The sequence below is a fragment of the Lissotriton helveticus genome, chromosome 11 (assembly GCF_964261635.1).
Source record: "Lissotriton helveticus chromosome 11, aLisHel1.1, whole genome shotgun sequence".
NCBI classification, from domain to species: domain Eukaryota; kingdom Metazoa; phylum Chordata; class Amphibia; order Caudata; family Salamandridae; genus Lissotriton; species Lissotriton helveticus.
In genome coordinates this window covers 878916670-879060848 of record NC_136072.1, presented here as the reverse complement: position 1 = coordinate 879060848, position 144179 = coordinate 878916670, and positions in this window count along the sequence as shown.

The following is a 144179-nucleotide window of genomic DNA, read 5'->3' as shown; positions in this document are numbered from 1 at the left end:
TTTCTTTGCATGACTGACTGGGTGTGTGAGTAACTCCATGGATGAGTGGCAGTGTGTGAGTGTCTGTATACACTGAGTGTATCTAAGGTTATATTAGAGTCTGAAGAGGTTTATCGTATTAGCACAAGAATGATGTCAAATGAGATGTCATCAGTGATGTCATCAGTGATGTCATTTGAGATGTCATCAGTGATGTCATCAGTGATGTCACTGACCATGTCATGAATGATGTAATATGTGACATGATCAGCAGTGGATTGCGGGTGCGCGATATATAGTTAGTGCAACTAACTATATATGGAATTTCAATGGTTTTGTGTGAGTAAAATAAGGTTTTTTAAATGCTAATTCCTAACTATATATGGTCTATAACCTATGTTTTTTTCAGTGAATTTCAATGGTTTTTTAATAGCAAATATCATAAGCTGTCGAATGTCAAGTACGTGGTAAGTAAAAACATTTTCGTGTTTATGCACACTGATCTGCTTTGAATGCTGCCCCCCACCCCTCATTTCTATTAGGAGTACTCTCTCTTTGCAGATAGTGAAGGGTAGTTAACGCAGGCCTTTGCCCCCGTTGCCCCCGTTGTAATCCGTCATGCCTGCTTCTCTCTCCATTTGATTGATTGTTCTCTTTGGTTCATTCTCTATTTACAAACAAGCACAGAGTCGCAATACTCTGTTTAGTCTTTGCAGATAGCGAAAAATCGTGTGATAAAAAAAAAGGAATCGAGCAAAATCAGTAGGCCACTAATGGGATCTCTTTTTGACCTCCCTAAAATAGAAACATTAGGAACAACCTGTTGATAATACCAATGTGTATGTACATAAGCGGCGTTCATTTGTGTTCACAGTACCCCTTGTTGATTGTTTGAATCGAGCATTGAATTGTTCGAAGTTGATTCTCTTAAGAATCTTCTCTGCCTGCAAACGAGGAAGAATAGGAATATTCTCTCTCCCTTTGCAGATAGTGAAGGGTAGGTAACGCAAACCTTTAACACGTCGTGCCTATTTCGTTCCTCATTGATTGATTGTTTCCCCAAACATTGACTGTTTGGGAATTGGTTCTTTTTGGAGGTATTCCCTGTTTGCAAATATACGTAGGAAAATCTTTGCAAATAGTGAAAGGGTACGTAATGCGGACCTTTCTCCCCCGTTGTAATCTGTCATGCCTATCTACTCCCCACTGATTGATGCACCTGTTTCACCCGGACCATTTACTAGAGATACGTCATCTGGCCCGACCAGAGAGCACCCCTAGTGAAAAGGACATATGCAATAATAACGAAGTGATCACTGTATCCTGTTAACAGAAACTTTAGCATGAAACAACCTGGAAAGAAAAGAATAGGAAAACGAAAATCAGTAGGCCACTGATGAACATGAACTTTTATTAAACAACGAACAAAGAAACGATAACATAACGTAATGATAAAACCTATTAATGTCCTAGAAACAAGAAAACGTTAAAATATGCCAGTGGTGAGAGACCAGAAAAACAGTAAGAGAAACCAAATCACCCCTCGCTGTCCCACCGCCTGCCACGCCAAAAAAATCGATAGACTAGGGAAAATGCAAGTCAGTAGAACATCCGCCCCCACTCTGGAAACTTCCAAGGTGGGGCAGGGTTGCGGCTACGCCCAGCCGGGAGCAGCCCATATAAGGCGGGTCCTGCTGCCACGCCTCGGCCAGGAGATCCTAACGTAGGGTGTAGCCGGAGGAGAGGCCGAGGCCAGCGGGACCCGGCCAGGGGATTGCCTTTACAACGCTGAACAGTTGCAGGGGGGGGGAATGTCTCCTTGACCCTCCCCTCTCTCTCCCAGTCCGGCCGCGGTGGCCCTTGAGAGTTGCAGGTAGTCCCGCCACATGCTCTTCCGGTCCGGCCACCAACGGTCGGGGGGCCGAGGCCGACGGGATCCGGCTGCAGCCGATAAACCAAGAAACCCGTTCATGGGGCCAGAGCCAGGGGCGTCCGGCCGACATCTACCGGAAGCCCGGCCCGAAGACGGACGGGACACTTCTTCTTTCTTGAATAATGGCTGCGACAACACTGGGGGGGGATGTCTTGCACATGCCTCCGACCCCCCCCCCCCTCGTCCTCATCGCCTGGTCTGGCCATAACAAATCTCAAGCGAGACGCCGTGGGGTGCACTGGGAGGGAGAGACGGTGCGAACAGGCCTCTCCCGCCTCCCCAGGTGGAGGCTTCCCAGCTGCACCCTCAGCGCTCCAGGCGCCCGGAAAAGGGTTCTTCCACTGTGGCCATGCTGCAACGTCTCGCCCGGCAGGGTGGAGCCCGTCCGCTCATTTGACCCCGCGATCTCCAGTAGCTACCGAACTCTCAAAATGGCGGTCGACCTGGCAAGAGCGGGCCCAGCTTAAAGAAATGGCCCGGTCACTGGTTGACTCCACCACCGTAGTCCTCCACGACCTTGAAGATTCTAGAGGAGCCGCGGGAGTCTCCGACCCCCGATGGGGAATGACTGCCATGATCGCCCGTGGAGTGACGAAACTGTATCCGCGGGACGTCGGCGCTCCCATGCTGGCGCCAGCCTCACTTTGAATTACTAGAATCCTGCAGACCTCAGTTCCGGTGAAAGCACAGTGTGACCCGGTAGGAAAAATTGTTGCACCCCCTCCCCTTTTTGACTGATAGTTCAAACCACCGATCCTTTCCTTTGCCCTTTTAACTGAACTTTGGACTGCCTCCGCCTCTTTTACATTTTCTAGAGAAAACAAAACATTAACCACTACATTAGCATAGCAGTTGACACCAGAAAAGTTTTCAAATTGAAAACCAACAACATCTTCAACAGAATCCTTTTTGTTTCTGCTGTGACCCTGCTACAGCACAGGCATTGTCCCCAGCAGTAATTCTGCAATGCCGGTAAGAATAGCTGTGGTGCCTACTGGACTCACTCACCCCCGCGGCGCCCCACGCCGTTATTTGCTGGGCGGCAACTTACTAGACATCACTTTCGTGCCATCTAGATTTCAGCGCGTTCTGCTGCCTTGGAACTATTCGCACAACAGACTGCTACTGACGACCCACCCCCAGGCAACATCTTCTGAATTTTCATAATTTGAAAGAACTAGTAACATGTCCTCATCAGGAATTCAAAAGAAATTGCCACGGTCTCTTCGTTGTTTAAATGTTTTTACTGTTTTTGTTTTGTTGTATATATTTATATGTTATTAAAGTTTTATATTCCTACTACTTTGTTGGAGTGCTATATATTTTTAATGTGACACATAATTGTAAAAACTTTGATGTACAAAGAGTCATTCCTGGAATCTTCCGCTTCAGGCTCGGTCCCCTCCCCAATCACAATACAGGATGGTTTTCAGATAGTAGGAACACGTGTGGTGTGACGGATCTCATCGGGTGTGGGCCTTGATCTACTATAACTCCTTTGAAGAGGGGTGATTCTTTACAGCTGGGGCCATAAACTACATCTGCAGGGCTAGGTGATAGCCTGGACAATCGGACACAGAGGAAGAGGAGTGTCAGAGGGTGCGGTAGTGAATAGGGCGAAAGGGAGGTGTCGGGCGGGCACAGAGTGTGATTTTCAGGGAAGAGCAGCGCAGATGGGGGGAGGTTTATTGCCGATGCATAAGACAGAGAGCGGGGGTGACCAGTGCCTGGGGAAGATGCTTGCGAGGGTGGGGAGCCATGCTACAAATCGACAGCGTGCAGAGAGTGGGTCTGGTCAAGGCATCTAAAATGGCTGCCGTGCACGACAAAAGTGTGGCATTTCAAAAAAGGCAAGATGGCGCAGACAATGTTTTTCAACACTTCCTCATTTCCTTCGAATCGAACGTTAACAGACGTTGGTGCATATTACCAAAGTTAAGCGATATTTATCGCTAACGATGCTTACCAACGAATTTTTTACCGCTAAGCATCGTCAGAAATTATCGAAGATAAACCTTGCTATTATCAAGGTTTATCGCAAATGCGATAATAAACGGCCGCAATGCATGAATATCGCTAAAAAGTCAGCGATATTCATGCATTACCGAGCTAATGCTCTTAGCCATGTTATCCACCTCCCATTGGATAACATGGCTAAGAACTGCTCAGGGCAGGTGTTACTTTTTGGAGATATTCGCGCTTAGCGCGAATATCTCCAAAAGTTGGTAATAGGAGATAGATATCTTGCATGTTGTAATGCAAATTATTGTGGTATATGGAACTCATACCATAATCTCTCAGGAAATCAGAAACTGATCCTTTTGGGACCGCCTAAAAAGGCCTAGGGGGTGAGGGGTACTCTACTTTGCCCCCTTTTCACGTTCCGAACTATTTTATTTTACTCTCTTCTGTAATTACACAAAATAGCAGCGATAAGATGCATCGGAGACACACAGTGAGAGAAAGGAGGCCGGAGATGAAGAAGAGATGTCAAATACACATTGGAGATAATATAGTGGCAGAAGGGAAGTAAATATGAGTAAACTTACCATGTAACATAAAAATGTTGCACTCTATACTATAAGTCTCATTTTATACTACAATCACTTCGCTACAACCTCATAAATTAAAAATAAAAATGAATAATGTCTCAAACAATTTTTGATTTCTAAATATAAATTTATTCTTCAGAATTTTCTAAATTTGAAAGAACTAGTAACATGTCCTCATCAGCAATTTCCTCATGAAAAGTCTGCAATGATGATTCTTGTAACTCTATGGTCTCCAAACATTCGATAAATTCGCCATCAACAGATTGATCAAAAAAATCATTCAAGTCATCTCCTCCTTGTGACAATATTTCATTATTGGTGCTGTCAATTTCAATCAATGTAGTGGAATCATTCAAGTCATCTCCTCGTGACAATATTTCATTATTGGTGCTCTCAATTTCAATCAATGTAGTGGAATCATTCAAGTCATCTCCTCCTTGTGACAATATTTCATTATTGGTGCTGTCCATTTCAATCAATCTAATGGAATCATACAAGTCATCTCCTCCTTGTGACAATATTTCATTATTGGTGCTCTCAATTTCAATCAATGTAGTGGAATCATTCAAGTCATCTCCTTGTGACAATATTTCATTATTGGTGCTGTCCATTTCAATCAATCTAATGGAATCATACAAGTCATCTCCTCCTTGTGACAATATTTCATTATTGGTGCTCTCAATTTCAATCAATGTAGTGGACTATTCAAAAGAAATTGCCACGGTCTCTTCATTGTGAGCCATTTTATTTTGAAATTGCTTGCTGTAAATTGCAGAAAAAAATAATCACTTTCATTTATCGTTTTTAGTAATACATAATATAAAACTAACTTTATCAAGTATTTAGTATAACAGAAGGACTGCAAATAAATAACAGAAAACATTTTTCAAATTATCTTCAAGTGTACAACATAGTTCCCCTTACAAATTAACAACTCACCTTTTTAAAAGTAGGAGAAGTGTTAGTACTGTGTAAATCAAACACCAGAAATTCACCACCAAAAATTCCTCACAAATGTACCTCAGACAGTAGTATCACAAAATGGCTGTGGTTTCCTCTCATTTGACATATATACATAACCAATTAACTTTCATCACACACAAATACAAAACCAAAGTAACATTTTAATTGGTTCTAAATTTCAACACTTTCAAATGTGTTTTCCCCATGCAATTTTCCATAGGACATTTACATACGTCTACAGCCTGAATGGCTGAACGGAATTACACCAAACTTGGCAAAATGGTACATCAAACCTAAGAGGTCAGGAAGGATCTACTATGCCCCCTTATGGTCATTTCCCCCTTCGCTTTGGCCTCCTCTTGTCTCTCGATCCTACCGAGAGACAAGATGGCGGCCGCTACGGACTGTTTGGAATGTTTACAGACGCCGGAGAACCAATCAGCTTCGCAAAGCTCCGTAACGCGAAAAGTACGCGAAGCGGAGCGCTGTTACAGATATATATCTTTTTTTGAACGTTAATTTCTCAAAATCCACTGGAGCACATATATTGAGACCTAGCAAAGGCACATCGGGCTACCAGTCCCTAATATTTTGCCAAGTTTCGTGCAAATCCATTCAGCCATTCGATTATTATTATTATATTTTTTTTTTGCCCAGCGGGGCCCTTTTAAAACCTCCACATCAAACCTAGGGGGTCAGCAAGGATCTACTATGCCCCCTTATGGTCATTTGCCCCTTCGCTTTGGCCTCCTCTTGTCTCTCGATCCTACCGAGAGACAAGATGGCGGCCGCTACGGACTGTTTGGAATGTTTACAGACGCCGGAGAACCAATCAGCTTCGCTTCACAAAGCTCCGTTGCGCGAAAAGTACGCGAACTGGAGCGCTGCCCGGTCCGCTGTTACAGATATATATCTTTTTTTGAACGTTAATTTCTCAAAATCCACTGAAGCACATATATTGAGACCTACAAAAGGCACATCGGGCTACCAGTCCCTACAATTTTGCCAAGTTTCGTGCAAATCCATTCAGCCCTTCGAGCTAAAAGTGAGGCCAACCGCCCTATGGAAAACTCAATGTTAAAAACACGTTTTGGGACCCCCCTTTTTTCTCGGCCCCCCCTTGACGAACCCCCCCCCCAAATTTTCAAGGGCTGCTCAGAAACAAAATGTGCCATTTTCCTGAAAATTTCAGCCAATTCCGTCCACAAACGCCAAAGTTATTAGACATAGAATTTTCAAAAATCCCATAGAGAAAAAATCCTAACTATATATACCTACTGGCGACCGCCAGTAGGTAATATATATATATATATATATATATATATATATATATATATATATATTTATAATATATATATAATTAAAAGGAAACACTCGGACACCCAGGCTTCATGCTGTCACTTTATTCAGCAAGTGCATAAATGACGCATTTCGCCATTACGGCTTGATCACGCTTGTAGTTCAATCCAAACCACCATGTTTAAACACACTTATTATTATTATTATTGGTAAACTTATGGAGCGCAATGGTTACTCCAACCGGAGTGTCCCTGCGCTAGGGCAAACTGAACCCCAACAGCCCTCCCCATCTGCCGCCAACGCAGGCATCCAAACTAGGTGGAACCCGACCACTACATTCCTTCCTGGGGAGAACGGAAGAGCAATGTTTTCAATTTCTTGCCAAACACAAACTCCGACTCAGTTGTCCTAAGATCCACTGGAATCTCATTCCAGACCTTAGTTGCCAGGAAGCCAAAAGATCTTCCGCCCAGCCGCGCCTTACGCACTCTGGGCACAATCACTCTTGCACTACCCAATGATCTTAAATAACGAGCAGGCTGGTGAGCTTTAAGGAGAGGCCATAAGAAGCGTGGGCCCCTCTCCCTAAGAATCATGTGAATAAGGCATAGAGCCTTAAAGGTAAGTCTATCCCGAATAGGAAGCCAATGCAGTACCTTTAGGGCTTCTCCCACGGATGCCCTCCTAGGTATATTCAGGATGAGCCGGGCTGCAGCATTTTGGACTTTCTGCAGAATGTTCAAAATTTTAGCCATTACCCCCATATACAGGACATTGCAGTAGTCAAGGCTAGATGTAACCAGCGCCTGTACAATCAACCTTTTAGCATTTAGGGGGAGAAAGTCCAAGATCTTATGTATCATCCTCAAAATGCCAAAACACGTCCCTGCCACAGCTGATATTTGCGAGAAGGAGAGACCATTGTCGAGCCACACTCCCAGATTTTTCACCTTGGCTTTCGGCACTGGAAAAGTTCCCAGGCCACCAGAGCTGTGTCCAGAGAAAGGGCTGTTTTCCAACCACCATCACCTCTGTCTTCCCCGCGCTTAGTTGGAGACAGCTCAGTCTCATCCAGTCCATAAGTTCCCCCAGACAGGTTTTAAAATCAACAGCCTTTTCAGGTTCCTTCTGTTCCAGAGTCACAACAAGCTGAGTGTCATCAGCATATGACACCAGCTGAATTCCATGTTTCAGGACAATGTCTGCAAGTGGGTGCATATAAATATTAAGAAGGGTTGGGCTGAGAGCCAAACCCTGCGAACACTGCGGCACCCCCTGGTTTAAAGGACAGATTCTGGAACTGAAAGGATGCTGCAAAACCTGGAAAGATCTATTTGCCAGAAAATTCTTCACCCAGGTCCACACGATACCTCCGACCCCGGCCTCCTTTAGCCTTTCTAATAGAAGGCAGTGGGAGACCGTGTCGAACGTGGTGCTCAGGTCCAGCAGAATCAAGGCCGCAGTCCTACCTTCATCAGCTGCAGCCCTGAATACTTCAGTCGCCAGCAGGAGAGTGGACTTCGTACCATGCATAGGCCTGAACCCGGACTGGGTATCGTGCAGAACCCGCCTCTCTTCCAAAAACTTTGAGAGATGGCCACTCAGATATTTTTCTGCAATTTTTGCCACATAAGGAAGAAGAGATATTGGCCTTAAATTTTCAGGAAGAGCAGGGTTCAATGAAGGTTTTTTCAACAGAGGGACCACCATTGCATGTTTCCAATTGCTAGGGACCTGACCGGTTTGAAATGAGAGGTTTAATAGTGAGGTGAAGACAGGGGCAATAATTGTCTTTCCCAGTAGCAGAAATTTTGGAGGGATCGGGTCTAAGGGAAACCCAGATTTTACCACCTCCATCAGCCTGGTAACCTCAGTCTCCACCAAAGGATGCAGGACAAACATGTCCTCAGGTTCCGGAGTATCCAAGCCCATTGCAGGAGCATAACTCTTAGTGCTTTCTGGAAAGGTGGCATAGATCTTAGCAATCTTATTAGTAAAAAAGTCAGCGACCTTATTGCAGTAGTCCATAGAGGCAGGAAGCGCAGGTGTCACTCGTTCCAAAGGGGACAGTTGTTTCACTACCTGAAAGATGGCCTTCATTGAATTTTTAGCTAGATCGATTTGCCCAGAATAGTATTCCCTATGCACTCTCCTGATCTGATGATGGTATAGCTTTAAAGCCGAAACCAACAGTTGATGGACAGAATGCAGAACAATGTCATACATTCACCCCAGTACAGAGATCTGGGCCTAAATACATCATTTTTTTGCACTCCACACCACCCAAGTTCAGACATGGCCATATGCAAATCAGCCTTGACCCTGTGCCCCATGTGTGTGTTTTGCTAGTTCACCCTATGTGGGAAGGGTATGCCCAGATGTGGGTCCCTTGTTCACTAAGCCACTGGAGTCAAGTTATCCTGGCTGAAGACGGCTGATAGCCAGAAACCGGTCCTAGGATGCTTGATTCCGGTCCAGGAAAGACATGGCTTGGAAGTTCGGGCTGGACTGTTCCCATGAGGCACAGTGTCAAGACTGATTTGCATATGGCCATGTCTGAACTGGGGTGGCTTGGTGAGCAAAATAACGATGGATTAAACCTAGATCTGTGACTGGGGGTGAATGTTTTGCCATTGTGCAACATTCCGTCCATCATCTTGTGTGTTTTGCTATAGCTTTAAAGCCTCCAGATATTTCTATCTATTCTCATCCCTGTAGCTCTTCCTCCATTGGCGCTCAAGATGCTTACAACTACATTTCATTTGCGCCAAATCTGCCGAAAACCACTTTGCAGAGGCAGAAGTGCTCCCACTTTTACATTGTTTTAACGGAATCAGGGAGTTCACTGCCTCCAACATCCAACTAGATATTACATTATCGGCATTCAGGATGTTGTCCGCCACCTCCGGGAGGCTATCCACCAATGCTCCTTCATGACTTGTCAATAACAGTGTACCACCCTCCAAGTGAAAAAACATATGCAACATTTGCGGCCATTTTAGAATGTCAATATATACAAGTCACATCCCATAGTACACGTTTGTCAAACAGTTTGTAAATCAGCTGAAACAGTGTAAACCATATACTGTTCCTGTAAGATCCTTGAAAGCATTAAGGAGCCAAAAAAATATACATTTAGTTTCTCATAGCAATACGTCCAAATAATCATACATCGGCAAATATATTTGCCCCTGATTGTCCATAATTATTATTATGTGTGTAATAGTTATAAAACGCTAAAAGTCACGTTCGAAAGCACAGCCCATTCATTTGATCCGCGCTCTGTATCCTGCGCCTGTATTAGCTGTGACATATGCCGCTGTTGTTAGGCGTATTCTAAAAGGCTCAGCGCTATCATGCCATAGTAAAGTGTTGACAACGGCACTATCAATAAAGTTATGCTGGACAAAACAGAATCATGAACAATTCAGCCCAAGTGGCCTAAGTAATCCATCCCTTCTGTGGTTAATGTATAAAGCTGCAGCATTAACATTAGTTAACAATTCCGCCCAAGTGGGCTGGCCCAATACACACAGAACAAGTATAATACATCCATGTATCTATCAACATGAAATAAATTGTCCATAAATAGTTCAAAGATGCTAGTGACTTGTCGAAATTTCCATCCTTAAATTAATCCATCAGTTGCAAAAAGAAGTGCACCCATCTGTAAAAAGCAAATATTAAAATACATAAAAATTTAGACTTCTATGCAGAACTGATATTATAAACCATTAGACATACAAATGATTTGCTAATTCTTCGCTCAGATTCAATCCCTTAAGGGCAAGACTTTCCAAATTGATAATATATCGGGACTCCAACTTTCTTAAGGACAACTCTCGATTGCCCCCTCTCACACCCAGATTTACAGAGTCAATCACCCCATGCATACAAGTTTGTCATCTTGCATGTGATTCTCATAAAAATGGCAAGCTATCGGGTATTGTCTATTGTTATTCCGGATTGCACTAAGTGTTCCAATACTCATTTTTTTGCCTCATGTTTAGTAATCCAGCTGTACCATTTATTGCAGGGACAGATCAGGACATATACACTGTATGGCATGTTAAAGGTGAGTTTTTCTTAATAACAAACTCCTTCTTGGAGTTCGGTTCTGCTAGTTTCTTACAATCAGTACTATTCCTACACGCTTTGCAGTTGTGGCAACATCTGAAACCAGGTGTACTTCCCACTGCCCCAATGTCCTGATTCGTACCATGATTGCAACTAAGTTCAACCCTCAAGGATCACCCTTTCTTGAACATAATCTGCGGATTACTGCTCAGATTCTGCTTAAGATGGTCATCGGTCATTAAAACATACCAGTGTTTCTTGAATATTTTCCTGACCTGCTTGCCTGTCCTGAGAATGTGGTGATAAACCTGATACATTCTGTTCACTCTTCTTCCTTCCTCGGATGTAATAATTACATTTCTAGATTTCATTTCAACTCTGGAGATAGCTTCAGTAATGGTCTTTTTACTGTACCCTCTGCTTGTAAACCTTTGACACATAACAGCTTCCTCACTTTTATAAGCGGCCATGGTGCTACAGTTTCTTTTGGCACGCAGTAACTCCCCATATGGGATGCTGTACATCAAATTTCGAGGATGGCTGCTGTTTGCATTAAGAATACTGTTACCTACTGTACTCTTACGAAACAGTTTGGTCATCAGTTGGTTATTTTTGACCTCCAATAACACATCCAAAAATTCCATTCTGTCCTTACTGATATGTTCTGTGAGCTGTAAATTCAGTACATTCTTGTTAAGTGTACCAATAAAGACTCTCACAGATGCCTCATCTCCACACCATATAAAAAAGATGTTGTCTATGTATCGCGGCTACAGGGCCACGTTGTTGAATTCTACCATTTTGGTGACAACCTGCTCCTCCCACTAGCCCATAAATAAATTTGCGTAGCTGGGGGCGAAGCAGGTTACCATAGCTGTGCCCTGTGACTTCTTATATATGGTGTCATCAAAGATGAAAACTTTTTTCTTGAGGCAGATCTCTATCTTAGATACATTCATCTGTGAATGATGAAATAAAGAGATAGACCTGGTTTTGAGGAAGTGTTGGATGGCAGAGAGTCCTTGATCACGTTGGATGCTGGTGTACAGACTACTAACATCAAGGGAAACAAGAATATGATTGCTTTCCCAATGTATCCCATCAATTATTGTCAAAAAGTGGGTAGTATCACTCAGGTAAGAAGGTAAAGCAACTACATAAGGTCTTAAATAGTGGTCGATAATTTTAGATGTATTTTCCAATAGTGATCTTATTGAGGAGACTATTGGTCGCCCTGTGGGATTACACATATCTTTGTGCAATTTGGGGAGTAAATAAAGAACGGGGACTCTCGGGTGGGCAAATAAAATAATTGTATGCCTCCCATTCGATCAGCCCTCTTTCTCTCCACTCAACAAGGGTTTCTCTGTACATAGTGTTGGACTTAAGTATCCCTGCCATATTGGTCTTACAGTAACAATTGATATCATTCAATTGTTTTAGACCCTCTTCCAAATATTTATATTTGTCTAAGACAACCACATTGCCCCCTTTATCTGATTGTCGAATGACAATGCTTTTGTCTGCTTTTAAATTATCGATAGAGGCAATTTGATCCAGTGTAATTTTTGTTCTATTTCACGGGATCCTTCTGTGTCTAATATTGTGTAAATCCTGCAAGACTCCTTTCTCAAAGACCTCAATAGCCTCACACTGGATGTTTGGCAGAAAAACAGACTTGGGTTTAAATTTACTGCCTGGGTTACCCCAAGATCTTCACCCCAAGCCCCAATCAGGTGTAGAAGCAATTTAATTTGTCTCATAATTCAAAACATGTAACATTTCTATATCAATCATATTTAGATTGCTCTGTCTTTCTCTATTACTCACAGTTCCTGGTTTTTGTTTTTTTGTGCAGAACCACTTTTCAGTTTTAGTTTTCTTGAAAACAGGAACAGATCAATTCTAGTTTTTGCAAAATTCAAATTTAGTGACGGGCAAAAGGAAAGGCCAAGAGAAAGGGTCTCAATTTCATCCTACGAAAGAGACCGCTGAGAGAGGTTGACAACAGTCATGTTTTCTGTTTCCTACCCCTTGTTTCCATTCCCAGAGGAGCTTTGTCTGCGTTTATTTCTCCTCTTTTTTGCTTGTTAGTTCCGCGTGTTCTTCCTCTGTTTCCTTGAACCTGTCCTCTCTGAGTTCCCCCATCTTGTTGAAATTCTGTCCTGTTTTGACTGATCAGTTGGAACTGTAATACAAAATTACTTGCTCTCTTGTGTAGATCACTCATGATTTCTTGATTCATTCCAGAGGTGGAGGCATCAGATAAATTCCCATCAGAGACGTCACTCTCACTAACCTCTCTTGTTGCATCTCTAATGATGGGTAATGTAACAGCTGTTCCCGCTTTTTTCTCAAATAGATGGTCATACTTCCTCTGAAAAGTCGAAGTCCGCCCGGATTGGTAGTCTTTATAATCACGTAAAAACTTTCTTTGCTTTTTGGCGGTAATCTCCTCTTCTAGTTTATCCATTTTGATCAGCAAATTCTTTAAATACTCATCTAATGCCTCTTAAGACATGAGTTGACTAATTTCCAATGTCACCTTTCTAATTTTTTGGAGTAGCTTAGCTCGATCTTTTAATGCATATTTCACGAGTATCTGCATTGTAGTCATTGAACACGGTGATGAGTTATTGGACCATTCTTCCAACATGTCTGTATCAGGGTCTTCATATGTGGGAATAGTAAAAATATGAAGGCCCCTGGGGACACGTTTCACATCTATATAAAGCTGTAAGATCTCCGCTTCCCACCATTTTGATAACTCTTTTCTGTAGAGTTTCTCCAGAGTATTTAATGAAGCTTGCAAATTAATTTCCGCATTGATATTGAAACCTGGGTGTCCGAGTGTTTCCTTTTAATTATATAAAACCTAAAAAACAATGACACAATTTACATGATTGTTAAACATTTTAATAATTAATAATGAATTACAAAAATGGTATTTATTTCTTACTTAATTTACCTTCCCACACTGTACCCATAAACCCTAGCAGTCAACGCTTAAAATATAATTAAAACAAATAAGTAAGTATAAAACAATCTATATAATTGATAATCAATTAACTGATTAACAATTAATAATTATTTCATGATGCCCTATTAATTATCATTAATCTTCACTACTCCTGGTCCCTTGGTCTGCGTCCCATTCCTTACAACATGAGATTAATACATCTCGCAGACAGAAAAAAGAACAAAAGGAATGCTGGATTCCCTACCACCACCAGGAGTACATAAGATGTACCTACCCAGCATTCCTTCTGAACTACCAAGCCCCAATATGAAGGCCATCAGTGTGGGAGGGAGCGAGTGGAATAAGGAATGGGACAAGGACCATGGGACAAGGAGTAATAAAGATTACCGATAAGTAATAGGGCATTACCCCCAGTTCCCTTTGTCCTCGTCCCATTCCTTACAACATGAGAATGCCCAAGCCAAGCTGGCATTCATAATAACAGAAAACACCATGGACACAACCACCACAGCAGCACCCAAAGTAATTTATTGCAACAAAAACAAGGGAATCAGGAGCTAACAGGCACCAACACCCCCAATCCAAAATTAGCAGGCTCACACAGCAAATTACGAAGACGGAAATTCCGCACAAAGGTGTTAGAGTAGGATAATGAGTGCTGTCAGCGCTGAATCAGAGAAACTGCTGGAAGAAGGGATGGACCAGGATGTGATAGTACGCATCCTTCAGATCCAGATCGCAGATCAGATTATTCCTTATTACCAATGGGATCACATGCCGGAGAGTCTCCATTTTGAAGGGAAGGTGGCCGAAAAAACTGGTTCAGCGCCTTCAAACCTAACACCAGTGGAAAGCCCCCCATCGATTTGGCCACCAGGAAGGTAATCCAGTAAAAGCCCCTGTCCCACTCCCACACTGGGACTTTCCCAATTGCACCCTTCTGCAGCAGGGAGCAAACCCTCTCCGACAACGCAGTCCTCTACACCTGAGAGGAGGACCATAGAGTCAGATGAACCCTTGATTTTAAAGGAGTCATTGCAAACTCTATCCTGTAGCCATGCCTCATGATGTCTAGCACCCAAGCATCTGACGACAATTTATCCCAGGCTGGAAGAAAGTGTTGAAAAAGCCGGCTGAACAAAAATTCCTCTACCCCCCTCATATAGTCAGGAGTAAGGCTTTGGTAGAGGAAACTTGGCCTTCCTGTCCCAACCCCTGCTAGAAGGAAACCTGCCCTGACCACAGGGATACTGCCTCCAAGGCAACTGATGGAAGAGATTCTTGGGGTTCAACACCCGCTTATCCAAAGTGGCCTGCTTCAGAGTAGAGGAGTGTTTCTTGTCCTTGAAAAGCTTGTGCAGCTTAACTTCAAACAGAACAGGATATTCCTCTGTAAGGGCAATCTCAAGGCTGATGCCTTCTGTGTGGAATCCATCTTCCAGTCCTTCAAAACCAAATTTTGTCAAGCTGCCAGACAGGCCCCACTGGACAAAGCAGAAGGCCTCACCATATCAAACGAGAAGTTCGACAGAAATCCAACCATTTGCTCGATATGTTCCAGCAGACCAGAACAGTCAGAAGAATCATCCAGTGACCCGTAAAAGGCTATGATTTCCGGTATCAGGGATTGGGATTCATAATTACCGTAAATGCCAGCATGAAAAGCCAAATGACAACCTGAGTACACTTTCCTCAGAGCAGCATCCACTTTTTTGTCAACAGTGACCCAGATCACAGCCTCCTTAGTCAGGAAAGTCCATCCCATGAGACTGGCCACAAAAGAATCGATTGGAACAGAATCAGGCAAATCCTTAGGCATGTCTTGAAGAGGGTACAACTTGGACATAAACCTGGGAAGCATAATTTGATCATGGTCCCTCCCCTCCCTCTTTAACACCTCATGGATGGAGGGGTGCACTGGAATATCCACAGTGATAGAACATTGAAACTGGTGCAGCAGTGACCCAGCTGATGGGCCCGGGACTTCCTCCTATGCTCACATTGGACTTGACATGACTCAATAGGGCAGGCAACGTGTCTCTGTCCACATATTTCCTCCTCAACCAGCCCCTCATTATCTGAATCAGAGGAGCAGGAAAGCAAAACAGGGACTGAGTCCTTGAGATTTCCACCACCCATATCCAGCAAGGTCTCCCTGATAAGACGCTTCATTTTGGCATCATCACCTTTCCTCCAATGTTGATAGCTGGATGGGGAAGGAGAAGAAAGAGTGGAATTTAAGTCAGAAAAGGAAGACTCATCAGCATGTCTCCTCTTCCTGACATGATTCCCCATGATCCAGAATAGTGCCGCACAGTAACCACACAGATAGTACTTGCACCAGGGGAACAGCCACAAGTAACCCACTGTAGCACAGGTTAAACACACCACTGCTATGGGCTGCTCCTCGCAGATCATAATAAGAAGGTGTCAGCAATCCACTTCCTCGATCACACACTGTTGCAGACTCACATGGCCCCAGGCAAGTCTCCCACTCCAGACCTGCAGTGTCCAACCAGAAGCCAGGCAAAGTAACGCGGAGGTGTCAACCACCATGCACTCCAGGGCCTCTCCTCACCGTGAAAGCAGCCGCAAAAATAAATTCCAAAGCATGTCTCCCATCCAGCCAGCATAACGGGAGACATGCATCCTCGAGCCCCCAGCTGCTTCCACAATGCATCTCTCTGCCGGCCCTGCCCAGGAAGACCCAGAACAGCCCGCGGCCATGGACTCAGCCGCAAAGGGCCGTCCGGATACCAGCCTGCCTCCCGGCAAGCCCGGCAGACAAGGAGACACAACCAAAACCACTGTGGGAAGCCCAGCAACTCAAGGGGAAACCGAGAAGGAACCAGGCATACGCCAACCAGCCCAGCCCAGTAGGAGAAGCACCTAGCGCTACCTTGTCCCATTCCGTCAGCAGACATAAAAAAGAGCAGAAGGAATGTTGGGTAAGTAAGTCTTATGTACTCCCACTGGGGAGGTGTGGGGAATGCAACATTCTTTTTGTTCTTTTTTATGTCCGTGAGATATATTTATCTCATGTGTTAAGAAATGGGACAAGGACAAAGGGACCTGGTGGTAAGGAATTATTACTTAATTGATGTCTCACTCCATGCTCCCTCAAACCTGACAACCCGCAACTATAAGAAATCCGAATTACAGAATGTGCATAATTTAATTATCAATTAAATAATTATCGCCTCATAAATAAATTATTGTTAATTCATTATTACTTAATTAACTTCCCACCTTAATTCCCTGCAAACCCAGCAGCCCGCACCTAAAATATACCTACATAATAATGCTTTTACACATTATATATAATTGTTAATTAATTAAATAATTATTAATAAATAATAGTTATTTAATACTTAATTAACTTCCTACCCTATACCTCTACAAACCCAGAAGCCCATTGCTAAATTAGACCAAAAACTATATTTATTTCCCAATTTACATGGTGGATAATCAATTACCTTATTAAAAATAAATTAATATTTATTTTGTTTAATAATTAGTACCTAATTAACTTCCAAACCCAATACCCCTAAAAATCTAGCAACCCACTGCAATTCTACAAATTAATATTTGCAATTAAATTAAACATTATATATCTCTTAAAGGAACAAACTATATTTACAAATAGTAAGAATTATGCAAACAATATTAACATAAAATTAATATATGAACTAAAACACATTAAAATAATTAAAATGAGTATTTTTCAAAACTATATTATTGTAAACGATATTAACAACAATGATGTTCTTAACAACGATAATTCATGAAAAAAATGCCATTCTTGATAATGATGTTTCTGCACCACAATATTTTTGCATCACAATATTTGTTTTCTGATATTTCTGTATCCCGATATTTATAATTTGATGTTTGGTCAAACTACCTATTGTTAATGAGATCCTATTGCCTTTCTTAAGCTCTTCTCCACTACATCGTGAATCACAGATTTTCCCAACATATGCTAAAGTCAACCTGTTAGCCATCATCAACAATAATACAGAAGCAGGGGCCGAGACACACTAGGTTCAGAGACTAGAAACACACAACCTTGCACTGTACACCAATAGGACCAGTTCATATTCAGAAATAAACTGAGAATACCCCTTTCACCAAGAGCATCATGTCTAAGGTATAGGAACTAGAATGCGACTTGCGTTGGGTTTGAAACTATGGAGATATATCTGTATCCCGCAGTTGTACCGCTTCAATGACCACTACTTGCCCTATTCAACTCTTTGTGCATGGAGGCAGTTGGACAGTGGCAGTAGGCTTAAAGAAAATCTCTAATGAAGTATTCCAACATAATTCCCCAAGCTTGTCTGAACATGGCAAAGTGTATCCACAGCAATGGCAAGGCTAAATTGATTCCTGTAGATAAAACGTAAGGGTGAAAAAACATACCACACTGCTCACACCCATTCAATGACATGCCTGCATGCCTCGTCTAGTATTCAGCAAAGTTTGTTGGAAATTAAACTTACTATAGAACGATATGTTTCACAAACCCATCTGCAGACCTTTTAAAAATTGCATTTCACCGACTTAGCTTATAAATGATTTTAACGTTCTTAGACACCTAGTACATAAAATAAAATCCTAATCACATCTAGCCTTCCTTAAAAGTGCAGAAAACCCAGAGCGGCGCAGGAAGGAAAAGGGAATATCTTTACAAACGATTTCAAAGTGGTCTCACGGCATGACTAATATTTATAATCGATGGTGACTCAGTCAAACCAGAGCCAGGATATCATTTTTTCATGTTTTAAATGGCAAATAGAAATCACATTTTTCTGTCAAATCGCATTTCTGAGGGGAAACTATATGACCAGACAGACAGTGTTTCAGAATCTGCTTATTGCATTATCTCTTTATTGGTGAACATTCTCTGTCTTTCAAAAATCAATCATTTCTGTTAACTTAACGGACAAATAAGAAATATCTACTCAGGTACATCATAAAAAGAAATATTTATGCATCCTAATTGTTCAATGTGGAGTCACAGTACTGTAAATAAGTAAAAGAGGTAGCAGTCGTATACAGCATTAATCAATAACAATAACCAATCAGAATGTGTATGTTTTATGCTAATGGGTGAATTTAGTATTAGAAATATTATGCAGGGTAGGAAATATCCCAGCCATTTTTTTAAATAAAAGAAATGTATTACCATTTGTTACACATCACTTAGCTTGACTTACAGCATACAACCAGACATTCCAGTTATTTCTAACACTGAACCATTGGGGCCTTGTTATAACAAAATTAAAATACCCGTCTGAATCTGAATAAGCTTCTTTCAGGATATGCCTATTTTAAAAATATACTGCCAAGAAAATAGTGCTGATGTGGTTAATATCTTTTATGGGAGTTCACCCCGATTCACAAATACAGTATTTGTTTTTTTACCTCTAATAGTACTAGACACTGAATTGGTAATAACATAAACCAAGCTTATGTTTCCCTTCTTCTTGAATTGACATCACAGCATGCCAAATGATCATAGTTGTTGTTCCCTCGACTCTAAATAAAGAAATGTAAGCTTTCCACTAAGAGAATTCCCAGAGGCTCATTTACATAAACTCCTTAAAATTTTGATCTGTGTGTGGCCTTTTTATTGATAATGTCACAGTTCGTACTGTCGATTTGAGAGCACAGGAATTAGAGACAGGTCCACCTGGAGAGCAACAAAGGTCCTATAGGGACAACACCGACCTCAGTTTAAGCTGTTGGCGTGTTCTTGGTAAGGTTGTGAGAAACTAGGGGGCATATCATCAAAGCGGCGCAATACAATTATCGCTGCTTTTGCATCCGTTTTTGGGAGAAAAGCGGCGATAATTTTATCACCTTATCAGCAAAGACACGCTATTGCGTGTTTTGCTGACTTAGCACCCGTAACATCAACACCCAGCTTTGCATCGCTAATGAGATGCAAAGTGGGCGTAAAACACAGATATTTCCAGGAAAATGTCGCTAAGCGAATTACTCCTATTATCAAGCTGCTCATCGCAGGTTTCTTTACGCCTGCTTTTCTTTTGACTAAACAATGTTAGCCAATGGGTGGTGGATTATAGGGCTGAGACCACCCAGCCCTATCAACAAGGTATCGCTTGTTTATTTATTGCAATCGAGATAAGCGTTGCTGATAGTACGCTATCTCTGTGATATTTTAAACCAGCGATAGCCAGAAATAATTATCCTCGTGCTAAGTGCGCTTAGCGATAATTATCGCCGGCTGTTGATGATATGCCCCCAGTTTACCTACCGCCAAACTCCCGACTACTCGTTCTCTCATCTTCTGCCTTCAGAGCCAAAGCACTCAAAGCAGTCAGGCTTCATGTTACACCATATTATGTTTTGCTGGTGTGATTATATTGCTCCTGCAACTTTATGAGTGTTTGAAAATAATTATGCTTCAGTGCATACATTAGAAATTGCCATTTTAGTCTCATGCTGGCAAGTATGTTTTTGCCATGGGAGTATTAACAAAGGCCTGCATACACCTGTGGGCTCTTTTTCCTCTTCTCACATGTTTGGTGAAAGCTAATTCATACCTTCATTATCGTATATAGTCCCCTAAGCACAGATGTATGGGTCACTAGCAGTGGCCATGCATGGAGTATAGTCATTCACTACAGTTAAGCATTCTTGCTTCAGAAAGTGCCTTCAGGGAGAGTGAATCTGGCACATGAACAGTCCATAATTTGTTGGTAGAGCTACACTCTCTGAAAAAAACCAGACTTTGCACCTAACCCATGCCAATTTGTTTGGCTCAGATGGGGCAAATTGTTTAGTCTGTAGAAGAATTATCAGCGTAAAATGCATGACCCTTTCCTGTAGGACTTCTATCTATCTCACATGGAGAGACGATTATACTTGAAACTCCATCTTGTTCTTTTTAAACTCTCAGACAATTCAGGTTTAGTTTAAAATGCTTTATTGTTCAGATTAATTAAACTCGTATACAATACATTTGAAAACATCAACGCGCAAAGTAACCAAGCGAAAGGACATTCAGTCTTAATTTACAGAAATAATGCCGGAGAATGGTAATGTCTTTCTATTCTCTGAAACCTAGTAAAATAACAGTCTAAAACTGGACAACTGCCTAAGACATATGCAGATGGTTAATTCAAACAATAGGTCCATTCACTGGTGTCGGTCATGCACCTGATGTTACCTGAGTATCTCAGGGGGACCACAGTTTGAAAAACAAAAATCTGGATGTTGGACATCCTTGGCGTGGTTTTCACCAACTTTTTCCCTTCAATACTCTTGGTTTTGCTTACTTCATTTTTGCTGGCCTTAGGACTCCCCACACTTAACCACTGCTTACTAGTTCCGAGGTGATTGCTCTCTCTCCCTAAAACATGGTATTTATTTATTTATTTATTTAGAGTTTTATATAGCGCGGACAAGACCCGTGGGTATCAGAGCGCTTAACATAAAAAGATTACAAATTACCGATTGACATTATAATAGCCATTATAACAACAAACATATATGAGGTAGTAGGCGATATGTTAACAGTGGTGCTTATATAAGTATCTTCTTAAAGTCTGTAACGTAAGCCTTAAGAGGTGCAAAGATACGGCTAGAGTCATACTCATATCCTCAGGCTCGGTGAGGTAGGTTACATAGTGTTATCAGTGCAATTCCATGGTTAAATAGCAATAAGAGTTGAATAGGTTTGGCTTGTGGTAAGGATTAAATAGATAGCTAAGTAGGGTAGGGAATTATATCATTAAAGGTGTGAAATGTAGTGTAGAGATCACATATAATTGAGGTAGTCTTGGAGTGTATAGCCGCTGTTTGAACGGGACTCGGTCATTGTCTAGTTGATCTTCCAATTATTCAAGATGAGTCCGACCTTCTTTGTCTTGAGTGTTCATACTAATGGTCGGTGGGGATCTCTATGTATATTATTTACTCATCAAGTGGTTCTTCAGTTCCCGTTTGAATTTTACAACATTTTGAATCATCCTGATGTTAGGGGGGAGGGAATTCCAGACTCTGGGGGCGGCTCCGGAGAATGCACGGTCATAGGTCTTTTTCTTGTGGAAGAAGGCCGGTCGTAGTAGCAGCTCCCTCGCGCTTCTAGTTGGTCTGTTACCTCCTGATAGCTTAATTTTCTTGGCTAGATATATTGGCGTGTTGAGGTGAACCGCTTTGTGGGTAATGCATGCCATCTTCATTTTAATTCTCGCTTCGTAAGATAGCCAGTTTAGTGCCTTTAAGTGGGGAGATATGTGATCGAATTTTCTCGTTCCCGTGATGAGTCTTGCCGCAGCGTTGAGACAGGCTTTTAGTGGTGCAGTGGATGTCTTCGGTAGGCCAGCTAATGTGGTGCATCCGTATTCAATTCTCGAGATCACTAGTGATTAGATAGCCAGTTTTAGATCTGCTTCTGAGATAAAGGGTTTCAATTTTCTTAGATAATTCAGGTGGAAACGGGCGCTCTTGGCCATTGTGTTGATGTGGTCTTTCATGTCGAGGTTCTTATCTAACGTAATTCCTAGTGATTTAGCTGAATTGATTAGGGTCGGGGTACAATTTAGAGCAGTCACCAGTTTAGTCCATTCTTTTACCTCTGGTTGACTCTTTGCAGGTGATATTAATAGGAATTCTGTTTTGTCGGCATTAAGTTTTAGATGATTGGCTGTTAGCCATTGTAGTGCTCGCTTTAGTGTTTCATTCATTAGGACCATGTCATCCCGACAGGTGATCTTCATATATATTTGCGTGTCGTCTGCGTACATGTGATAGGAGATCTGTGATTTTCCAAGAATCTCCGTGAGGGGTTCTACATACAAGTTGAATAGATCTGGGGATAACGTCGAGCCTTGTGGGACTCCTAATGTGTTAGGGCACGGGGATGAGCTTACTTGGTTGACCAGGAATAGTTGTGTCCTGTTCTGAAGGAAGGAGTTAAACCATTTCAATACGTTTCCGGATAAACCCATCCTGTCTCGTAGCCTGGTCAGCAATATTTCGTAATTTACAGTGTCAAATGCTGATGACAAGTCTAGTAGGATCAATAGGCACGCATGATTTTGGTCTAGGGCTTGTAAGGCATCGTCAACAATATGCAGGATCGCCGTTTCAGTACTATGTCCAGTTCTGAAGCCAGATTGGCAGTCATCTAGTAGTGAGTATTTAGCGATGTGCTGACTCAGTTGGCCCTGCACGCATTTCTCAATAAGCTTGGCAAGTAGAGGGATGTTGGTCACAGGTCGATAATTCTTCGGGTCTGTTGTATCCGCTGTCGGTTTTTTGATGATGGGAACTACCTGTCCAGTTTTTAGGCAGTCAGGGAGAGTTCCTTGAGCAAGTGAAGCATTTATTATCTCAGTCCAGATAGGAGTTAGGGTGTGGCTGATTTCTCTTACACACTTTGCCGGTAGAGGATCTTGATAGTGGTTGTTCGGTCTGAGTTCAGCTAGCGTTTTGGCGATCTTTCCCTGGTCAAATAGTTCAAATGTGTCCCAATTTGCCTTATTTTTTGTTTGAAGACCTTCAGATGCCGTCTTAGCCTCGTTTAGGGTCATGATGTTAGCTGCTGCACTTGTGAGCTCAACTTCTAGTAGTTTGTTTTTTTCTGTGAAAAATGAGGAGAATTCCTCGCAGCTTATGGGAGTTTTCGAGCTCTCTTGAGTCGTTTTGGTTAGTTTATTCGACTGTTGTTTTAAGATCTCGAAGAGTTTTCTTGGTCTGTTTGTGGCGTTGTCGAGTTCAGCCCTTATAAATTCTTTTTTGGTGTTGATTATCTTTTTGTTATACTGTTTCCTAGTTTTTCTGAGGTCTTTCAGCTCAGGGGAGGAGGGATGTTGCCTCCATTTCCTTTCTGCCATTCTCAGTTTTCGCCTGTCTTCGTTCAATGCCTCGTTAAACCAAGGATTTTTTGGCTTTTCAGAGACGTTTTTCAGTTTTTGAGGCAGGGTGTCATTGACTATATTACCGATCGAGGCTAAGTAGTGATCCGTCAGCTCATTGACATTGACATTCTGCCTGTTGTTACGAGGCTTCAAGTCTTTTTCACATCTTTCTACCAGTAATTCAATATTGGCTTCTTTTGTATCACGAATCAATTTTTTGCACTTGCGGGGTTGCACGGTCCTACCCTTTTTCATTGTGGGTATCGCGAATGTTATGGCGTGATGGTCAGACCAATCACACGGTTCTATAGCAAGTATTGAGATCTCTTTGTTTCTTGCAATAATCCAGTCTAGAGTCGCTCCTTGTGAGTGAGTGGGCTGGGTGCATGCTTGCGTGAGGTTTAGCTCATTTAGGAAGTCTTTAATCGCGTTAACCATTTTGTCATTGCCGTCGTCCCAGTGGAGGTTAAAGTCCCCTAGGAATATGTTGTTGGCATCCGAGTTAGAGTTGGCCGTTATTATCTCTATTAGTTGCTCTGTGAACTTTGTGTTCTCTCCTGGTGGGTGGTAGAACGCGTGTAGGTTATAGCTTTGATTATTTATTGATTTTATGTTAAGACCAAGATATTCACAGGATTCTATGGGGTCAGATTGGAATTGGTTGACCTTAATCTCGGCCCGGTGAATGCAAGCTATACCTCCTCCCACTCTCCTTGGTCGGTCTAACCTGACAATGTTATAATGAGGTGGTACTAGGAGATCAATGGTAGGAGATGATGATTCACTGAGCCATGTTTCCGTGAGGATGGCCAGGTCGATTCCCTTGTTTATTATGAGGGCAGTTATATCTGACGCATGTTTAGTTGCCGAACGACAGTTAAGAAGTAGACATTTCAGGGCTTTCTGTGAGTTATCGGGGTCTCCATTATCAGTGTCGGTTGGGATCACCTGAATATGTTGTAAGTTGTGGAGAATTGCTTTCCTGTCATTCTTTCTGGACGTTCTATTAGAGTCAATGGGTACAGTTTCGATATACCCCTCCTTTCCCTGAGCCGGTTTTTCATAAGATCGGAGTAAGGCCAGGGCTTCTTCATTTGTTAAGGGATTAGTCCTGTTTGGTCTGTTGGGTCGGAGTACAAGATTCTGGATTTGTGCGACCTTTGTGTGCGTATTTAACGTCGTCTCCCAGATTTCCTCCATTGTCTTTGCGATATTCATCGATACTTGTGCCAGGTTGCCTATTAGTTTCTTGAGCTTATTGACTTCTTTCAGTGTTCGGGTTGATTTCTTGTGTGAGATTGGCCTGGCTGTCTGCGTTCTACGTATTCCCTCTCTCCGTGCAAGGACTGTTCTCATTCCCATCGATCTTTCCGTTGTATCCTTAGTTTTGTTATGATTCTCGATTTTATTCGGGGTGTCTCCATTGCTTCTTATGTTATTAGGTGCAGAGGGTGTTTTTGCGGATACAGATCTATGGGACTCCGGACTCGCAGTAGGGGGAGATTGGGGAAGGTCGATACCCTCTACCCTGTTCTTTTTGTAGTTATCTTCGTAGGCGGTCTCATTCGGAGCTGAGCCATCCTCTCCAGGCGTTGTGGCGTCATGTAGTATCGGTAACGGCATTTCTTTTGGTGCCTGGTTCTTCTCATTGTTTCGAGGGTTCGGAGATACAGTTATCCTTTTAATCACCTTCTCCGGTATGGCCATCACAGTTTCAAGTAGATCTCCGGCGTTAGGGATAAGATCGTTCCGGCCGCTCGTTTGGTCGGCTTCTCTGGTGACAGATTTGGTTGTGTCAATTGTGATGTCTGGTGGGGTCATGTTTTGTTGATAATTAGGTCTTTCTCCTTGGCGTGTTGGTTGAGGTGGATCTTGCAGATTTATGTTTGGTATGCCATCAGTATTGGAAGAACTGTTCTGTACTATATTGGCTACTTGTTGTGTTCGAGGTGTCTGGTGTCTTGAGTTTTCTACTTCTACTTTTAAGGATGAGAATACTTTGTCAAATTTTACTAGTTCTCTGTCAGCTGCTTGGATGAGTACAATTCCATTTTTGTATATAGTTATGTTTAGGACAGCACTGCACCATGCTGAAGGTTTGCTCCTAATTTTAGTGCCGTGTGGGATGTTGGTCGTATTTTCGATATTTAGCCTTTTTGTCACGACATTACGCCAGGTCGCCGTCCTTCTGGTGAAGAATATCAGGTCATTTATGATGATGCCCCTATCTGTGTTAAACGAGGGGTCCAAGAACAGATGTTCCGGATTGTTCTTCAATAGGTTGTGTTTGGCCTTTTTTGCAGCGTTCTTAGAGATCTTGGGTGGGTATGTTATGACTTGCGCGTTCATGTCTTCCCGCTCTGTGTACCTGACCGCCATAATGGTTCTTAGTTCGTGTAGGTCTGTAAGTGTTTCACGATTCTGTCCTATCAAATTTCACAAGTTTTCTTTCTTACATTCTAGCTGTCCTTACTTTCCTCTTTCCAGTGTCTTGCCTGACCTCATTCATTTCACTTTGTAAATTGCTACTCTCTTAGTCCTTTTTCTTTTTTTCCCACAGTTTGTCCTCTTTTTCTTTCCTTATTAACATATGAGTCTTGAGTGAGGGTGTTTTGTTGTTAACGCAAGTTGGTCACTGTTCCAAGATGGCCGTTTGTTTCTCTATCTAAGTGAGAGCTAAAGTCCCTTCTCACTTTCACTTGCTTGAGGCCCTTTCTCAATTTCCTTTCTTTGTAGTGGTTGCAGTCAGAGTCCTTCTTCAATTTCCTTTCTATGTAGTGGTTGCAGTCAGAGTCCTTCTTCACTTTCCCCTCTGTGCCTTCTTCTGTTTTCCATTATGTCTGCTATGTTTATTCAGGTGCAGTCATTGTTCCATGACTGAGGATGTCATAAACGGCCGCCATTTTAAGGTCAGGCAAGCCGGATTTATATTTTCCTCCGTTTATCTCATCGAATCCTTTTCAACACGTCCCTTTATGCGCTGCTAGGCTGGGGTTATCAGCTTCTGGTCCCTCGCGCTAAATCCGTGATTGCGGCCAGTGTGAAGTTTAAGGGTTATTAGTCCGTTTTCGCCGCCATTGCTGAATCAGGCGGGACGGATCGGCCCAGACTATTCTCGGCCCCGGGCGGTGGGGCTAGGGGGGGGTAGGCAGATGGATATCGATGCCCCCACCTCTGCCCGCGCGAGCTCGCTCCTCCTGCCACGCTCCGCCCTCCCCGACTGCAGTGTCCAAAACCGTGCCCGTCCTCCTCCCGCAGCTCCCGCCGCTTCCAGCACCTCCTGCAGTGCGGCGGCGCCGCTCACCGTGCCCAGCGCTGCTGTGCCGCTGGTGCTGCCGATGTCCCTCTCATGTCCATCGCCGGTTGCGGTGACCCTGCATCCAGTTCTCGTCCATACCGCTCCGTCCTGCAGTCCGTCCCGGAGACCAGTCCGTCCAGAGACCCAGTAAGTGAAGTATATTCCACTTCTCTATCTTCTCCCGGTCAGCAGTGCATACGCTCGGTTACAGGTCGTAGAGATAGTTTTAGCAGGGCGGTTTACCGGGATTTTCAGGGATTTTTACCAGATTTGGTGATCCCTTATCCCGGAGCTCTTCCCTAGAGCTCCTGTTCCGCGGCCATCTTGGTAACATTGGCTACTACCAAATTGGCACCTTTAAATTATTTTAAAGGTGCCTAGTAAAGTGGTACTCCATTTAACCAGGGCCTGTAAATTAAATGATACTAGTGGTCCTGCAGCAATGATTGTGTCATACACCAAAGTAGCCCTTTAAACATGTCTTTGGCTTGCCATTGCAGCCTGTGTGTGCATTTTAACCTGGCAAAATTAAACATCTTGTCAGGCCTAAACCTTCTTTTAAAATACATATGTCACCTCTATAATAGGCCCTAACCAGCTTATAGGGCAGGGTGAAGTGCATTTAAAAAGTTGAACATGTACTTTTAACTTTTACATATCCTGGTAGTGAAAAACTTCCACATTTGTTGTTCACAACTGCAAGGCCCACTTCTCTTATTAAGTTTCATTGGGTTACCTTATTAAACTTAATAAGTGATATCCTGCAATTGTGAGCAAGTAGGGAATTCGGGTTTAATACTGTAATTTAAAAACCTCTTTAATGGTAAAGTTTGATTTAAGTCACATTTGAAGTCACTATGTGGTGCCTGCAGCCTGTATTCTGGTCACATGACTAGGCACAGCTGGCAGTTAGTCTCTGTCTATTACTCCCAGACATTGAGAGGAAAGAAGAACAGGTGTTGGCAGGTTGAGACATCTCTGTCAGGTTGTGGGGGAGCAGTAGTCACCTACCACACTTGTACCTCACAAAGACTTTGCCTCAGCACAATCATAAAGTTTCATACTAGTCTTCTGTGCCACCAAGCAAGCTGGAGCCAGGGCAGGGAGAAGGAAACTCCAGACATTTCTGTAGGGGAAGGACTCTAGAAGCTTCTCCCACTTCAAAGTGGGCACCACGTATAAATAGTAAACCCTCTTACCCAACTCTTCAATATACATCTGTACCTGAGGAAGACTTAGAAGAGGTACTGCTATGCCATTGCAAGAAGTACGGCCCAGTTGCCCTCCTACCCTGCTATCGGAGTGAGAAGGACTTGACCTGCATCTTGGATCCAGGACTCCAAGGGTTAGTTGACCAGCCTCTGGATCAGGGCCTCAGAGACAGGAAATGCTCTAACCATCTTGACCTCGACACCTAAACACTTATAATCCTCTCTTATAATCCCCCTAGTTGTGTCCTTCCAGTCCTGGGCCCTTGAAAGTGGGGTTAATGGTGCTCTGCCAGCCCAGCTGTGTTCTCAATCAGAACAGACTTAGCATGACCCAAATCTGACACAGCTCTTCCCAGCGCCTTATTGGATCCAATGCAACATGATGTAGCCATAACACAGCCATGACGCAAGGCTGCATAGCAGCCCTCCCAGCCCCTCAGATCTGCCGCTGCGTGATGCATTCTCAACGCAGACCACCCATCTCTACTCAGCACTTCTGCTGTGTGGCGCAGTGCTTCGCAACCAGGATTTAAGGTATGTTTCTCAGCTGGACAAACTTGGACCCTGTATCAAGCCTGTGCTTTATTTGAGTTGGCCTGAACTTGTGAATTTATCCTGGTACGGTGCAACCAAATAACCACAGTTTGTGCTCTGTGCTTCCATGCACTTTTTTTATCCAAACCTTTAAAACTGTATATCTACAGTTCTACTGAGAGGGGGAGGGCACCATACTCACCATGGTGGTCCTTGCAAGGCCAGGGAGCAGTTTTTCTTCCCATGACCTGTCCATTGGGAAGCTGGCTGACAGGAGGGCGGAGAGGGAATTTCAGCTGCAGGGGGCCAGGCTCAAAATAGAAGCAGAGGAGAGGAAAATGGCCCAGGAGCCTAATGGATTCCAGCAGTAATGGTGTTCAATGAAGATAAAAAAAACACATTCCTAAAGATCTGGTGCTTACCTTTGTGGTGGGAGGTGACGTTGACAAGTGGTTCTTAGCTTACAAGGTGGCCCTCAGGACGTACGGGGACTCAGAGGAGTATTGTCAGGTAAGTCTCTGGAAACATATGCCTACAATGTTGAAGGACAACTTAGATGACCAGCTGAAGTACACCTCCATGAAAGCCATTCTGGTCGCCAAGTTTGGACTCACCCCAGAGAAATACCGAATTAGATCTAGGGACAGTCAGAAACTGCCAAGCCAGTCTTTGGTGAATTTCCTATATTATTCTTATAAGGCATTGAGTGCTTGGGTGTGGGGCAGGAAAGGGAATGGTTTAAAATCTTGTTTTGAGACAGAACATGCTCAGTACATGTTGTGTGAAAGTGTGCTAGCACATTGTTGATAGCAGGCTCACTGACCCTTGATAGCATTCAAAGGAGGCAGACCTCTTGGTCAGTAGCAAAGTGTCCAGGAAAGTATTGGGAGGACCACCAAAAAGATGGACAGTGTCCCAACCAGAAGGACGATGGGGGAGATAAAAATGAAAATAATGATTTCTCTAAAGCTCCCCAAAACAGTTCAGAGGGGCATGATTCCCAATCCCCACCTGAGCAAATGTAGTGCTGTAAGATTGGGCGCTTCAAGGGTCTCAAGAGGACAAAGCCCCCCACTGATGTTGTACAGTTCCAACAAATATAGCAAGACTGTGTATTAGACCAACATGAACTTCATAATATAGAGACTTAGGGCCAGATGTAGGTCGGTCGGTAACGGCCAAAAATCGGTATTTTCGGCCGTTACCGACAGTATGTATGAATCGGTATGTAGGGGCATATTTTTATAGAATCGGTAAATTTACCGATTCGGTACATTTACCGATTCTGTAAAATACCGAATCGGTATTTTTACCGAATCGGGAAATCTCAGATGTAGGTGCGACTCTTCAGAGTCCCAAAGGCCCTACAAATTCGGTATTTTACCACACAATCCTATTGTGTGGTAAAATACCGAATTCAGGTGTGCATGCACATGTGTGCATGCACACCTATGCCATGTGACAGACAGACATGCCCTTAGGGCATGTCTGTGTGCCACATGGCGCACATGTCAATTTTTGGGGTGCCAGAGGGTGTCAAAGTGACACCCCCTGCACCCTTGCTAAAATCGATACAGAATCGGTATTTCCCATTGATTCCTATGGGCTTCAAAGCCCATAAGAATCAATGGGAAATACCGATTCTGTAATTACAGAATCGGTAAATACCTAATGTTAACGAATCGGTATTTCCACATCTGGTAATACCTACATCTCCCCACTTCATATTTACCGACTCTTAAATACCGAATCGGTAACATTTGGTATTTAAGAGTCGGTAAATATGATTTACCTACATCTGGCCCTTAGTCCACATAAACCATCAGAGAGTGTTGATGAGTTTTCTGACTAGTTCACAGTACCACATATCAACCCTAAACCAAAGAGGGTAACAGATGTTGTTGCCAACCATGAACATGACACTCTGATTCCTAAGGAATCCATGAAAACAGATCTAACCCTTTCGTTTGTCACTCGTGCACACCCAAGGTAAACACAAGAAAGCTACGACAATGCATTTTCAAACATTTATTGAAAGATCACATTCTTGCTCAAAAAGCATGAGCTGCAATTATTAGAAATAGGAGACATGTTCCTGTAGTAAATGGGACAAGCACACCATGTTAACTGTTGCTAATGTTTTGCCTACTCCTATCTGTACCTACACTATACTAATAGAGCATAGCGATAGCAAGATATTGTCAGTTCAATTAGGATAGTCTAAGCTGCATAGCTTGGTCTAGCTTGGTCTTCAGTGTCAGGAAGACAGTCGCAGTGTACAGGTTATTTTCCTTAGCAGGATGGAGGTTAGAGTCAGCAGGATTGCATCTCAGTCACAGTCAGCAGCGGTTCTGTGATACTTCATAGCATGGAAATGCTCATCTCAAAGAGCTCCAGCTCCGAAGCTGTTTATATGTCAAAACGCTGTTTTTATCAACTGCAGCCTAGGAGCAAAGCAGCTCGTTCAGATTTGTCTAGCTAAAGTAAGGTGTCTTCAAGCAAACACAGAAAGAAAAGAAAGCAATGACATTGTGTTCTACATGTGCCACCTTGGAACTAACTGTACACATTACAGGGCATCAGTGCCTATGGCAAAAACATGTATGGCACATTCACACATTAAAGTAAATAACAAAGGGGGGAGAGAGAGATTAAAAAAATGGATTCATTCTCCCTAGGTAAGTATATATAGACAAGATGAATCCATTTTGTAGAATGGAGAGGCTTCCCTACGATGGTTGGGATCACCCAAGTTGTTAAAATACCCCTCACACACCAACATGCCCCTTGGTTTCATGCTTCATCATTGGGGTCTTCGCACCCCTCTATGGGATGCGGCGTGCTGCGACCTGCATCTACGCGGGAGCACTTATAAACAACTATGTGTGGTGTGTGTGAGGGTTTTAGATTGATATGTGTGTGAGTGGTGAGGTTATCGGCGAGTGATGTTAAAAAGTGCCTGGCTCATGGGGTGAACAAAAAACTTTAATGGGCCCCCGGGCTTGCGCTATTAAAAGGGTGAAAGAGACGGAGGTATGATATGCAGAACAATGTGCATCACCTCCTGTGTGTGTGTCAACAAGTTTCGGTGCCGGAACTCCTTCTTCAGGACTGGGGTACACAAATCCCCACCTTACTCATGTTTTTCTACTTTTGAAAATGTTATTTACACAAAGCGAATTATGGTGCAGGTTATGCAATGTGCCTACAAAAATTGCTTAATAGCTGACCTGTAAAAGAAGGGGACAATATTTTTTTGTGGTGGTCCACTCCTTAGCATCCAGAGTCAAAGTGACCTGTGGGTATAATCAAAATAGTGCGGCTCAGATCTCTAGACAGAATTGTCATGCTATATGTGAAATCGTGCCTGTTGTGAAAAAAGATACAGACAAGACAAACACGCACTAAACATAAAGCACACACTCTAAAAACTAGCAAGGAGTCAGGCTTTTAGCAGCAGGACGCCATCTCTGTGTAGTCAGAGGAACAGGAATCTTAAGTTAATGCAGTGAAAGGCACCAACTACATCTTTGTGTGGTCAGAGGAACAAGAATCTTAGGTTAATGCAGTGAAAGGCACCAAATACATGAAAAGAAACATAGACATACTGTTTTTCATAGAATCCGTTGCCTCATGAGCCTTCGGAAAACGTAGGGGTTGCTCGTGACAGTTTGCTACCTTTAAATAATGCAAAATCAATGGTGTCTCCAGTACTTACATTGTCGTAGACTCGGTAGTTCAAGCTTGTTGATAAATATACTCACGAGGTCTGCGAGAGAAAATGCCCCCTGACTTCCCCATACGCGGCTCCTTTGAGAGTGCCTTGTATGTGGGTTAGGTCACCTTATTTATGCTGGATGTGGTTGCCAATTAAGTGCGTAATTGGCAATTTGGTAATCGGATGTTGCCTAATATAGGTATTCCGGTTACTCGTGTAGCGTCTCTGGTGTGGAGAGCGGAACTCACGCATGCGTCCAGGAAAGGCCTTCGTGCATGGGCGTTGTTATGCTTCTATCGCGCCTGCGTGCTTGAAGACTGCTGATCTTTCGTTTAGGTAGCACTCCGTATCGTGCCTAGGAGTTCGGGAGAATTCACATAAGTACACGCAATCAGTGTCCGCTTGCTCATCATTTCTATTTGAAGCGGTTACATGGGCGCATGCCCGGGTTGTGAGTCTAAAATTCACCCAGTTCTTTATCACAGATATTTATGCGGATGCGGAGTGCTACCTTAACGAAAGATCAGCAGTCTTTAAGCACGCAGGCACGATAGAAGCATAACAACGCCCATGCGCGAAGGCCTTTCCTGGACGCATGCACGAGTTCCACTCCGGGCCCTGTTTGATAACAGAGGAAAAGCATGTTTTACATTTCAGGAATAAACAACACAAATTCTGTCTTCTTACCACCTTCTGGTCTTTTGTTCACTGGAATGTTAGGAATTGGAAACAAAAAAAGAGTATTCACCTGTAGTAAAAAAAATCAATCCCTCCAGGTATTTTTCTTATTCCACTTCCTGATTTACTGAAGCAATAAGCGAAGAATTTTAGAATCGCAAAGTGTAGTAACTATAGAACATAATTTAACAGTGCATCAGATCTCTTAGGTAGTTTAAATTTAGTGTTACGGTTGGATCAAAGGAATTGATTGAGGGAGAGGTGTGGCGCCGCGGCCAGGGTGACTGACTCCGGAATCTGGGGATGACGGTTCGATCCCCGGGGCCGGCGGCAGATTAGCCCAGCACCATGTGACTCTGGGCAATAGCTTGCTTAATCTTCCCGACGGCCCCCAGCGCCTAGAGACCCTAACGGGTGATTGTGCGCTTTACAAATGTGGATTATTATTAAAATGATTGAAATCATCATAAACCCACATTTTTATTGGGGTAGTCAATATTATGTATTATGAATTTTACGACTATGTTGACTCCAATGATTCAGCAATAACACTATACTGGGCTTTGTAAAGCAAAATATATTTAATGTATCATATTCAACTGAAATCATAATCTGTATAAAAAAATAATTGTTTTAATTGTACACATGAAATTAATAATTCTAACTCTTATTTAATTAATTTCTATTAAAATAGATTTTCAACTCAACTTAACAACAACAATTAAGTTGTTTAGATTGAATTACATTTCTTTACTGAATTAAGTTAAGCTTAATGCTAACCTACAATTAATTTAAATTAAATGTCCTTGATTAATGAGCATTAAATTAGTTCAAATAAATAAAAAGTCCTTTTCTTTATTTAATTTACATTATGCAAAATTCAATTTGTCCGTACCATTTAAATTTAAATAAACATACTTTGAAATGTATATAAATGCTATTACACTTACCTAAATTTATAAAAGTCTCTGTAGTAGTAACATCGATGTAGTGCATCGATGTAGGGACGCACTTGAATTTAATCATGCAAATTTAAATACTTGTAGAAGGTCCGTGTGATTAACTGTTCGTGAGTAAAATGTATCACGTTCCTCAGTTCCTAGAGTACTTCTTGTGACATGTATTACGGTGATGCATTTGAACAGTGCAAACAACACAAGAAGTCAGTCGCTAAGGCGGAGGAGTGTCACCCCACTGCCTTGATGCAGCAAAAGAAAGGAAAAAATAAAATGATAAGAACTAATGTTATTATCATTTTATTTTGTCCTCCTACTGCGGCAGCCTGCTTGAGGGGCAGGCGGGGCTAAAGAGCAGGGGAGGAGTGGTAAACCCCTTCTAAGTACGCAATGACTGTTTGGTCGGCCCTCTCGGGTCACCCAAAACAGTTATGCGCACTTTCCCTGTTCTCCATGCAGGCTGCATTGCAGCGTTGCAATTGGCTACGGGGAGAATGGGAGTCATGGCGCTTCCTGTTTCTGCCAAGAAGGAAAAGGATGCAGTAGACGGTGCGGCAGCCAGCCAGTCGGCCTGACGGGAGGTAAGTGATTTGTTTTTTTTTGTTTTTAACATGATCCCTCTCCCCTTCTCCTCCACCCACATGATACAGTTGACCCTGGCAAACACCTTTAGTTCTGCAGTTTGAATAGGGTAGCGCTAAAGATGGGCTTTTCGATTTCGACTTTGGGTCTGATTTAAAAGTCGGCTAAAGGCAAGACTCCATCACAAACGTGACGGATTTCCCATCAGCTGTTATTATGATTGATCACATTCTATCCTATGGTCATCGCAGTACGTCGGATGGGGTATCCGTCACGCATGTGACGGAGTATTCTGTCCAGAGACTTCTAAATCAAGCTCTAGACTGGTGGCGGAGGAACTGCAGATGGAATGGGTACACAGATGTCATGAATGGATGTTTAAATCCCTACAAAAGAAGTCTTGCTGCATAGATAAGAATTTCTCTCCATGAGAAAAAGCGTGCGTTGTAGATAACAATAAGGCCCCGAGGAAGATTCAGCTAGAGAAAAATATCTTCTTGTTTTTTTCAAGACAAGGATAAGCATTACAAGAATAATCCCTCCACAGATGACGAAAGTCACCAGCACATCTATTATCCACTTCTTCAAACAGTGAAAGGGTCTGGCAGAGATCCTAAATTACAATCTGAATTCAAAATCGTTTCATTATAGTAAACAAAAAGGGTTTACGTGAGGTACTAATAAATAATTTAACCAGAAAAAAAAGCAAAAACAAGATACATTCAGCTTCAGTTAGATGTTGCATTGCTTTAAATAAGGATACATTTATCTCATTACATCTGTATATACAGTTCATTAGCTAAACAATTAAACTCATCTCTGCACATATTGTACAGTGAAAATGTAAGAAACATGGAATCGCCTGGTGTAATTAAATCTGTATTAACTTAATCAGCAATCCCTGCATTTTACACTGAATTACAGCTGTGGTAATTACAATGACTAATTTCCCCAGAAAATATATCACCTTTCTTTACAGTCAGACACCGCTGAAAAATTGTCAGATATCCAAAAGTCAAAAATAATGGGAAATGTAGATTAGAGCTGACAGCAGACAAAACGAAGTAAGAGTGCAATTCAAACAAAGAAGCTCCAAGTAGATTTTGTTTTCTCCCCTCGCCAATACTCCTAGATGTGCTCATCTTTCTGACTAGCCAAAACACTTTCACGTCCATGCAGTGCAGATAGGTGTGCTTTGTGCATCCATATCAACTCCTCGATCTAGAAAAAATACAGATTACCACAGTAACATTATGGCACTATCTAATCGGAAAGAAGAGTTATCAGTTGCGGCTGGCCTGTCTCGCGGGTGGGCGCAAGGAGGGTTCCAGGCGGTCACTCGGGGGTCGCGCTGGAGGGAGCAAAATGGAGAAAAGAAAGAATAACTTACCTTTAGGCCGGGTCCCGCATCTCTGCTCCTGCTCTCCTGCTATCCTGCTATCCTGCTCTCCTGTCTAAGACTCCAAGAACAGGAAGTAGGCAGCCAGGCTCCCTACCCTAAGCCAATCACAGCGCTGATTGGTTTGAGCGCTGTGACACAACGGTCAGGTGGGTGCTGGAGGGGTGGGCATGTACTCCATGTAGTTTGTAATGCAGCCTTCCCCACTGCTCCCCTGCCCTGCTCTGTTAGTCAAGCAGCCCCGCCCACACAGGAAACATACAATGGTAATAACTGAAACGTATTACCATTTTATGTTTTTGCTTCTTACACTGGAGGAAGAAGTGGGGCAACGCTCCTCCGCCATAGCGGAGGAGCCACCTCTGAGAGTTGTATATCTGCCATGGACTTAATTTGGGTGCATACATGCAGCCCCCTTTTCCAAGCATGTTTTTACATATTAAGAGAGACTGAAACTTGGAAGAACTATTATCCATTGCCGAATATTTTTCTTCCCTTCTACCTCTTCGTGCCTCAGGGGCTGAGGTATAGAGGCGCTACTCTCAAAGTGCTACTTTTGATGGGCCTCAGGATCACTCTCCCTGTCTCAGTATCATCAACCCCCCCTAACCACCTTTTCACTTGGACATTGTGACTGGCTATGATAACATTGTCCATAGTGGTCGATACCATTATTGGTTTGTCACTCCATGCACTATGTGCATTGTATGGTTTGTTTGGAATCTCCATCATTTCTAAATTCTTGGTTATACCCTAAGCTCTGTTATAGGCACATGTGCCGGTAATTGTGTGACTTCTATTTCACTCTCAAGTTTCACCTTTTTCTCTCTGGAAATTGTTTCATTGAGACTGATGTGTGTCCTAATGAGTAGAAAAGTGTGAAAACCACAAAATAGCTTGATAATGTGAGCCAGAGCCGGTCAACAAATGAATTGGATCTGTTAGAGTTTGATCTATGAAAATCACATTATTGTGGATTAAAATATTAAGATTTATCAGTATAGGATTTCCAAATCTGTAAGGTAGTTTTTGTTAGACTATGCTGCACGTTTTGTTTGCATATTTATACTGTAATAAATCAAATAGTTCCCAGTCCTTCTGCCATAGGATAAAATGAAATCCCCTCAATACACCACATCACATCCCCAAGTGAGAAAACAAGGGTAACAATCCTGGATAATATAAGTATACAATTTAAATACACCTTTGATATCACACTGAGTGGATTGGTCTAGGGAAAAATAGACGCGAGATCTCATTAAAATGTTTTTGCATCCTTGAATAGCATGTGCAACCACAAATGGCTGTATTTATGGCTGCAAAGTGCGCAACAATTATTTTTTATTTCATAACACATTTTATTACAATTTGACAGCATAATCGGGCTATCACAAGCCGCATAAATGTATAAAACAGTAAAGGATAAATACCCTTTATCAGCACGTTCGATTTATCAATACATTTTTGACCCAGTTAATAAAAGGTAGGAGAAGAAAATCGAAAAGATCTTTGGTAGGATTGCTTATATGTTTGGAACACATTTCTATTCTAATAAATCTCACAGATTTTCATAAGTACTTCCCGAACATATGTTTTCAGTAGATTAAGCACGCCTGAGATTTTGTTAGACCAGTTGAAGTCCCATGATTGGAGGAGTGGAGATAAATGTGTCGCTTCTGGGAAGAGACCCATACATACCATGCCATGGTTAATTTTGCAGTCCTAAAACTGCGCTAATCACCGGAAATGAAAAGGAGGAATATTTGTTTCTCAGGAGGCGACTGCTGCTTGTGACACTTCAGGTCCCACCCACGATGCCAAATTCCTGATTGCCATTGCAAATGCTACAATTTCGATTGTACTTGCTCACCCAAAGCGGTAAGAATGGTCTGAGTATCCTAGCATTATTATTTTAGTCATATATTTAATTTTACTTACCACAATGCATATTTTTTTTCTGCCCCACACTGCTCCTGTTTCTTTGGGATTGATGTTTTATGGGTACATGTTCAAGTAACAAATGTAAAGGTTGTCCCACTGTTCTGTAACATGGTAATGAAAACCTTCTGGGGCTTAACCTTTTAAATAGCGTGAACATATAAAGATGCAAGCACCTTACTTGCACATCCTCACTGTCCACTTGAAATGTATTCTCAGCCAAGGGTAATCTCTAATCCAGCTGGTTTTACCCATTCAAGACAATGACAATGGTTCTTCACCTGGGCGGTTAGCCTAGTGCCCATGACAGGAAACGGACCAAAATGCAACGTGGGCACACGACATTTTCACAGTGAAAACGGGCCCTTTTTTCGCAAAGTGCCTAGCTGTAGAGTTTGAACCCCAGCTATGCAGGGCACCTAGAGAAATCTAGCCAACCTATAAATTTTTGAAAGCTAGATACCCAGGGAAATCCAGGATGGGGTGACTTGTCTGGCAAAAAAAGGGTCACTTTTCACTATGAAAATGTGGTGTGTCCACGTTCCATCTTGGGCCAACTCCTGTTGCGGGCACTAGTCTTACCCACACAAGTGAGGTACCATTTTTCTCGGAAGACTTTGGGGAATGTGGGGTGTCTAGTTTTATAAAATGTATAGGTTTGCTGGGTACCCTATGTGCCGGGTGTGCTAGGGCCCAAATTCCACAGGCAGGCACATTGCAAAAAACAAAGTCTGTGCCTAGTGGGCCTTCTGCCATCCTGGGAGGAATCGGTGGGAGGGGGGATCGCCCCAATACGCCCCAAAGGTGGCAGAAAGATTGTGGCTATTTTGTGGGGGGTGGAGGCATTGGTATGCCCATTCTGGACTGCCCCCACCCCACCGCATAAAAAAAGTCAGCGTAATCTTTGGTGCCTAGTGGGCTTTTTGCCCCCTGGGGGTCAGATCAAGGGCCACTGCCCCATCTGCCACCCGGGGGGGTCAGAAATACTGGAATTTCCCTAGGCGGGTGGGGGTATTGTCATACCCATTTTGGGCATCCCCCACCCCTACATGAATACAAAAAAACCCATCTCTGGTTTCTTGTGGGTTTTCTGCACCCGAGGGGCATTTTTGAGGGCTACTGCCCCATGTGCCCCCCAGGCGGGCAGAAAGACTGGAATTTTTGTGAGCGGGGTGGGGGCATTGGCATTTGGGCAGTCCCCACCCCTAATTGTAATTGCCCCAAACAATCCCTGGTTTCTAGTGGGCTTTCTGAATGGAAATTTTGCAAAATAAATCCCTGGTGTCTAGTGGTATTTTTTGCCCCACCAGTGAGCAGATTCGGGGCTATTGCCTCCATCTGCCTCCCAGGGGGGGGCAGAAAGGCTGTAAATTCTGCAGGGGTGGGGGCATTTACATGCCCGCTTTGGGCGGCCCCCACCCCTAATTGTACTTGCCAAAAAATATCCCTGGCCACATCTGCCCCCAGGGGGGGAAGAAAGACTGTAATTGTTGTGGGTGTGAGAGCATTGGCATGGCCGTTTTGGGCAGCCCCACCCTAATTCAAATTGCCCCCCCAAAAAATCCCTGGCTACTAGTGGGCTTTTTGTCCCCGGGGGGCAGGAAGGCTGTAATCTTGGCAGGGGTGGGGGCATTGGCATGCCCATTTTGGGCAGCCCCCCCACTTAAAATTGCCCCCCAAAAAATCCCTGGCATCTAGTGCCCTTTCTGCCCGCCTGGGGGCAAATTGGGGGCTACTGCCCCCATCTGCCCCGAAGGGGGCAAAAAGACTAAATTTGCCCAATTTGTTTGGGAGGAGCCTAGCCCCTTGCCCAAGGGGCCGCTCCCCATCTCTGGTGGCTAGTGGGTGGATCTCCTGTCTTTCTACATGCTCAGGGGGCTGAGATAGACCCCGAGCACGTAGAAAGCGAAAATGAAATGAGCCTTTTTGGCTCAATTCAGTTTTGGATTCACTTAAATAACGTCAGCACGACGTGAGCGCTGATCGTCATTTCAAGGAAACCAGAGAGGGCCTCGGGAAAGGGGAAAACTCTTCCCCAGCTCCAGAGGCTGTTGAGGGGTAAAGGGAATCCCACTGGTAACCACACCAGAGGGATTCCATTTGCCATGGAGTCGGATGCGCAGGAGCCGTCCAATGCACATGAGCACTTATGCTTCGGCTCCCGCGCGACCGATGCATAGAAGGGATTATTCAACATATAGCATAAAGCGATGGGTGCTCAAGAAGGGAGAAGAGACACATTTTTTTTTCTGCTGGATCAGGTCCAAGTACTCTCCCCAGCAGCTCCGCCTCACAGCCGCAGCCTCGAGTCCCCCGCAGTACAGGGTTTTCTCTAGCAGCCTACCCAGCCTCCTGGTAATTCTTATAATTGTGTTTTAACCTCTCTGTAACAGTATTTTATCTCTGCATTTACAGTAGCTGTATTTTATCTTGACATTCTGCTGGACTCTCTGAGTCTTATTTTTAACTTCTGCATTTTTTTAAGCCCGTTTCTACCACCATTGCTGCCCCTGCGGCCCCTCCCATCTTGACACAGTCCCCGCTCCTGCGTCCCTCCTGCTGGTCTCGCTCCCCGCCTCTACTTAACGGCGACCGGTGCGTGTTTGCGCCCTTCCTTGACACGACCGCGACCAGCGTCAGGAACCCTCCACGCACTCAACCTCGGATGACACACCAACTGCGCAAGATCCTCGCTGAACACCACCCATAGACAGTTCTCAGGCTGACCCTGCTGAAGATCCTTCACCATCGACAAAGATCCTGCAACCGCCGACGGCTCACCTGATGCACCCACCACCGAAACCCTGATATGCATTCTCCTCAACGTGCGCTCCCTGCATCGGCACGCCATAGAGATCTGGGACCTGATCAACATCCTCCCACCCCCTACGTTGCCTTCTTCACAGAAACCTGGACCAACACCACCTCCTGTCCCGACATTGCCACTGCCATCCCCAATGGCTACAAAATCCAGAGCAAGGACCGCCCCCACCGCCACGGAGGAGGACTCGTCATCACACACAAGACCCCCCCGACTCTCCACATCCAGCACGAGTGACCCCAGTCCAACACAGATCACCTCCACTTCCAGATCCAGACCAGGCCCAGGACCATGCTACTTGGCACTCTCATCTACAGACTGCCAGGACCTCACACCCAGTCTACAACCACAATCGCTGAGCCCACCGCACCCCACGCCATCACCTCCATGGACTACATTCTACTCAGGGACCTAAACATCCACCTCGACAACGGCAACAACCCCGACTCCACCACTATCCTCGCCAACCTCGCCAACCTTGGACTAAGGCAGATTGTCAACACGCCCACCCACAGAGCTGGACACACCCCTGACCCCATTTTCACAGTCGGGACAAACATCCACTTCAGCCACACAACCCAGCTCCTCTGGACAGACCACCATTGTGTCACATATAGTCATGAAGTCTGGACACGGTGGTGGTTGGGTCCCCTGCAAAGGAAGCCACGATTTGAGTGTCAGCGGCATATGATACCGTCTCAAAACCGAAAGACTATATATGTAAGCAGAGGGGGGTGACATAAAGGTTAAAAAGGGTGAGACTCAGTGTGGAGCCCAGCAGTACCCTGCAGGGAAAAGAGAACAAGGAGGACCTGTTCCCGCCAAGCTCCACCAGTTGCTCCTTATCTCTGAGAAAAGACTTCAGTAGATCCAGTGATCTCCCCTTAGTGCCCAATGAAAAGAGTCAACCAATGAGAAGATTGTGATCAACCATATCGAAGGCCGCCAAGAGGTCCAGCAGGATCAAGGCTGCCTTCTCGCCTTCTCGCCTTTATCCAGCACCTCTCTTACTTCCTGCGGGAGGATGGATGCCTTTTTTCCATTGAATTGGATAATACCCATCTGAAAACATTCTGCTAAAGATATCTTTAAGGTAGCTGGCTGTAACAATAGTCTTGATCGGAGATTCTGAAATGGGATTGAAAATGCCAAGAAAGGAGTTAGAGACTGCTGAGATATCTGTGCAATTTAAGCCCTCAGAAGTAGAGGGAGTAGGAACCTCTATGCATACTCTCGCCACTCAATGGGTGGAGGAGAAGAAGTCTGATACTGCTTTGACTTTTGCCTGGAAGAAATCTGCTAGCAAATTGCAGAATTCTTGATCTACTCGTGTTTTTCTGTGCAGGGAGTTCATTCCAAGCTAGAGAAAGTCTCCCCACCATTGAAGGAAGTGGCCCTTAGGGGCCACCCTGGTTACTTACAGCCACCTGCTATGCCTTCCCAAGAATTAAGAGTCGGTCAGACAGTAGAGAATTCAAACATACTTTTATTAGCAATACTCTGCAGAGGAGTCCAATCTGACCTGCAACCTAAGATGTCTGCCTAGGGACTGACTTCCTAACAGTCTACAAGACGTAATGATTCTTCCCAAGAGCTTCCAACCATGCCCTTAGTGGAAAGTTACCAGCCTGGGCCGAACATGAACAAAGAGGGCACAGAGGGATGAGCTACCACCTGTCAGATGGGTACATACTATCTGCAACTCAAGGTTACCATGCTGAGCCTCAGCGTCTCCTAACATGGGAGCAGAACTACACACTCGGATAGGTATGCGAGGGCAGAATGGCCTTTTCATTAGTAAGTCAAGAAACAGTCTTAAACAGAAGAGAAAATAATAACGAAATACAGTGTTCTGCTGAGGGACGCAATATGAGTAATGAGGCATAGTTCAGGCACAGTCTAAGCAGCCTAATAGGGATTATGAAACACAAAATGGAGTCACACTCGCTAACTGAAGCCTGCACATTACGGGGATAACTCAGTGGGTTGCATACCATGAATACAGTGGCGGCTATTTAGCCACACATTGCTAACCTAATATAGCATGAAACAAGTACATTGCAGGAATGGGAATTTCAAACCTAACACCATCTGGCATTCAACATGCATGCATACAAAAGTGCCCTGCTCCAAGGAGCAGACTTCAAGACCCACATAAGTGAAATAGGTATAAATTGTGGGGAATTCTTATGCTGCTTGCCCTAAACCAACAGGGAAGTCAAGCAGTTCATGATAACTCTAAGTAAGACACTTCAGCAAGGAGTAGAACAGAACAACTATTTACCCTTTTCTCTTGGCAAAACTTACATATTTTAGGGTGCCATTTTGCTTTTTCATGATATATCAGGAGGTGCTAAAATGGGTAAATTTAGTAAAATAACATAGGTGTTATTGGAAACTGTCTTTACTGTTGCCCAAGAACCTATCTAAGCAGCATTTGCTCTTTAACTTTAGTTATCATTTAAATTCTGGATTAAAAACTGATAGATCAGACCTGCGTACCTGACAAGTTGATCCGAGTCCCATGCCACATATGCCCTATAAGAGACATACAGGAAAAAGATTAGCACCTTATTTTTGTATTTTTTTTCTGTGTTAGTTTCGGCAAGAGTATGCCGTCACTATGGGAACCTATTTAATGCACGAACCATTCTCCTGAAACAACATAGCCCTTAATAATAACCACGCACTCTGATTATATATATTCCATAACAAAGTAACTGGAGTAAATGCATGCAAATTTTTCTTGAAAACACATGACTAATCCCAATAACCAACATTTAACCACTGGATTAACTGCTAACCTTGGGTTCCAGAGTAGCGTACTACTCGCCACAAAGCGCATCCACACCTCGTCAGGGGTAGTACACGCTAGATAAATGCAATTACAATTACAATTCTTGGAGCAACTTGACTGGAAAGCAGGCCTGGTCTAAAGCTTTCTGTGGACGATGAAAGTACATAATCTAAATGTAAACAAAGGATAAAACAATAGGTATTGCTAAAACATCTATGAGACACCATCACTGACGTTCCCCAACGATAGCTCTGCTAATTTAGTAAATTAAACAATTCTGAGCACCTCCTAAAATATCATGAAAAAAACAAATTGCCACTTGAACACCAAGCAATGCAAAATTACCAGTGATTCAAATTCCAACTCGCAACTTCCCACACCCCCACCTTCGCTCACACAGGGAATAAAACGATGCCTAAAATGAAGGTGCCTTTCACACCAAGCTCGTATTACTGTCTGTGCTTTACAGCTCTCAAGTAGCCCAAGGCCGCATAACACAATAAGAAAGGCTCCAAAATCTTCACGGCTCAAGTCTACAACAATAGAAATCAAGACCCATTTTCCAGATAAATAGTACAATAGTTTTTCCTTGAAGTTTCTATTCTCAAACTTGCTGCTCGCGCCTGCTCTATTTCCACACCCTGAATGACAAACCCTTGTGATTGAGCTTCGATGATTTGGGCAGGGTATTGCAGTGAAAAAATCCACTATTCAAGCTCAGCACCATTTATGGTTTTCGATAAATTGTAACAACCGGGCACTGGAGGTGAAGTAGCCAATTTGGCACTTTTATCTGTATGTTAATTTGTTGCTTCAAATCATGGTACCTTGTAACTTCTGGACACCAAGGGAAAAATAAATTGCTTTCAGGGCGCTAATACTTCAATTTTACTTTTTTCAGAGCCCAATGGCATTATTCTTTTAGCAGATTTTATATTTAATACTAAAACAGCTTTGCACTGGGATACTAGGTGTGTGTCTGTACAGAGAATGGAAATATTATATCATAAGAAAGTTTAGATTTTTTTCCACGCTGACTAAAGATTTATCAGCTTAATAATTCATATTGGCCTGTGTCTGACAAGACCATAAATACAGTTATTGACCAAGCAATAAAGAGGCAATCTGTTTTGTTTTTATATTGCCCCATTGAATTGATAGGTAAAAAATTAAAACAAATGACAGTTTTGAGTTTGTGAGAAAGAATATAGAAACATCGTAAAGTAAACTAAATGCTAAAATGTTGGAGACATTTAAGTTATCTTAAATTGCATCATAAACATTTTCAGTACAAATGCGAAACTTGCAGCCCTTGCACAGCTCACTTACGATAAATGGCAAAACAATTGTTTTTCAATGCAGAGGAGGCCAGCAATGATAGAACTATACACTTTGCACTTTCTGTTCAATACTTTTGGATCAGCCACTACTAGGGCTCTATTTCATACACTGTTAGAACTTGTACAAGCAACATATGCAGTGTAGTAGGTGTATAGTTTTATGAAAGGTACCATATGAAATAGTGCTTTCAAAACTGAGTGCTTCCTCATGTTCATGGAAATGTGCAAATGAAAGAATACGTTCCCCTATTCAGGCTTGCGTTATAGTACCCTGAGTAAAGGCAAACACATTTTCCAAAGTTGCTAATGATTTACAAGGAGGCCTTAGACACAGTACCCCACTTGTTATATTGTTGGGATCTTATTTTTGTGGAGCAACAAACATGGGATAAAGACATCCTATTCCCCAAATAGTGAATACATTTACATATACAAGTGCAACAGGATGATCAGCACACACTCTATTTTCAGACACACATTATGTTATGTAAATCTTTATTCTCATTGCAGTCAAATGTAAGAAGTTTCATTGAGATATGTAATCAAAGTTCTCGATACTCCTTTATTCTTTTTATGTGCTTCATGGTGTATTCAACACCTTTCATCCCTTCACGGTACTTCTTCAGGTCTCAGTCACCTGACAGTTTCTTATAACGATGTGTTATCCCCGAGGTTAAAGGAAATAGAATTCATGTTCTGCTTGAGTTAATTGATGATAACAGGTCTAGAGCTTTCATTAAGAATATTCTTAGCTTGTTCCAATATTCAGGCCAGTGTTGGCCACCGCATCTATTGTATGCGATAAAGGAGACTGACCGTTCCCCTCGAATGGTCTCTGGATGTAGTAATCATGTAGCACATACAAATAATAAAGGATTATTAAGAAATTTGATTACGTGTCTCCATGAAATTTCTTACATTTGACTGCAATGAGAATAATGATTTACGTTACCTAATTTGTGTCTGAAAATAGAGTGTGTGCTAATAATCATCCTGTTAAATTTGCCAAAGTTGAACTGAATTTCCACCTCTCATGAAAATTGATGGTCTTTAGTGCTCCTGAGGAGCAGAGGGCCCCTTTGCTGAATTCCAAAGTATGAGTGGTTATGCATGCTAACACAGGGCCTGATTCACAAACATTGATGCATGAGTAGCTGTAAGTTACTCTAGTAGCACTCTGAAATTATTGCAAATCGATGAGCAAGACAGTGGAACCCCTGGCCTAGTCCTATAATCGAGGAGTAACCTTGGAATAATACAGGCATAACTTACAAAATATTATTTTGAATCACGTCCACTCTGTTGGTGGAGTCAGGGCCATGCAACTAGAACTTGTGCTTGCTCATGAGTATTCTCTGATGAGGGTGGACACATTTTGCCACTGAACGCAAAACCTATATGGGCTCTTAGACCTCTCTCAATGGTTGGTAACCGCTGCTGCATACTGTCATGTACCTACTCATTAGCTTCCTGACCCATAATAGATGCTACAATCTCTCAAAGGCATGCACGCAGGAAAACGCACAAGCACACACAAAAGCTCTCACATATTTTGACAGAATGCATGCATATGAGACCCTCCTATTTTCTATTCAGGTATCCAACAATGGTATTTGCACAGTGCTGGTGTTTTTGAAGTCAATGCCATGAGTTCAATTTATAGTATATGGCGCAAGATCATCCACCCTGTCTCCACGTCTTATCGGTGATCAGAACGTAAAAAACTAGTCACCGCCTTTACAAAATATGTTAATGTACATTCATATGAGCTACTTCGAAATGTTGTGCCCTCTTTGCAGGGACAGTAAAAAACTAGGGGGCCAATATACAAGTAAGCTATTCATTAATAGTTGTTACAAATTGTTCATCGACATTTTGCTAATGGACTATGATTTTGTGATTTGAAATCCATTTCAATTGGCTCCAAACATAGGCATGGATGCCTGTGAGGGACAGCAGACCACCATCCATGTGTTTTACATTCTCAAATGGGAAACATTTTGTTTTTAAAGTTGGCCGAGGTCCTTAAGGGTACAGCAGGCAGTGGACCACAGCCCACTCTCCCAGAGGCTGTCAAGTGTCAACACAATTTTCAAAGAGGCAGCGTTCCCAGGAGAGCCCTTCCCATTTGAAAATAATTGGTATATGTTTTGTGACAGGAACTGTGCTCGCATACCATTGACACATCCCTCTCAAACTCCAATTTGGAAGATATAGCCCATCAAATGTTTGTGTGTCACCTACCAGGGAAGCTGCAAAAGGTTTCCTGGGGTGGAGGGGCTATGATAACCCATGGTTGTTGGGAACCTAAATAGTTTTCAGTAGTGTATTATAACTAGAACATCTCCTCCTACTCATTCCCAGAACACTCTCTTGGAATTCATGTACATGTAATCACTTGTGCAAGTGGCACATATGCTAGAAAATGCTGTTTTGTGGTAACATGAGAGGAACCCTGAAGAGCAGGACCTTCTCCCTGTTGAACCTAGGACCTAGGACAAAGAAAGGGACTCTAAGGGTCAGTTGTATGACCTCCTGTGTGGCTACAAAGACACGACAAGTAGCAAGAGGTCTTTTCTTTGAAGTGCGCTGATGACCAGTGTCAACTGGACCTGAACTAGATTTTGCTGTTGGCTTCGGCCTGACACCCCAAGAGTCTTCAAGTGCATTCCCTTGAGATCCTGGGGGCCTTGGAAGGGTACTCCTGTGCCAAAGAAAGTTAGGAAACGTTTGAAAACCTTTCTCTAGAGCTTCAGTGGAGCCCAACAGAAAAAGTGTCTGACTGGCAGTTCCACAGTATCTGATTGGATTTCAGCTTTGTCCTGCTCAAAGATCTTAGCAGCTCTTAACAACGACTACAGCCTGTTCTGATCTGGCTCTTAAAAACTTTTCAGCAAGAAATCTCCAAAGCTCCAGAGTGCCAGAGTGGTTAACCTGCTTCAGGTATCCAGCCTTCAGTTCCATGGAGAAGGCTACAGTTCAGCGGCATCCTGTGCAAAGAGAATCTTTCTTCTCAAAAAGTGTCATTCTGCATTCTGATTTTGAATGCTTTCTTCAAGAAAGTGACAGAGTCCCTTTCTGAAGTGCAATTTAGGAACCTTTTTTTAATTTTCTGACTTCCAGACTTTCACAGGGACCCATCTACTTAGTGTAGCAAACCCAGGCTCCATTGCAGTCAGCCTCAAAGCATGCCTCGGTCCTGGACTACTGCTTTCATAGACTAACATTGAGTACTAGTGTTTTTTAGTGCTAGTTCTACCTAAACCATTGCAAATTCATATCTAATGTCCCCCTTATTGAATTTGTGTTGTTTTGATGTCATTTTGTTTATTACACTTTACTCTACTTTTCAAATTTATTTTGGGAAATCTATTGCTTGGGATTTTCACTTTATTGCTGTTTTGGAACTTCGCAAATAATGTACACATTGTCCTAAGTTAAGCCTGGCTTCTCTGTGCCATAGCTACCAAGTGGTTGAGCTTATGTTAATTTGTCCCTTTGGCCCAACCCTGACAAGAAGCTGGCGTCCACCCCAAATAATAAGCCACATTATTGCAAACAGGCTTCATGTATGTCGAAATAGAGGTAGGTTTCACTATATCCTTGAGCGATGGTATTAGGTGTAGGAAAAGAGAAACTGAAGAAGTTGACAGCTCACTTTTTGTACAATCTCATTCAGTTCTTAGCCTCAACTATAAAAGTGCCATTGCTTTCCAGCTATACCATATGTTTTTATTGTCTTCATGGAGGGCAGTAGTATGTTTCTCCATTCAAGAGTGTGCTCAACAACTGCCACTAACCTTATGTAAATGTACATAATTTGACAAAATGGTTAGTTCATGATGGATTGATGGGTAACCTCTTTATGATTTCCATTGACACACTTCTAAGTCTCTGTGAATATGTGGCTGCAGCTGCACTGGAGACCCTCTCCAATAGGATATCGGTTGTTCTCCAAACAGGCTAAACTAGTGATGCTGTCTTTTTTGCATTAATAGCTGAGTGTCACCCACTTGATCTTCCATGTTTTCATCCTGTAGATATACCTCCAGTATGTCATAATCAATAAGCTACATTTTGGGAGTAAACAATAAAGGCATACTTATAAATAAGTACTGTTACTACTGTGATATATATTTGGCATTGAAGCAAATGTTGCTTCTGGGCTTAACTCAGTGCTGACTACAATTAGAGCAGGCATTCTACTCCTTTCCTAAAATGCCTGACTCTGACTTACAGTAGGCTTAAGTATTCATATGTTCTAGGGCTATTAGAGGGGCCTGTTCACAAATGTAAAATTACATATGAGTAAATCAACATGTTATGTAAACTCTTACATTTTTGAGTAACTATAGAACATTTGTCTCTTCATCATTTACAAATTAAAGTTATTCAAAAGTTTAGACTTTAATATCCACACACACTGCAATAGGGGTACAGTAAATAAAATAGTCACAAACAATCACAAAGTTACAACAGGTAGTGCATTTATGACTGTATTTTATGTTTTGAATTCTGGGCAGAGACCTCCACAATTGGGTATCCCTTTGTGAAAGTAAATTAATAAAAAATGGTTACATTTAAAAAATGTGTTTTGTATGTTAATGGAAAATTGCTTTATACATGCTTTTTAAATATTGTATTAAATTTGAAATTCATCTTTTCTTAGTTTTGAAGGTAATAAATTGAATTAAAATTATTTTAAAATATTTTTTAATTAAATGCACGTGGGTTAAAATTGTTATATTTATTTATTATGTATTAAAATAGGTATGTATATAACTAATTTCCTATAAATATTCCTTCAAAGAAATCAAGGTATGTTTATTTTTTAATTGAAAAAAAAATCTAACCATTTAATTTATTTCAACACTATTTCCTATGGTGTTCTATTTTAGGTCTCTATCAGGATTATTTTCTATGGGATGGTGTTGCATTACCAATGGTTGGTCATGTATGGTGCTAGATTTCTCTAAAAATCTCTCAGCTGGAGTAAATTTACAATTGTTTTGATAGTAACTATTGAAATTAAGTTTGTGTGCAGAAATGCGCCTTTAGTGGGTAGCTTCATGAGCCAGCTCCACCCTACCCTAGTCCTCCATTAACGCCGCTAATGTTTTCGTAAAATCCCCACTTTCTCTGGATTGTCCAAGATGTGGTATTTCTTGCATATGGCATTGGAATGTCTAAGTGTCCAAAACTGTTGGCGAAAGGTGATGACAAAGCTGACGGAAGTGACATCACTAGTATTGGAGGAAATGCCCCAGGCGTGCCTACTTGGAATTATTGGAAATCCTAGATGAGAAAAAATATAAGTTCCTGCAATTAGCACTGGTACTGGCCAAGAGGAGAGTCGCCATTGGGTGGATTGGTACTAGGGCCCCCTCCACTTCATTGTGACACAGGGATGTGGAGGAGTGGGCTGTCACTGAGGAAGTACCCATGAAACAAACACAGAGATGATAAATTACAGGAAAGCTTGGAGACCTTGTCCAAACTGCTGGAGGGCATGCACCAAGGTCAGGATGTGATAGATGCCTGGACTACTCAATCACAGGGAGCAGAGTCTCCTGGCGCCCAGGTGTTTGCCTCGGTGAGTACTGGACTATTGGCATATACCACTGGCCCATAGTGAACGGAGAAGCAGTAGTGAGAGATTTTTGGACAGCCCCACGGGGCGAGCGTGTCGGGCTGGACAGTGTTTTAGAGTGAATGAGAGTTCTGGGCAGGAACAAAGTATTACAGAGAATCCCAGTGGGGGCAGTGAAGGTGGGGGGGGGGGTGGCATTGGTCTCCTTGTATTGCATCATTGATGACATTACATTGGCAAACAGACTGTACCAAGTAATGTTTGGGGTTGCTTACCTTATTGTTGTTGTTACTTGCTCAGTAATGGTAACCATTTGTGTGAACATGTCATTGTTCTGATGTCTTGTATTGCCCTGTATTGGGCAAATCGCTGACCATCGACTAATAAAAAGAAGTTTTAAAAAAATCCCCATTTTCCAGATGTAACATTTACTACTAAAACAGACAACCTACTTATGTGGAGATTTCTGCAGCCGTCTGTTCCTAGATTAAGATATATGAAGAATACTTGATAACATGTCAATTTATTAATTAAATTGCACATTTCCTGTTACTTCGATTCAATTATACATTGCTGCCAATCAGGGGGTATGAGAATACATTGTGGATATTGTGTTTGATAGCAAAACATTTCTAGTAATGTGGAAGATCATGATCTGTGCAGTAACTCTTCTATGTCTATCATCTTCTCTAAAATAATGAATAATTCTTAATACTTCATTTGTTGAATATCATTGTAGGACAGTTGCTTTTAATAACTATTACATTTGACTGGTAACATTTCTAGCTTAAAACATTAATTATATACAGGTAAGTATGCATGACACATAGGAAAGAGGCATCACTTTTATGTATATAAAATTGGTTTGTTATTTATTTTGTAAGGTAGTGGGTGTAACTCACCTTGAAAAAGGCCATTTTTGAAACACATCTTACAGTGGTTGTTTTGAAATAAACTGACTATTTAGTCTGACTTCAGTTTAGAGAACTGCTTTGGATTTTACATGAAGACTCTGTAATTGAGCACCTGTACAACTATTGGAAGTGGACTTCTATCAGCAATACAGTATCGCTCTCTCTCTCACACATATGCACACACACACAGACGCACACATGTGCGGCACCTCCACCAGGGTGGCAGAGTATTTTCTTCCTCCACCCTGGCCTGACAATGGACCGTCTGCCAGGTTTTAAATTTGGCTCTCTGTTTTTTTTAAATGATGTAAGGATTTATGGAGTAATATGAATAACAATAACATGGAGAGTGTCATCAGATAGCATCAGTAATGTCATCAAAGATGTCATTTAATATCCCAGGGCTGATGTAATACGTAAGAATACAAGCAATGGATGACAAAGGAGCAAGTTATAGTTAGCTCACTGAACTAGTACCAGCAAATTTCAGTCGTTTTGCAGTTTTTAAACATACGTTCTGATGTTATTTCAACATCTAACTATAACAGTATTTTAACCTCGTTTTTTCAAGTGATTACACCTTTACAAGTATTACTGATATCACAGCTGTTGATTGGGGACAGACCAATTAAATCAGCATTGTAAACAAGAGGTCACATGGCCATAAATCACCTTGTGACCTAGACACCAAAGTTTAAATTGTATCCTCTCAGTCACTGATAACCAGTGCAAAGTTATTATGCCTGTAGGTGAGACAAAATCATCAGAGAAGAAACCGATGTGCAAAATATTGTAAAGCGGAGGTTTTCTGGCCATATATTGCTTTTTGAACCAAATAGATAACTTTAAACTGAATTTACTGAGTCACTGGAAACTAGTGCAACCTTACCATCCTTGGTGAGACAAGATCAGGTAATATAACATTTAAGAGTACTCTCACAGCCATATTTTGAAAAACAAAAACGTATGGAACGTTTATATTGGGAGGCTCCAGTATGATGTACAAAAATATTCAGTTCTGCACATATATCTATGTCTGGAACCTGGTCCGACTTTGTAAAAACATAGAAGACTTGTCTCAACCTGCAAAGAGGATTTCATAAAAATGTTGACCTGGAGCAAACACTTTGTTTTGGGCATTAAGGGATTCACTCAATTCACTAAATCATAAATCTAAATCCCATTGAAATGTTTTGTCAACAGGGAGTAGAGGTTACATCTTATTTTCATTCAATGTTAGCATATTTTTACACATCCAACTAATGACTAATCTAAGAATGTGATAAATATTTGGGATGGTAAGTTTTGAATTAAAGTCATCAGTAGAAGTGAATGGGTGTCATGGGTATACAAGGTAAACACCCATTACAACGCATTTTTTACAACGCACTACCATTACAACGGAACTTTTACAACGCAAATACTATTACAACGCATTTATTTACAACGCATGTTTTTACAACGCAGGTACTTTTACAACGCATACCATTACAACGTAAGTATTGGTAAGTATATAATTATATTTAAAATGTTATATGTTAGGTTTTTTTTAAAGGGGTATTTTTAGGGTTCAGGGTCAGTTTTGGGTTTTTGGGTAAAGGGGTATTTTTAGGGTTCAGGGTCAGTTTTGGGTTTTTGGGTAAAGGGGTATTTTTAGGGTTCAGGGTCAGTTTTGGGTTTTTGGGTAAAAGGGTATTTTTAGGGTTCAGGGTCAGTTTGGGGTTTTTGGGTAAAGGGGTATTTTTAGGGTTCAGGGTCAGTTTTGGGTTTTTGGGTAAAGGGGTATTTTTAGGGTTCAGGGTCAGTTTTCAGTTTTTGGGTAAAGGGGTATTTTTAGGGTTTAGGGTCAGTTTTCAGTTTTTGGGTAAAGGGGTATTTTTAGGGTTCAGGGTCAGTTTTCAGTTTTTGGGTAAAGGGGTATTTTTAGGGTTTAGGGTCAGTTTTCAGTTTTTGGGTAAAGGGGTATTTTTAGGGTTCAGGGTCAGTTTTCAGTTTTTGGGTAAAGGGGTATTTTTAGGGTTCAGGGTCAGTTTTCAGTTTTTGGGTAAAGGGGTATTTTTAGGGTTTAGGGTCAGTTTTCAGTTTTTGGGTAAAGGGGTATTTTTTGGGTTCAGGGTCAGTTTTGGGTTTTTGGGTAAAAGGGTATTTTTAGGGTTCAGGGTCAGTTTTGGGTTTTTGGGTAAAGGGGTATTTTTAGGGTTCAGGGTCAGTTTTGGGAATTTTAGATAAAGGGGTACAAGAAAAAAATAAAATAAAAATAAATATAAATTAAATTAATTAAATAAAATTAAATTAAATTAAATTAAATACAATTACATTAAATAAAAATAATTGTAAATAATATACAATTAAAAAAATTATATATACTTACCAATACTTACGTTGTAATGGTATGCGTTGTAAAGGTACCTGCGTTGTAAAAAAATGCGTTGTAAATACATGCGTTGTAATAGTATTTGCGTTGTAAAAATCCCGTTGTAACGGTATGCGTTGTAAAAGTATGCGTTTTAACGTCATACATCCGTATACAAAGACAAATACGTTCAAAAGTCATTCATCAATAATAGCAAAGGATTGATTTAGAAGTTGAAGAGTATACGGGATAAAATGGATCTGTAAGGAAATGCACATCTAAGTACATGGTCGGGGGGGAGGTACAGAAGACACTCCAAGAGTATGATAGAGTATGATCTGTAAGAAAATACTTTAACAATGCAAAAACTAAGTCTTGAATACTACTGTTCCCAAGTCTGTTCACTAAAATGGAGTGATTGATTGCGTCCACCATAGCTGAGAGGTCTAATAAACCCAAGACAAAAACAGCTTGGCTATGTTACTACCACTATATCAATGTTCTGGTTTGGATGGAAACTCTCTGCATAGAATGGAATAGGCTATATTTGCACATTATCCTGTAGCTGTGTGCAAACTACTTTTTAAAATGTGTCAGTATGTATCACAATCTAAGTCAGTTGGCACCTTGAACTAACATGTCTAGGTTCCTCTGGATTCAGTGTAGCTTCTTTAATAACTGATTCACTGTTACCTGTTTTTATGACACATTTGTAATGATTATTTGTACAGAATGACCATCTTTTGTTCAGTATTTCCCTAGATTTGTGTCTTCTGTAGCTCAACCCATTTTTATTAGCATTTGGATTCTGTGCATTTTGCCCTGCTAACCAGTGGCAAAGTGCTTGTGTTCTCCCTTTTAAACATGGCAACATTTGTAGACCCCTGACTGGTACATTTAATTTACTTTTGAATCTTAAGCCTGTAGATTAAATGCTACAAGTGACTGCAGCACCCATTGGGCCACCCACTGAAGTAGAACTGAAAACAATGTCACAGGTATGACATTGCAGCCTTCAATGAAGTTTAAAACTGCCATTTCAACCTGGCAAATTAAACCTTTTTCCAGGCTTAAACCTTCCTTTCTAATACTTATAAGTAGGCTTTTCTATTTTCAGTGTCTATTTTTGGTAAATTCTGGTGGGGTTTTTTCAGTGTTTTCAAGTGATTTAAATACCTCAAAAAACATTGGTTATCAGTGGTTACACAATTGCGTGCCATTAAAAACAACAGAAACTGTGTATTTACGGTGTTTATGGAACATTTTGCTTTTGTTATTGTTTGCTTTATGCAGTGATAGCGCATGGTATATAGACAATGTACGTACAGTGTATGTGAGGTCCAAATACATTTTTATTATTCAAACTTATTGTAGTACACCATACAATACTACTTCAGTGAGCCTTTGGTCATGTGCGCTCTCTTTTTTCTCCCATGTAAACTTTTTTCTATGAAAAGGGCCTCTCAACATTGGCACTTGAGATGGGCCCTGTCAAAAGAACCAGTGCACTGCTAACTCTGGCCACTGACATAGCTTTCCATGCCTATAGTGGTGGACTTGAAGATTGTTATTCTCTGGGCAGGTTTGGGGACATTTGGGTTGAACTGGATGCATATGCCCTCAGAGTTATTGAAGTGGTCAAAATTGAGGCAACCCTTTTGAAACTATGGAGCAAATTCCCCTTTATTGAAGGGATCTAAACTTGTACAGAGTACCACTGTGAAGTTTCATTGATTCGAAATGCCATGGATGGTGAAAGGACACTTGGTATGCATCATTGCAAGCAATTTCTCATACATTGGAAAATGAAAGTTCCTGAATTGCTTGTCAACATTTCTTTGCTTACCAAGTGGCAAGCACTCTAACTTTGAACATGTTGCAGTGCCAAAGTCACTAATGGTGTCGCCCAGCCTACTCTCAAGGTGATGTTTCACATCTTCACCAATTATGCAGACACTTGGCTAGCAAGGGTGTTTTCAGACTCTAGTTGTTTTATCATGTCCACTACAGTAATTATGTTGTTCTGTAAAAATCTAAGGATGCAGTAGAATGTACTTTTTTCACATCACTATCAATATGCGACCATAGCTTCTTAGATTTCTTGCCTTTTGCACCATCAATTCTGTAAATGGTTGCCACATGGATAATATATCATTCACAGCCCCTTGGACTGAGAACCATCAGCTAAGTGACACGGTTGGGATGATTCTTTCTTCGATGCCACACAAAGCACAAAATGAGAAATATTTTCATTTTGGATCCCGGACATAACAACATAGTGCACCAGAATGGACTAAAAAGTCAACAGCATTCTTTATTAACTCTGATGATTGTAAAGATGCTTTCAGCATACCATTTAACAAGTGACAAGGTTCTTTTACAGGGAAGAGCTTCAGCTCCTGTATCGATTTTGACACAACCTTTTCATATACATAGCTGAATCACTGCAAATACAACCAATATCACTCCAATCTTGCATTCCATGTTTTCCAAACGTCTGGTGTCATGTTTTTACCACTATCCCAGATGCCTGGTGATAGCACTCTTTTCACATATTCCTTCACTACACCTTGCATTGAATGTTTAAAGCTTGAGGTGTTGGTATTGTAATTCACCTACAACCAATACTGACTCACTAGAAACTGGGGGTTGATATATGAAGGATTTTTACCCATTCTCTGTGAGTAAATGTGATTGCACATATCGGGAAAGATTCTTATGAAACCAGCCATTTTACCTATCAGTGAAAGAATCAAACGCAGCCAACATGTCAAATATGATTTTGATATTTCCTGATTCTCTACAGTTTATAAAATCATTACATAAGACCTAAAAGATGCTTCTTAACCCAGCATCTTTAGACCAAAGACCGCGAAACTGAAAAAAGCAAATGGAAGAAGAAATATTATTTTAGTGATATCCCTAAACAAAAAAATTCAAGCAGAACAATGTTAGCCCAGTCTTTCTTGCTGCTACCTTGTATAACAAAGTTACATTATATTGACCCCTTCAGGAAGAAAAAAATGACTCTTTCACTCTCCTTTTCCTTTCTTTGAATGGTATTTAGTTTGTGGTTCTGCAGGTGTTTTTTAGTGTTTATATGTTTACACTGGTGAGGGCTATTTCCCTTTCGGTGAGGTTTCATCTGTTATTATAGGTTTAACCCTAAAACCAGACATCCTACGTATGTCATTCTTAAGGTATTCCCTAAATATTAATAGGGCATGGAACATGGTATTTAAAAAGTAGAGCATGCATATTTACTGTTGAACATGTCCTCGAAGGGGAAAATGTCCAAAGTAATTTTCACTGTAGTAAGGCTGGCTCCCCCATAGGAAAAGGACTAGGTTACATGGTGACACCTAATAATGCAAAACTTCCTTTTGGGACTAGCTAGAATAAAGGTTCAAAGACTCATTGGAATAGAAATGTAAACGTCCAACATAAAGATAAAGTTAGATTTTAAATGAGTATTTTGAATACTTTTTGAATACTTTTAGGGCCTAATTATGGTCCGACTTCCACAACTTTGGTGGTTGGACCGCCATTGCACCGCTGCAGCCACCAGGGAAATGTTGTTCCCTGGTGGTGGTGCAACAGTCAGGGCCTCAGTAATATGCAGGTGGTGTTGCGGCGGCACTGCCATGCATATTACGAGTTTCAGGACTGCCAGTGGTGTCATGGGTGTCTTTACTCCTTGAAAAGTCTGGCGGTCCTGGTGCCTATTTGCATGGGGATGCATGCTTGGGGGCACAGCATGCCCACCCTGTGTGCATGCGCCCCAGTTCCTCCACGGCATGAAATTTACAGTCCATGGCGTGCAGGAACTTTTTTGGGTTTTCCCATTGCGGTACCCTTTTTCAAAGGCACCACTGTAGGACCGCCAAAAAAAGCCAATCAGACATGAGGAAACTCGTAATCTGGTGGGAGGTGGGCACATGGGTTTGACGGTGCCGGAGCAGGCCCCCGGCGTGTCGGTCCACCCTGCACCATCAAATTTGTAATCTGGCTCTTAGAAAGTTGGGATTTTCCTGCCTAAGTCAAATGTGCCTTTCTGCCAGTGTCCAGGATCACCTGACTTTCAATGGTGCTTCTGTGGGGTGATGTGCATTCTTCCCAGATATTGTACAAAACACCTGGATGCGGAGAGGTGAGGGCCTTCATGACAGGATGGCCTTGGGGACTTGTACCCCTGCCCTTATTGAACTTCAAAGGGTAGCCTAAGGGCTTTACCCAGCCCCCCCCTTTCTTTGGAATTAGTCTAGTATGTCACTGGCACATGCAGCCCCAGGAGAAAGGGAAGAACTGACCAGAACAAGTTTTAGTTCTACTTCATCCACAGGCTGGCAGTGGTCATAAATGTGTAATTTCCAGAACCTGAAATCAGAAAACTCCTGGACCTGAGAAGATTTAGAAGGAGGATTGTCATGCTGTCTGAAGAAGAAAGAGTGGAACTGCTTGTATTGAATCCAGGACCCCAGGAGTGACTCCAAGTTTCCGTTAGCTGTCCTCCTGTTTGATCTACAGGCACACAGCAAGCTTCCAGAGTTTTGTTCAGATTTCAAGCTGACCAACCAACTGCAGGCCTCTGCAGGAGTGTCTGCTGAACCCCAAGTGCTGTCTTCAATGTCCTGCACCCTTGACTGGAGTCAAAGGGTACTTCTCCCTGTGCAACTGACGTTTTCACTGAATCAGATGAGGAGCCCCACAAAACCAGGCAGCTCCAAACTGAAGGCTTCACAGGCACCATAGCAGAGCCCCACAAAGCCGTGCAACTACCAACTGAAAGCCTCACTGCATTCAACGCAAGAGCAACGCAGAGTGACATAGAGCCTTGCAGAGCCGTACCACACAGTTCCTTGCCCAATGCTTCACTGGACCCAGAGCTGAGTGATGCACAACCCTGCAAAGCTGCGCCATGCAGTCTGATTGAATGACTTTTTGGATTGAATGTTAAGTGGCACAGAGCAATGCAGAGCCCTGCAGAATCAAGCCACACAATCCTTACATCTAAAGTCAGAAGGTATCACTTTCAGTGGCCTAAACCAGGCCCTGCATCCAGCCCGTTCTCCATCGCATCAGCATGACTTGTGTCTTTGTCTGGAGTGACTACTTATTCGTAGTTAGCGCTTTTCTTTTTTTTGTACTATTTTTAATGTAAACTTCAAAAACTCATAACTCCGGTCCTCATGATAGGAGTTTGGTCATTTTCATGTCATTTTATTTCATCTAAATATTCTCTTCATTTTTAAACTAGCTTTGTATTCTTCTTGTGCTGTGTTTTTACTTTATTAATGTTTGTGTGCTGCATACATACTTTTCATATTGCCTCTAAGTTAGGACTGACTGCTTTGTACTAAGCAGCAAGACGGTTAGGCACATGTTTAACCCGTTTGCTGCTGCCGTCAGCCGTTGGACGTCGCACGAGCTACCTCCCTGGTGCTGCGCACGTCCAACCGCCGACGCGGCCGCACCCGTTTCTTCGAACGCAGTAAACGGGTTAAATATTGAAATTTGAACTTTACCTTGACAAGGCTTATATTTAGTGTTCAAATTACATATCACCTCCTTCAATCAATATTCCAATTTCTTACAAACGTTTAGTAGAGTGCAGAACTTCTCTGCAAAACTTTAACATTCCACCTTTTAAAGTTTTTGTAAGAATCACATCACAAGATGAGCATTTGGGTAACTTGATTCCTCCTTTGTAATAAATTATTTTTATCATAATTTATTGAGAAGTTTTCATAGTTAAGTTTCCATACAGTCTATACCAAGCTCCCTAGCTGATGCTAATGTGGCTTGATGTTCTAAGAGAGGAGTGTGCTAAGGCTTTGTAGTTTCTTAAATCATTTTAAACAGTTTCTTTAAAATGTTTTGGGAGTTAAAGATTTGTTGTGATGGATATCGCTGCTTCATTATTTTACTGTGATTTCAGTGTCTGTTTAGATTTCACCTCTGGGGTTGTAATGCTTACTCCATCTGAAGATGCTGAGTCAGTTCAGCTAAAAACAGACAAAACTAGAAACTCAGCCGCTGACGTGTAATATTGAAGTGTAACCACACCATCGTTTTTATCTGGATGTATAATATTGTTTTTCTTGGTCTTTGAGGTCTAACTGTTTATATTTGGTGTTCATGGTGTTTCGGTAAAAACTGGAACACAATACTTATTCCAATGATAATCATCTAGAATGGGACTTTTAATGTAGGTGGGGCCTATAGTGAGATGTATAATTATGAATATTCAATTTAAACTTACCTATATGCACTTATCTTCTCAAAAGTTTTGTTCTTGATATTCTCTGCATGATAATCTGGTGTCATGGTATTTTTGCTGTTGGTAATTTGAAGTTCAACCTACGCCTGTCTACACTGTACTATAGCTAGTAGGGGTTAAGCTCAGGTTTAAATTACTGAAGTCTTCAACTGGACCTAGCAAGATAGTGTTTCACAGCATGAAGACTGGCTGGCCCATAGAGAATCATCGGGAGATAATAATAAATATTAATTTGCTATCTTAGGCTGGGAACCAGCTATAGACATTATTCTAAGACCCGATAACGGTGTTATTTGGACTGCCACTGACAAGCAGTGGGTGGTGGTCAACCAGTCATCCAGAGCTGCGGTCTGACCACCAGATTGCGATGCCAGCAGTCGGGGGGAAAAACGCTGCTTCAGACGCCTCCATCGGGGTGGCGGTCGGACAGGTAATCTCTGAATGGCAGTGGTGCCTGTACAGGCACAGCCGTCAGGATGATGATGTCCCTGGTCTAACCACTATGAAAAGGCAGTTGTAAAGCAACTTTGGGGGTCACTATCAGGGCCCCTCCCCCCTGGGCCTCTTCTATGGGATCCGGGGGTACCCAAGGTGCCCCTTAAACTATCCATGCACCCTGTGCCAGGCATCACATGGTGCCTGGCACCCGGTGCAGGGATGTTTCTAAACATGGCTTTGTGCATTGAAGCTCGTGCTGCCGCCATTTTCTGGACCTCAGCATAAGCCTCAATGCAGAATGGCATGTTTCCAACTGCCTACATGGCAGTTGGATCATAATTCGGAGGTCGGAACCTTCCGCCTACTTGTCGAGCAGTCCCAATCCGAAACAATGACGGTCATATGCTCGTCCAACCACCATCGTAATCAGGCCCTATGTTTTTAATATTTAAAAAGCCTGACTCAATAATGAAGTCAGACTTTCAATAAATATTAAGGAGAAGGGATTTTTGGAAAGTTCCCTTTTTTGCTTGCTAAACGTCCTGGATGTTAATTTGTATTAACACCCTAACTGTCACACAGCAGCTGAATAACCCTGATGAGTTGTAAAAACTGCTTGAGTACTAAAGACAATGATGTGGGCATAGAAAGGTAGTTTGTCACTTTGGCAGGAAGCCAGTTCGGCAGTGTCAAGGAACTCAATCTACTTCACAGGGGCTTTCCCTGTCATACACAGATATAGGTCACATCTGCACATGCCTCTCCTTTTTTCTCCCACTCAAGTAAGCACCAAACCCAGAGTGGGGAGAGCAGCCCCAGAACTCATTTAAAGTGTTCAATGAGAGGGGACTGCAGAATACCCGGGCCTCGCCTATGGGTGGGCACACAGGCTCTGTCCAAGAGGAGAAGAGTTTCTTCATCTTGGATTTAGAGAGTGAGAAATACTTTAGGATTGGTTGCAATAGACACGCAGGTACTGCTGAAAAAGTGAGTAGGTTTTTCTCTGGGAACTTTTATCAGATGGTTAAGTAGAGGCCAAGAGTCACCTCCACCCACATGCTAGTGCAAAGCATAAATGGCATCAATTTGGCATCTCTTGGCACCCTCCTCAGAACAGTCTGGAGCTGTGAAAGAACAGAAGAACGACTGCACTTGCTGTTTGAGACCTGTGAGAAAATCTGACGGGATGGCTCTGCTCCCGGCTGTACCTAGAATAAAAACATGGACTCAAAGGGTCAGATGGCTGATCTCCTGTGTAAGCTACAATGCCACAAAAATATGTTTGATTCTGTTTCCTTAAAGGGCCCATCTGACCAGTGCCAACTGAATGTGACTCTCAAGTGCTGAACATGAAGTCCTAGGACCCTTGGCTGTGCCAAAGCGTACTTCCTCTAGCATTCTAAATAAAAAAGCATGGGTCTTAGAAAAGTTGTGGACCTCAGGTCACCTAGGACCAGAAAAAATCTGCCAAGCAAATCCCCATTGGTGCATTGCCTCTGGGCTGTAGAAACAGGTTTCCCATACACAGAGATTCTCTGCAGCAGCAAACTCAATTTAGCAGGACCTTGCTGAGAAGGTATCTAACCTCCTGGAGCCCTCTTTGGATACAGCCTGCAACCTTGCCTCACTGGAGGATTCTGAGCTCCGAAAAATAAACCTACTCTAAAATAAGAAATTGTCACCAGGCGAAGGTGTCAAGAAGCTGTCCCTGGGTGCACAATTTGAATTTCTTCTGCCATGGACTTTTCCTTTCTAAAACCAATGGCTTCACTGGGACTTCATCCAGAAACTAAATGAAGTTTTGGAGCTCTCTTCGGATACAGCCTTACTCAGCTGAAGGATTTTGATTGAAAACGACTAAGGCCTAATTATAAGTTTGGCGGTCCAACCGCCTTTGTGTGAGTTTAACAGATGGACTGCCATGAGACTGCTGCTGCCCCTGGGGATCACTGATCCCTCGGTGGTCTTGCAGTGGTGTGAGGCTGTAATATACTGGTGGTGCCGCTGCTGCACCACCAAGCATATTACGAGTTTCCTTTCTGACACAGTTTTCATTGCTGTGAGCCGGCTTTGGAAAGTGTGGCAGTGTAAAAACTAAGGGGAGCCAGTATACCGGGTCCCCTGGTGCTTCTGTGGACATGAGTCATGCAGGGGAGCACATGGTGTAGCCGCCTGTCTGGATGCACCTCCAGTTCAAGCAAAATATGGACAGCACATGTCCCATGTCACTGCCTTTCAAATGCTCTGCTATGAGTCTTTGAAAGGCACTGCCATGGGCCCGCAATGCCACAGGACTGACTGCCAGATGTTAACTTGTAATCCGTCAGGTGGTATGTGAACAGCTTCGACTGTCTTACAGCTGGCGCTGGCATGGCAGCCCACTCCAAGATCACCAAAATCGTGATCAGGCTCTAAGTCTCAAGATAAAAATTCCAACAGGATTGAACCTGGTTGGTGTATTCACCTGTTTCTCATCATGGTCAGCCTAAAATCGTGCCTAGGTCCCATTCTACTATTGATTACAATTGGTACTTTGCACTTTTTGGGGGCTATTTTTAATTAAAATTTAAAAATGTATATCTTTGTTTCACCTGATTGCATTCATTACATTATTCTCCTTTTTTATAACATGGAGTGGGATTACTGTGAAGTATTTTCAACTTATAACTGTGCTCGTTTTTCTAAATGCTTTACACATTTTCTTACGTTAAACTTGTCTTCGCTGTACCATAGGTGCCTAGGATTGAGGTTAGGTTTGAATATCAGAATCATTTAACAGGACATAACAAAATAGTGACCTTATTACTTGTGGTGGGCTATCATCCACTCCTCCAATTAACAATTCAATTTCTCACAGTAATACAGGCTACTTTCTAGTTAGGGAGTACAAACAGATGGATGATGGTCTGCTCTTCCTTCCAGGCTACCACCCATGGGTTTGCAGCTAAACACATAGCAACCTGTTTAATTAATATGCATTAAGCAGGTCATTAGGTGACTCCCTGCTGCTCGATATTTTGGGGTCATCCAGTTAGCATATAAGTCACCTTGCAATATCAGAGTTAATTTTAAAAAAATCAGTTCACAATTTGGGACCACATTTTGCAATCTGTTTCCCAGAATATCAGGGCCCTAAGAGTAATAGAAGGAGACCAATACCCACATCTAATATTCTCAGTGGATCAGTTCTAAAGCAATACCAGTCACCCGGGTTCAGGACTGATGAAAAGGAGAATATGTTTTGGCTGGATGGTCACTTATTGGGAGGAACGTCCTACCATGCAGTGTTCATACCAAAATGGCTGCACAATGCTTTCCATTTACATACCTGGTACTCATAACAACTGCATCCATACTGTTACTGGTGTGTAGGGTCACCATGCAAACACCTTTGGATTTTTTGTGCAGGCTGACAGGGTACCTCTAAAATAGGAATAAAGAAGTCAGCTACATTATTTTAAACCAAGGCTATGTTGGTTCACATCTGTTACCTTAAGGTATTCTGAAACAATATATTACTATCTTGGCTTGACTTTATGTTTTAGATTCAATAGCAGAGCTAGACAGAGGCAGGGATCATGCCAGCTCACCATAGACCATCAAAATTATAATAACCCACACATATGACACTCCATCATCTTAAAGTAGAGCTAGAACTGGAGCCCATGTCTAGTGAACAGGAAAGAGAATCAGCTGTTAAAATGTTTCTCTCCAAGTTGTGTTGTGTTATAAGAGTGACTGATGTCTGAGGAGGTGTTGCCCATATGTGGATATTAGTTCATGGGCTTTCACTAGAAGGAGAATGTGGTAGGGAATAATAAAGCCAAAATATTGAAGGGTCACAATATTGTGACCAACATTCTGAGCGAGAAAATAAAGGAAGGGTTCAGAATGAGGTAGTGTTTATGTATGAGGTGAGTCGAATGTCTACTTAAGACAATTAAACAACATTTATGCTGCAGTCTTTCAGGTGAAACAAATAAAGAAAGAGACTTAAAAACATTAGTAGGGATAGGATTTCGAACTCTGCTACATGCTCTTGACGTGAACAGACTAACATGTATTTTTAATTTCAAAGACAGATGGACAGATAAGGACAGATTGGAGTCATAATTGGCTTGGCATGGTTAATATTTTCCCTGTCTTTAACAGTTTCATTTTCTAATCATTGTGTGCATTTCTTTAAACGCTGGAGGGAAAATAATCTTATAAAAATGGTAATGACTGGCATGGTGGCGTGTCAGAAATGCAGCATGATCTGATAAATGGTGTCATGCTTTTTAAATTATTTTAAAAGTTTATTATTTTCCATTGGTAAGTTTCGGAATAATGTTTTATAATATGATTTGTAAAACAAAGCTTCTGAAACTTGCTTACACATGAACACATCATAGGTTATGAAGAAAGGGAAGCCATTTTTAGCCATGCTAAATGATAGACCAATGACCTCTGCTTTCTGAAATTATAAGTGGCATGTGCTGGAAATAATATCACATGGTACTCTGAAAACCTGTATCAACAGATGTAATCTATCACGGTAATGCTCATTAGAGATATAGAAAACACAAGGAGATGATCGACGGAGCACTGAAACTTTTCAGACACTCAACCACAGTCACAGATCTGGGTTGAATATTTCATCGTTCTTTTGCTCACTTCGCCACCCCGGTTCAAACACAGCTATATGCAAATCAGTCTTGACCCTGTCCCTCATGGGAACAGTCCAGACCGAACTGCCAACCCACGTCTTCCCTGGACCAGAAACAAGCATCCTGGGACTGGTTTTTGGCTAACAGCCCTCATCAGCCAGGCTAGCTTGAATCCAGTGGCAAAGTGAGAAAGGGACCCATATCTGGGCATACCCTGCCAACTTAGGGCAAACATAGCAAACACAAGGAGATGATGGACAGAGCACTGAAACTTTTCAGACACTCACCCCCAGTCCTAGATCTGGGTTTAATCCATCATCGTTCTTTGTCTCACTTCACCACCCCAGTTCAAAGACAGCTATATGCAAATCAGTCTTGACCCTGTGCCTCATGGGAACTCTCCAGCCCAAACTGCCAAGCCATGTCTTCCCTGGACCAGAAACAAGCATCCTGGGACTGGTTTCAGGCTAACAGCCCTCATCAGCTAGGCTACCTTGAATCCAGTGGCAAAGTGTGCAAGGGACCCACTTATGGGCATACCGTGCCAACTTAGGGCAAACATAGCAAACACAAGGAGATGATGGACTGAGCTCTGAAACTTTTCACACACTCACCCCCAGTCACAGATCTAGGTTGAATCGATCATCATTCTTTATCATTCTGTTCATCAACTGTTCTGTTTGCATTTGTCACCCGAGTGGGACGGGTATGCCCATACATGGGCCCCGTGCTCTCCATGCCACTGGAGTCAAGCTATCCTGGCTGATGAGAGATGAAACCTCCAAACCGGTCCTAGGATGCTTGTTTCCAGTCCAGGGAGGATCTGGCCTGGCAGTTCGGGTTGGACTGTTCCCATTGGGGACAGGGTCAAGACTGACTTGCATATGGCCGGGTTCAAACTCGAATGGCATGGTGAGCAAAAAAGCTATGGATTTGGGCATAAATATCCGTACTGGGGTGAATGTATGACATTGTTCTGCGTTCTATTAATTAATTGTTCTTTTTGCATTAGAGATATAGAGGCAAAACTTTAGATGGGCTAATCAAAAAGCCTAGGGGCACAACTGATTAATTCAGAAGAAATCAAAACTAACTGTTTGGAAGTGACAACTGTCAAGCGACTTCTAAAGCATCCACCACAAGACATCACAAACCTACTATGCTAATAAACAGATGCTCTCATGAAAAAACATTCTTGCGACTCCACAGAGAATAAAATATATTAATAAACTTCTTTTGAAAGAGTAATTTTTTTGAAAGCACATTAAAGAGTGTATATGTTAACAACAGTATTATTAGCTAAGCAATCTTGCACAGTATTCATTAATTTAACTATGGAAAGATAAAAGTTTGAGTTGAGCTTACCTCATTTGAACCTTTGATTTTTAGGTCATATATTTCTTTAAAGTGAGTGCTTAACTCACTTTTATTGAAAGACGTGTTGAAGAATTCAAAGCTTAGATAACATTTCATAATGACATAAGAGAAAAATAGTATATAGTGTGATTTAGCATATTTCTGTTTCTATTAATTTGTGACTAAACACAATTCTGTTTGGGTGAAAACACAATCTATTTCACTACAAAGGACTGAAAGTTGTACCAAAACCAATTAATGCCAAGACTGTAATATGGATGTATTGCCATGCTTCATGATGCCACCTAATGGGATATAGGCCTATGCAAATTTCAAATGAGGCAGATAAAATGTGTGTAATTTTGGAAAATTCACATTTGACCTATCACGTGAAATGCCAAGATGATGCCATTATCCAATTTCTCCCGATTACGTTGCCTTTCATGACAAATTACTATGCAGGACTGCTGGAACAACGCAAACAACCAGAAAGCATCCCACAAATGTTCACAACACTTGTGTTGTTGTGCTTTTTTGTGAAATGCATCATTGTATCAAAAAGGTAAGTACAGATGCGTTTTAAGCTAAAAACTAGTGGTAAATGACAGATTTGCATTTTGTCTAATTATTTTGCCAAATTTTCCTGAAATTTCATGTAATTAGCTGACTGCAAATAACACGAAATTCGGACACTCTTAATGGAATGTCATATTGCAATGCATATACTAACTATCCAATCACCATTTTTTAGGACGTGCATAATTCTGACACAGGACACTGTGGCACAATAAAGGCCTGTTACAAATAGCCTAGTAGTCCAGAGTAAAAATTCCAAACCGATTGGTACCAATACTATGGATATTGGTAATACTTGGTCTCAATAATTCTGGGGCTCAAACATTGATCTGCAATCGGCTAACATGTATTTGGCATAACACCAAATACCAATTCCAATTCTGCTGAACTGATTTCCACATATGAATCATTAAATCAAGTAACTTTAACAAGGAAAACATCTTAGATATGTTCTACTGGATATATCCCTAGCAAAAAATAAGAGATTACTGCACCTAGGAATATGAATTCTGGTAAAATCATTACTTCTAATCTCATTTTGGTGAAAACTCTAATTTCAACACAAACAGGAATGATAGACTAATCATAATGTTGACCTAAATATATGTGTAGTGCTTTTAAAGATAGACATACATTTAAAACTTTAGATTGGAAATCTTTTTAGGAAATTTTAAAACATTAAAATATTATTTGGCCAATGAATATCCATAGAGGCTCACCGGCCATAGCAGCTAGTAGCTCTGGTGTACACTTTGTTACCTGTAGAAGCTCACCGGCAGTAGCAGCTAGTAGCTCTGGTGTACACTTTGTTACCTATAGAGGCTCACCGGCCGTAGCAGCTAGTAGCTCTGGTGTACACTTTGTTACCTGTAGAGGCTCACTGGCAGTAGCAGCTAGTAGCTATGGTGTACACTTTGTTACCTATAGAGGCTCACCGGCCATAGCAGCTAGTAGTTCTGGTGTACACATTGTTACCTATAGAGGCTCACCGGCCATAGCAGCTAGTAGTTCTGGTGTACACATTGTTACCTGTAGAGGCTCACCGGCAGTAGCAGCTAGTAGCTCTGGTGTACACTTTGTTACCTATAGAGGATCACCGGCCGTAGCAGCTAGTAGCTCTGGTGTACACTTTGTTACCTCTGCCACTGACCTTTTGACAATTGGTCCAGGGACCACAGGGGCAGCCAAATGGAAGGAAAGAACACAGATGTCTATAAGAGCTGAGTGTAATATCTGAAGCCCCCCTTCCCATTTTCCTCCTATAGGCCTTTGGCAAAAAATAAAACGCTGATGATGGACCAAGAGTGTAGCAAATTTTGGGAACTTCCTATGATTGCCTAGGAGTATGTACTTTTTGCCTTGGGAAATTTTCTGAAAGTTTCACAAAATTTACCGGAAATGAAGCTTACATAGCAAAATTTGATTTGTCTGTATCTTGTGTGATCAAGGACTTGCGTCAGCCTTGCTTCATGCAGTGTGACAAAAGAGTGATGCAAACAGTAAGTCAAATTTATCAAGCAATGCAAGAGAACAACTGTGTCATTTCCTGGCAGTTGCATGATGCAATTTCAGTGCTGAATCTGGCAACGTCATGCTGGAAAACAATTTATGCAATGTGGGCATTCCCATGTAAATTTCAGCACAAACGTAAAGCAGCGATATTTATCATCATATCACTGCTTCACACATCGTTGTACAGTGTAATACAACAATAGAAATGGGTCAGAATGTTGCACATCACCAATACAGGCGTAGGAAATTATGCAATGGCTGTATTATTAAAATCCCACCATCACTGTACACTTTGGCAAACTCAACTACACCAATGAGCTTGTCATATTTCAATTGGGAGTAGGTAGGAGATGACCACATAGGCAGCGAAGGAGGAAGAAACATGTGTTCTGTTCCCATATATCCCTCATTGACATCTGGGAGGAGGTCATATAGTTATACAGACTGAAAAGGGAGAGAATCATGGACTTGTTGAAGTAGATATCACTAAATCTTCAGTCAGCAACTGCGAGGACCAATGCCATCTCTGCACACCTGAAATTGATGTCTGTGCTACGCATGTTGGTCTTAGGTTCTTTTCAAACCAGATCTGTCAGATTGGCTGACATTTCTCAGAGAGAATGTTTAGCATTTCTCCTACCTGTGTTGGATACCATCATAAAACGTTCACCTCAGTATCTTTTTTCCCCAAAATACAGCTAGCGGCAATTAGCTGATAAGCAAGGGTTCTACAACATTGCTGGATTCCCTCATGTGCTTGGTGCCATTGATTGCACACATGTGAAACGTGTGCCCCCTGCTGCCACTTTGCACCTTTTCAGAAACTGCAAACAGAATTCCTCGATCAATATCAAGGCCATAGTGGATCATAATGGACTGTTCCTCAATGTCATTGCCAACTATTCTGGTAGTGCCCATGATGCATATATTTGTTTGCACAGTACCGTCAATGAGCCAATGAGTGGTTTAAGAATGACAGATATGAGAATGGCCTACTCATTTGTAAGGAAAGCAGATTATTCAATATATCAACTAAATTGAAAAGTATGACATAACAGAAATCGCTATGTTTGTGTTTGAATCTTGTGTCATGTCTAAATTATGGTAGAATTTCACACAAACATATAGCCACTTCTGTATCATTGTGAAATTACTTCACTGATTGAGCAATGAAAGTAGAAAAATTGCCACAGTAAGAAGTACTATGTCATGTCACACTGTATGAGTGGACAAAATCACAATATCGGCGATGTCATAGACATTAATTGAGAAATTATGTTGTCAACAAATGTTTATACTAGAAGAACGACAGATAAATCAAATAAATGTTGGAGAGGTGTGTATGTGCAATGGTGTGGCAAGTTTGGAATAATTGAAATGGTATATAATAAAGCAATGCTGACTAACAATTTTTGTTATAATAAGCATATGTGTTGCACTTGGCATGTGGGCTGATGAAAGTGCTAGGAGAACAAAAGGAAAGTGCAGTTCAAAAAGCAATATCTGTCATGCACTGTAAGAGTAGTATCAAATAAGGAATTACATGTGGACTCTAGGTACATATGCAATACAAATAGAGCAAAGGTCAGCAAACATCCAGGTATCACAAAATGCAAAGTCAAAATACACACATAGATATTAAGCCACCTTCACATTGTGGTTTTATTGTGAAATGCTTTTAAGGTTATTTCTCTTTTATCTAAATAAAGATTTTCTACTACTTCTACTACTACATTGTTCAGTGGATAGATAACTAACCTCCTTGCTCAAGTTGCCTACATATGCAGCATTTTAGTTTAACAAAGTAAATTACATATTGAATATATTGACTTTTTTTAACTTTATTCGGTTTCTTTAGTAGGAAAACCATAAAAGTATAAACATCTTTGAAATATTGCATTTTCCAAAGTAAAAAAAATTACATTAAATTATTATTAAAAACTTTACAGTAGATTATTTACATGTTAAAATTTACAATCAAAGTTTTTCAGTTAAAAACCAATAACGGTAATTTACATTGCATCAAGTACTCATATTACAAGTTTGTTCTATGTCGAATACAGATTTTCAAAAACCTAACTATATTTATGGCTAAAAGATCTGATCCCAGGAATTGGAGTACCATGAAAGCGGGTCGGCATTGGCGTAAGCCCAGGCTTTTTAAGATTGGAAGGAGACACTGCTTTCTAGGTTCAATATAAAATTTGCAAAAAAGGGTTACATGTAAGAGCGATTGATGGGATATTCCGTCACAAGGACAATGGCTTAACAGCTTTGACCAATCATTTGAGGCCTCAGATTCTCCTTTCTGGCCCCCTCACTCTGGAACTCTCTCCCTCTGGAACTTAGACTTTCCTCTTCCTACCTTCACGTCTCTCCTAAAAACTCACCTCTTCCGTTGTGCTTATACATAAGCTCCCCTACCCTCCCTTCTTTGTCTCTTCCTGATTTAGTGAACAGCGCCAAGAAACCGTCCGGTGTATGCTGCGCTCTATAAATCCTTTTTACATTACATTTTTTTTACATTACATTTATCGTTGGAAAAGTGCCAAATCGATGAAAGATGTTTAATCTAAATCGGGTTAGTAGGAATCGGTCAAAGCTGGATAGGTTCCAAGGTATATATGGCAGGATCATCACAGTTGTTTGAATTAACATAGAATGCTGAACAGAGGTTTTATTTACTTCAGCTATCAAACGAAGGCCAGCAAAGTGCATTAGACATTGGTTCTTTAACGTCTTTCTTGAAATCTGGACCATTTCGTGGGTGTTATGATAATAATTCTCCAGACCCAGGTCTAGTAAAAACTTCCTAACATATTGTAACCACTGAATCTTTTTAGCGTGTTCTAGCCTAACGCAATCTGTCACAACTGATTGAGTTAGCTTTAAGTTGTTAGACGTCCAAAGGCGGTGCCATAACAGAACTGGTTGTATCCCTATGATGTCAGAAATATAGGACACGCCCAGTTCTAAATGGCAACTAAATGTGGAGGTGCTTTGTAGAACTGCAAGTAGGTATCTTAAGAAGCTATTTTCTACTTTTTGAATGGATTCAGCCTGGACATACCCCCACACCCCTGCCCCGTAAATAGCTGTGCTAACACATTTAGCCTGGTAAATGCGTAACATCTCTTCCGGGGGTCGTTTTCCCAACCTCTGTGTGAAAGCTACTAAAGCCATTGTGGATTTTAAAAACTGCATTTTTCTGTCCTCAATTGCTCTTTTCCAGGTACCCTTTTCATCTATTACAACACCTAGGTAAGGGTAAGTGGGAGTGTGGTCTACCCTAGAGTTGCTTATATAGATGTCATTTCCTTTCCTTAGTTTCCGCCCAGAAGTCATGATAAAGGTTTTTTTAATATTAATTTTCAAATCTAAATTCGACATGAATACATTGTATTGGTTTACCGAGCGCTGTAGCTCAAGGGGAGTACGTGCAATGATCACCGCGTCATCCGCGTATAGGAGAGCGGGGATAGGGTGATTCTGGACTTCTGGTAGGTCCTGACTCCACTCCAACATTGCTGATTGTAAACCATTTTTATAAAGAGTAAAGAGGAAGGGAGCCAGGACACAACCCTGTCTTACTCCCCGCTCCACCCTAAAAGGCATGGTTAATTGACCCCCAAAACCATATCTCACTCACGCAGTTGCGTTTGAGTATATTTAATGCAGATAATTGACCAGCAGAGGCTCGACTCCCGTTGCTGTCATTATGTCCCATAATTTTACATGACCCACGCAGTCGAACAGTGCAGTAATATCTGCGTAGGCCATGTGAAGTCTGCCACCCTTCACATCCACGTATTTATTCCTCAGTAACGACAGGTTAAGGACCTGTCCGATGGTACCAAGACCTTCCCTGAATCCGTACTGGAGGTCATATATGATGTTATTATCCTCCGTCCAGTGCTGTAGGCGTTCTAGCAGAATGCGGCCCACCACCTTTCCCAACGAATCCAGTAAAGAGATAGGGCCTTAACACATTGGACTATTGCGATCGCCCTTTTTGAACACCAGGACCAAAATGGATTCTGACCAAGAGTCCAAGAGGCCAACTTTTCCCGTGGCCTCTAGTACCCTGAATAATAATGGGGCCCACAGGTCCGTTTAAAATTTGTATAAGTCCACGGGTACCCCACGAGGCCCGGGGCCTTTCCTCCTTACTGGCTTTTAGGTCGTGCTCGACTTCGGCCAGAGTGAAATCTAAGCCCAGTGAACTTAAGGAAGGGCTTGAGGTACTGCTCCTATTCCCGTGAGTACAGCGGGTTTGGGTGGAATCCTCTGCTAGACCAAATATCTGCGAAAAATGTGCTATCGGGTCAGATTCATTAATAGTGACTTCTATTTTACTGCTCTCCCTAGGGCCAGAGAGGAATGGGGTATTTATAACTTCCCAGAATGCTATATTGTCATTAGTTTTAGAGCTGTTATGTAGAGCTACCCATAGTTCCTCTTTTAATTCCATCTTTCTTTGTCGTAATGTTTTATTGTATATTTTCCTCAATTGAATTATCTCTATCCTGTCTCTATTGTTTTTTTTTTAGTGCGGCTTCAAGGTTGGAATAAGCTTTTGTACAAGATTAATTAAACCAGCCACTCCTATTTTTTCTTTTACCTTTGGGAATATTAGTTAAGGCTTCATTCACAGATTTAGTTACTACCTTGAAGTTGTCTAAGATCTCCTGAGGGCTTGAACACTCCACCAAACTTATGCTTATTGCGGGCATGGCATTCTGACAACCTTTTCAGTTATTATTTCAGGATCTGAATGGGCCCATTTTACAGAGTAACCATTCAATCTGTTCATGATAAGACTTTCCTCTTGATACAGGGTCGCCGGCTTCATTCTGTCTCGAGTTAATTGGTTGGAAAGAGTAATAGAGATCGGAAAATGATCGCTAAATAAGCAATCATGAGTTGTAAAGTTTGTTATGAGGTGTGAGGCCCTAGTTGCCATAAGAATAAAATCTATACAGTTAGAGGCTCCTCTACCATTAAAAGTTGGCCTTAGGGGAACAACAGGAAATAGCAGTTCATTTGCAAAGGTCACTTGGAGAAGTGAAATTGTCTCGTTCATATAAGCCCCAATGGAAGAGTGGGGAAAATGAGTAATATTATTTTCCTGCTTTTCTAATAGGCTGCATGTAATAATATTGTTTCTTTCACAGAGGGGTAGATTAAAATCACCACCCCACACAATAATAGAATTTTTCCCGAGATGGCTGTTAGTGTAGTATAGAAGGAAATAGCAAATTTCCTTCAGGGTCTCCACCAGTTTTATTGGCTGCAAGTTGTTATAAAAATTAACTAACACAATAGTAACTGATTTATCTATGGCTATTAAGATTACCTGGTAGTTCTCCTCATTTTTTAAGGTGTTTGTTTCTCTCGCCTGAATTAGGTTTGAGATGTACACCACTAGCCCACCTTTTGCACGCCCTGAATCTGATGTAATTGCCAGTGAGAAAAATGTTTTGTAACCATTTAGATGAATTTGTTGGGTTGCCCACGTCTCATGTAGGCAGAGGATATCGTGGGTCCGCACAAATGTTAAGCATCCTTCTTGGTTGAATTTAGATCGGAGGCCAGCAATATTCCAAAATGTTACACTAAGAGAGGCCTCTCTGAGATGGTTGGTAGCGAGCTGGGAGGCTGAGTCCAGGCATCTTCTTTCATTTAGAAACCTACTATTCGTTGTGGAAACAAAAAACTAGGGGGCATATTACCAAGCAATAGCGATAATTATCGCTATTGCTTGGTTAGAGACAAAATTTTACCGCTGAGCTGCGGCGATTTTTATCGCAGATAAAACTTGGTAATACCAAGGTTTATCGCAAATGCGATAAAAAATGGCCGCAATGCATGAATATCGCTGAAAAGTCAATGATATTCATGCATTACCGAGCTAATGCTCTTACCTCCCATTGGATAACATGGCTAAGAACTGCTCAGGGCAGGTGTTAGCTTTTGGAGATATTCGCGCTTAGCGCGAATATCTCCAAAAGTTGGTAATAGGAGATGTTATGTTATTTTTATGCTTCTATAGCGCACGGCCACTCCACAGAGTATCCCGGCGCTTTATCGAAGGTACCCACCAGAAAAGGGAGAAACATAACACTGAGGGGACACGCAAGAACAGGAACGCAATACCAGAATTAAGGGAAAAGCCATGTTTTAAGGGCCTTTCGGAAAGACAGAAGGCTAGAGGCCTGTCTTAAAGAAAATGGGAGGTCATTCCGAGCTAAATAGCGAAAAGACCGTCCTCCTGCTCTGGCGCGCTTGATAACGGGAACAGTCATTTTAGATAGGGACGAGGATCTAAGAGATCTGGAGGGATGATACCAGGACAATCGTTTTGAAATATATTTAGGGCCTATACCATGTAAGGCCTTGAAAGTCGTGGTCAGAGTTTTAAAAAGAATCCTTTTGGCAATGGGTAGCCAATGTAAAGTTGAAAGAAGATCAGTGGCTCTGGCTCTTCTTGGAAGGCCAAAAATAGCTCGGGCCGCAGAATTCTGGGGGATTTGTAGACGCCTAACCAGGTATTTAGGAAGTCCCAGAAATAAAACGTTCGCATAGTCTAGCCTAGAGCCAACCAGTGCCTGAACAATGATTTTCCTATGCTGGATGGACACTAGAGGGAGAAATTTACGAAGCATCCGAAGGATGCCAAAACATTTCCCAGTAAGAGAGGAAATATGCGGTCCAAAGGATAAGTCACTGTCGATGATGACTCCCAAATTTTTGGCCTTCAAGGATGAGCTAGCAGGAGGGAACATATCCTGCGGCCACCAGGGTTTCCAATCAGGCTCGGAAGTGCAACCAAAGAAGAGCAACTCCGACTTGTCGGAGTTGCACTTTAGTCCATGGCGTCCAAACCACTCAAAAAACGCGCTCAAACAACCCCTAACCTGAGCATCATCAAACAGACCATCCCTGTTGCTTACAAACAGGAGCTGGGTGTCGTCAGCATAGGTGACAATCCGGGTGCCAAAAGACTCCGCCACCACCGCCAGAGGAGCCATGAAGATGTTAAAAAGGAGGGGGCTCAAGATGGAACCTTGGGGAACCCCCACTTCTAGCGGTGACATCTCGGCGGAGTAGGGAGGCGCCCAGATTGTCTGTCGGCGGTCGGCTAAGAAGGATTTGAGCCAGCTCCACACCGTTCCCCGCAGACCAAAGTCCCAGAGTCTGGAAAGGAGAAGCGCGTGGGGAACGGTGTCGAATGCCGCCGACAAGTCAAGCATAACCAATACAGCTTTTCTTCCAACATCCAACTCCTCCCTGATGGCGTCTGTGACTTCAAGGAGCGCAGTCTCCGTGCTAAAATTCGCACGGAAACCGGATTGAGTACTGTGCAACAGACCATTTTCCTCGATGAAATTAGAAATAGATCTGTGAACAAACCTCTCAGTCACTTTCGCCAGAGCAGGGAGTAGGGAAATGGGTCTGTAATTGGCATGGACTGAAGGGTCGAGTGCTGGCTTTTTCAAGAGTGGCAGGATCATGGCGCTCTTCCAAGCTTTAGGAACTACCCCGGATGAGAGCGACAGATTCAAGATGGGATTAACCAGGTCATTTAGAACTGGTGCCATATTTGCTAAACACTTGGCAGGGCAAGGATCCTGTGGAGATCCGGATTTAAGATTTGCCAAGATGTCAAGAGAACTCTCATGATCAAGTAGGGGAAAGTCACACAAGGAAGGACCATGGTCTGGCAAGGAACACCCCAAACTCACAGTATGCTGCTGAAAAGTGGACAGGAGAGAATCTTGAATAGTAGTAATTTTCTGTACAAAATAGACAGCCAATTCCCTCAGCCAGGATTCAGAATGAGCATGAATAGGGGTATAAGCAGATGGAGAGGTAAAATCTTTTACCACCCTGAAGATTTCTTTGCAGGAATGCTCTGCCTCATTTATTCTGAATTCCAAATAAGATTTTTTACCTGCCCAAATCGATTTATGGTAGGCTCGAGTCAGTACCTTGAAATTCTGCTTCTCAGAAGATAGAGATAGAGATGTTAGCGACTGTTTACAGTGGCTAACATCTTGGCACGCCCACTTTGCATGTCATTAGTGATAAATATCACTGACATGCAAAATGGGGCCCAAGATGGTCACTATCTCCTACTAGCTGTCGCTAACTGGTGTTAGCGACAGCTAGGTAATAGGGAGATCATTTTATCTCCGCTTTCTAGGCTTTTAAAGCCAAAAAAGCGGAGATAAAGCCCCTTGATAATATGCCCCTAGGTCACTTATTTTTTAGAGACTTTGTTGAGGTAACTTGATGCCCTGATTGGCTAAGGAAGATTCTTGAACCTGTTCAGATTGAATCGAAATAGAGTTAGTTGAGAGAATCAGAGGGTTTACCAAGTGGTCTGCTTCCTGAGATGGATTACAATCTACGGTCGCTTGTACATCATTACAATCTCCCTCGGCTATAAGGGGAACCGCTCCCAAAGCACAAGTTGGTTCTCAGTCCACTTCCTCTAAAACTGAAAGGAGCTCAAATCTGTTAGAAGTTAAAATAGAGCCATTGGGTTTCAAAGTAGGCTTGTAAGCCGGTTTATAGAAGAAGCCAAGAGGAAGGGAGGAAATTGCTGTTAGAGTTATGGGTGATTCCTCCTTATAGGTTAGAAGAAAGTGAACCAGTTTAGGCGTCTTAAAGTTTATAACAATGCAGTCGCCTTGAATGGATTTTACGGAAGGACCCACCCACCCTACTCTTCAGACCATCAGGATTTGATGTGTGTTCTGAGGATTAAAATGCTTATATTTCACCAGCCAATCCACCACTTTCTTACGGAGGGAGAACCAGGATTCTGTGTGTTCTTGTTTTAGCGGTGGAATCCCCGTTAGGACCAAAACATAGGGGCAGGATGCAGGTGGCAAATTCAAATTATCAGTATTTGGTTGGACGGCACAATTAGTGGAGTTACAATTGGGATTTTTCAGCCCTTTGTTTCGTGTGTTCTCAATCCTAGCTGTAACCTTTAGCATGCGCTCCTCTATTGCAGGATTTAAAGGCTCTGGGGGCTGCACTTTCAATGGGCCAGGCTGGAGCTCTTGACTGGGTTGATTACAGTTTCCCCTTTGTAATTGGGGAGGTGTTTGAATTAATAGGTGTCATTTTAGGAATTTCTAGTCTAGCACTAATAGAATCAACATCAACGTTCAGCTGTACTAGCTTGTTTTCAATACGGACAAATCTTTCATCAAGAGCAGAGGTCAGCTGTAGAGTCAATTCTCTAAGTTTTATTTCGAGAATATTTTTTATGAGGCCTTCCAAGTGGGCCCCCAACTCTTGTACAGTGGTCTTAGAGTTATTAGTGGGGGAACCTGTCTGAGCTTCAGAATAACTTAAGACTTCATCTGTTTGAGTTTTTAGTGAGACTGTTCCCAGTGAGCTAGAACCAGGGCAGTCAGATTCCTTTCCCGCTTTACCCTGCTTGCCCCCCTTCTGTTTCGTTCCCAATGCTCGCCCTTTCCTTTGTTTAGTTTGTTCCCGAGTTTGTGGGCCTTTCCCTCTTATAATGGGGGTATCAATCTCCTTATCCTGGATATTAGGAGATTGAGGTTGGAAATTCACAGAAGTAGGAGAAGGTATCAAGGAAATGGTTCTCTTTTCTGATAGGGAACTAGTGGATTCCTCCTCCCTGGTAAACGGAAACTGTATCGAATCTAGTGAAAGTCTGCGCTCCGTCAGTTGGATCTCATGGTTAAGAAGAGATTCTGCTCTTATCAGGAAAGCGTCCAGAGTGCCTGCAGTACTTTTCCGTTTCTCCATCGGGGTTATTCCTTTCCAAAGGGGTCAACAGCGAATGGTGACTATATAATCAAGGTTTGGAACAAGGGAATCAAATTGGTACTGTTAGCTGAACTACAAATTTAATAAATGGGGCCGAATAGCTCTTACAACAATAATGTTCATTTAAGAGTAAACCAACACCATTAAGTCCGTTTAGGCACAGTTATTACCAGTCCTTACGGTACTTGGACTCACAGCAAGCTGCAAAGGGACCGGGCCCTGACCAGCCCCTTTCTGCCCCGGACGACCACAGACGGCCCGCCCTTTGCCCGGGCTTAGCCCGGCGCCCGCGCGCATCCCGCAATGCTGGTGACCGCAGACAATTAAATACCCGCAGGTGATCAGAGGGAGGGGCTGCTGGATCACTCATGGCCCGCTGTTCTCTGGGGCTTTGAGTCCTGGCCCCAACTACTGCTCTTGCCCTCTGCAACAAACGGCGCGTCTCCCGCGAAGCGGGAGGCGCAAGAGGTTGATATTGCCCGCAGGTGATCAGACGGAGGGGCTGCCGGATCACTCATGGCCCGCTGTTCTCTGGGGCTTTGAGTCCTGGCCCCAACTGCTGCTCTCGCCCTCAGCAACAAACCACGCGTCTCCCCTGACTTAAAAAGATGTGAGACACCAGGAAATAATCTAGATGGATAAAGGTAAGGTATCAGAGTGTATTTACAATTACAATAGGAACCTTTTCATGCTAAAGAAATGGTGTAAGAAGCAAAGCATAAAAGTAATCACAAACAAGGAAATTCTTCCTACATAGATGTATATTCAAATTATTTAGGACATGTCTGCAGATCAGTATTACTTATTTCAACATCATTCAGTCTCATACAAAAAAGGGCTACAATGCAATACCTATTTATCATTCCTAGTTCTTCAAGACAACTTACCATGAAAAAAACCTTAACTGATGTTTGAAGAATCTCAAATAAAATTACAAAGTAACGTTGTTGAATAATACTGAATTGTACTAGGCAACTATCCATGCAAACGTATATTAACTGATCAAAGGCTGTACAACTGTTATGTATGCAAACAATAACATCATTGGGGAAAAAAGGCCAATTGTATATGTGAGTCATAAAGTGGCAGTCACTGCAAGCTATTATGATCCAAAGTTGGCAACAATGCATACATATTGAGTGCTGTTCCCATATAACTGATGCAAATATCCTAACTTACTTACAAAACTAATCTGCTGTATAAACATCAATATTAGTATGTTGGTGTGGTGTATGTCTTACACTTTGTACAGTATGTGAAATGACCATATGTGTTGAATATTCATTTGTAAAGAAATGGTCAACAATATCTAAATGATATCAACGTCAATTCCAAAAAGAATGTGTACGAATTTTTCAAGATATATATTAAACATAGCTAACTATGTAGACATAACAAAAAATCAATAAATGGCATTCACTTTTCACTCATTTCAGGTGGCCAAGGAAATGGATTGCAGGCATGGATTATGACGCTCTTTTAAAATACATGGACAAAACATCTGCTCCGACCAAAACAAGAAAGGTTGGTGAGCGCATGCTTCGTGTCCTAAAGTCCTGTTTCAGATGCCTGGATTAATCTTGTGGTAGACTACTGTACTCATCACCAATGGTTTGCAAGATAATAACAGTCTGTCCAGTATTGCACAGCATATGTCTGAAGACCAATTAACCTTGGGAGTATGACTGTGCAATCCCAACTGAAGATGATAAGGATGATGAATCAGGAGCAGAAATTGAGCATGCAATGGCAGGTCGTGTCACATGTGACTAAATTGTCGCGAATTTCTTTAATTAATAATTGTTTGATCAATGTCACTTATTTTTTATTTGTGCGCTGTAACAATAAATGCATTTTCACACATCTAAATATTTTAAAGTTTATAGTCTTTAAATTGTTAACATAAAGTATACATAATCAGTGACACCTATAAAAAAAGATGTAAATGTAAATCACACAAAATTGTGACATACCAAATTATTTGGCACAGACAAAAATTTGAAATTCTGAATTAGGGTGTGTGACATCCGATTCACTATCAGCAAAATCTGCCTGAAATGCCCATTTATGGGCCCATATAAACACTTGAGTCTCAATGCTGAAAATTGAAAAAAACACATATTGAACACACTAGATTATCCCATCACATTATCATGACTGATGAGCTGTCAAAGCTTTACCATACAAATAGCATTTCCTTCATTAAGCTTCACACTGCAAAATGACTGCGCAATGAATAATACGTTTTCAAAGGGCAACATGTGACTATATCAAGTTTGTATGTAGGCTATCAAACATATGTCACTCATAGAAATTCATGTCTCAACTAGATTGTGATGTGCAACAATGAGCTGTGTACTGTAGCGATTGTCAAAAAGATACTAATTGGAGGCATCTGTACAGATACTTGTTGAAGGCGATCATGTAATTGAGACCACTGTAATGTATGAGGGCAATGTATACTGCAATGGTAACACTATTGGTGGAGCACTCATCACCTTTCAGACTAAACAAAAAGTGATATTACAGTTGTAGCATTCAAGTGAAATACTAATCAGTGATTTTTTAAAAAGACAAACATGTATCTGTACAAAGATATACATACTAGATTTGGTGCATACAAGCTCAATCACAATTAATGGCAATCATATACTGTAAATCACACTGAAATTAAAATGTTTTTTCACATGCACTATTATGGCATACAATCTGAGTGATGAGAAAGGTTGGAACTTCAAAAAACAAACCAAAAGCATCATCCTTTTTAGTCTGCTAACAAGACAAGTTTGTGGAACTTACATGTACCCGCATACAGGTACATCATCACCAGTATGATCGCAAAAAACAAAATAAGTTCCAGATTGATGTGTGAGTGAAAATGAGTTTTGATGTCTAATGGATGAAGCTTTCTAAGTGAGACATAACAATTTTCACACATTCAAATTCAATTACACATTTTCGTATATTTATTTACAAGAAACACTAGGACACTGCACAAAAGCCTAGATACTTATCTGAGAGTTGTCAACATCAAAAGCCTGGTCTTTGTGAATGTTTTGAGGTCCCCTTTTACCACACAAGGTGATGGAGGCTGATGCCAACCTTACAGTGAAAACAAAGTGGCCACCAAATACTACCATGTGTGAATGTGCAAGGGTAGTCAAAGGAGAACACACTCATTTGCCAATTCCTTTGGCATCTGCGCTACAAAGCCCTTGTAACGTAATAATACTGTGGGGAGTGTGTAATATAACACACATCCACACATTGATTGAATATTATCTGTATCATCAGAAACACTTGTAAATCAGGGACTGGTCGGCTACACGCATACCTGTGCATGATAAATACATATGTACACAAACTTTGAAAACATTTTGGGGCCCATGTATTATGTTTTGCGGTCACACATACCCCACGCAATGGGACAGAAGGGGAATGCCAAAACTATATGAGGTATGCCAAGGCATGCAAGGCCACCTTGAATGACCCTGAGTGACTTGATAAATCTAGAGTAAGGCCACCTCGAATGGCGCTGAGTGACTTGATGAATCTAGAGTAAGCCAAGGCTGCACAAAACACTACCTTGTCTTACAGTGCAGCAGGGAGGTGTGCCATTGGTGGAGTGTGGCTGCATTCTCCCACAGATTCTGAACCATTACCAGATTTAAATATCTCAGTAGACCATGGAATGCATGATAGTTTTATGACTCTTCACTAGAGGTGCATGGAGGAAAAGTATTGCATTGCATTCTCCTTCTATTCTCTTTCAATGTGTGCTGCATTCAGCAGCACACTTACAAATAGCAAATTGCCTCAAAGGATTGTGTATGTGCTGGAAGGTGTCCCTTTCTGCACAAAAATAAAGCTGCCTGCAAGGCAGGCACCCTTGCAACATGATGGAAGGGTGGTTGGCACAAGGTAGCCAAAAGTGTGCCAGCACTAGGAAAGGATAGGAGTTCTACATATAAGGATGAATATGGAACATTCCGACCCTTTCCATTTCACACACTTCAGGTCGCCAAGGTTGTTTGCTATATTGTGTTGCATGATCTTTTTATACATAAGGGTCTTTATGTGCATTACTGTGTAGAGGCAATATGTAGCTCTTCACATATATGTAGTTATTATTAACTTTATTGCAGTAAGCCACCATCTCATTGTTGTACTTAATTCATGTGATGGTCAGTAGGACATTATTAACTCATATGTTGCATGACCCTTTGCATTGCTGTAGAAGGGCCTCTGAATGGCCCTTTGTGATGTTCCATAATTGTGTGCCAATTTATACACCGCTATATAGGCCACTGGTTCGGATCCACATGAGTTGCATAGCCCTTAGCATTTCTGTGGATGGGCCAATTCATGGCCCTGTGCATTGCTCCATAGGTATTTGTATTTTGCATTTTAGAGTATCTGTAGAGCGCAACATTCATCCCAAGGGACATCACGGCGCTAGGACGGAAGGCAATGTAGTGAAGGGAGGAGCAGGTTATTCCGAGTTAAAACAGTTATGAGGTCAATATCTCAGGAACAGGAAAGTTTTTAGCTTCTTTCTGAAAAGCATATCGTCATCTGGCCATTTTTTCAGTGCTCTATAGGTTACTGCATAGAATACATATGAGTTGCATGGCACTTTGCATTTCTGTAGAAGGGCCAGTGTGTGACCCTTTTGTTGCTCCATATGTGCCACTGCGTATCCATTTGTGCAGCACGATATAGGCCACTGCGTAGAATACAAATGAGTTGCATGGCCCTTTACATTGATGTAAAGGGCAACTGCGTGGCCCTTAGTGCCTGATTATGAGTCTGGTGTTTCATGGACCACCAGACTCACAGTGGTGCAGCAGTGGCAGTGCAGCCACCATTGCACCAGTGGTCTGACCATCCCATTGCAACTAGTGCAGTTGGATGGCCATTGCACCCCCACAACTTTCAGGGATCAGAGATCTCTGGCAGTGGTGCGGTGGTCCTAAGGCTTCAATATGCTTGTTATGAGTTTCCTCTTTGCCACGGTTTTCATGGCAGTTCCTATTCCATACAGACTGTGGCAAAGAGGAGACAAAGAGGGCCTTACATGGCCCGTTGCCTCAGGGCCACTATGTGCATGCTGGGGGGCACATGTTTTGGCCCCAATGTGCATGCACCCCAGTATCTGCATGGCATGACTGCACGAGTCCATGCTGTGTAGGTACTGTCTTTGATGTTCCCATTGCAGTGCCTATTTCATAGGCTCTGCCGTGGGACCACCAAAGAACCTCCCACCAGTTACAAAAAAGTAGTAATCTGGCAAGCTGTGTGCACACTCATTTGGTGGGGCAGCAGCGTGTCAGTCCTACTCCCACACCACCAAACTCGTTATCATGCCCTTAGTGTTGCTCCATATGTGCCACTGTATGGCCATTTGCTCAGCATTATATAAGCCATTGCATAGCAATCATATTAGCTGCATGGCCCTTTGCGACGCTCTATACAGCCGCGGCTTAGGTAAATAGGCATAGCGTGGGCCCTTGTGTTGTTTGAAAGAGATTAGTGTGGAATGCAATGTCCACTTGCATAGAAATGCATCAGAAAAATCGAAGTAAAACATGTCTGTCACAAGCAGAATTTGATGCAATGGGTGTGGCTGCATACCAAGAAGTGCAAATGTTTCTTTCACTTTCTATTTGTGGCTGTTGGTTGGTCCTGGTCTTGAGAGTAGACTGGAGACAGTGTTTCATTGATTTTGTGGTGAATCTTTGTTGCCTGTATCCTAGTGTCCATGTCAAGTAGCTTTTGTGCTTAAGTGTCATATTTTGTACGTTTTTGTGTCTGAGTATTGTTGGGTGTCTGTCTGTTTAAAAGCAATTTTTTACTTTCCTAAGCTGACATCAAAGGGCCAGTTCCAGGTAATGGTGCTTCATTTTCTATTACACTACTAGTGAATACAACTAATATTATTCACTATGAGTACAGTGAGAAATTAACAGAAATCAAGATATCTGCAGTGGCCCCTTGGCTTTTGGCACTGATGTTGCTACCTTTGAGGCTAGGGGTCTCAAAAGTATTGGCAGGGGCTCAAGTGGCTAGTCAGAGGTCATAGCTGCAATCCCTGGAGGTTTTTAAATTAAATTAATGTGCTCTCTGTGTCTCACTGGTGGTTAAACGCACCCATGATGTGCTGCCACTGTGCCAGCCTCTGCATTCCCTCCATGTGTGCACTCATGATAGATAAGGGTAGATGGCAGACAGTGTACCATGACATAGGAATCTGTTCTGACCAGGCCTGGACTGGCCGTGGTGGGCGCCGGGCAATCCGCCGGTCGGCCGCAAGGGTGGGGGTCGGTTTTGGGCCCTGGGGGCCGTTTTTGTTGCAGAGCCGTTTTTGCAGCATAGCTGCAAAATCGGCCCTGTAACAAAATCGGCTGAAAAGTGGCCCTGGCAAAGCGCTCGCCCCCCTCCCGCCCAGGGAGCGGGGGGGGGCGGCCGAGCACTTTGCCAGGGACGGTTTTGGTTCCCAGTCCGGCCCTGGTTCTGACCCTATCAACATTAACGGGGAAACTAAGGTCCTAATTCACATAAGTAAGCTTACACTTTTGTGTAACTTTTTCCAATTCTTATACATTTTTTATGAGTAGTATCTTAAGGACAGTGGAGTCTCCACGCTCATAATCGAGACACTGCAGATGAAGAAATTGGCAGTCATAAAGATTTGACTCATAAGATTGCTTTGCATATTGCAACAAATTGAAAACTTACACAACAGTGTATCAGGCTCTAAGTATCAGACAGCATGAAGGACAGTACTGTAACATAATGGGCACAGTTAAAGTTCCTTCTCTTGCATTCAGTCCTGAATCACATTTCTTACATCAGGCAATAGGTATCTATGGGCCAGATGTATCAAGCAGTTTTACCCATTCTGTGTCTATGGGAAAATGTGTTCATACATCTGGCCCTATTTTTTATTCTCTCCTTCAACAATACGATTTATATCGCATCGGGGTCAGGTGGGGTAGAGGCAATCTGGTGCCCCTCTGGAGTCCACTGCCCATTCTTGACTGGATTTGATACTTGTGGTGGCTTGAGTCAGGCCAGCAGATAGGAGGACACAGAGTGCGAATTTTGTGATGTCACTACCTGGCTCCTTCCACTGCATGTCAGCATATGTTGACCATCATTTTAGCTTGGGTCTCTCAAGCCATAATGTAAGGTTAAAAAAACGGGTGCTTGGCACAACATGTCAGTTTCACGTTGTGGGGAGTGTTAATCATCTATATAGAAACAACAAGAGAGGAAGGGTTAACAGGACACTCCTATACCCCAGTCAAAGTATTAAGTAAACAACAAAGGAGTGACTCAAAAACAGGAAACCAATAAGAAAAAACGCAAAGAAAACGGTGGGTGTCAAGTGAAAAAAATAAATAAATCAAAATGATTTTTATAGAACCCTCACTCACCCGTCTATTGGGTGACATGCTTCATCATTGGGTTATGTTCACTGGGCATACCGAATGCGTGCCCGGTGTGCTACTACACCTGCAACTGCAGTGGAGCTAGTTGCTAATTTAAAAACAGTGCGGAAAGTGCTAGTGAAAAAAGGTGTAGAAATAAAAAGTGCGAGTTCCAACCTAAACTCAACTTTAATAAAGGTTGAAGTGGGCACAGCATTAAAAAGATTAGTGGACAGGTTTGACTTTTAGTTTGAGGCAAACAGTCCTACTGGGTACAAAAAATGGTCGACATGTTTCTGCTCATGGAGGCCAATTTGGCCGAGCTTTCATCAGGACCAAACTCCAACACTGGGCGGTGTACGCACGCTAAGGCGTACCCTAACCTCAGTGTAATTGAGAAAGAAGGGTTATAAGACTCACGGTTTTTTATTACCGGTTCACCCTGGTATTTCCAGGATTTACAATCTGTGGAAGGAAAACAAAGAAACAGCCAAACATACAGTCATAAGTATGAGACAATGAATGGGTTCCTTTACATACCACAAATCATTTTGTAAAACACCACCGAATCAAGTGCTCTTCATTATTTGCCAAGATATGGCGATTTTTTATAAGAAGTCAAATTATATTTTGATCGGGTCATAGGTAAGAGGTCACTCTTCACTCTCAGTAATAAACCGAATCAAGGACGCCAAAAGTGCGCCGGTATGTGTTTTCGTAATTAACCACACACGCTGCCATTTTACAGATTATCACGTTTTTCACCTTGTGGATCACAAGGAGTTGTGCAGATTAAGATAAAAACGATTAAAAACCAAAACACTCGCACAGTGAACCTGGAGGAGAATGTACAACAAGGAGGATAGTATTAATTTGTAATTACGTGAAGGGAAGGATTTTCTCACTTCATGGGTCGGTGGTGGGGGTATTCTTCACACCGGAATAGTCTGGAGGGGAAATATAGAGAAGGCAGAGTTACAGCCCGCTCAAAAGGTCGAAGACGGATAACAACCTGAAACGGACATATCCAGAAATCACCCACCTTCATTCCGATGGCTCCCCGCATCGAGACCTACGTAGTGCACTACCACCGCCCGAATAGTAGTGGGTGCTGTGTGCTAGCCAGAGGATATTACGTTGCGCAAAACACGTGGTACTACGTTGCGCAAAGCACGTGATACTACCCGCGAATCAGATGTTACGTGTCAAATGACGTCAGGCGTGTGGTTTGTTGTCATGAAAATTTAAAGGGATATGAAGTAAATTCCCTGTGTCCCAATAGTTTATTAATCTTAGCCGGCTGGGCAATTGCTCACGTTTAGAAACATAGCTTCTTTCTAGTGTGTGTTTCGCAATTTGAGCAGAGCGTTCTCAACTATACAAAACAGGTAACTTCATACGTTATTGTGCTTACCCACAACTCACAAGAGGCTATTTAGTTTCTGAGGTGATCCAATTCACTAAAACAGTCTAGACTAGTTGACAGTAGGTGGTTAGAAGGGTTAGCGGCGTCTCACATTTCCCCAAGGGATATTATCATTAAGACCCCGTAAGTGTGTAGATAGGCGATACACCCATCGTTGCTCCTTTTCGAATAGGGATTCCTGTATATTTCCGGTAGTCTGTATCTGTTCCACTACTGTCCATATGATGTCATCAGGAGTGTGGTTCTTTTCTTTGTAGTGTGCAGTAAGTTTTGTCATTTTTTTTGGCACCTGACATTACTACGATGTTCAGTGATCCTCAACTTCACACGTCTTGTGGTCATTCCCACATAACGCAGTCCACAGGGGCAAGTTATGAGGTAGACTACGTTTGTGGAATTGCAATTCGTGTGTTGTCGTAAATGCCACGTTTTGTTAGGTTCTAAATCCAAAGTTTTTGTCGTAGATGGTAAATGGCAGACACTACAACCACCACAGGGGTGGTGAGCCAGTAAAGGTGGGAGCCCCCACGCATTAAGTACTGTGTTTGCAGATGGTGCTGTTTGTGAAGTTGGACGTGTGTGAACTAAGGAGTCCCTCAAGCTCCTTGCTCTCCGATAGGAGAAGAGCGGTTTGTTCCAATTGTGGTTGTTACTAGTGAGAATCGACCAGTGTTTATTTATGCATCGACTAACTGTGTTGGAAAGACAGTTGTAAGTAGTGACGCATGTCAAAGGAATTTCGTTGTCATTAGACTTGGGGTGATCCTCAAGTAAGGCCTCACGTTGTTGGTTTCTAGCCCGTTTGCAGCTTTTTTTCAGGATTGTTTGAGGGTAACCCCGTGCTTGGAGTTTCTGTGTAAGTTGTTTTGACTGGTCTTTGAAATCCTCAGTCTCACTGCAATTACGCCTGAGGCGTAAAAACTGCCCATATGGAAGATTTTCCCTCAGAGGGCGAGGGTGGAAACTGTTGAAATGTAGGAGATTGTTTTTGGATGTTGGTTTTTGATAGTTTTCTGTTTTGAGTTGGTTACCTGATCTGGTAATTGTCACATCCAAAAAGACCATTGTATTTTGATTGTAATTATGAGTGAATCTTAGGTGGGTGTTTCAAGTATTAATCCAAGTTAGGAATTCTAGAAGAGAAGTTTCAGTGCCATTCCAAATAACCAGCACGTCGTCGATATAGCGACGCCAAAATGTAATCTTGGTTAGAAAAGGATTGGAAGCATGGAGGATATGTCTGTTCTCAAAGTTATGAACATACAACCCTGCCACGCTAGGGGCACAAGTGCTGCTCATTGAGGTCCCCGTCGTTTGGAGACAGAGATCATTTTGATATTGAAAGAAGTTCCTTTTGAGAACTAGAATAGCACAGTCCACCACAAAGGAGGGCGGAGTTTTGTAACTCCATTCTGTGCCTTTCAAAGCATCTGTTAGAACCATCAAAGTGTCATCCTGTGGGATACAGGTATAGAGACTCTCTATATCCAGAGAGACTAAGAAAGTTGGGCCATCTGGTAAAACAATGTCATTAAGCATAGCCAAAAGGCTTTTTGTATCCTTCAGGTAGGTGGCTGTTTGTTGGATTATGGGCTTAAGGAAGAAATCGCAGTACTGGGATAGGGGCTCAAGCAAAGACCCGATCCCAGATACTATGGGTCTCCCGGGGGGGGGGACCCTATTTTTATGTGTTTTGGGTAAGACATAAAAATAAGGAATTTTTCCATCAGATTTCATAAGGAAATTCGCCTCATGTTGTGATATCCAATCGTTGTGTTCTGCTTCAGACACTAATTCAATAATTTCATCCCTCAAAGCCTCTGTAGGGTCTACGTCAAGGAGGGAGTAATTAGTTCTGTCATTCAGAAGCCGTCTACATTCTGTGTCATATGCCGCTGCGTCAAGTATAACAATACCTCCCCCCTTGTCCGCAGGTTTTATTACGATGTTGGTATTCATTTGTAATGATTGTATTGCTTGGTATTCGGTTGCTTTCAAGTTTTTAAAGGGGATAGGTTCTTGTAACTGATCTACTTCGTTAAATACCGCCTGCTCAAAGGCAATTATTTCAGGTGGTGTCATGTGGGAAGGGGGAACGAAATTGGACTTAGTCCGTAACCCCGTGTCGTCTTGTACACGTTGTGATTCCACATCATTATGATTTTCCCAAAAGTTTTTGAGGCGTAATTTGCGAAAGAACTCTGACAATTCGCAATGTAATTTGAAGCGGTCTAATCTCGCTGTAGAATTAGAAATTCAGGAAACAGAAACGCACTTTAGAACTACCCTAACTGGATACAAGAAAAAATTAGACGAATTAAACAAAGAGGTGACAGAATACAGGGATGATCTGGCACAATCTAAAGCACAAAAACTCCAAAAAGACTTGAAACGTTGGTCATATGCCAAAGTATATCCCTACTCATCTGCTGAATATACACCACCAAGTCGTAAAAATGATGATCCTGATACATCTGGAGATAACGACTCTAATAGCAGTGGTTCTAGTAATGGAAGTCAGAATACTAGACAAAGGGGTAGAGGTAGAGGCAGAAGGGTTCATACACCTCAACCATGGTACCCCTTTCCACAGCATGGAGCATACCCCATGTCTTTCCAACCGCCTTTTCCGCCTATGATGGGTTGGAATCCACCGAATATGGCATTCCCTCAATACCCACAAAATATGCACCAACAGCCTTTTTTAGGGCAGGGCCGAAGGAACAGGGGCAGAAGAAGAGGGGGCAATCAGGTTCATTGGGCCCAGAACGAAACAGTGGGGGACAACACCCGCAGCAAGACCACGGAACAACGTGCGGGCCCAAGCAACCTGAGAGCTTGATTACAAACCTCTCTACAGTAGTCTTGAAACCAGACGAAATAGCTGTGTTGGAAAAAGGGTTAGGTTTTGTCCCTACAGCGAGATTAGACCGCTTCAAATTGCATTGCGAATTGTCAGAGTTCTTTCGCAAATTACGCCTCAAAAACTTTTGGGAAAATCATAATGATGTGGAATCACAACGTGTACAAGACGACACGGGGTTACGGACTAAGTCCAATTTCGTTCCCCCTTCCCACATGACACCACCTGAAATAATTGCCTTTGAGCAGGCGGTATTTAACGAAGTAGATCAGTTACAAGAACCTATCCCCTTTAAAAACTTGAAAGCAACCGAATACCAAGCAATACAATCATTACAAATGAATACCAACATCGTAATAAAACCTGCGGACAAGGGGGGAGGTATTGTTATACTTGACGCAGCGGCATATGACACAGAATGTAGACGGCTTCTGAATGACAGAACTAATTACTCCCTCCTTGACGTAGACCCTACAGAGGCTTTGAGGGATGAAATTATTGAATTAGTGTCTGAAGCAGAACACAACGATTGGATATCACAACATGAGGCAAATTTCCTTATGAAATCTGATGGAAAAATTCCTTATTTTTATGTCTTACCCAAAACACATAAAAATAGGGTCCCCCCCCCGGGAGACCCATAGTATCTGGGATCGGGTCTTTGCTTGAGCCCCTATCCCAGTACTGCGATTTCTTCCTTAAGCCCATAATCCAACAAACAGCCACCTACCTGAAGGATACAAAAAGCCTTTTGGCTATGCTTAATGACATTGTTTTACCAGATGGCCCAACTTTCTTAGTCTCTCTGGATATAGAGAGTCTCTATACCTGTATCCCACAGGATGACACTTTGATGGTTCTAACAGATGCTTTGAATGGCACAGAATGGAGTTACAAAACTCCGCCCTCCTTTGTGGTGGACTGTGCTATTCTAGTTCTCAAAAGGATCTTCTTTCAATATCAAAATGATCTCTTTCTCCAAACGACGGGGACCTCAATGGGCAGCACTTGTGCCCCTAGCGTGGCAGGGTTGTATATTCATAACTTTGAGAACAGACATATCCTCCATGCTTCCAATCCTTTTCTAACCAAGATTACATTTTGGCGTCGCTATATCGACGACGTGCTGGTTATTTGGAATGGCACTGAAACTTCTCTTCTATAATTCCTAACTTGGATTAATACTTGTAACACCCACCTAAGATTCACTCATAATTACAATCAAAATACAATGGTCTTTTTGGATGTGACAATTACCAGATCAGGTAACCAACTCAAAACAGAAAACTATCAAAAACCAACATCCAAAAACAATCTCCTACATTTCAACAGTTTCCACCCTCGCCCTCTGAGGGAAAATCTTCCATATGGGCAGTTTTTACGCCTCAGGCGTAATTGCAGTGAGACTGAGGATTTCAAAGACCAGTCAAAACAACTTACACAGAAACTCCAAGCACGGGGTTACCCTCAAACAATCCTGAAAAAAAGCTGCAAACGGGCTAGAAACCAACAACGTGAGGCCTTACTTGAGGATCACCCCAAGTCTAATGACAACGAAATTCCTTTGACATGCGTCACTACTTACAACTGTCTTTCCAACACAGTTAGTCGATGCATAAATAAACACTGGTCGATTCTCACTAGTAACAACCACAATTGGAACAAACCGCTCTTCTCCTATCGGAGAGCAAGGAGCTTGGGGGACTCCTTAGTTCACACACGTCCAACTTCACAAACAGCACCATCTGCAAACACAGTACTTAATGCGTGGGGGCTCCCACCTGTACTGGGTCACCACCCCTGTGGTGGTTGTAGTGTCTGCCATTTAACATCTGCGACAAAAACTTTGGATTTAGAACCTAACAAAACGTGGCATTTACGACAACACACGAATTGCAATTCCACAAACGTAGTCTACCTCATAACTTGCCCCTGTGGACTGCGTTATGTGGGAATGACTACAAGACGTGTGAAGTTGAGGATCACTGAACATCGTAGTAATGTCAGGTGCCAAAAAAACATGACAAAACTTACTGCACACTACAAAGAAAAGAACCACACTCCTGATGACATCATATGGACAGTAGTGGAACAGATACAGACTACCGGAAATATACAGGAATCTCTATTCGAAAAGGAGCAACGATGGGTGTATCGCCTATCTACATACTTACGGGGTCTTAATGATAATATCCCTTGGGGAAATGTGAGACGCCGCTAACCCTTCTAACCACCTACTGTCAACTAGTCTAGACTGTTTTAGTGAATTGGATCACCTCAGAAACTAAATAGCCTCTTGTGAGTCATGGGTAAGCACAATAACGTATGAAGTTACCTGTTTTGTATAGTTGAGAACGCTCTGCTCAAATTGCCAAACACACACTAGAAAGAAGCTATGTTTCTAAACGTGAGCAATTGCCCAGCCGGCTAAGATTAATAAAGCTATTGGGACACAGGGAATTTACTTCATATCCCTTTAAATTTCCATGACAACAAACCACACGCCTGACGTCATTTGACACGTAACATCTGATTCGCGGGTAGTATCACGTGCTTTGCGCAACGTAGTACCACGTGTTTTGCACAACGTAATATCCTCTGGCTAGCACACAGCACCCACTACTATTCGGGCGGTGGTAGTGCACTACGTAGGTCTCGATGCGGGGAGCCATCGGAATGAAGGTGGGTGATTTGTGGATATGTCCGTTTCAGGTTGTTATCCCTCTTCGACCTTTTGAGCGGGCTGTAACTCTGCCTTCTCTATATTTTCCCTCCAGACTATTCCGGTGTGAAGAATACCCCCACCACCGACCCATGAAGTGAGAAAATCCTTCCCTTCACGTAATTACAAATTAATACTATCCTCCTTGTTGTACATTCTCCTCAAGGTTCACTGTGCGAGTGTTTTGGTTTTTAATCGTTTTTATCTTAATCTGCACAACTCCTTGTGATCCACAAGGTGAAAAACGTGATAATCTGTAAAATGGCAGCGTGTGTGGTTAATTACGAAAACACATACCGGCGCACTTTTGGCGTCCTTGATTCGGTTTATTACTGAGAGTGAAGAGTGACCTCTTACCTATGACCCGATCAAAATATAATTTGACTACTTATAAAAAATCGCCATATCTTGGCAAATAATGAAGAGCACTTGATTCGGTGGTGTTTTACAAAATGATTTGTGGTATGTAAAGGAACCCATTCATTGTCTCATACTTATGACTGTATGTTTGGCTGTTTCTTTGTTTTCCTTCCACAGATTGTAAATCCTGGAAATACCAGGGTGAACCGGTAATAAGAAACCGTGAGTCTTATAACCCTTCTTTCTCAATTACACTGAGGTTAGGGTACGCCTTAGCGCGCGTACACCGCCCAGTGTTGGAGTTTGGTCCTGATGAAAGCTCGGCCAAATTGGCCTCCATGAGCAGAAACATGTCGACCATTTTTTGTACCCAGTAGGACTGTTTGCCTCAAACTAAAAGTCAAACCTGTCCACTAATCTTTTTAATGCTGTGCCCGCTTCAACCTTTATTAAAGTTGAGTTTAGGTTGGAACTCACACTTTTTATTTCTACACCTTTTTTCACTAGCACTTTCCGCACTGTTTTTAAATTAGCAACCAGCTCCACTGCAGTTGCAGGTGTAGTAGCACACCGGGCACGCATTCGGTATGCCCAGTGAACATAACCCAATGATGAAGCATGTCACCCAATAGACGGGTGAGTGAGGGTTCTATAAAAATCATTTTGATTTATTTTTATTTTTCACTTGACACCCACCGTTTTCTTTGAGTGTTAATCATCTACATATGCTGAAGTGTAACCTGGGAAGTTGCCAATCTCTGGTGCCTAATTAGCTGTATTGAATTATTCACGTATCTTATATTGTGTCTAAAATGAAGGGTCACCACGGAGCTCTATCCTCCTGATGAAATTCCTTCTTTTGAGGACTTTAGCAACAGCACATTTATTTAGAGATCATAGTAAATTCTTAACACCAACATCTTTTTACACTTATTGGCTAAGTTGAGAGTAAGAGACAAGACTTGTTGGGACCCCTGCCTCTTTTTCATCCTGAATATCTCCAGAATATGTTCAGTAGTCAGATGCCTCAGTCCTTCCTAATCCAAAAGGTCAAGAAGTGGATAAAGAGGAATGGTTGCTAAAGCTGTGATGTGCAAAAGACAGTATGGGGCTTCCTTTCTATCACACAGAGATTTCAAGCAAATAGTACAATTACCACTCTATTTTTCAGCTTCTTAAGCCCCCTCCCCTTCCCCCAAGAATGTGTTTGTGATTTCTCAGGGCAAGGAAATCATATTTCAGAGATGGAAAAAGAAATAGAAATCCACAATTCTTTGTTTCCTAAGCAGGATGCAACACATAGATTTCCTCTGTTGTGGTAGAATTAATATTTTCCACTGTTGTTAGTTAGTTCACTGGAGTCTTGGAGAATGCTTTCCTGTAAGAAACTGGGTTACTGGGTGGAGGGGGGATGAAGCCATTCTCAAGCAGCAACCACAATTCCTCTTAGGGTGAAGTCACAAGCAAGCCCTAAATTAATCTGAGCTCAGCCCTCGGGTATCTCAGGCTTAGCTCAGAGGCAATGTGTAAAGTATTTGTGCAACTTCTCAAACAGAAACATACTAAAAACACACCATAAAAGGAGCCCACAACAGAGTTAGAAGAAAAGAGTAATGTGTATTAACTAAAACAAGACCAAAACAACAACATTCCAATCAGCGAACCGGAGATATTCAATCTGAAAGGTTTTAGTAAAAATACTGCCAAAAGGTGTGCAATGCCAACTGTGGATATCTGCTCCTATCGGACGAGGACAAAGCCACAAGTTCAAGCCAACCATGATAGAGATCAAGCTGGATACAGGGACCCATTTAGGCCTGTTGAACAGAATACCTTAAATTCTAGTTTGCGGAGCATTGTGAGGATCCATGTCATAGATGAGCAGTGCAGCTGAAGTGATGGATCAGTTCTGAGATGTGGCGAGGCTACTTTGTCAGGGTCTGCTTCATCATTGCCAAACATTCCATCGATAGGGGCTTGCGATGCGAAGTCCAGAGTCTAGGATGCTTTGTGTAGTCGGGGCACTGCATCTGTTCTGAAAAGCTGCGAAGTTGCAGTGCAGAGTCCAGTGTAGTTGCTGGGGCTGCCTTTGATGAGGTATGTGAGGGTGCACTGAGGATGAATTGTGCATCAGTGGTTCCTATGTGGTGAGGGGATGTGATGCGGGTCTTTGTGGTGGTTGCGATTTATGTTGCGGAGGCGATGCGTCAATTCTGGTCAATGTTGCGTCACACAGCAGAGGGGATGTGTTGGTACTGCTCAGTCAACAGGGACTGGCAGAGCACCTTAAGCCCCCTTCCAAGGGTCCAAAACTGGGGTGGCACCATTTGGCAGGGTAGACTCACAGATGGTAGAGTCCGGGAGCAGGAGCAAGGTTGTTGGAAGAGCCTTCTGTCCCTGAGGGAGGCCAGCCAATGAGCGCTTGCAGTCACTCTGGGGTTCTGCGTTCAAGAGATGCAGATCCAGCCTTTTTCACAGAGCAAGAGAGCAGCAGGTCGTCACAGCAAGGCATCACTTGAGCAAGATAGTAGTCTGGCAGGGCCACAGTACAGTAGATTGGCATTCCTTCAGCAGTACAGCAGTCCTTCTTCTTGGCAGAGTATCCACTTATCCAAAAGTGATCTCAAGAGTTGGCTTCTGAAGTTCAATATTTATACTGAGTTGTGATTTTCATGTGGGAGAGACGTTCTACAGATTTCCCTTTAAAGTCTCCGAGGCTCTTACTTTGCCTGCCCTGGCTACAGACTAACTACAGGGGTCCGTTCTGTAGAGGCAGGAGACAGATTATTGAAGTTAAAGGGGAGCTATGCCCTGCTCCCCCATCCCATCCTGGCAGTGATGGCCCATTCAAACACACCTAAGCTCCCTATTCTGTGGCTGTCTAGGAGGAATACATAAAGCTCAACTGCCAACTACACCCAGTCATGTGACCTTGGTAAAGGCTACAGACACTGAAGGGCTAAGACAGGAAAATGCCAACTTTCTAAAAGTGGAATTTTGGATTGCTATTTAAAATTTGACTTCACCATAAGTTAGGGTTTTTGTATTACAATTCCAAATACACCAAACATGAACTGGTTTCCTGCTCCCATTTGGAAATTTCAGTTTATTAAATGCAATAAGGTATCTCCAATGTTAAATTATGAGAGAGGTAAACCTTGCAGTAGTGAAAAGCTAATTTAAGGATTTTACTACCAGGACATGTAACACTTAAATGTACATGCCCTACCTTTTAAATGCACTGCACCAAACCCTCTGGGCTGTTCAGGGCCTATCCTAGGGTCGACCTCTATAAAAAGGGAAGGTTTGGGCCTAGCAAAAAGGATTATTTTGCCAGGTTGACATGCCAGTTAACCTGCACACATGGGTGGCAAGGGCAGGTTTATGCATTCTTAAAGGGGTACATAGGTGGGTGGCACAATCAGTGCTGCAGGCCCACTGGCAGCATTTAATTTACAGAACAAACACATTTTGCGGGCATACCTTGACAGTCCTATTTGCAGGGACCACCACTGCTGAATCGCTCCCTTCCGCTGCCGCAAAGCCACACCAGCGGCCGCAGTGCGAGGGGGGCGCTCGGGACAGATCCACACTTCCCAGACACCCTAGCGGCGGAACACGCCGCCACACGTCATTCCTGCGCCAGGAGACGCTTCAAAAGGAGGCCAGCCCCGGTGGAGCGGGGGAACAAACAACTTTTGCGGGCATACCTTGACAGTCCTATTTGCAGGGACCACCGCTGCTGAATCGCTCCCTTCCGCTGCCGCAAAGCCACACCAGCAGCCGCAGTGCGAGGGGGCGCTCGGGACAGAACCACACTTCCCAGAAGCCCTAGCGGCGGAACACGCCGCCACATGTCATTCCTGCGCCAGGAGGCGCTTCAAAATCAGGCCAGCCCCTGTGGAGTGGGGGAACAAACAACTTTTGCGGGCATACCTCGACAGTCCTATTTGCAGGGACCACCGCTGCTGAATCGCTCCCTTCCGCCGCCGCAAAGCCACACCAGTGGCCGCAGTGCGAGGGGGCGCTCGGGACAGAACCACACTTTCCAGATGCCCTAGCGGCGGAGCACGCCGCCACACGTCATTCCTGCGCCAGGAGGCGCTTCAAAAGGAGGCCAGCCCCCGCGTCACAGGATCGCGCGTGGGTCGGCGCCGGGAGAAGCCAGGGACAAGGGCGGGGCCATCTGTGGCCATCGGGGGCCAGAGGAGGCTGGGCTGGGCCACCCCCCTTGGTCCATCAAGCAGGTACTCTTTGAACTGACTAGTAGCAGTTTGCCAAAGAATACCTACCTCTGCAGACTTTGGACATTGTAAGACACGGGGCGGAGAAGACTGTATACTACCTATGAAGGGCTTGATTCGATTTAATACTTGAATAGTGGTGGGGCTTGCTTGTTGTTGTAACTCTATTGTTGACAGTGTATTACGATAACTGAGAGGTAGAAAATAGTGCAGTCTACTGCACAATGAGCATCGCCACCAAACCAAAAACCCGCTCTACCAAGAGTAAACCCCGTACTCCAATTATACCCCCTAAATCACGCCCAATCCCCATCAACACAGCAGGTCAAATAGCAACACCAACGGCAATTGACTTAATGCTGAGGAAGGTCATAGGCGCGGTTAATGGGGAGATTGAGCGCACGGAGAGGAGCTTATCCATGACACCTACAACCGTGTCCCTTACACCCACACAAGTCTTAGATCCAAACTCATGTGAAACCTCACTCAATGGTAGTCAGGATAAATCTTCAGAAACTATCCCATGTGCCCAACTGGTAATAGATGAGGGAGGCCAATCAGACAGGGCTGGAAAGAGTATTGCCCAAAGTAGAGGGGAAAAAAAGGACCCTAAAAATTCACGCACCAGGAAACAGAAACAAACCAGAAAAGACAGTAGGGCAAAAGAGATAGAGGATGAGGTAGAGATAATAGAAGCCCCATGTCCCGTAACACCTCCAGGGTGGTTGGATCCTGTAATTGCAGAACTCCAAAAACATCTTGAGGCTTTTATAGTGAGCCAAATAAAACCACTAGTGAGTAAACTAGACAAGATAGCAAATGAACTCCACAAACAGGGCAAGATAAGGGAGGCCTTAATTACTAGCCCAACTGGAACCTCCACTGCAGTAGGGTTGTCTTCAACCAGGCAATCCCCACCCAAGAATAACTGTGTGAGTAATGAGCAATGCACCATCCTACAAGTTCACGCACTGCCCAAAGCCCCAGCTCAGTTGGGGGAAACAAGCACACAAAAATGTGGGAATAAGGACAGAGTCAATACCTTGGGACATACAAATGTGACACAAAACCAAATAGGGAACCCCGTATCTCACAATCTGGCAGATAACTACCAAACAGGCCATGAGCAAAATGACAGAATGCATTGCCCCCTACCATGTATAAATTTACCCCCCCGAAGCAAGTCCATATGTTGTTGTCTTTACCGGAGTACCGGAACTAAGGATGGGTCAGAAGGAGTCACATATGGAACTTAAAAGTAAGATTGTTCATTGGCTGAACATCCATAGGCCACTGCAAGGGGAGGAATCTGGAGAAATTCTACATGTGAGAAGGGCAAATTGGATTGGTAGCAGGAGGAAAGACATTGAAAGGAATTGCATTATAGTAAATTTTAGGAATCCAAACCTAGTGGAGTACATATTGGGTAACCACAACAGGAATGCCACGAGTACTATACAATCTATGCCATTAGGGTATTTCTATCCCAGAAAATGTGATATCTTCCCTCCAAATCAGGCTCAGGGTAGGAAGGGCAGAGTAACAGATGGGCACTGGGCAAGGGATCATGAATACCGTGGTTTCCCCACAGTAAATCAGGGCAGTGCTCAGTGGTCAAATAGATTCAGGCCATTGCAGTCCCTGGATGAGAATGAATGACTATTCCATTCAAGGCACAGTCATGATGGGACGGTCAGTCAGTTGTCCAGTGATTGCATCGAACAAGGGGGCCAGGGAAAACAACATGTGAAAGGGCCTCCAACCCCATTACTAACACAGGAAGGGGGTGAACAGGGGGTCAGGCATATGAGGAATGACGAACCTAGGTTAAACATGCAGGGCAGTATGGTAGTAAAGGTGCCAGGGTGAAGAATGAAAATTTTGTATTGGAATGTTGCAGGTTTAGCTGGAAAATTTGAAAACGTTGAGTGGAGAAATCATATATGTGGTTTTCACATTCTAGCTTTTCAAGAAACGTTGGCAGTCAACTCCTCTCCCTATCAGTTAGAGGGCTACAAGTGCTTCTTCGTCCCAGCCCAAGAGAGTAGACCAGGAAGGGCTAAGGGTGGGTTAGCTATTTATGTTGACCTTAACTTAGAGGGGAAATGGACAACACCATTCTGGACATCACACACCCTCCAAGCAATAAAATTTCAAGAGCAAGGGTTAAAACTACAGTTACTTAACATCTACAATCCAGGACCTATAAATGGTAATAATGAAACCCTGCAAGAATTAGATGGTAGACTCACCTATGAAGCCGAAAATAGGAAGGAGGGGGAGAACCAATTGTGGTACTTTTGGGAGATTTAAATTGCCACCTTTGCCCAAATCTGATCCCTGTTACAGCTGACTGGGATGCATGCCCAATTAAGAAGGGGCCACACCTGGAGCATAGCAAGGAGGGAACGATAATAACTAATGTACTAGACACCCACACGTTGGCACACACGATCGACCTGATTGCCACGGGTCCTGAGGGCACGCTTACCCCAACATTTAAAGGAAGGGGATGCTCCTCTAATATAGACTTCATAATGATATACGTCTTTGCTAAGAACTGGATCTTAGAAGCTAGAACTGAATTGAGTATCTTCAGTGATCATAACCCCTTAATGTTAGAATTAATACACATGGGTCGCCTGGATAGGAATAAGTATGTAGATATAACTCTGAGGCCCACGGATCAGGGGAGGCGATTAAGATGGGCGAAAATTAATGTGCAGGAATTTTATAACAAACTACTAGAAAAAGGCAAAAAATATGTCGAGGACTGCTTAGATCCTTCAATAGAGGGTTCTGAGCTAGTCGCGACTTTTGGGTCGTTAACTAAACTGGCAGACTCCTTATTGACAGTAAAGGGCCAAAGAAAGATTAGTACACAGCCAAGATGGTTTGACAACAATTGTTCTAGAGCTTTAAGGGACTTAAAAGCAACCCTGAAAGCTAAACCTAGGGACAAGGTCGAAGTAGCTAAATGCAGACAATTGTAAAAAATAAAGGTAAAAGAGAGGAAGATTACTCTTCAAGCAGAGGTCTGGGCTGACTTAAGAGAGGCAGGAAAAAACAGGGACTTCACAGAATTTTGGAGATTGTGACCAGGACTGTAATGCCCTGGTCATTAGCACTAATATCCTCCCTGAGCAATGGGTCACCCACTTTGAAGGTCTTCATAACCACAGCAAGGAAATTACTCAAGAACGGGGCTGGGATGGTACTCGGTGCTCAGAAGTAGAGTTCTGACTAACAGAGGTAACTAAGGCAATTCAAGGCCTGACACCGAATAAAGCCCCAGGGCCTGATGGGAGCCCCCCAGACCTATACAGAAGTAACACCGACCTGTGGGCGCCAATTCTGACAAGGGTTTTAAACGCGGCTATTAAATCAGGCCTCTTCCGATCTTGGTCTACAGCATTAATTGTCCCTATCTTCAAGAAAGGGAGTAGGGATAATCCGAAATGCTATAGACCTATATCGCTAATTGACATTTCAGCTAAGATATTAGGCCGGGTGGTACTGAACCGTCTTATGGCCTGGACGGAAGAGCAACACACTATAGCTGACACACAGTATGGGTTCAGAATGGGTAAATCGACCAGTGACCAGTGCCTTAATTTGTATTTGTTAACCGCTAAGTACACTAAAGCTAGCAATGGCACTGTTTATATGGGGTTTATAGACCTGGCAGCGGCCTTTGACAATGTGAACAGGAACAAGCTGTGGACCATGATGTTTGATTTGGGAATTGACCCGGGTCTCATAAATATTCTAAAAGAGTTGCACTGGAACACCACTGCTAGGGTCCGCTTTAGTACGGAGGGGGGACTGACTGACCCTTTCCCCTGCTCAAGTGGAGTAAGGCAAGGGTGCACCCTTTTTATTCTCGCTGTACATCAATGAGCTTGGGAAAACCCTTAGTGCATTGGAAGTAGACTGCCCCAAAGTAGGAACGCGTCAAATCCCGGTACTGTTGTACGCGGATGATGCTGTCCTACTTACACGAACAGCCCGGAGTCTTCAATACCTTGTGGACGGATTTGTTAAGTTCATGGAAAATCTTGATTTGTCGGTGAACCCAAGCAAATCCTTTGTCATGGTGGCAGGTAAAAAACCCTCCAAGAAATTTGTGTTTAAAATAGGGAATCACATATTGGACACTGTAAGCACTTTTCCTTACCTAGGCCTTCTGTTTGATGGTGAGATTCAGTTTAATTCCCTAATTGAGGAACGTTGCACGAAGTTGGTCTCCGCAAACGGCGCCATTTTAAATTTTGCGCGTAGGCTGGTCCGCTGGTCTCCTGAACAAGTGATGTGTTTATATGGCTCGATAAGTATGGCAAAGGCTATATATGGTGCCGAGGTGTGGGGTTTTAGGGACTCTAAAAAATTACAGCTGGAGGAAGATAAATTTCTCCGGAGAATCCTAAAGATCTCTCAGGCCATTCCAGCTGAGATTGCCTATAGGGAACTTGGTACCCCATACATCACAGATTTGATAAAGATGAGGCCAATTATGGCATGGCTCAGAATCTGGATTAATCCAGAGACGGGATTGAGTAGGGAAATTGTTGCAGATTGTCTGCAAAGAGATAAGGGCCTGCATATTCCATGGCTAAATTTTGTCAAAAACACACTAGAGTCCATTGGCCAGCATACTCTTTTTAGTAATCCCTCCACGATTGCCACCAATTGTAAACCATTAGTCAGGAAACTGTTGCTGGAAAATTATACCATGATCAGAGTAGGCACTGAGTCATCAAAGCGTTCAGTAGTGGCCCATTCTTTAATTGACAACGGGGAGGGTATGGAACCCTACTTATGGCTGATTCATAATCAGCAGGACAGGTTTTTAATGTGCCGTTTTAGGCTCAATTTGTTACATAATATATTATCTTATCCCTCTGGTTTTACTGTAACGATTGAGCAGAAGGGTGCCCGCAGCTGCGACAATAGGTCTCTGCAGGACACCCTTCATTTTGTACTCCTTTGTTCATTTTATCAGACCCCTAGGCGTAGTTTCCTAGTCGACATTTTAAGAGAGAAAAAATTGCGTCATGCTAAAGCTGCATTACTCTTTTTACAGAGAGCAAATGATACTCGCACTTTATGCTCTGTGATAAGCTTTTTAAAAATTGCTGTCAGGCTACGGAACACACGGGATTAAGCTATGATGTACATAAAATCTGTATTCTCTCTATATGAATTTTATTAGTTATGTATCTGTTTTTAAACTTACATATAGTTCAGTATTGTAATGTAAATGAATTTTTATAATTTGTATTTTTATGATGGTTGTTATCATCGAAATAAAGATTTACTGAACTGAATTTACAGGCCCTGGCCACATGTAGTTCTACTTTACTAGGGGTCACAAGTAAATTAACTGTACCAATTGGGGATAAGCTAATATTGCCATGTGTTTAAGGAGTGAGCACATGCACTTTAGCACTGGTCAGCAGTGTAAAGTGGATGGAGACCCAAAGCTAGCAAAAACAAGATCAGCAAACATGGAAGAAGAAGGTAAAAGGTTTGGAGGAAGAGCACTTTAAGGCTGACAGGTCTAACATTTGCCCTTAGATGCAGTGAATAAGAAGGTTGATGGGATACTGCTTCAAGTCAAGCCTGCTCTCAATCTTGCTATAAAAGCCTCTAATTAATCTTCTCATGCATATCAAAGTATTGTTAGAGTCTTTTCAATAACTATATCTAGGTACAATGAGGTATGTGCTGATCTTCCATACTTTTCTGCTGATGCATCTTTCAATACTCTTTGTGCCACAGCCTTTGCTTCAGGTGCTGTTATGTAAATGTAAATGTAAATGCATTTCGATTTATATAGCGCACGAATCACCCAGGGGTCTCAAGGCGCTAGCTTAGGGAACCCGTCCTGGTATTCCCCTGTGAGATACCCCGGCAGGGTATTCACAAGGTGAAAGCCAGGCATCCCGCCGCGAGGGGCCGTAGTGGAGATTAAGCAAGCTATTGCCCAGAGTCGCAGAGTGTGACCCCGTGAGTCGAGTAGGCACCGGAGCGGGAATTGTTGAGTCCGTGGAATTTTTGAGCCCGAGACCCGCCGAGGCGGGGAATCGAACCCTGGTCCACGGCTGATCTCAGCTTCCGGGTCTGCCGCCTCTAACCACTGAGCCACGCTTCTCCATCAGTTATCTGTGATTGAAAGCAAATCTGGTCAGATGTTTGAATGAAAAGTTGAGATTCTTCAGAAATCAGCAGTTTTTCAGTTTCCTTTTCTGGGATGCAACCTGTCTTTCCTAGTAAAGTATTCTCCCCTACATGCATCTTTCAAGATCAGAAAGCATGCTCTGCCCTTTATAGAAGACTTAACGGTTCAAGGATTTCAGATCCTCCAGGAGTTTTCACTTTAAGTTCCACCATCATCCTTCAGCATCCCTGTTGTGGAGAGTGAACACTTCAGGGTCATAAACCTGGGCCAAGCTGCAAACGTTGCCAGAACTACTGATGAATCATTTCATCTTCATTGATATTATTGCTGTGATCGTTGTACATCCAAGCATAGCTTCGAATTCTGTTTCAAAGAGGTATAGATTCCTAAAAGCAATATAGCTTCACCTACACATAGAAGTAAATCTGAGGGTTCAGATATACTAATTTTTTCATGAATAGGCCCTAAGAATTTTGCACAAACCCACTCATATGTGCTCTTTGGGTCTGATTTAGAAAGATTTTATCTGGATCTAATTAGGAGATTCTGAGGAGCATCTCATATTTAGTTTATTATGTTTATTGAACCTTGAGATTCCTGGACAATTTTTTCAGATACTCATGGTCAAAAGGAATGCAAAATTTTTAGCTCAAGTGCATCTTCATAATGCTTCTGGGAACTCCAAAGGTGTTGCAATGTATCCCTTTATTATATATGGGACAAAGTACTCTTTGCCGTTCATCATAAGGATAATACAAGTCACAAAAGTGTTTCATAACTATGTAGAGAAAAAAAGACGAAGGCCACAGTTCTTTATAAGAAAGTTTACAAAAAAAAGATGGATGGAATGTGTGAATTAATCTCAACCACTGGTAATTACTCGGGGACGCTTCTCAATCCAACGTTATTATCCATTACGTGTCCACTCAGTTTGGACCCAGCTATATGCTAATCAGTCTTGATACTACTCCTATAGAAACAGTCCAGCCCAAACTGCCAAGCCAGGTCCTCCCTAAACCAGAACACAAGCCGGACCAGTTTCGCCCTAGTTATGGAGCTAATCAAATTCAAATTCAAAAGAAACTTTATTCGGTGTATTTCAACCATAAAAGTGCATTAACACATACAGTACATACTTCAAATATCATTATATAACATATAGTTACAGATGATGAGAGAACTGAAAACAATACATCCATTAGTTCGTTCATTGGTCCAGACACAATCGCAGTTTAAAAGCCAATTTTAAAAATTCAAGAACTTTGAGGACACTATTATTGTGTAGCAATTGTAAATATAAAAAGGCTGGTCGTATCTGATTAAAATTCATTTTTTTTAAAAGAGCAATTAAAAAGCGTTTACGAGGGAATTCATAAAATCTGCATAAAAACATAAAATGCATCATGTCCTGTGGAGACTTTCCGTCGCAGCCACAGGGTGATAGATTTTTACAGAAGCTCTCCTTTTTGGGTCTAATAAGCAGATGTTGAAACAGGTTGAATCTAAATCTTGTTAGCAAAAACTTGTCGTGGGTACTGAAAGTGCCGACTAGATAAGGCTCTGTTGTCAAACATGTTGTAACCATGATAAATTTCCTTACACTAACTTTTTGTAGCTCAGCACCCTCCCTCTCAGCCTTCTTACGCTGGAGAAACACCTGCTTGACTAGATCAATGTCCGCCTTTCCAATTCCTGACGGATGTTCAAACAGATCAGGACGACCCATTTCAGTAAAACAGGTTTTTAAGTAGTTCAGCTAGGGAGTGCCTGACGCATTCTCGAGGGCCATAAAATCAATAGCAATTAAATGTGTTAGGGGAATTTCTTCACATAACCACATTTTCAGCCAGCATAACAGAGGTCGTAGGGACAGGATATCGCTCAAATACCCCACTCCTAGTTCCTTATGGACCACAAAGATGGAAGTGGAGACTGGGACACACAGGAGCCGTTTATAAAACGAATTTTCTATGGTCTGAAGTTGTTCCCCAGCCATGTAGCCCCAGAGCTCACTCCCGTATGCTGCGTTTGCTACAGATTTTGCGTCATATAGTTTAATCATAGCAGCCGTAGGCTTTTTACCAAGCTTGGAAGCGAAGTTGAAAATGGAGGCATTAACCTTAGTCACATCACTTATTTTCTTAGCAAGTTGCGGGGCCCAGGATAATTTGGAGTCAAAGAGTACTCCTAGATAGGAGAATGTATTAGAAAGTGGTATTACTGCCTTATCTAGTTTGAAAGTATATTGTCTCTTTGGCTGTTTCCCCACCTGCATAATGAAAGATTTAGAGTTGTTCACTAACAAATCTCTGTCTTCCATGAATTTTTTAAATGCATTAAGTAGCAATTGGAGGCCTTTTTCAGTTCTTGCTAACAGCACCGCATCATCTGCGTATAGCAGAACGGGGATGCTTCTTTTCCCCACTCTCGGACTGTCTGATTTCACCTCCTGTAAAACGCCATCCAGCTCATTTATATAAAAATTAAAAAGGAAAGGGGCTAATATGCAGCCTTGCCTCACCCCCTTCCCGGTTCTAAAATCATCAGTTACTGACAGGTCTTGGCAATACCTTATGTTTGCACTTGTGTTGCTATGGAGGTCAACCAGAAAGTTTATAATGCCGCTGTCTACTCCCTTATCCCTCATGGACCCCCACAGCTTCCCCCTGTTGACACAATCGAAAGCTGAGGATAGGTCCATGAAGGCCAGATGGACTGTGCCCTTTTGGGCAATAGTATATTTACTAAGTATTAGGAAGAGATTTAGACATTGAGTTGTGGTCGAGCGGCCGTTACAAAAACCATATTGGGTGATAGACATAATATTGTTGTCCCGTGTCCACTCAGAGAGTCGCCGCAATACAATTCTCCCCACTAATTTTGCCATGGAGTTAATCAAGGAGATAGGCCTATAACAAAGGGGGCTATCCCTGTCCCCCTTTTTAAAAATAGGCACAATGGTGGAAAGCCCCCATGATAACGGGCATCCAACTCTCGCGGCTGCGTTGATAACCGCCACAATAATCGGGGCCCAGAAATTAGGATCAGATTTGAAGAGATCCGGGGGTATCCCATCAGGGCCTGGTGATTTACCCACTGTGAGCCCTTCTATTCCCACCAAAACCTCTCCTATACTGACATTCAAGCAAGGACCCCCTTTGGTGCATTCAAAAGATACCGCATTAGTTTCACATCCCCCATACAGTTGTTTAAAATGTGCAGCCCATTCATCTTTTGTTATAACACATTCTAACCCCTCCCCCGAGTCTTTCACCAGGAAGGGTTTCTTAAGCACCGCCCAAAATCTAGCACTGTTTTTCAGCGTTTGTGGTTCCAGGATCTCAGCCCAAGCCTCATTCTTCAGTACCTCCTTCCGTGAGGCAATGACTGATTTATACTCTTTTCGAGATCTCTGTACTAATTCCTTGTTTCTTGGTTTTAACGACAAGGCCGCTCTGAGATCACGAGCTGCTTTAGAGCATTCCTTATTGAACCACCTCGGGACCTCCCTTCCTCTACTCTTTAAAGGTTCTGTCATTGAAATAGCTATTGTATCTGTTAAGCTCTGAAAATCAGACAGAACCTGGGTTGGATCAGAATCAACCTGAGTGCATCTAGCGATTATATCCCTACAGTTATTTTGGATGTTCTGGTATATGAGGTCCGGAGTGCACATGGACCATTTTAGGCGGCGTCTGCCATCAATTGCTGTTACCCTACCCTTAACCAGGTTACAACTTTCACTGGCCACCCAGGGCCCCCTTAAATGTATAGTCAAAGGGTTATGATCGCTAAGTGGGTTAGTGTCTATAGAAAATGAACGCACAAAGACCTGCATGGGCAAGGTTAACAGCATATAATCAATAAACGTCCCCTTCCCATGCCCTTTAAAAGTTGGGGTAAGAAAACGCTTTGAGGGGTCACATAATGCCATTGCTATAGTTAGACCATGTTCATTGAGAAAGCTATTAAAACAGGCCCCCTCCACGGTATGTTCCAGGTGTAGACCATTTATTCTGGAACAGTGTAATTCCTGGAGGTTTTTCCCCAGGGGGTCACCACAAGGGTGAATGTTAAAATCGCCCATGATCAACAAGTTATGTGAACAATCCCTCATTGAGGTGCCTATATAATCATTTAAAATTTCTAAGTTGCCGTAACTTGTAGCATTGTTAATAGAATTATAAAAATTGATCAAACCAACCTTACAATTGCCCGCAGATAAAACTAGACCTTGTATACCAAGATTGCTTGAGGGCCTACTAACAATTGTACATTTCAGAGCTACCGATATAAACATTACCATACCACCCTTAGGTCTTCCCCGGTTTTCTGATACAGCAGGTACAAAGTATGCCTTATAACCTTCAATGTACATTTCACATTTTACTGACCAAGTCTCTTGTAGGCAGATGATCTGAAAGTCTCTAATGTATGATAGCCAGCTTTCGTCTTGCATTTTGTTTTCTAAGCCCGCCACATTCCAACATATCATATTATTTTTTGGTATTATTGGTGAAATCACCTCTATCTGTTGTGCTGCAGGAGGCTGTACGGTACTCTGACTCTCCGAGACCCTCAGTCAGTCGCAGGCATCCAGCCCTGAAAACATTTCGAAACGATTATGTATGGGGACACTGTACCCTCTTAAATTCTGGTTGTCAGCATTAAGAGTTGCTGTCGGTGTCTGCCAACCATTCGAATTTACTGCTAGTGTCTGCCGACCATTCAGCCCATTGATATTCTTATTATACATATATGGTACTACCGGACTTGGGGTCTGAACATGTGATATAGGCCTATACCCACGAGGATTTTTAGACAAATATTTAGTGGAGTTCTGGTCAGGCACATAGAAGTATCCCAGGGGGCGCACGTAGACACTGTTTGCATTGTAATCCAGTGAGGATGCGCGCAGTAAGACTGTTGCGACATGTTGGGGGTGCTGGAAGTTAACAACCACGCAGTCCCCCGTGGTCGCTTTCCTCGAAGGGCCAACCCAATTGACCCTTTCAGTAGATATGATTTGGTCATAGTAGTGAGATGGGTAACCACAGTTTTTATTTAGCCACGCCACGGTTTTGTTTTTTAGGGAGTCGTAAGATTCTCCGTGTGGTTGGGCTGGTACTTCCTCATAACGTGGAACATTGGTTAACACCACCACATATGGCACACAGTCAGGGGGGAGATTTACATTCCTAAGTCTAGTCCTCTGTGGGGCCACTGCACGGGTACCTAGGGATACAGGGGCCTGTTGAATTGGCTGGTTTACTGGAGCTGTAGATGACACAGCCCCCGCGCCAACCGAACTTTGAGGTTTTGGCTGCTGCTGCTGCTGCACACTCTGTCCCCTGGCTTCATTCTCCTTCCCATCCCTAACAGGAATAATTTTTGGGGCTGTAACTCCTGGGGCGGGGGTCAAATGTGCCGCCACCAAACTGCCCAATCTTTCTACCTCAGCAGCTACTATGTCCAACCTGGACATTATTGGGGTTATTAAATCTGAAATTTTGGTCTCCAGCTTTCCTACTATCGTGAATATTAATGCTTCTAAGTTGGAGTCAGACAAGATCACGCTTCCCTCATTATTACTGCCCTCGTGGTTAGGATCTTCTTGGCCCTGGTTGCTTGCGCTGTTAGCGTTAGTGGCTTTGAAGTTATTGGGTGGATTAGTGTGAGATTTAGTTTTTGAAGATTTCCCCCCACGCCTCTCCTGATTCTTTCTGCACTTCCTCACTGGTCTTTGTGTAGAAGGGGCCTCTAATGACACTTCCACTGCTGAGTCTTCCTCCGAAGTGTTAAGCAGGTCCACAGGCTTCTCAGAGTGTGCCTGTGCCTGTATCGCTATGCTGGGTCCCTCTATACTATGCGGGGCATGTTCTAGAGTACCTTCTAATATTTCTGCAGTTACATTGGGCACGATATCCATGACAGGGGGAAAACCTTTACTGCCTAATGAAGCCCTACGTTCCTTATTTATTAGCGTAATTTTTTTCACCAGGAAATTATCCATGGTGCGTAGGCCAGATGTCAATGGATCCGTAGTTATTGTAGGCATGTTAGCAGGTAACGAGAAAGCTATATTACCTCAATGTAATGCAACAGTTTCCCTACAGTTCAGAAATAAAATAAAGGACAATATAATAAGAGTAGTTCAATGTCTCACTTAAATGTTCTAGGTCCTTGAGTTGGAACCAGGGTCCGTGGCCCGTCCCGTCCTCTTCCGGCCACTGAGGGCCAAAGAGGGCCCGCCCTTTGCCCGGGCTTAGTCCGGCGCGTCCCGCGCGCGTCCCGCACGCGTCCCGCGGGTGTGGGTGGCGTTCTCTCCTTATCAAGCGCCTCCGGGTGCCTCCGGGCGCGGTGTTCCTGGCGTCAGGTGTGCGCCGCCGGGGCACCTGGGGGATGTAGTCCTGCCGTTTCCCTCACGGTGTTGTCAGGACTCCCCCCGTAGCGGCCGTTCCCCTCACGGCAGTTGCAGAGTGCTGGATGCTGGTAAAGTATTTGCTCTGGAATTTCAAGGTAATGTTCTGCAGTCTTCTCAAGCAGCTCGCAGAACTCGCCAGTCATTTGTTCTCATTGTTCAAACCTTCACACACAGCAGCATCTGTAATGGGTAGTGTGTCCTTTGTTCCGCCTAGCTGCGGGGGGGCCGCTGCAACTTCCTCAGCTCCCGGTGGCCGGATCCTCCCGGCAAACCTAACTCACTTCCACATTCCTGGACAATTTTTTCAGATACTCATGGTCAAAAGGAATGCAACATTTTTAGCTCAAGTGCATCTTCATAATGCTTCTGGGAACTCCAAAGGTGTTGCAATGTATCCCTTTATTTTATATGGGACAAAGTACTCTTTGCCATTCATCATAAGGATAATACAAGTCACAAAAGTGTTTCATAATTATGTAGAGAAAAAAAGACAAAGGCCACAATTCTTTATAAGAAAGTTTACAAAAAAAAGATGGATGGAATGTGTGAATTAATCTCAACCACTGGTAATTACTCGGGGACGCTTCTCAATCCAACGTTATTATCCATTACGTGTCCACTCAGTTTGGACCCAGCTATATGCTAATCAGTCTTGATACTACTCCTATAGAAACAGTCCAGCCCAAACTGCCAAGCCAGGTCCTCCCTAAACCAGAACACAAGCCGGACCAGTTTCGCCCTAGTTATAGAGCTAATCAGATGTGTACAGCTTGATTCCAACGACACAGTGTGCACTGGACCCACATCTGGGCATACCCATCCCACTTATGACTGTTCCTATTGGAGCAGCATGAATACTGATTTGCATTTAGCTGGGTCCAAACTAAGGTGGCATGCTGTGCAAAATAACAATAGATTGTAATGCAGCCCAAGAAATTATCAGTAGTTGAGATTAATTCAAGCATTCCATCCATCACTTTTTTGTATTCAATCCTTTATACGGTCATGGACCTTTGAGGTGACTTACAATAACGTTATAATGTACGTCAGGGGATACTTTATTCCTTGTAATATATGGCCACAGAATCACCCTTGCCACAAACCATTTAATTCCGTGGTCTCATTCTCTTTCAAATAAAAAGATAGGATGTTTATAAATATGAAGAATACAATTAGATTCTCTTGTGCAAAATTAAACACACTAAAAATAATTTTGATATGTGTTGCAAAAAGATATTTGAATCAGTTTAATACCAGTTAGATTTAAAATGTAAAACCTGCAGCTCAGAATGTGTAGAAACATGTTGAAAGATTCTGTCTTTCCTACAGTAAAAGTTTGGGCATGTATCAGCATCAGGAGTTGCACATTATCAAATAGCCTGCACTCATAAAAATGCTCTCATTGTAAGTGGCCTTGCTTGCTTACCCCCTTTATTACACTAGGCATTACTGATTGCAAACCCTTCATGGTTAACACTGTAGTTTTCACCCCAAAATAAAATGCGGCTCTACTATGATAGTCGTTATACCTTATTGGATAGAATCTCATTGCAGCCGAAAATCTTAGTAAGAGAGGCCATTCCCAATGAAGGCCTTAGATGATCCTTTTCTGAAATCCAAGTCGGAGCATGCAGCTACTCAACAGATAGGCACTGTTTCTTCATTTTTATAAACAGTCCCTGAATTTGGAAATATAATAAAGCTTCCAGTTGAGAATAAAATGGAACTGTTATTATTTATAACACGAGTAATGAATATCTTAAGAATAGATCAATGCATATTCACTAATAGGAGAAAACACTAGCTCCAAACTGTCTCAGAAATTAAATTATTCTTGCATGCTTTACCTCTAAGGCTCTCGCTGCAACTGATCCTGTGGTGGAGAGTAAGTACATTGCACATGTTTCATCTCCATCATATCAAGCGCTTTTCATCTGCTCAGATGCTCACTTTGTAATGCGGAACCTTTAGTATGCATAGCTGTCAGTCTGCAGTTTATTTCAAAGAGTTGAGACCTCAAGCAGATGGTGGACTGTGAAACGTTTGTTTATACTGCAGTGATGCAACACATGTAAATGAAAATAACAACTCGTAAGCAACTGAAATCATTTCTGAAGGCTACTGTTCTGAAGATGTACATTTCTTTTTCAAAATAGTTGCAAATAATTTAATTTTTGAGCTGTTTGAGCCCCTTAAAACAGAGCTTCTTTTGTTAAAGAAGTGGAGTATGCTCTTCACTCTAGTTGGGTAGCCCATCATTTGTCATTAGAAAACTGCAGGTCACCCAGAATGCTGCAGCCAGAGGATTGATTGGACTGTCTAAAATACAATCTGGACGAGCAGGCTTGGTGCAACTTCCGGTCCTAGGAAGCTTGAATCCGGTCCAGGGAAGGCATGGCTTGGCAGTTCAGGCTGGACTGTTCCCATGAGGCACAGGCTCAGACTGATTTGCATATGGCCATGTCTGCACTGGGGTGGCAGAGTGGGCTAAAGAACGGTGATGGATTAAACCCAGATCTGTTGACTGGGTGTGTGTGTTTGATTGGTTCAGATGCTCCGTCCATCACCACCCCCTTTTGTACCACTTTGTTTGCCATAAGTTAGCAGGGTATGCTCAGACGTGAGTCCCATGCTCACTTTGCCACTGGATTCAAGCAAGCCTGACTGAAGATGGCTGTAATGCCAGAAACCGGTCCTGATAAGCGTGAATTTGGTCCAAGGAAGGCATGGCTTGGCAGTTCAGGCTGGACTGTTCCCATGAGGCAGAGGGTCAGACTGATTTGTATATGGCCATGTCTGAACTGGGGTGGCAGAGTGGGCTAAAGAACGGTGATGGATTAAACCCAGATCTGCTGACTGGGTGTGAGTGTTTGATTGGTTCAGATGCTCCGTCCATCACCACCCCCTTTTGTACCGCTTTGTTTGCCATAAGTTGGCAGGGTATGCTCAGACATGAGTCCCTTGCTCACTTTGCCACTGGATTCAAGCAAGCCTGGCTGAAGACGGCTGTAATGCCAGAAACCGGTCCTAGGAAGCTTGAATCCGGTCCAGGGAAGGCATGGCTTGGCAGTTCAGGCTGGACTGTTCCCATGAGGCAGAGGGTCAGACTGATTTGCATATGGCCATGTCTGAAATGGGGTGGCAGAGTGGGCTAAAGAACGGTGAAGGATTAAACCCAGATCTGTTGACTGGGTGTGAGTGTTTGATTGGTTCAGATGCTCCGTCATCACCAAGCCCTTTTGTACTGCTTTGTTTGCCATAAGTTTGCAGGGTATGCTCAGAACTGAGTCCCTTGCTCACTTTGCCTGTGGATTCAAGCAAGCCTGGCTGAAGACGGCTGTAATGCCAGAAACCGGTCCTAGGAAGCTTGAATCTGGTCCAGGGAAGGCAAAGCTTGGCAGTTCAGGCTGGACTGTTCCCATGAGGCACAGGGTCAGACTGATTTGCATATGGCCATGTCTGAACTGGGGTGGCAGAGTGGGCTAAAGAATGGGGATGGATTAAACCCAGATCTGTTGACTGGTTCTGAGTGTTTGATTGGTTCAGATGCTCCGTCCATCACCACCCCCTTTTGTACCGCTTGGTGCAACTTCATTGGCTGCCCATAAAAGAGAGAGTAAAATGTAAGGCCCTCTGCAGAGCCCACTGGGTAAACCATTCTCAGGGCCACATGTCCTTCAACATCTCTTCACTCCTTATACTACCTCTAGAGACTTGAGATCAAAGAGTCTTTCTCTGGTAACCTTCCCAGATTTAGGCGAGAAAGAAGTGGTGGTCAGTCCTTCAGTTACCTCCTCGCAGAACTCTGGAACACTTTTCTCATTAATCTAAGATCAGACTCGAATTTACTCAGCTTTAGGAAACAGCTGAAAACTCTCCTTTTCAGCAAACCAGAGGAAACCTCCCACATGTCCTCACTGTGTTGCTGCCAGTGCTGGGAATCCCATTCTAGGGTACCTGCGCACTCTATAAATATTTTATAATAATAATATTAATAATAATAATGTGTGTTCGTCCCAACGGTTCCAATTGGTTTCACTACCCTGACATGAGTATGTTGGTTGGAGGACATATGGGTTGATGAATATAGAGGTTCGTTAATTGTGTAGGTTGATAAAATAAGGAGCTTGGAGGAATTGTGGCCTAAAGCCAAAGTTCTGACATAGGAACTTGGGAACCAAGTTCAAGTTCTGCATTGGCTTCTGTTATTCTGGGCAAATCACTTAGGCCCGAATGTACATTTGACTGTTGCATTTCCTAACAGTTCGAATTGCTATTTAGGGCTGTTAGGAAATGCTAAATGCCATTTTCTTATGTACGAAATGCACACGCAGTGGTGCAAAATGCGATTTTTACCTTGTAGAAATTGCATTTTGGGATTCAGATTATAGGAAGTCACAAATAGGTACTTCCTATTTGCAATTCAGTAACCTCATGTACATAGCATTTCCTAATTGCGACTCGTCTCAAAATGGGCATTTAGGAAATGCAATTACCATCGCATTGGATTTGATGTTAACCAGGTGCAAACTTAAAAAAGACACCCAAAATGCATCAAATAAGGTCACCCTCTCTCTAAACATTAAGAGGTGGAATGTCAGATGTGTATGTTCCAAAGAATATTTCACCGAGGGCCTCATAGGTATTCCAGGTGACTGAAGAGAGATCACATGTTTGGATCATCCTCTTTTCACTAGCCAGATGACGACTTTAGTGAAATATGTCCTTATTTAACTTCCAGTGACTTGATCTTGGCTTAACAGTGCAAACAATCCATTGTACTCTTCTTCCTCTCTATGCCTCAAACTGTGAAATTGCCCCATTTCAGAGTTTGTTTGCAGTTACCATTTCCCATTTCGTTTCATTATCATGGCCTTTGCATTTCGAAGTCCTCAACTTCAGTTTAAATAATATGAGATGCTTGTATAGACAGCTGCCTCATCTGAAACGTGTTGTATATAAGGCTGCCAGCAATAAAAGTTAGCCTCTTTCAGCTTTAATCTTAACATTATAGTTACAATGGTCTTACTAAATGCCACATGGATCTTCAACTCTCAGACAAAGAGCCCACCAGGTGACAAGCAGACCTGGTAGATAGCTCAGGATGCTCACAGCCCTGGGCTTGGCCTTTGCCACAGTCAGTCCAGAGCACACTTTAGCTGAGTGCAGCACTCACAGCATGAGTTCTTGTCAAGCCCGCTCCTAAGAAGTCTCACAAGCACACTGATATTTAGTAGAAAATCGCAGCTCGAGCAGCACCACGATCATTATGCCCCAAGCATAAGAGTGTGCTTCGTCCTGCTAGCTTTTTATCAAGACTATCACGAGCAGGTCAAGGAAGAGGACACAACCAGTATAAATAGCACATGCAGTGTTCACTGCCATGGTGGCATTCACTCTTATCAAGTTATCGGTTAAGCCTAGCAGAAGGGCAGAAGGGAGCAGACAAATCAGTTCTAGTAATGTACACCAGGTGCTTCATACTACATTTTGATTGGCAATGCCTTTACAACGGGCACACAAATATGATAGGAGTCAGTGTCTACCAATACTGATCTCAACCTGTTGCACTACTGCTTACAATTAGAATGAAAGAATACATTAATAATCAATACTAATCTTAATATTCTGTGTCTGAAATCTAGGCTCACTCACTAGAACTATCATTCTGTCATGTTCCCTAACATATGGGAGCTCCTTGAAATTATTCAGACCACACTTTACAGAGTTAATGCTGATCCTGAATTTTGAAGGGGGTAGGGATCACTTATTTTATTGCTTGGCATTGTTTATTTGGAATCTACGCTAATGGTTGTTTTGCACATTGAAGTTGGGATTTCCCAGTATGCTGTTTCAGTGTTAAGAAATTAAATACAATGCAATCAATACATACATGGTTTGCTAGACTATAATGTTTCGCCAAATGCTTACATAGATTATATAGAGCACTTACATCGTGATCATCTTACACTAAATTGTCTGATGGTGTTCTTGGGGGGAGTTATCATAAATATTTCTCTGTTGAGAAGGTGTTAACTTTAATTAGAATAACTAAAGCAGTGAAACAACTATTGCAGTATATTGAAATCACAGCTATCAAAACATAAACCATTTGGAATTCTCAAGAGTTATTGCAGAAAAGACTTCAAAAGAAGATAAAACAGGTATTGCGTAGAGCGTGGTTTATTCGTATATCTCTCTTGACAAGCACAAGTCAGAATAACAGTAACCGCCACCAAAATTGCCTATATCCCCCAGCCTACATTTAAATCCATACATCCCATGCGGTACTCTTTCAAACCATAGCATCCCGCGTGGAATGTTATTTCAAGTTGACACGAGTGCGTGCACGCTCGTGTCTACTTCAAATATCAACACATAACACACCTCCCCTCTTTTATTTAACAAGATAATAAATAAATAATTATAGTTAAGAAAGCACAAAATCTTTGAATTTGGTGGGTAACCTGCGAACTCTTGAGCTTCTGGTTGAACATGCAGGAGCAGAAACAAATTGTTCAGCAATAGATAATTCATAACTTGAATTGCTCACACTATCTCCATTCACATCCAGAAATACATTTGAAGAAAAAATGTCATCACAAAATTCCTTTCTCCCTTTACAAATTGAGACTCTATTAAAATTCCAAACACTCCCATCTTCCACTCGTACTGCATTCTTAAACACTTCCACCACTTTTATGAGATCAGACCAATTAGACAATCCCTGGCGTACAGAACAACCTTTCTTCAACCATACCAAGTCACCGAACCGGATTAAAAATATTCCATACAGTCCTGTTTTTTAGCAAATCATCCTTCATTGTTGTTTTGTAAGCATCCATTTTATGACAAATTTCCTTGAAATCTATCTCAGCAAAGTCTGCTTGCGTTTTGTTCTTGTTTCTCAACCACCATGGAACTAATGTTGTACTAGGTTTGCGACCTCTCAATAATTCAAAAGGAGTTAACGAGGTAACCACATTATGAGCTGTTCTATAAGAGAGCAACATGGATTGTAGAGCTTTATTCCAAAACAACCCACCTTTAACAGCCAATTGAATTGCTTCCTTACCAACTCTATTAAAACTCTCAATGTGACTGTTTGCCTCTGAATGGAAAACTGCAATCCTTTTGTGAATTATATCGCATCTCATTAGATAATCTTCCATCTGTTTGATAATAAATTGTGGTCCATTGCAATCTCCTGTGGAATGCCTTCCCTACAGAAAATGTCATCTAAAAATTGTATAATGGCTTCAGAAGTAACTTCTCTGACCATTTTAATCTCTGGCCATTTAGAAAAATCATCCATAAGCACAATACCAAATGAATTTTGATGCGGTAAAATACTAAACGGGCCAATTATGTCAATACCTAGTTTGCAAAAATGATCGAAGTGGAGTGTAGGAAGCTCCCATACTACTTCCTATGGCGCTCCTGCGGGGGCAAAATCACCCTCCAATATTCTTCAATGCGGTACAATTTGTGAATGGAGAAGAAACGTGTTCATAATCCAATTCCAAAATGTATTCGTAGGGTCACATATTAATTCATAGCGACTCCAGTAGAAGTAAATATCCAAAGTCTTTAAACATGACATGACAAAATCCCTATGCATTTCGAGACTAATGTCCCTTCATCAGGGGTCTCAGTTTGTATCTGCAAGGAAATTAACACAAATTCAGGATATAGGTACAACCCTACGATCATCAATACTAAAGCTGTAAAGTGTAAGTGCATCGGTGAAACCACCCAAAGTGGAATAACAAAGTGGTGGATATATAAACTTCATCAGTGAAAACAAAAATTGAAAGTGGGTACAAGATAAACAAATTCGAGACTCTAACGAGGTCTGAAAATAAAGAGACTGAAAAACGAAAAAACAGATAGTGTGTGGAAAGAAAAAATATAGTCCCAGTACCGTGAAGTTATAAAGAAGAACGACATAACATGCAGAGCGAGTATGCCAAAGTCGGCGAAAAAACGTAAGGTATATCGGGAAGAAATATAAGTGTAAACTAAACGCGCAAACACCCAAAATAGAATTGCCAAGGACTCTCATCGGTTAGTGATACGTGACACGATTCAACGAGTTCCGGATTCAAGGAAAACATGCCGTGAGGGGTGCGAGTCCCTTAAGAGAGCGTGATGGAAATAGAAGACATACTGGTGACACTCGGTTAGAGAGCGTTCGTTGGAATGAAAACTCTATACGCCCCAAAGGGTTAGACAAATATCACAGAAATATACATGTCAGTCACTGAAACCATCTCAGAGTGAAAATAAAATAAAATGAAATAAAGTAGAAGTTGAATTAAAGCGGTTAAAACAGAAGGTAGACAAACGGTGTCGGCCATCTTGGGTAGGGAAAAGGTCCAACTTGGAAGCAGGTTACACAAATGATCAGTCCAAACAGTGCTGTACACGAGGGATCAAGGGGAAAGTAATAAACGTGTGGGGGAAAAAAAGAAGAAACGAGAGGGGGAAGTGCGGGTAAAGGCTGAGATCAGGGTAGAAGTGATGGATACAGTCGAAGATGAGAGCTTACAAACGAAAAATAGGAGGAGGAAAAAAAGGGAAGAAAAACAAAGAAGAAACTTCTAATAGACTTAAGGTAAATAAATGTAGGAAGTTTAGTTCAGAAGACATGAAGAATACAGACAGATTAGTGTCAGGTGAAATGAGAGTGGTTGAAATTAGGAGAATGAAACATAAGAGAGTAGGGTAAAAACGTTCAAAGGAAGCAACTGTACCTAGTTTGCTCCACGGTGCAGCAGGTATGTGGAGTAGCAATGAAAGCTTTAGCTGACTTGTGACTGTTAGCACACAAATTACATAGTCTCACCTGCTGCTCAACATATGAGTCTATCCCTGGCCACCAGAAACTTTCTTTCAAATGTCTCCTGGTGATGGAGATACCCATCTCCGCTGATACTGTGTCCCAAATATTCCACTTCTTGTCTTTTGAATTTGCACTTGTCTGCACGGAGTGTTAGACCTTTGTTTGATAAGGTGTTCAATCTTTTATTAAAATGTGGTAATGTTCATTGTCATCTTTCCCAAAAGACAAAAATATTGTCTTGAAATGCTATTTATTTATTTATTTATTTATTTATTGGGCTTTTAAAGCGCGACAGCTACCCAAAAAGGGTTTCCTGGCGCTAAAGAGACGCTAAGCCATTGAGCTGATCGTAAAAAGTCAGAAGAGAGGCAGGTGCAAGTTACTGATTAAAAAGCCATGTCTTTGTGGCTCTGCGAAAGTGGAAATAACGAGTTTCCAAGCGTAAGTTCAAAGGGAGGGAATTCCAAAGCTTGGGGCCCAACAGGGAGAAAGATCTTCCCCCGATCCTAGCTCGGCGCACTTTGGGCACACTGAAAAGGCCTTGAGATGAAGATCTCAGGCAACGAGCAGGCGTGTAGGTGTGAACGATGGCTTGTAAGTATCTAGGGGCAGTGCCCCATTTGATTCTATGCATAAGACTCAATGTCTTAAATGTGACTCTGTTTTCAATTCTTAGCCAATGGAGTGCCTTAAGATGACCAGACATGCGTTCCATTCTGTGGCACTTACAGAGTAATCTTGCAGCAGCATTTTGCACAAGTTGAAGGCGTCTCATGACAGCCTGTGCTGACCCCAGGTAGAGGACATTTCCGTAATCTAAACGGGAGGTGATTAAAGCATTGACCACAGACTTCTGTGTGTCATCAGGCAACATCCAAATGATTTTCCTGAGCCACCTCAGGATGGTGAAACAGGTTGATGTTAAGTTAATGACTTGGGGCTCCATAGTTAGGCCATTATTGATGATAATGCCAAGATTGCGTACTTGGTGAGACGGAGCGGGTAAGGAACCCATTTCTGAGGGCCAATGTCTTGGGCTCCAGAGATTCTGATGTGGACCAAGTAGTAAAACCTCCGTTTTACCTCCATTCAATTTGAGCAGATTGTCCCTCATCCATGTTGCGATTTTACTAAGGCCTGACTGCAAGAGAGAGGAGGAGTCGTGACCTCCATTTGAGAGTGAAAAGACAATCTGCGGATCATCCGCATAGGTGAACATGTTTAGACCTGCCGCTTCGGCGATCTGGGCCAGAGGGGTTACATATAGGTTGAAAAGCAAAGGACTCAACACCGAGCCCTGAGGGAATCCATAGGGGGATAGATGGACATTTGAGGACGAGGTGTTGGAAGTGACTCAAATGTCCTTAGTGTCAAAAATGATGCTATCCAATCCAATGCTTTGCCCCTGATGCCCATGGCAGAGAGAGATTTAAGCCGAATGTTGTGGGAGATGGTGTTGAACGCTGCGCTGAGATCAAGTAGAATCAGCGCAGCGGAATCTTCTCTATCTACCAAAAGGAGAAGGTTTTCCATCACCCCAAGCAGTGTTGTCTCAGTCGAAAAGCCAGGGCAAAAGCCCGACTGGGAGGGGTGAAGTATGTCATTCATCTCCGTATACCGAGCGAGATGACCATGGACATGTTTCTCCAAAACTTTGGAGAAAGCAGGTAGGAGGGAAATGGGACGAAAATTGGCCAGAATTTTAGGATCAGCTGTTGGTTTCTTTAGCAGTGGTGAGACCATGGCATATTTCCACATGGACGGGACCTTTGCCGTGGAGAGGGATAGATTCAATGCCTGGCAGATTACGGAAAGTTGAGGAGTGTCCAAGAGTCTGAGTACGGAAATAGGGAGGGGGTCGATTGGAGAGCCAGATTTCACTTTCCCTAAGATATCTTGAAGGCTTTGAACATTCATCCCAGGCCAGGATGTGAGTGGCTCATAAGACAGATCTGGCGAGAGGGAGATACCCTCCTCCCTGGGGCCAAGATCTGGATTACTCACGGCATGTGCCTGGTGCTGTTTGAGGATGTCCTGATAGATGGTCTTGATCTTATTAGTGAAGAACCGTGCCAATTCTTCACATTGAACATTATTCAAAGGAGAGGGTTTGGCCGTGGTGTTGGAGCCTGCTAACTCTTTTACTAAATTGAACAATGTTTTAGATTTGTTTGAGGCCTCTGAGATTGTCTTCGCCACGTACTTGGCTCTAGCTGTAGTGCAGGCTTTGTAATAGAGTTTAAGTTCCTTCCTGTAGATCAAGCCAGTTGCTGGAGAATAATATTTCCTCCAGAGGCGTTCCAGACGTTTACATTTGGACTTTTCGGCCTTCAGTGACTCGTTACACCATACCACTGGAGGATTATGGGTTTTGAATTTATTGTGAGTCAATGGCAGGCATGTGTCTAGGGCTCCCAAAAGCCACTTGTTTATGTTCGTGGATACTATCTCCATATCCTCCGTGTCGAAGATCTCACCAAGAGGTGCAGAGTCTAAGACGGAAGTGAAGAGATTTAGGTCCAGCTTCTTCCAGTTCCTTTTTCCGGACTGTGCAAACGTGCTAGGAGAACCAGAGGCCATTGGGTCAGACACGCTGAATTTGGTAAGAAAGTGGTCTGACCAATGTAGGGGTAGGGCTGGAAAGCAATGTAATAAGGGAATGCTGGAAAAAACAGGGTCTAAAAGATGCCCGCCTATGTGTGTGGCTCCCGAGTTCCACAAAGTAAAATTCATGGCAGCAAGGTCATGAATTAAGTTTCTGCCTGGCTTATTCAGTGGGTCATCAGAGTGTATATTTAAGTCTCCTATGATGGACAAGTTGCTATAGTTTACTAAAACCGATGCAATCCAGTCAACAAATTGAGTAGCCCAAGATTGTACAGGACCTGGTGGTCGATAGATCAGAAGACCAGTAAGAGTGAAATTCGGGTGTAATTGGAGTTTAAAAAGGGCCATCTCGCAGGCCTTTAAGGAAATTGGTTCCAAAGTGCACTCCTGTTGATCTATCTTTTCTAACAATCGCATAATTTGACCGTAGGGCTTCCGCTATGTCTGGGTCCGCACTATCATGTAACCAAGTCTCTGTCAGACAGAAGGTCGTAGATATTTCTTTTATGTTTGCTAAGAGACCGACAATTCAGGCTCCCAAGAAGCCAAGTATGTAACGGCTTGCAACCTGTGGATAAGTGTCGACAAAGCTGGGGGACCTCAAGCTGAAAGTTACAGGTAGAGCACAAGATGAAACTTTGCCTATCGTTCGGTAGTATCTTACAGTTGTGATTAACAGGGAGTCGCAGGGAAAGTAGCATGTCAGATGAATAGGCCCTCGATGCCGGTATATTTACTCCAGGGGTTTGGGGCCCTGGGCCCGACCTGGCGCGGACGGGCGCAGACGGGCTTGCCTTTGGCGCGCCTTCGGCACGCTGGCGGCGCGCCCGCTGCGCGTCCTGGGAATGCACATTGATGAAGGGTGGTGGGGGTCGTGGCCTCAGGTAAGTGGGCGTGGCCAGGGGGCTTGGCACGCGATGGCGGCGATGGCTTTCCCAAACCCGCGGCAGCGCTTACATCCGCTGCGCGGGAGAAAAACAGCAGGACTTAGAGGGGGAAAGTGCCCAAAAGTGAGTAGCCAATTCTGTTAAAAAAAACCAAATACAGTGCTTTTTAAAATAATTTGCCATCGATTCTCCCGGCTTCCGCCTCAGGAGAGTTCAGTGTCCTAAGGCGCGGCTTGTAGTCAGCGCGACTTATGTAGGCAAGGGAGCAGTGGGCGTGGCCTCACGTAAGTGGGCGTGGCCAGGGAGCTTGGCGCGCGATGGCGGCGATGGCTTTCCCAAACCCGCGGCAGCGCTTACATCCGCTGCGCGGGAGTATTACAGCAGGAATTAGAGGGGGAAAGTGCCCAAAAGTGAGTAGCCAATTCTGTTAAAAACAAACAAATACAGTGCTTTTTAAAATAATTTGCAAGCGATTCTCCCGGCTTCCGCCTCAGGAGAGTTCAGTGTCCTAAGGCGCGGCTTGTAGTCAGCGCGACTTATGTAGGCAAGGGAGCAGTGGGCGTGGCCTCACGTAAGTGGGCATGGCCAGGGAGCTTGGCGCGCGATGGCGGCGATGGCTTTCCCAAACCTGCGGCAGCGCTTACATCCGCTGCGTGGGAGAATTACAGCAGGAATTAGAGGGGGAAAGTGCCCAAAAGTGAGTAGCCAATTCTGTTAAAAACAAACCAATACAGTGCTTTTTAAAATAATTTGCAAGCGATTCTCCCGGCTTCCGCCTCAGGAGAGTTCAGTGTCCTAATGCGCGGCTTGTAGTCAGCACGACTTATGTAGGCAAGGGAGCAGTGGGCGTGGCCTCACGTAAGTGGGCGTGGCCAGGGGGCTTGGCGCGCGATGGCGGCGATGGCTTTCCCAAACCCACGGCAGCGCTTACATCCGCTGCGCGGGAGAATTACAGCAGGAATAGAGGGGGAAAGTGCCCAAAAGTGAGTAGCCAATTCTGTTAAAAACAAACAAATACAGTGCTTTTTAAAATAATTTGCAAGCGATTCTCCCGGCTTTCGCCTCAGGAGAGTTCAGTGTCCTAAAGCTCCAGTGAGACCATCTAGAGTTCTTTTCATCAGTCTTTGAAACACAGCAGCAGCACAAGCTAAGCCAAAAGGCATTCTGCAAAATCTGTACAAACCCTCTGGTGTATTAAAGTAGTCACATCTTTCGATTCCTCATGGAGAAGGACTTGGTGGTATGCGCTAGAAAGATCCAGACATGAAAATACCCGTGCATCAGCTAATGTGTAAACCATCTCATGTAGGTTGGGAAGTGGATGGAAATCCACACAAATAGCATCATTAAGACTGCGCAAGTCTATGCACAAACAAAGATCTCCTCCTGATTTAATGGAAATAACAACAGGTGAAACCCAAGGGGATGACTCAATAGGTTCAATTATTTTCTTACAATACATATCATTGAGCATTTCTTTCAATTTGTTCCTATATGACAAGGGAACATTCCTTACCTTGTGACGTACAGGTATAGCATTGGCATGTAATTTTATGCGATGTTTAAAACCCTTGTACTCACCCAGTTTGTCACTGAATAATGTAGGAAACTCATTCTTTATTCTAGAAACCACTGATAGGTCATTGGACTTGACCAAGGTTGGCTTTGTGGTAATTGTATCAACAGAATATACAGGTGGATTAGCATTAGGATCTAATTTTATACTTAGTTTCTCTTGATGTGGCCATCCTAAAATGATTGTCCCACTTTGGGAACATATATTTTCCCACATGTGCTGTGTTCATGAAAAGACAAATCAGCAATAAAATACCCAATAAGTTGCAATTCATGACCAGTGTAACCACTTTGTGAAATGTCAGGGTGTGTAAGTTCTATATTAGCAACAACAACATAACAGTAAGGTAGGACCCGGGGGAATATTTATAGACCGAGCTCTGTGTATAACCCCAATACTGACATAACAACAACAAAATACCAGAGGGTCTCAAGAGGAAAGATGGAAAAGGTATGTGTGAAAACACCTTTCAACAAAACTGCAATGAACCTGAAACAAAAAGGTTTCTAAGACAGCCAAGTGGATGGTCAAAGATTCCCATCAGTCACCACTCGGAACCGCCCTTCATCATCTGGGTTTCTTCCATCGCCATCTACCCAAGCAGGTCAATCTCAAAAAAGAAAAAATTAAGATGTAAATTGATTTCTTCAGTTGAGAAAACCGGTAGTATGGTGTGCCACTCCTTTAATTGAATGAGTGGAAAAAGTGTAGGGCAACTGATGCAGTGCAGTGAAAAAGGTGAATAAATAATAATACAAAAAAACCAAAAAGTGTGTTAAAATATGGATGAGGGAGTACAGAACAAACTTTATTCAGGTGATACTCACTCCACCAAAGTTAAAAGAGTTTTCATAAGGACAGTTTTGAAATATATACTGCCTATAGATGGAACCAGGTCTACATGTTTCAGCAACTAGGGGACAGTTGTGTCCTTGCTTTCTTCAGGACCTTACAATTTAACTAACTGCTACTGCAAAAAAATATATGTGTAAAGATTAGTGACTAAAACATGTTACAAAGACAAGTACAGATGTCACCTGGGGCATCTAGATGACAGGGCCTTTTCTCCTTCTTTACAAGTTGTATCGTTCACTAGAAGGATCAAAGCAGAATGGATTTTGGTCATCAAACATTTAGAATTCACACAAAAGTAAGTAAGTATATAGCCCGGTCTTAAAATCATAGACCTTGGGCTGAAGTCTAACTCTGTATGTTGACCATCAAACGATCATTTCGTTGTACGTTAAAGCCTCATTTTCAAGGTGTAACAATTATGTTCCAATACAGAAATAGCGTAAATCTTACCATAACTTGTAAGACATAAAAGCCCATCACAATGATCATTTTGAGACTCGTCTAGAACTTGCTAAATTCCTGAGGAAAATCAGACTACATGTCTTCTTTGCTGATAAAGACACACCTCCACAAGAGGAAAGAGAAACTAACACTGGTCTTAAGTGCAAGTCGACTTTTAATCCTCCAACTCATTTGATGCCGCCTCAGGTCTTAGCCTTTGAACAAGCCATGGAAAAAGAGATTGAGAGTCTTTTCTCAACAGACAACAAGGCATTCTGTAATTTATCCAGAACTGAACATTTGGCAATTAAATCCCTATTAGCTGACAAAGAACTTATCATCAAACCAGCTGATAAGGGGGGCGCCATCGTTCTTTTGGACGCTGATGTTTATCGGTCCGAGTGTCTACGACAATTGCAAGATAGAAACGCATATCGTCTTCCACATGACCCTACTGAGGAACTCAAAAGGACAATCAAAACAATGATTGAAGAGGCTTTATCTGAAGGGTGGATTACCCCAGCAGAAGCGGCATACCTATATACGGAACATCCAGTGATGCCCTATTTCTATGCCTTACCCAAGGTCCATAAACAACAGAGACCTCCTCCGGGTCGTCCGATCATCTCGGGCATAGGATCGGTTCTTGAACCGCTTTCCACCTTCACGGATCATTTCTTGCGACCAATGGTTCAAGAAATGCCCATGTATCTTAAAGATACCACTGATGTCCTACGTCTGCTACCCAACATTGATTTTGACATCTCAACGGACCTGTTGGTATCGTTTGATGTTGAGGCCCTGTATACCTCCATCCCGCAAGACGAGACATTAGAAGTTGTTCACAACCTACTGGACTCAAGAGACCTGGACAGCATTACACCAGTCCACTTCATCATGGCTTGTGCCACTCTAGCCATGAAACGGAACTTTTTTAGATTCGAGGACAACATCTATTTACAGGTGTCTGGCACGAGTATGGGGAGCGTTTACGCCCCCAGCCTGGCGAATCTTTATGTCCACTCGTTTGAGCAGCAGCACATATTTGGCGACAACAACCCCTTCATTCATAACCTGAGAACCTTGAAAAGGTATATTGATGACATTTTGGTCATCTGGCATGGATCCAAGGAAAGATGTGCCGAGTTTCTTGAATGGCTTAACAACAGGAACACCTTTCTCAAGTTCACCATCGAGATAGGAGGCCACAAGTTGGCTTTCCTTGACCTGTTGATTGTGGCAACCCCTGATGGCCTACAATCTGAACTATATAAGAAACCAACTTCGAGGAACTCCCTCTTATTATTTAACAGTCACCATCCCCGGTCCTTAAGGGAGAATCTTCCCTTTGGACAATTTTTGCGGGTTCAACGGAACTGTTCTACCATCACAGCATATAAAGAACACTCTACAGCACTGTCCAAACAACTGGTCGCACGCAACTATCCACCGAGACTGGTGCAACGATCCATGAAACGGGCCATGAATAACAATCGATCGGCCCTTCTGGAGCACACTGAACCAACACCCACCCTCGAAAGACTAACGTTCGTACATACCTTTGGGACTCTATCGAACCAAATCCAGAAGGTGGTGAGAAAACATTGGCCGATTCTGAACTCTGGCCATATGAACATTCAGACTCCCTTGTTCTCTTTTAAGAGGGGTCCCAATCTGAGAGATAGAATGGTCCACACCAGACCTCGAGAAACGATGCCCAGGGCCCTGGGCGCTTTATGGGATCTACCTCCTGTTATTGGGCACCATCCATGTGGCTCATGTCAGGCCTGCTCTCAAACTAAGAAAACGACTGAGATTGACATTGGAACATCTAGACCTTGGAGACAAAACAAGTTCACCAATTGCAATAGCGAACGACTAGTGTACTTAATTACATGCCCATGTGGGCTTAAGTATGTGGGAATGACGACACGTAAGATCCGTATCCGTATATCTGAACATAGGAGCACAATCCATTGTAAGAGACAGGCCACAAAATTGACGACACATTTTGTAGAGGTCAACCATCCATCCACCTCATTCCAATGGACTGTGTTGGAACAACCATTCATTCCCTCACACACCACGGATGTGGCTAAATTCCTCTTGCTCAGAGAACAAAAATGGGTGCTGAAGTTGGACAGCCATCCGAGCGGATTGAATGATGAAATTCCATGGTCCTCCTTCTAAACCTTCCTGGTTTGAACTTTCTAATAGTATCTACCTCTTTGAGTACTCAGTTTCGAGTGACATCTAATCCATGCGTGATATTTAATCCATGCGTCATATCTGTGATCTAGTACCCTCATTCTATGCTTTACATCTACAACATTGTTTTTGTATGTATCAATATAATACTGGATGTTTATCTTTGTACTCAGTTAGGTCTGATACTCAACATGATAATCTGGCGCACTGCTATCATTGCCTGATTAAACTGCTAGATGGACTCCTATATTGAAATCCACAGTTGCATGAGTTCGGTATTATTAGCGTAGTAAGCATACAGTGAGACATGCACCAACACCGTATTTCTTCAGCTTTTGTGCTGATGGTAGTCCGTTGCTCTAACACACTCTACCTGAATTTCTGTGCTCGTTCTCGTTTTTTAGTTCCGCGAGAAACACAGCTCTTATAACACTATTGACAGCCTGAGCATCTTTTTACTACCAATCAATTGATCATATTCTATAAGGCTGATGTAAACAATCCCAGGTCCCATTTTCCACGTTACATTGCTGTATTATACTTGTATACAATCTTGGTAACCTGGATACCGTTCAACCAATCACCCGACAGGTTTAGTCACACTTCCTGTATCGGGACAACGTATCACATGTTGTGTACCGTCATCACGTGACCAGCCTACCCAATCAACATGGTCCTTATATTTTTGTGCCCGGCGCCTCGTCGGTACCTCCCCAGTCGGCTCAGACGCCGGCGCTGAAGTACCGACGGATAGGTGAGCACTTGATGGCCTCTGACTCTGTTTTACTTTACAAACGACTTCACCAAATCCCACCTTTTCGTAATATCTAAGTGTCCTTTTCGATCACGAGTGGGGAAGCAATCGAGAGATTTAGTACACTGTATTTCTCTTTAACTGGAATATGCCTTTCTTTTCTCTATCTTTTCCCTTTCTCTTTTCTCCCCCTCTCTGTTGGGTCGAACGGTACTTGGGTGTTTGTTTTTAGTTGTAGGGACGAATTTCTGACGTTGTCGTTCTTTGTCCCTCCAGAGCGGTGCTTCACTCTTTCCCTGAGCCGCTGCCATGTCTTACAAGTTATGGTAAGATTTACGCTATTTCTGTATTGGAACATAATTGTTACACCTTGAAAATGAGGCTTTAACGTACAACTAAATGATCGTTTGATGGTCAACATACAGAGTTAGACTTCAGCCCAAGGTCTATGATTTTAAGACCGGGCGATATACTTACTTACTTTTGTGTGAATTCTAAATGTTTGATGACCAAAATCCAATCTGCTTTGATCCTTCTAGTGAACGATACAACTTGTAAAGAAGGAGACAAGGCCCTGTCATCTAGATGCCCTAGGTGACATCTGTACTTGTCTTTGTAACATGTTTTCGTCACTAATCTTTACACATATAATTTTTTGCAGTAGCAGTTAGTTAAATTGTAAGGTCCTGAAGAAAGCAAGGACACAACTGTCCCCTAGTTGCTGAAACATGTCGACCTGGTTCCATCTATAGGCAGTATATATTTCCAAACTGTCCTTATGAAAACTCTTTTAACTTTGGTGGAGTGAGTATCACCTGAATAAAGTTTGTTCTGTACTCCCTCATCCATATTTTAACACACTTTTTGGTTTTTTTGTATTATTATTTATTCACCTTTTTCACTGCACTGCATCAGTTGCCCTACACTTTTTCCACTCATTCAATTAAAGGAGTGGCACACCATACTACCGGTTTTCTCAACTGAAGAAATCAATTTACATCTTGATTTTTTCTTTTTTGAGATTGACCTGCTTGGGTAGATGGCGATGGAAGAAACCCAGATGATGAAGGGCGGTTCCGAGTGGTGACTGATGGGAATCTTTGACCATCCACTTGGCTGTCTTAGAAACCTTTTTGTTTCAGGTTCATTTCAGTTTTGTTGAAAGGTGTTTTCACACATACCTTTTCCATCTTTCCTCTTAAGTTCTATATTAGGCCAATTAGAGCAAACAAGTGCATGAGGCAGAATGGTATACCATGAACAAGAATCTACTAATACCTTTGTGGAAATTCCACTAATAGTAACATTGCATGAGGGAAATATTGTAGTGCTTATCTCTTTAGTCACACAAAGTATGGTGTTTACATCATAGTCATCATCATATGACTCTTCATGTTCTTGAATAACATTAATTCTTCTTGGAGCTGACCTACAAACTCTGAGAAAATGTCCTTTTTCGTTACATCTGGCACACACTTTCTCTAAAGAAGGAGATGACTTTGAATTCCCTAGATGATAGCAACTACCACATTTAAAAGAATAAACACTGTTCCACCTAGTGTCAGGTTTTTGCCATTTATTCCTGGTTCCATATTCCTGGTAACTTTCACTTCTTTGGGTTGTGAATTTATTTTTGTTCATCAATTTCTTTATATTTATCATATTCCTTGTTGACAACGTGTAAATCGACTTATTGCACAATATGATTTCATCAATAAACTTTTCAGAATGTTTAATGAATTTTGCTATTTCAATAGCTGCATTAAGAGACATATCTGAGGTTGTCCACAACCTTTCTTGTATTTTTAATTATTACGCAGGAGAATGTGGTCTCTTAAAACTTGGTCATAGTTGATGTGTTCAAAATCACATGTAACTGCTAAGGCTCTTAAAGCTGATACATAGTTGTCAATAGATTCATCTGATTTTAGCTTCCTAGAATAGAATTTAAATCTCTTCATGACCATGTTTATTTTCTTCACATAGAGAATTGAAAGTTGTTTAGATGCAACTTGGTACACATTTAAATCAGATGCATTGGTCCAAGGAGGTACATTTTTATATTCTTTAAGAGCAATACCTCCATGACAATGTTTGAGTAATGCTAATTTCCTGTCTGCTTTACATTCCTCCCCTTTCAGGACATCAACATACGCAAGAAACATTGCTTCCCATATGTCCAATTAAATTTGGAGTTCACCAGGCAATGTGAGAAAGGATGGGAGAGGCTGAATGCCAGACATGACTGTTTATTTATATATGTGTTACATTTCTTAAGCCCAAAAATTGATTTAATATGATACTAGATAGCAATGTGTGCGTGTCACAGTTGATTTAAATATATTGAAATAACATTAGATTGACATGCATATTAGTTTGTGTATGTGTCACAGAAGAAATAATCAACGAACCTGAATTTAGCTTCCTCCGTCGATCGCGCTGTAATTGTGCTGTGAATCACGCTTGTTTGTGTAGAGAGCAGCTGGGCTATACACTATGCGTGTTCAAGTAACAAGAACACAACGAGTTAACCCAGGAAATGCTCCCCAAGATGTCGCTGACATGAAGAAGGGGTAGTTCCCTTTTGTTTAATGGCCAATAGTAGCGCCAGTAAAGGTGAAAAACCAATAGCCAATAGTAGCGCCATGAAATTGCTGAAAGGTTGGTGTGCGTATAGTTGTAGAGCACACGTACAGTACGCCAATTAGAACTGAAAAAGTCGTAGAAAGAAAGCGGTCTCCTGACTGTACGTCGATAATCAGAGGATTATAAATTAAGTAAAAGTTTTTTTTTTTAAATAGATCATCCAATTTGGGCAAGGGAAACAATCCAGGATCATTGCCAGTGTAGAAAATACTTCAAAAGAAGAGAAAACAGGTATTGCGTAGAGTGTGGTTTATTCGTATATCTCCCCTTGACAAGCACAAGTCAGAATAACAGTAATCGCCACCAACATTGCCTATATCCCCCAGCATACATTCAAACCCATACATCCCATGCGGTACTCTTTCAAACCATAGCATCCTGCGTGGAATGTTATTAGAAGTTGACACGAGTTTGTGCACGCTCGTGTCTACTTCAAATATCAACACATAACATTTATCATCATTTGAAATTTCCTCAGTTGCATCTTTTGAATGGCTTGGCTCCTTAGCCCAAGCAAAATCTTTATATTGGCTGTCACACAGTTTTCCTTTTGATTTTGATGGCTTACACACCTCATATGAGGCCTAAATAAACCATATGAGTGTTTGTGAAGCAAACATCCTGAAATTAATTATTTCTAGGTTCTCTCAAATATGAAGACCAAGAAAAGTAAATAATAAGTGGGATCACATAATTTGATCAAGTGGGGAATACTGGATTTGAGCCCCGCCTTCTTGGCTACATTTGTGGAATCCAGCACTTGATTGAAATCCTGTCCTTTCTCCCGTTTACCACCAAAATCAATTTTCCAGGGTCATATACTGTATTCAATTAATACACATAATCCTATGTAAAAGCAAGCTAACAAAATACATATTTTTAGAAAAATGTAAGGGAAGGCAGGGCATTCTATTCTGTTAATGTCACTGGCTTCCTTAGATTTAAAAAGTACAGTTCGACTGCAGGAGAGGTTCAATGCCTCACTGAAGAAAACTTAAGAGATTACCGAAAGCAACTGATTTTGAAGAACCCACAAAGATTGTTCTCTTGCTACACTTCTTTAGAGGGACACAGATGAAGTGCTGTTCCACAGCAGGCAGACTTTCACATACCTGTTCTGCATTAAGGCCCATATGTGTACATTTTGAGATTTCATATTCGGAAATTTTAATTTAGCTATTTCCTAGTTTGTGATTTCTTATAGTAAATGCAAATCTGTAGGAATAGCTATTAGGAAATCACAGGTTACATACATTCTGCTTCAGGGTTCCCAAATAGCGATTTTTGTGGATCCGCTATTTGGGGATCGGATCGCAAAATCAGACTTTCGTACATATATGCCACGATCTCCCTGTGCCTAAAAGAACAACAAAGAAACTGACCTTGTGTAATGTAATCTTTTACTCATGTAAAGGATTCTGATGCTTTTGCTCATAAATTGCACTGCATAAAACCGTAACAAAAAAACTGAATGTGCGGATAGAAACTCAGCAATATTTGGTCATTTTTGGAAATAATAAATTGTGCTTCCAAAGTGGCTCTGATGATTTGGAGAGAGTAAAGATGGGAGGCTAGGGTAAATGTTGAGTGATTGAGTGATAGGTTTCGAGAAACATGGCCGACAGAAGAGAGCATTTGTTACTGACGAATGCAGACATTTGATGTCCCTAAATTCAAAACCCAGTAAGTTGTCAGGAGTCAAAATATCAAATGGAGTTTATTTCTCTATACCTCAAATGATTAACCTATTTTCTTTCATTTGCAGACTCGTCTCTTTCAATCTGAACACACATTATCCCTCAACAATTGTTCCTTATTTTTCATTCTTGTGAACGCTTTCAATGACTTTATCACATAATCTACATGCACACTTGTGTAAAGAATAGCTAAATTACTCTGTAAATAGGAATGTCATCAGATTTGGCTTTCATATAGTCAAAGGGGGATATTCTCAATAACGTGTGATAATTATTCCAAAATTAGCTTAACGCAACTTTGCACATCGCAGTCTATCATGACAAAATAACACTGTGTTAACGTTGTATTCCCAACGCAGAGGCACAATGCAATAGTATCAGGATAACATGCCAAATGACCGTGTAAAAATCAACGCGATGCTGAAAAATTTGTGAAACACAGACGTGAAAAAAGTTGTGACGCCCCAAATCATGATACAAAAATCTGCGACAACCAGCAACAGGCCTGCAATTCCCACGCGTCGTGTGGGAAAATGCACCATAAAAGGAACAAAAAACCACACCAAAAGTAAATCAAACTGTGTAGTACCATGGATGCACTCGGACCGAGTGCAGAGGACAACCTGATCCCCACAAGCCCCATGGAGGACCTGCGGGGAAGGGCAATGAGAAGAGGAAGAGGTAGAGGAAGACAGGTTCAGTCCGCGAAGACCGGATCATCATCACGGAGGAGATAGAACACTACCAATAATTGTTCGTCACCTCCACCGCATCATTGACAACACAAAACAAGATATGGCAGTCCATCGTGAACAATGTGAATGCAGTCAGAGTGTTAAGGAGGTCAATTAAGGAGGTCAAGAGGCGGTGGCATGATGTGCAAAGCCAAACCAAACCGAAACTCGCTGCCAACAGGAAGGCAGTAAAGGCGACTGGCGGTGGGAGTCCTGCGCCACAGGAGGAGCTGGATGAGCTTGAGGAAATGGTGGCCACAGTCATCAGAGGGTACACATACACAATCATGTGTCGCACACTGCACATGCACAATGATTGTGGAACATGTCCCTGATACCCGTGGCATACTGCAGCACACATAGAAACACCAAGTAGGTCCCCATCCACTATGTGCACAAAGGTGCCCCCCTCCCTATCAACAATCCCACAACCTACCCATGCACATGTGCTGAGTCCAGCAAAGCAGTGGCTCTGTGAGCCAAACTGACAATGCGAGTGACACTGCATGACCGCTAGCATGGCTGCAGCTAAAATACATGACTCGGTGCACAACACGACGCTTAGGTGGCCCAGTGTGGATCACATCCTCAAAGTAGCAGGTCACACTCTGACACATACACATCCGCATACAATCCCTGATGTCAACAACACATCTGCAGACAAACAATGCAAAAGAGTACAAAAACCGTCTGAGAGCTCAAATGACCCAAGTCGCCAACATCTCAGCACCCAAAAAGCACACAAGTCAAAGGTACACCGGCTCAAAGGGTTAAGGGGTTACGAAATCAGAGCTGCAGGGGCGACTTTCCCACAATGCATCACACACACATAACTGTCACAGTACATCAGCATTGACGACAATGTGGTACAAAGTGCAACACTTACACTAGAGGACAGATGACACAACTTGTGCCGCTTGTGCATAGAAACGGGCCAATCACATCTGGCAGGAAACTGTGAGATGATAATTTACGAGTACAACCTCACATCCGTCGTGTAGTTGAAATGTCCAGAGATGACCCGCCATGACTCTCCCAAATAGTTGTTTAGAGTCACATTTGATTGTGATATTTTGTTTGGACTTTAAATGGTGAATGAATAATTCTCCTTTTTCTGACCACACATGCATGTTAATTGTTGTAATTTTGCGACATCAGGCAATTATTTTATGCATGATTTCGTTAAGCTGATGTACAATATCTTGTTCCGGGGGGGGTCCTAGGGGTGGTGGCGGAGGGTGTTGTGGCCCTCTTGGGTGTCCGAGCTGCATGATCGTTGGCTTCATGGCATCAGTAGTTCTTTAGGTGTGGCTCTGGGCCGAGCTACCTTTTATGGTGCAGGTGTCGTCCGACTTTACACCAGGTAAGAGCAGGTGTCAAATCCCTGCTGCTAATGCGCCTTATCATCTGTTATGTGATCTTATTGCAGATCCTGCTGGTCATTGAGAATGTTATGACGTGGTGTTGTTGTAGTTTTTTGCACAGGAACGCCTACTCTGCATCTCATTAGCATTAGTTGCCCGGGATCATTTGTGGTGATGTTTTTGGCAGCTGCTATTACTGGGGAACTGGTGGTATCGGCTGTTAGCACCAGCTTGTGAATGGGGCACTAAGTTTATCACCACTTTGGCTGAGAAAAAGTGCAGATAACTTGGCGATAAGTCCTTGAGAATATGCCCCTAAGTATTTTCCAAGTTTCCCTTCCACACACAGAACAAGGAGGAGGAGGAAGTCAGTAGTGAAGGGCTGCCCACACAAAGAGTGAACTGCAAGTGCAGCAGAAGGCCTATCTTCCTCACTTACTGATTTGGCTTGTGCAGCCATAGACTTCACAGACCAGGAGAACTCTAACCACTGATTCTCTGACAGGACCTCACTAGCATTTAGCCCTCTATATCCTTTCTCTAAAAATGAAATAATTCCTTGTAACAATTATTTCTTTATATATACAAACAAGATATTGAAAACTTGGTGGGGGGGGTTCAGGTGTTTGGAAATTAGAGGTATTATTCACAGTGACTTGATGTTGAATACCACCATCACCTCCAAGCACATGAACAAATGAAAATATCCAAAGACAATAGTTCAAGTCATACTTTCTCCTACCGGACCTTGTGAGGGTTATGAAGGGATTGATAAAATGAGCAACGTAATGAGCTGGGGGTTGGAGAGAGGAACAATAATTGGCAAATTTTTACAACAGAATCTCCCCAATTTACAAACAAAGGGACAGGGATGGGCGCACGCTTCTCTGCAAACGCAATATTTAATATAATAGTTTAATATAATAAAATAATAATAATGTAATATATTTTTTATGAATCCATTCGAGCCATACATGCATTTATGAAAGCTTTAGAATGATAACATATGTGTCCAAATTTCTTGGCCTGCATACTATTGACACATTATGAACTCAGATCTTTGGAGGTCTCCCCAGGATTTGAACTGGTGTAACATTCCTACAAAGTGATGAGGAGACATCATTTAAAATAGAGAACACTAACGCATTAACTCCAATTTTCTTTTTCTAAATGTCTTACTCCCTCATTGTCTGGGAACTATATCTCTGTGGAGGGAATGTGGGAATCAAATAGGTTTGGACAGTTCTCTGTGTGAGTAGGAAAGCAAGGGGCAAGAAAGTTATTTTTGCATATTTAATAACACACCCCTCATGAACTAACGTTTAAGAGTAATGGCACTCATGGCACAGTTTACTAGTAAACCCTATAACTTGTTTAATCATTTAACAAGGCCCGAGAACGGATTTATCTATATCTGCCCTCTATTGGAAAAAGTGGTGTTACAAAAAAGCTAATTTGATCACACTGGTGTCCCAAGAGAGATACATATATATATTTATATATATGTCACCGATGGAACTACGAGGTTGGAAGTGAGGGATGTAAACCCCAACTCTTGTCTAGCACAGCGCTACAGTTCCAACCTGTCCACGCATTAGTCGGTTTCCAAACTTGGATCAAAATGAACATACCGGCTAAACGGAACCACTCGAGGGCCATGGACCAACTGCATTCTGGGGATTGCAGTCCTAAACAACGTACAGCCTGAGTGATTCCACACAACGTGTTTCAGGTGCGCTCCACACTACTTTAGGAAGTGGGGCCAATTACAAAGACTCACTCGGGAACTGTGAGGACAAGAGGCACTTTTCAAAACATAACGGCATCTGATGAGGTATAAATACCGAAACGTGTCATGCGTAATTCTAATAAATGGTTTTACAAGCCCCGCTGTGTCTCCTAAATCGACTTCAACAGAAGGAGGTGTTTTTTGTATATATATATATATATATTCACTGAAAAAACCATAGGTTATAGACCATATATAGTTAGGAATTAGCATTTACAAAACCTTGAAAATTCACTGAAAAAACCATAGGTTATAGACCATATATAGTTAGGAATTAGCATTTAAAAAACCTTATTTTACTCACACAAAACCATTGAAATTCCATATATAGTTAGTTGTACTAACTATATATCGCGCACCCGCAATCCACTGCTGATGATGTCACATATTACATCATTCATGACATGGTCAGTGACATCACTGATGACATCACTGATGACATCTCAAATGACATCACTGATGACATCACTGATGACAACATCCAGTGACTGTATGTTTCTGTAAAGTTAAAATATGTCTTATATATTGAAGAATGAGTGGATGTATAAGTGTCTGGATGATGTATTTAGTAGGTGCATGACTGACTGTATAAGTGAGTGATTAAATGTGTCTCACTGAGTGCATGGGTTAGTGACTAAACTGTTTTAAATTGTGCACCATTGTGTCTGTTGTTTTGTAATCTGATGCATGTGTTGATCATTAGCTATATGACTAACTATATGGGTTATTGATTAGTTGGCCAAGTATTTGTATGGGAGACTGAGTGTGTGTGTGGGTGTCTGGGAGGTGTATGGCTCTGTGCATAGATGTGTGAGCAGTTGATTCACTAGATGTATGGGTTCAAAAGTGCATGTGGAAACAGCTGTATGGGCGGTTTACTGTGTGCATGAGTGTATTGGTGAGTGAATGGATATCTCAGTGCTACATGTCAAAGTAAGTACATATGTAAAACACAGTACATGTGGTAGTTGACATATATAAATAACTGTGCATAAGAGCCAGTGAATGTGTGAGTGGCTGTATGGATTATTGTGAACTTGTATCAGGGATTGTATAACAGACTAAATATGTGTTATTATATGTTTCAATAAGTAAGGTGTGTTTAACTATATAGTTGAGGAAATGGAGGTGTGATTGATTCTTTGCAAGACTGATTAGGTGTGTGAGTAACTCCATGGATGAGTGACAGTCTGTGAGTGTCTGTTTACACTGAGTGTATCTAAGGTTATATTAGAGTCTGAAGAGGTTCATCGTATCATCACATGAATGATGTCATGAGTAATGTCAAATGAGATGTCATCAGTGATGTCATCAGTGATGTCATTTGAGATGTCATCAGTGATGTCACTGACCATGTCATGAATGATGTAATATGTGACATCATCAGCAGTGGATTGCGGGTGCGCGATATATAGTTAGTATAACTAACTATATATGGAATTTCAATGGTTTTGTGTGAGTAAAATAAGGTTTTTTAAATGCTAATTCCTAACTATATATGGTCTATAACCTATGGTTTTTTCAGTGAATTTTCAAGGTTTTGTAAATGCTAATTCCTAACTATATATGGTCTATAACCTATGGTTTTTTCAGTGAATTTCTTAGCTTTTTTAATAGCAAATCTTTATAAAAATAATACATTTTAAATCGAATTTTATATTTTATAATTTTTTTATTTTTTTTTTATATTATTTTTGGTGCGCTCCCGGGGCGCGGACAGGTGAACGCACGGGTAAGCGCAATCTTGCGGCACGCCCCGGGGCGCGTACTGATGCGCGTCCCGGAAGCGCTATTGCCGCGAACCAAAACAACATCGTGACGTATCGCGTAGCCGCCACGCCTTGCGTCATAAGACACGTATCGCGTAGCCGCGAGATGCGTCTTATAACGCACCGCGTAAGCGCACCCGGAAGCGCATACGATCGCGCAACGTAAGCGCCCGATGCGCTTACGATACACGCCCTGGACGCGCCCCGGTGCGCGTAGCGTAAGCGCGTCAAACCATGTGACTTTAAAATAACACTTTTCATTGGTTCAGAACTTTTTTTTTTCCAAATTGTGTGAAACCCACCCATTTCTCTCACTATTGCTTTGTACTTGGAGAGAGCAAGAGCTGTTCTGTCTACTCTATCTCCTACTTTTCTGATCTCCAGCAATGGCTGCAAGAGAGTCATCCAGCAGTGATTCAGATGGATTTTTAGATGAGGACCCTCCTCAGCAAAAGAAAAAAACCCATTTCATCTGGAAATTTTACGACATCCCTGAAGGACAGAAAAAAGTCAACGCTCCCAAAGTAACCTGCAAAATATGTGGGAGTAGTTTATCCAGAGGCAATCCTCTGAAAAAATATAGTTTTGGGAATGCTAATTTGATCAGGCATGTGAAAAGAAGACACCCTAACAACTTTGCCAGGGAGAGTGTCAGAGAGCTGGCACGGAATGTACCCACAGATGGCGGCAGCACCTCCACTGGTGGAGCAACACCTTCGGGACCACCCCGTGGAAGAATGGTCCCTAACATTCAGCCGGTGTTTGCAGGCATCAAATTTTTGTGCACGGAGTGTGACGAACTGCTCTGCTATGGGGAGCAGAGTGTTGAACTCATTGCCCTAAAGAAACAGCAACACCGCTGCTCTTCCAGTCCCTAAATTTTCAAATTTTTTTGCTCCTGTTGAGCAGTTTTGGAATCCTTGTTTTTGTTTTTCCCTTGACAAAAATCCAAAAAAAATATAAAATTGTTTTAAAAAGTCTAAAAAAAAATATAAAACAACAAAAACAAAAAAATATATAAAACAACAAAATCAAAAAAAAAGTTCTTTTCAGAACTACCTCCAATTTATAAAAAGAAGGTTTTTTTTTTTTTTTTAAAGTCTGTCATTTTTACATTTTTAATCTCCATGGTACGCTCCCCCGTACGCTCCCCGGTGCGCGTACCGGGCGCTCCCCCCCGCGAAAATCGATTTTTTTTTTTCACCCGCGGGAGCCTTTTATGGCCCCCACATCAAAAGTAGGGGTTCAGGGGGGTGTACCCTGCCCCCTTTTGCTCATTTCCCCCCCTTTGATTCTTGCCACCTCTTGTGTCTCAATCCTACCGAGACACAAGATGGCGGCCGCTGCGGACTGTTTCGAATGTTTACAGACACCCGAGAACCAATCAGCTTGCCGTGCGCAAGTCGCGTGGCGCGCCTGGAGCGCTCCCCGGTACGCGTACCGGGCGCGGCTCTAGATATATATCTTTTTTTAAACCTAATTTACTCAAAATTCACAGGACCACATATCTTGAGACGTAGCAAAGGCACATCGAGCAAACAATATCTACAATTTTGCCAAGTTTCGTGGAACTCCATTCAGCCGTTCGAGCTAAAAGTGAGGCCAACCGCCCTATGGAAAATTGCATGGCAAAAACACGTTTTGGGACCCCCCCTTTTTTCTCAGCCCCCCCTTGACGACCCCCACCCAAATTTTCAGGGGCTGCTCAGAAACTATATATACCTACTGGCGACCGCCAGTAGGTAATATATATATATATATATGTATATATATATATATACATATTACCTACTGGCGGTCGCCAGTAGGTATATATAGTTAGGATTTTTTCTCTATGGGTTTTTTGAAAATTCTATGTCTAATAACTTTGGCGTTTGTGGACGGAATTGGCTGAAATTTTCAGGAAAATGGCACATTTTGTTTCTGAGCAGCCCTTGAAAATTTGGGGGGGTTCGTCCAGGGGGGGCCGAGAAAAAAGGGGGGTCCCAAAACGTGTTTTTAACATTGAGTTTTCCATAGGGCGGTTGGCCTCACTTTTAGCCCGAACGGCTGAATGGATTTGCACGAAACTTGGCAAAATTGTAGGGACTGGTAGCCCGATGTGCCTTTTGTAGGTCTCAATATATGTGCTCCAGTGGATTTTGAGAAATTAACGTTTAAAAAAAGATATATATCTGTAAGCGCGGACCAGGCAGCGCTCTGGTTCGCGGACTTTTCGCGCAACGGAGCTTTGTGAAGCGAAGCTGATTGGTTCTCCGGCGTCTGTCAACATTCCAAACAGTCCGTAGCGGCCGCCATCTTGTCTCTCGGTAGGATCGAGAGACAAGAGGAGGTCAAAACAAAGGGGGAAATAACTATAAGGGGGCATAGTAGATCCTCGCTGACCCCCTAGGTTTGATGTGGAGGTTTTAAAAGGGCCCCGCGGGGCAAAAAAAAAAAATAATAATAATAATTGAACGGCTGAATGGATTTGCACGAAACTTGGCAAAATATTAGGGACTGGTAGCCCGATGTGCCTTTGCTAGGTCTCAATATATGTGCTCCAGTGGATTTTGAGAAATTAACGTTCAAAAAAAGATATATATCTGTAACAGCGCTCCGCTTCGCGTAACGGAGGTTTGCGAAGCTGATTGGTCATTCTGTCACTGGGCTATAGTTGGGCTACATCTGGCTGATATTTGGGCTACATTTGTTTTTTTGTGTGTCTGGCGGCCATCTTTGGGCTACATTGGGCTACATTGGGCTTCATTGGGCTACATTCGGCTAATTAGCAAATAGCTCATCGCAAACTAGGAATGGTAAAGAATCGCTATTTATTCCTTAAAGTTCGCTATTTAGGAAATGCAAATAACTTTGATGATACATATGGCGGTTCATCTCTAACAAGATAAGAAGCATAGGGATACATTTATGATGACTGGCGCATCACCAGGGATGTGTTAGTCATTCTGTGCCGCTGTTCCGTCACCTATGGTGTGCTGCATTTACAATGCGGCGCATCATGGGGCAAAAACAGCACAGATGCGTGATGTATCTGTGCCGTAAAGGTGGCGCATTGCTGGAGTTGTATCGCAAGTGTGATGAAGCTCCAGCAAGGGTCGGGGGTGCCCCTGTCGCAGGGTTTCTGTTCTCACACAGAACTGTGGACAGAGGATTGGAACCTCGGCGAATGCATTGCTGGAGTTGTATCGCAAGTGTGATGAAGCTCCAGCAAGGGTCGGGGGTGCCCCTGTCGCAGGGTTTCTGTTCTCACACAGAACTGTGGACAGAGGATTGGAACCTCGGCGAATTAGGGTGTCCCAAAACTCACGTTAGTAATCAAAAACTATTTAGCAAGCTAGGTACAGTGTCACATTGGATATAACAAACTCTCAATGTTTAGACAATCCAGAATATGAACTTATAGTACCTCAGGATACGTGGAACTCATGAACAGTCGGTCGTTATAGATTTCTTAGAAACCAGAACATGGAGTTAAGAAGAACAGATGTGTATTTGAAATGTTTATTTACTAATGCCGTCTTCTCAGGCGTAGTACCTTAGATAATAAAAGTACACATATTATCAGTAGCAAAATTACCAGCATAGTTACTAGTACATAAAAAGTGAATGGTGATAGTATGTTAACATGCTGTAAATGAATAAGAGTTAGCAACACTTATAAGCAGCCGCGGGCCGTGGAGGGAGTTACGGTGAGGCAGGGAGGCGGGGAGGGGGAGAAGCAGGGTGGAGAATACAAGTACACATATTATCAGTAGCAAAATTACCAGCATAGTTACTAGTACATAAAAAGCGAATGGTGACAGTATGTTAACATGCTGTAAATGAATAAGAGTTAGCAACACTTATAAGCAGCCGCGGGCCGTGGAGGGAGTTACGGTGGGGCAGGGAGGCGGGGAGGGGGAGGGGCAAGGTAGAGAGGGCTCCACCCTGCTTCTCCCCCTCCCCGCCTCCCTGCCCCATCGTAACTCCCTCCACGGCCCGCGGCTGCTTATATCTCACCCTCCCTAATACACATATTATATTATTTGCTAAGAAGGTCTCTTTGTGTTGGTTTAGGGCGTGCCCATACTTTAGTGTCTTAGATTTGAAGGAATCACATCAGCATACACCAGCTCTCTCTTCATGTGAACCGCATCAACTGTTGTGTATGTGTGTTCGGCAAAGCAATATAAAACCCGCCTCATGCCCAGAATTGGCAGAAGTTGCACTTATGTTATGAGTATGAAGTCGTGGAGATCAGACCTCATAACAATTCTGTATCGTGTTGTTCTTGAAACTTTAGCACTCGCTGTACAGATATAGTTTAACAAGTAAAGCAGATAGTAGACCAATAACATATTATTCTCATGTAAACCACGATGAACTACTAGGTGGAAAGCTAAAGCAACAACTAAGTGTCGTGTGCAGAAGTTGCAAAAAAGGAAAAATGGCGTTTAAACCGGTAATGAGCCCATGCTAACTTAACACGGTGTAAAGATATCCAGGACCTAGATGACACCTCCTCATGATCCGGAAACGAACTGAATAAGATAATAGAAGTGCCATCTCATGAGAGCAGATTGCAAGTTTATATGTGGACGGTCCGCAAGGTAAAGCATTAAAAACTAGGAAAATTCAATGCTAAAGAAAAATAAAACAGCCAAGTACTTTATCGAGTCTTAAGCCAATAGGCAAGGTAAATAATAAAAACTTGACAAATAAGTCAATGAATTGTCAATGAAATGCTAGTACTCAGCATATCAAACATGAAAAAGGTCTATGACATAACTGTGTATGCAAAATAAGCTGCAACAGCCTCCAATAGGAAGTCACCGTCTTCATCCGAAAACAGTTCAGCCATCCAATTTAAAAGCGGAAAAGAACATACGTGCTCTCCCAGCACCGGATCCTCTATCACCATCAGAGGACAGCTCGGTGGGTTTTCAAGAAAGCTCTGTTCCAAGAAAGACTGTGCTGCCGCCAGTAAATTCCAGGGACCAAGTAGTCCATGCATCAATGCCACAGCCATAATCCTTTCGCCAGGACAAATCAACTCGTGAGTAATGATAGGAGTCATCAGCTGATTAAAGTCGACGTCAGGAGAAACCGGTCCGCAGAGACACAAATCAATGGCCCAATCGAAATCACAGGTCAGGCAGTGAAATACAGGCTGGACACAGGTGAAGTAGGAGAATCGAAAAGATAATCCATATGCCGTGCTTAATATCGCCAACGGCATTGTGCCATAATATTCTAGCATGCGATTGCGGAACAGTGTCAGCAGCTGCAGGGTCGGAGGTTGCATAGGAGGGACATCCATATTTAAAAATGTAAAAAAGCACAAGAGCGTCCGCTGGTAATGCAAGTAAAAATGCCAATCCACGAACCAGAGTGCAGAAAATACAATGAAAGGGAGCAGGGATGACTCCAAAGATTTTCTCAAATGAAGTCACGAGACCACTGGTAACAACTTTAAAAAAGTGTGCCAGGGATTTTGTGGAGGATGCGTTAAAGATAGTCGGAAACATGTTGCTGAAATTGAAAGGCAAACCTGTGTACGGGTGTTCGCTATGTGAAGTACGAAAGTTTCACGGGCCGAACTCAAGGCCACCTCTCTCTGAGACAAAAGAGCTCTTATTCTTGCCATGCCGTTGAAACGTGTCCCAAGGTTGGTATTTGTGGCCAGATTGAAAACTCCCTATGTTCATGTGTGGGAGGAAATAGAACATTTCTGCAGCAAATAACCCGTTCACTTACTGTTACGATAAAAGGAATACTTTTAATTAACTCAGAACAATCTTCATTATTGAGCATCAAATAACTACCATTTTCCAACAACTTGAACGTGGGGATGATAGCAGGAACTGGCGTGCCTTGCAACACGCAAGCCATATTTGGTCGGTGTTTGTTGCATGAATCGTGTAACTGTATGTGCCTACA